This window comes from Erinaceus europaeus, chromosome 17, assembly GCF_950295315.1.
Source record: "Erinaceus europaeus chromosome 17, mEriEur2.1, whole genome shotgun sequence".
NCBI lineage: Eukaryota > Metazoa > Chordata > Mammalia > Eulipotyphla > Erinaceidae > Erinaceus > Erinaceus europaeus.
In genome coordinates this window covers 15,006,601-15,117,404 of record NC_080178.1, presented here as the reverse complement: position 1 = coordinate 15,117,404, position 110,804 = coordinate 15,006,601, and the positions used below count along the sequence as shown (strand labels likewise).

Genomic DNA, 110,804 nt, shown 5'->3' with positions numbered 1-110,804 from the left:
ACAAAAGGAAGTGGGTGGGGGAGACAACATAATGGCTATGCAAAGAGACTCTCATGCCTGAGGCTCCAAGGTCTCAGGTTCAATCCTCCCCCCACTGTCATAAGCCAGAGCTGAGCAGTGCTCTGATAAAGTGGCAGATTAAAATAATAACAACAACAACAACAACAAAAATAATAGGAAGGTGTGTGTATGTACTAGTGCTTCATTGCTCCAGGCCAACTTTTAGATAGAAAGAGAAAAGAGACAAGAGATGGAAAGACAGAGGGAGAGAGGGAAAGACACCAAAACACCAAAGCTCCCTCCAGGGCGGTGGGGGCCAGGCTGAACCTGGATTGCACACATGGCTAAGCAGGCACCTTCTCAAGCAGTGTCAGATCCGGTTTCCTTCTTACTGTATCAGGCAAGGCAAAGGCAAGTTCTGTGACCCTAAAGCCCTACATGGAAAGAGAAGACACACGGCATCTTCCAGTGTTTTAAGAAGCTGCTGTCGACCAGGACACATTTCCCACTGAGGGGGGTATAGCTCAGTGGTAGAGCATTTGACTGCACATTTCCCACTGAGGCTGAACAGAACCTAAGGCAGCCACCACTAACTGACCAAGGCTTGGCACTTCAGATAAAACCTATACACCACTGGGAGCTGGGTGGTGGTGCACCAGGTTAAGTGCACATAGTACAACGCGCAAGGACCCACACAAGGATCCTGGCTTGAGCCCCTGGCTCCCCACTTGCAGGGGGTGTTGCTTCACAAGTAGTGAAGCAGGTTTACAGGTGGCTCTTTCCCTCTCTATCTTCCCCTTTCCTCTCAATTTCTATTTGTTCTATCAAAAAAAAAAAAAGATGCCCATAGGAGGAGTGAATTCGTAGTGCAGGCACTGAGCCCCCAGTGATAACCCTGGAGACAAAAACAAACAAACAACAAACCTATCCACCATCCTGTCACCACAGGAAATAAGGATTTAGGAGCTCTAGCACGCGGTACTTATATGGATTTAACTTGCCACTCTGGTCTTGATGTTTTCTCAAGATGAGCTGAATCTCCAGCCAGGAACTTCATACCATTCAAGGTTCTTCATCCTTTGGGCCCTAAAAACTTCGAGGTGATACCTGCGAGCAGGGTTTCCCCAGCACGGGGCTGCCAGACAGAGCTGGTGTGGTTATTAGTCATGACTCCAAGCAAGGCAAGGTGATTAAGAAAAGCTAAATTTATATTAAATTATCATAAAGTCCTAAAATACTGAACATAGTGGTTAAATAACTCCAGAAAGTCCAATCTCTCCAGTGAGTAACGTTAAAACCATTACACATGAGCGCGGGAGAATCACTTCCATTAGTTTAGGAAACAGAGAGTTTGTTTTTTACATAGTAAATCAGTGCTCAAATAGATATTTCTTCAAATATGTCCTTTCTACATTCTGAACAGCCCAAGTGCAAGAAGATCCTTCCCCCCTTCCAATGAGAAAATGCCACTTTCCTACTTCCGTCCCTTCTCCAATCATGAATCCGAGGACCCAAAGTGCTCCTTTTACTGCTCCATCCAATGGGAAATGTCCCCTTTCACCCCAGAAGTACACCTCAACTTTCCCACTTTGTGTCCGGAAAACCTTCTTGGTGCTGTGTAGGCCCAGACCTGGGGTTGACTACTGGGGCCATGCCTAGCTTCTCTCTCCAGTAGTCTTAGAAAGGACCAGAAATAGTTCCTCTCATCCTCTATTTCCATCCACAAGCCTGGCAGCTGATTTTGCAAGTCTACGACTACAGGTGATTCCAATCAGGAAATGCCCCCTAGAGGCCCTCCCCTCCATTCCCAGCCTTACTGTACTCCCCTGCAGCTTTTAGTTCCTGGGTGGATGAGGTCTGGACTATTCTGAGCCGGGAAGGCTTAGTCAATGAGTGTTCTCTAACTTTCTTCTCCTACCTCTTTGTATCTTGATTTGGTTCTCTTCACCCGAGGTGCCTCAGGGCTAGGTCAGAAAGACTCAATTCAACACACCAAAAAACAAACCAGAAAAAGTGAAGAAGCATTAGGTAGTTTTAGGAGGAAAAAAAAAAGTCTCAGCTTCTTTGATTCTAGCATGAAACACATACTCTTTGTGTAGCATCTGTGTGGAAAGTAAATCACTTAGCTGGGAAGAGAGATGGAATAAGACTTCATCACCTATGGCTGGCAGGCTCTCTGTCCACTAACTTAGGTCCCTGAGAACCTGAGAACACAGGAGGTTCAACCTCACAGCTACTTCCCTGTAGGCCCTGGGTAACCCAAGTCTTAGCTGCTCATCCTGACTATTTATGAAAACCTCCGGTCCTTCTTTGAATGGCTCCTTCAGGATCTCTGTGCTTGAGATCCCAGAGAATGAGGAGGAAGAGTGGCAGAACCTTTGACACACTCTGTGTGGCCTAGGCAGAGCTTCTTAGACTCAACTCTTAAGACTTAATATTCACTCAAGTCATTTTAGCAAAGGGATTGGCCAGTGGCGGCACAGGGAAGGAGTTTATATTCATCTGTGAGAAGGCACCCTGGCTATCAGAGGGTGGATACAGCTCCAGATAGTCTAGCAAGATGAAGACTAGCTTAAATCACACTCCTGAATCGCACCAGTTTCTTCAGCTTAAGAAAACAGTGACTCGAAGGGGGAGAACAATATCCATCGCCAGCAATGGATAGGACACACTTGGGCCCATCTATCCCTAAATTAGCTCTCCCATATTCCCAACATACTCAAGGCAGGAGGTTTCCCAGAAGCCCATACCAGCTGGGCTGATTCCTCATCCTCTCAGCCTCTATCCTTCATCTCTTTTTCTTTACCCCTGAACCCTGCCCCAACTCCGGCGACCAGGCCAGTTCTGATGCAGGAGACACAGTCTTGAGTCATTAGCTGTTGTGGAGCCAGGCACCGAGGGTCCCACGGGGCAGGGAGGTGGAGCTCTGCACTAATAAGGGGTTGTTATTGAGCCTAATTTCAGGGAGGAGGCTCAGGGCAGAGTGCAGGAGGAAACCCAGGTCTAAATCGTTGGATGCACCCTCATTTCTCGGGCATGGGTAGTGATGGACTCAGGTGGAACCAGCTCCTGTGGAGGACTGGGGAGCAGTTATGGAGTGGGAGGAGGAGGAGCAGGACCAGCACACAGGAAAGGGGCTTGTTGTAGAAGCGAGCACAGGACTGGAAGTCCATGAAAGAGAAGGAACAGACGGGGGGGAGGGGCACCCAGGCCTTTACACCTGGCTCTCAGAGGAGAGCTTGCGTTCATGTTTCCAGCCTGTGTCTGGCAAGGACCCCCGTCTTTCTGGAGTGGCAGCAGTGTGGACGCTGCTGCATTCAGACTGCTCTTCCTGCAGCAGCTGCTCCGTCTCTGTGTCGTCCAGGGAGCCCGAGCTGGCCTGGATGGACACTGTGTCTGTCTTCATGCACACGTGATCGCGAAGGAGGCCACCCCGGGAGCTGCGCAGCTGCTTGAGGTCGTCCCACTCAGCATCGTCCCCAGACAGGAGGCAGATCCCTTCCACGATCTTGATCTTCTCCTTGGTGTAGTTATGGTCTGGCCCACTCTATGGTGGAGAGAGGAGAGCCACAGCCAATCAGTTGGCTCTCTCTAGAGGATCTCAGGGGGAACTGGACAAGGGAGTGGATGGGGTAGGAGTGGGAGCAAGAGTCCACAGATTCTAAGGGCCAAGGGAGAAACTTGGCCAGAGGATACACACAAGGCTTAGCCTCAAAGACAAGGATAATGATAACTACTCCTCTTAGGGGGAGTGAGGAAGAATGATAGCTTCCAGCCTTGCATCAGCTCTTGCTGGCTTTATCACCATGGCACCTGTTATGTCTCCTGAACATCTCTAAAGGTCAACCTCCAAGCTGCAGTGTGGGGAGAATAGTACCTGTGCCCCAGAACCAAATGGCGAGGGGCTTAAATCAGACTGCACCTGGTAGGCACTTGGCAGCGTGCTTGCTGCATAAAAGGCACTAAAACGGGTCAGTGATTGTTACATTGCTGTTGTGGTTTATTAATGGGACGGCGTGCTGGTACATACAACACGATCAAAGCCATCCTCAGAGGCAGTTAAGCATGCATTTATTCAGGCTTTCAAACTAACATTTTTTTTTTTAATTGTTGTAGTTATTATTGTTGTTGTTGTCATTGTTGTTGGATAGGACAGAGAGAAATGGAGAGAGGAGGGGAGGACAGAGAGGAGGAGAGAAAGCTAGACACCTGCAGACCTGCTTCACCACCTGTGAAGCGACTCCCCTGCAGGTGGGGAGCCGGGGTTCCAACCGGGATCCTCATGCCGGTCCTTGTGCTTTGCGCCACCTGCGCTTAACCGGCTGCGCTACAGCCCGACTCCCTCAAACTAACATTTTTTTTTTTTTAAATTCACTTCTATTTTTGTCAGGGAAAAAACTTTGGGCAGGGAAGATAAGAAGGATCTTGAAAGTTGTCTTCTTTGGGCTCTAAATACCAACCCACTGGGGTCCCTCAACTTAGAACCTTTTGGAGGCGCTTGGCCTGATTCCACTCCTGCAACCCTCAGGGTCATTCCCAAGCAACCTGGGACTGCTCCAAGGACAATTTATGAATTCCTCCAAGGGGAACCTTGCTCTTGGTTTCTGGGGGATGCCAACCTGCTTGCTGCCACTGCCAGGAGAAAATGGGCCATGGCTGGGGCTCTGTCTCTGGGACAGTATTTCTGCCAAGAGCCCTGCTATGGCTGCCCTATTTAGCAACAATATAACTCCTCAGCTCTGGACTGAGCCCCTGTGTGAAGCAGGACACACTGATGAGTCATAATATAAAACACGATCCCTGCCTGTTGGAAGAGAAGGCTCCCTAGAGCAAACAGTGGGAGACAGGCCGTGCTCAAGCTCACACGTATGCACACACAACGCCATCCATCCACACACCTGTCAAGCTGGAATTAGCATAAGATATATGCAGGCCACTTAGCACCTTCATTGCAGAGACATGCCAGGTGAGTTGGGGAGAGGAGAGGGACGTAGTACTAGCAGTGGGGGGGGGGGGAGGAGCACTCTTTCTACAAACACACAGCAAAAGGTACCTGAGCTCAAGAGGAAATCAGAAGAGAAAGGGTGAAAGACTATCAGAGGGGTGAAAGAGCTGCTGAGGAGAAAGCATACAACAGAAGTGAGAGGTCAGCTAGTTTTTAAGTGCGAACTTAAGGTCCATATGGAGACTCTTTCCTGGATCATTCAATGCTCCACAGCGCAAGAATTCTCAAGAGTCTCTCTCTTGAAAGATTCATTGAGGAGGAGAGGCTTATCATTTCTAAAAAAGCAGCTACCCCAGTGGGTTCTGTTTTGGCCTGCAGTGGAAGCTGCTTTAATATGGGAGCTCACAGAACCAGAAAGCATATGATTATTACGTAAAGTCTATTCATTATGCATGGGAGCCCTGTAGGTGGGAGCCAGGTTTGGATTATGCTAGACAGCCCGGGAGAGTGGACTGATTAGGGTTTCCTAAAGGATGAATTTTGAAGAAGGGCTATAGAATTAAAAAAAAAAATTGTCAGAGGTCCCTTCTGGAAATGAGATGATTTGTATACCTACACATTAAGCAAATAACCTCACTGAAGCCACAAAGGAGTCAAAAGAATAAAAGCACTCAAAGCTTCAAAATTCTCAAGATACCCCTTAAAACTCAGTGATAAGAGGGAGTTGGACAGTAGCGCAGCAGGTTAAGTGCAGGTGGCACAAAGCGCAAGGACCGGCGTAAGGATGCTGGCTTGAGCCCCCAGCTCCCCACCTGCAGGGGAGTCGCTTCACAGGCAGTGAAGCAAGTTTTCAGGTGTCTTATCTTCCTCTCCCCCTTTCTGTCTCCCCTCCTCTCTCCATTTCTCTCTGTCCTTTCCAACAATGACTACAACAATAATAACTACAACAATAATAAAACAAGGACAACAAAAGGGAAAATAAATAATAAAAAAAATTAAAAACAACAACTCTGTGATAAGAACAGAAAAAAAAAATCCAGCCATTCCAAGCCAAAGCTAACCGCTTGAACCAGAGGTTAGAAAGGGACATGACCCAAGAGCTCTTGGGTTTTGGGGTGTTGACTAAGAGTCTGGGGTTATGTCAGAGGGGCACAGTCTCGCTGCAGGGCACTGACGACTTGAACTACTTTTCCACTGGGAGGTGTACTCAGCCACATGCTCTCAGGGTGAAACTTCCTGAGATCTGCCTTCTAACCATGTCCTCTGTAAGGTCCCTCAAGTTGGCCCTCAGAGAGTCAAGAACTGGCCAGACACCCAATTCACATTTAGTTTTTCTTACAGTGACTTCTCAGATGGTCAATGTGATGGTACAGCATCTGGTCCTCATCTAGTAGGACACTTAGAGCATCCATCCTCCCTCCAAAAAAAATTATTGAATGCACATTTAAATTTTTACCTCTTTCTTATAGCACAATTGATTGTACATGGCTGGTTTGGGAACTGCTTCAATTTTCACTTCCTGAGTGGATGTTCGGTAGGAAGGATTGCTGTAGGTCAGGTTCCCCATTCCAGGATCAGTCAACTTAGATTTTTTGTGCCTGTGGGAGGAAAAAGTTGAGAGATGGGTTCAGATCTTTCTGGGACTATGCCTGGGGCAAAAGTAACTGCAGTATGATAGGCAGCCTATAGATGGCCTCAGTGAGCCCCACCTCCTGGTACCCCTTGGGTGTGGGCAAGGAATCAAAGGAGAGACAGGCATTAGATTAGGTTACAAGGAAGCTGTCGTTTGTTTTAGGCTGTCCCTCTTTCTCCACTGTTTCTCACTCTTACTGTGGGGAAGGAAGCGGCCCTGCTATTTACATTTCTTTCTTTTTTTTTTTTTTCCCCATTTTTCTCTTTCTTATTTTATTTTATTTAGACAGAGACAGAGAAAGAAAGATGCCCACATCACCAGAGCTTCCTGCAGTAAGTACGGTGGGGGCCAGGTGCAAACCTGGGTCATAAGTATAACAAAGCAAATATACTAACCAAGTGGGCTATCATATCATCCTGTCTCCGGTCGGTCGACAGCCAGCAAGGAATGGAAGCCTGCACTCCTAAGACTTGTGAGGAATACAATCTTGCCTAGGAGCTAGCTCACCTACTAGAGTGCACACTCTGCCATGTGCAAGAATTTGGGCTCAAACCCCTGGTTACCACATGTGTGTACCAGCAGAGAGAAGCTTCCGGAATAGTGGAGCTTTGCTGTCTCTCCTTCCCTCCCTCTCTCTTTTTAAAATATATATATATTTTGGGGAGTCAGGCGGTAGCACAGTGGGTTAAGTGCATGTGGCGCGAAGCGCAAGGACTGGCATAAGGACCCCAGTTCACCTGCAGGGGTGAAGCAGGTCTGCAGGTGTCTATCTTTCTCTCCCCCTCTGTCTTTCCCTCCTCTCTCCATCTCTCTCTGTCCTATCTAACAAGGACGACATCAATAGCAACAACAATAACTACAACAACAATAAAAAACAAGAACAACAAAAGGAAAAATAAATAAACAAAAAATAAATATATATACATATTTTATTTTTTATTATCTTTTTTTAATTGGATAAAGACAACCAGAAGTTGAGATGAAGAGAGAGATAAAGAGATGCCTGCAGCCCTGCTTCGCCACTTGTGAGGCTTTCCCCCTGCAGGTGGGGACCGGGGGCTTGAACCTGGGTCCTTGTGCATTGTAACATGCATACTCAACCAGGTGTGCCAACGCTTGCCCCCCAATTTTAATATCTTATTTAATTATTTTTAATGAAAGAGACACAGAGAGAAAGATAAACACAGAGAGCTACCAGAGCACTGCTCAGCTGTTTTATCATGGTGTGTTGGATTGAACTTGGGACCTCAGAGCCTCAGACAGGAGGCTTTTTTAAAAAATATATTTGATTTTGGATAGAGAGAAACAAGTTGAGATGGAAGGGGGAAGTGGGGGTGTGTGTAGTGGTGCACCTGGTTAAGCACACATAGTACTAAGTACTAGCATCGAGGTCTGAGCCCCAGCTCCACACCTGCAGGGGAGATACTTCACAAGTGGTGAAGCATGTCTGCAGAGATCTGTCTTTCTCTTTCCCTCTCTATCCCCTGCTCCTATCTCACTTTCTCTCATCCTATAGAATAAAATGGAAGAAAAGAAAGAGAAGGGAAAAAATGGCTGTCAGGAGCAATGGATCTGTAATGCCAGCACTGAGCCCCATCGATAACCTTGGAGGAAAAGAGAGTGAAAGCAGTGGCTGATAGCTACATGAGTACACCTGGAAAAGAATCCTTCCCCAATTGAGCTTTTTAAAAAACAAAACAAAACATTTTTTAAATATTTATTTATTTCCCCTTTTGCTGCCCTTGTTTTTTATTGTTATTGTTGTTGTTGTCATTGTTGTTGGATAGGACAGAGAGAAATGGAGAGGAGGGGAAGACAGAGAGGAAGAGAGAAAGATAGACACCTGCAGACCTGCTTCACCACTTGTGAAGTGACTCCTCTGCAGGTGGGGAGCTGGGGGCTCAAACCAGGATCCTTACGACGGTCCTTGAGCTTTGCACCACCTGCGCTTAACCCGCTGCGCTACCACCTGACTCCCCCCCCCCAACTGAGCTTTAGAGATGAGGCTGCCACCACAACTGGTACCTAGATTATAATATACTAGAGGCCCAGGGAGTTGGGTGGTAGTGCAGTGGGTTAAGCGCAAGGACCGGCTCAAGGATCCTGGTTCGAGCCCCTGGCTCCCCACCTGCTGGGGGGTCGTTTTACAGGCAGTGAAGCAGGTCTGTAGGTGTCTATCTTTCTCTCCCCTCTCTGTCTTCCCCTCCTCTCTCCATTTCTCTCTGTCTTATGCAACAACAACGACATCAATAACAACAATAACTAAAACAACAATAAAAAACAAGGGCAACAAAAGGGAAAATAAATAAATATATTAAAAATTTAATATATATATATATATTAGAGCCCCATGAAAGACCCTGAGAAGAGACATCCGGATTAGCTGCATCCATATTCCTGACTCACAGAAACTGTGGTTGCTATTGTAAGCTGCTACATATGAGGGTAATTTGTTACTCGCCAAGAGATAGCTGATACACCAAGCTTCAGATCTATGCTTCCATCCCACCTCTATTACTGTCTCGGTGGACATAGTCTAAACTTCTTAAGTCATAGATCCTCACCTGCAAAATGAGGAATAATAACATTGGCTTGCCAGAAAAGTCACAACATATTTTTCTTTTCTTTCTTCTTCTTCTTCTTCTTTTTTTTTTTTTTTACCGGAGCACTGCTCAGCTCTGGCTTATGGTGGTGTGGGTGATTGAACCTGGGACTTGAGAGCCTCAGGCATGAAAGTCTCTTTGCATAACCATTATGCTATACCCCCACCTACAATTTTTTTTTTTTTTTTTGCCACCAGGGTTATTGTTGGGGCTCAGTGCCTGCACTACAAATCCACTGCTCCTGGAGGCCACTTTTTTCCCCTTTTTTGTTGTTGCCCTTGTTGTTTTATCATTGTTGTGGTTATTATTATTATTGATGTCGTTGTTGTTGGATAGGATAGAAACGGAGAGAGGAGGGGGAGACAGAGAAGGGGACAGAAAGACAGATACCTGCAGACCTGCTTCACTGTCTGTGAAGCGACCCCTCTGCAGGTGGGGAGCCAGGGCCTCGAACCAGGATCCTTAAGCCAGCCCTTGCACTTTGTGCCACATGCGCTTAATCCGCTGCGCTAATGCCCAACTCTGACAACATATTTTTCTATTAAAAAATGTGTCATGCCAAGTGGGGTTTATCCCAGGCATGCAAGGTTGGTTTAATATACGTAAATCAATCAATGTGATCCACCACATCAACAAAAGCAAGACCAAAAACCACATGGTCATATCAATAGATGCAGAGAAAGCCTTTGACAAAATACAACATCCCTTTATGATCAAAACACTACAAAAAATAGGAATAAATGGAAAATTCCTGAAGATAGTGGAGTCTATATATAGCAAACCTACAGCCAACATCATACTCAATGGTGAAAAACTGGAAGCATTTCCCCTCAGATCAGGTACTAGACAGGGCTGCCCACTATCACCATTACTATTCAACATAGTGTTGGAAGTTCTTGCCATAGCAATCAGGCAGGAGCAGGGAATTAAAGGAATACAGATTGGAAGAGAAGAAGTCAAACTCTCCTGATTTGCAGATGACATGATAGTATACATGGAAAAACCTAAGGAATCTAGCAAGAAGCTTTTAGAAATCATCAGGCAATACAGTAAGGTGTCAGGCTATAAAATTAACATTCAAAAGTCAGTGGCATTCCTCTATGCAAACACTAAGTTAGAAGAAATTGAAATCCAGAAATCAGTTCCTTTTTCTATAGCAACAAAAACAATAAAATATCTAGGAATAAACCTAACCAAAGAAGTAAAAGACTTGTATACTGAAAATTATGAGTCACTACTCAAAGAAATTGAAAAAGACACAAAGAAGTGGAAAGATATTCCATGCTCATGGGTTGGAAGAATTAACATCATCAAAATGAATATATTACCCAGAGCCATCTACAAATTTAATGCTATCCCCATCAAGATCCCAAGCACATTTTTTAGGAGAATAGAACAAATGCTACAAATGTTTATCTGGAACCAGAAAAGACCTAGAATTGCCAAAACAATCTTGAGAAAAAAGAACAGAACCGGAGGCATCACACTGCCAGATCTCAAACTATATTATAGGGCCATTGTCATCAAAACTGCTTGGTACTGGAACATGAACAGACACACTGACCAGTGGAATAGAATTGAGAGCCCAGAAATGAGGCCCCACACCTATGGACATCTAATCTTTGACAAAGGGGCCCAGACTATTACATGGGGAAAGCAGAGTCTCTTCAACAAATGGTGTTGGAAACAATGGGTTGAAACATGCAGAAGAATGAAGCTGAATCACTTTATTTCACCAAATACAAAAGTAAATTCCAAGTGGATCAAGGACTTGGATGTTAGACCAGAAACTATCAGATACTTAGAGGAAAATATTGGCAGAACTTTTTACCGCATAAATTTTAAAGACATTTTCAATGAAACGAATCCAATTACAAGGAAAACCAAGGCAAATACAAACCTATGGGACTACATCAAATTAAAAAGCTTCTTCACAGCAAAAGAAACCACTACCCAAATCAAGAGACCCCTCACAGAATGGGAGAAGATCTTTACATGCCATACATCAGATAAGAGTTTAATAACCAACATATATAAAGAGCTTACCAGACTCAACAACAAGACAACAAATAACCCCATCCAAAAATGGGGAGAGGAATTGGACAGAATATTCACCACAGAAGAGATCCAAAAGGCCGAGAAACACATGAAAAAATGCTCCAAGTCTCTGATTGTCAGAGAAATGCAAATCAAGACAACAATGAGATATCACTTCACTCCTGTGAGAATGTCACACATCAGAAAAGGTAACAGCAGCAAATGCTGGAGAGGATGTGGGGTCAAAGGAACCCTCCTGCACTGCTGGTGGGAATGTCAATTGGTCCAACCTCTGTGGAGAACAGTCTGGAGAACTCTCAGAAGGCTAGAAATGGACCTACCCTATGACCCTGCAATTCCCCTCCTGGGGATATATCCTAAGGAACCCAACACATCCATCCAAAAAGATCTGTGTACACATATGTTCTTGGCAGCACAATTTGTAATAGCCAAAACCTGGAAGCAACCCAGGTGTCCAACAACAGACGAGTGGCTGAGCAAGTTGTGGTATATATACACAATGGAATACTACTCAGCTGTAAAAAATGGTGACTTCACCGTTTTCAGCCGATCTTGGATGGACCTTGAAAAAATCATGTTGAGTGAAATAAGTCAGAAACAGAAGGATGAATATGGGATGATCTCACTCTCAGGCCGAAGTTGAAAAACAAGATTAGAAAAGAAAACACAAGTCGAACCTGAAATGGAATTGGAGTATTACACCAAAGTAAAAGACTCTGGGGTGGGTGGGTGGGTGGGGAGAATACAGATCCATGAAAAATGATGAATGAAATAGTGGGGGTTGTATTGCTAAATGGGAATCTGGGGAATGTTATGCATGTAAAAAAAAAAAAAGAAGTAGAAACGCAAAGCAGAAATTGACTGAGTTTGGAGTATGGCACCAAAGTAAGAAAGCAGAAGTATACTAGAGTTTACAGTGAGTACCTCCCTAATACTTCCTCTCCACTTTTCCAAGCTTTGGGTCCATGACTGCTCAACAATTTGTTTGGCTTTGTATGTTAACTCTCTTTTCAGTCACCAGGTTCCAGGTGTCATCAGGATGCCGGCCAGATTTCCTTGGATTGAAGACACCACCAATGTGTCCTGGAGCTCAGCTTCCCCAGAGACCCATCCTACTAGGGAAAGAGAGAGGCAGACTGGGAGTATGGACCGACCAGTCAACGCCCATGTTCAGCGAGGAAGCAATTACAGAAGCCAGACCTTCTACCTTCTGCAACCCTCAATGACCCTGGGTCCATGCTCCCAGAGGGATAGAGAATGGGAAAGCTATCGGGGGAGGGGGTGGGATATGGAGATTGGGCGGTGGGAATTGTGTGGAGTTGTACCCCTCCTACCCTATGGTTTTGTTAATTAATCCTTTCTTAAATAAAAAAATAATAAAAAAAAAAAAATGTGTCATGACTTTTCCAATAACCCCATTACTTGTGTTACAAAGTTGTGGCATGGATCTATATCTCCTAAATGGCAGCTTGGGTTGCTTTTATCACTAGTAGGAATCAGAAATAGCATCAGCTAAATTCTGACATTGCTTCAAGCAAGCTGAGTTTAAAATATTTAGGGAAAAAAAATGTGTGTGTGTGTGTGTACAGAAAGTCATAAAAAGAATATTCTGGGAGTCGGGCGGTAGCGCAGCGGGTTAAGCGCAGGTGGCACAAAGGGCAAGGTCTGGTGTAAGAAACCTGGTTTGAGCACCCCCTCCCCATCTGCAGGGGAGTCGCTTCACAGGCCATGAAGCTGGTCTGCAGGTGTCTGTCTTTCTCTCCCGCCTCTGTCCATTTCTCTTTGTCCTATCCAACAATGATGACATCAATAACAACAACAATAACTGCAACAATAAAAACAACAACAAGGGCAACAAAAGGGAATAAATAAATATTAAAAAAAGAGGGAAGATTCTAAGTTATCTTCATAACACATTTCACTTTTGCAGGTGATAATGCCTACTGGGCAATTATCTATCAACCAGATTGTAGCAATAGTAATGGTTGTGTTGATGTGTTGTGCTGATGTGAAAAGAAATGTATTTCTGATTTCACCAGTTTGGAGTAGTGTGAGGTGGTGGAAAAAGCCAAGATGACAGTCACTCCCAGATTTTTCCCTTACTTTGTGATATATATATATATAATTTATTTATTTTTTGGCTTATGGTGATGCCGGGGTGGGGGGTTGGGGAAGTGAACCTGGAACTTTGGAGCCTCAGACATGACAGTCTTTTTGCATAACCCCTGCTCCTTTGTTATCTTTGGTAACACCCCCAAGTGCCCTCTACATCCTTGGCAAGAAAATCAATCTGGAGCCAGGTGGTGGTGCACCTGGTTAAATGCACATGTTATAATGCTCAAGGACCCAGGTTTAAGCCCCTGGTCCCCACCTGCAGGGGAAAGCTTTGCCAGGGGTGAAGCAGTGTTGCAGGTTTCTCTCTGTCTCTCCCTCTCTCATCCCCTTTCCTCTCGATTTCTAACTGTCTCTATTCAATAAATAACAAATTAAAAAAAAAAAAAGGAAAAGCAATCCCAAGGATTGCTGTGGCCATGAAGCAAGGAAGCTGTTTGGACTGTGATGGGGAAGGAGAGTAGGAATACAGGTGTCTGCTTTTCCCTCTACTTGAACTGAGGTTGAGGTCTCATGAGTAAGCACTGAGCTTCAGGAGATCCAAGAGCCCTAGTGAGGTGGTCTTGTGGTGGGGCTGAGCTTACCTGTACAGCATCAGGGCTGCAATCACCACCAAGATGAGCAGAATACTGAGGAATCCACCGATGATATAGCTGACATGAAGTCCTTCCCCTAAAGAGGAACAGAGACAGTAGACAGTCTGTCATTCAATAATCTCTGAGCCAGTGAGAAAGGTGGAAGGTGGAGGGCTCCTTTTGTGGGTGCTGTGTCCTACATCTGATAAGGATGGCTAGGACCTCCTTCTCAGAGGAGCAGCTATGGGGGGGTGGTGGTGGAGGTGTTCAAGGCTCAGAAGACACCTGCCACTCTGCAGCCCAGGAAGTGGTGCAGCGTACAAAGAGTTAGATCTCAAGCATGAGGTCCCAAGTTTGATCCCTGGTGTTGCATGTGCCAGAGTGAGGCTCTGCTTCTCTCTCTCTCTCTTTCTCATAGTTAAATATACATATATTAAGGAAGCATACCACCCAGTTACATTTGTGTATGTATGTGTGTGTAGAACTGGAGCCTCATCATGTGTGATTTCACAGGCTCCATGCCATGCTTAAGGGAGACAACAGTGAAACACCAAGGATTCCTCTGCTGTCTCAGTGTCTCCCCGGGACTTGCCAATGTAGGCAGCTAGCTACCTGGTGAGCCATCTCTCTGGCCTTTGTGTCAGCATTCTTCATCCCAATGCCATCATCAGCTAGCCGCGTGACTTAAGGCAAGATGCTTAACTTCTAAAACTGCTTCCTCAGTAGTTAAATATAATAGATTTTTCATAGAACTCATTGAGTCTAAGTAGCAGAATATCCATTATGTACACACACAAGTATACCACACATACACAAACCTTAACAAATGTCTGGTCCATAAGTGGTGACTAGATTATTATTATTATTTTTCCCCCTTTTTGTTGCCCTAGTTGTTGCAGCCTCGTTGCGGTTATTATTGCCATTGTTGACGTTGCTTTGTTGTTGGATAGGACAGAGAGAAATGGAGAGAGGAGGGGAAGACAGAGAGAGAGGGGAGAGAAAGATAGACACCTGCAGACCTGCTTCACCACCCGTGAAGTGACTCCCCTGCAGGTGGGGAGCCGGGGGCTCGAACCGGGATCCTTATGCCGGTCCCTGCGCTTTGCACCACGTGCGCTTGACTAGATTATTTTTATTCTATGGATTTAGACTACAAAAAGGATTCATTGACCCCAAGGTGTTCCCATGAAGATTCTGGAAGATAGCAAGGGAAAGGAGACTTATTATAGTCTCCGAAAATTATTTTTAAGATTTTTATTTATTACATATGAGAGAGAGAGTGGAGTTAGTGCACCACATAGGTATACACATCAAGTTGGGAACTGAACTGGAACAGTTGAACTATTAATTTTTTTTAGACCTGAGCACTGCTCAGCTCTGGCTCATGGTGGTGTTGGGGATTAAACCTGGAGCCTCAGGCATGAAAGTCGTTTGTGCCACCATCAAGCTGTCTCCCCAGTGAGCCATTACATTCTTCTTCTTCTTTTTTTAAATATTTATTTATTTCCTTTTGTTGCCCTTGTTGTTTTATTGTTGTAGTTATTATTGTTGTTGTTATTGATGTCGTTGTTGTTGAATAGGAGGAAGAGAAATGAAGAGAGGAGGGGAAGACAGAGAGGGGGAGAGAAAGACAGACACCTGCAGACCTGCTTCACTGCCTGTGAAGTGACTCCCCGGTAGGTGGGGAGCCGGGGCTCAAACCGGGATCCTTACGACGGTCCTTGCACTTTGCCACCTGCGCTTAACCCGCTGCGCTACTGCCCGACTCCCAAGCCATTACATTCTTCACATCCTCTTTTTCAACATTTGTCAGGTACTCAGGACTTACCTGGGGCAGCAGGTATGGCCTCATTGGGGCGTGAGCAAAGGCCCAGCTGGACATCCTTCTCAGAGCATCTGTGGGGCAGAGAAAGCTGAGGGTGAAGCCCACTTGTAGTCAATCAAGACCTTGCCTTCCTCCAGGAAAGAGGGAAAAACTCTGTGAGAGACAAGGTGACAGGCCTGTGAATGGGACTCTAGGATATGAGGCGACTAGATGGGATACCAGAAACAATGAAAAGGGCAGGACCAGGGAGTAAAGAGAATCAGCGTGAGCCGCTGGCTTCCAGAAGCTGTACTGTTGTGTGTGTGTGTGTGTGTGTGTGTGTGTGTGTGTGTGTGTGTGTTTATTGCCACCAGGGTTATCACTAGAGCTTAGTGCCAGCACTACGAGTCCACTGCTCCCAGTGGCTATTTTTCTTCTTTTTATTTTATTTGACAGGACAGAAAGAAATTGAGAGAGGAGGGGAAGACACACAGAGAGAAAGATAGACACCTGCAGCTCGAACCCAGGTCCTTCCACTTGGTGATGTGTGTACTTAACCAAGTGCACTGCTGCTTGCTCCCCTTAAATGTGTCTTTAAAGAAATACTCTTAGAGATCCAGGTGGTGGCACACCTGGTTAAGCACACATAGGATACATGCAAGGAACCACTCCTAGTGGCAATTTCATTCTCTCTCTCCATTCATTTCTCTCTTTTTCTTCATTTTTGACAGCTCAGAGAGAAATTGAGAAATGAGGGGGAGATAGAGAGGGAGAGAGAAAGACAGACACCTACAGCACTTGTGAAGCGTCTCCCCTGTAGGGAAACAGAGGCTCAAACCCAGGTCCTTGAGTATGGTGATTTGGGTACTCAACCAAGTGCACCATTGCTGTCCCCACCATCCGCTCACCCCCCAGCCCCCTTTAAAAGAGATATATTTACTTGATGAGCTCCAGAGGACACAGAGGTGATGTGATACCAGGGATCAAACCTGTGGCCTCATGCATTTGAGGAATGGAATGCTACCCACTGCTCTTAAAACTATTTGCTCTCAGAGCTAAGGCTGGACTCACCTATGCTAACCTACACAACAAAATGTCATCTCTAGCCCCAAGGAGCTGGGATGGCTGGGTCATGAGCATGCCTTCCAGCAGAATTAGCAAGCTGGGATGAAGCTCTTCTTTCCGGCAGAAGCTGATGATTTGAATCAAAGGGCCCTCAACCATATGCTGAACCTACTTACCTTTCTTCTACCAGAGCCGTGCGGGTTCGGGTGGTAGAGGAGTGCAGGGTGGTGGGTAGTGTGTTGGGTAGCACAGGGCTCCTGTCACTCAGGCTTGTGGCTCTGGGAGCTGGGGGCACCATGCCAGGTACTGGAGGAAGAAGAGGACTGGAGTGGGTTATTGAAGCCCAACCTTCCTTTTCTTCTCTTTTCCTTTCCTTTTTTTTTTTTTAACAGGAACATATTTAATTGTTTGTTTATTTATTTATTTATGAGGGAGAATACCAGAGCTTCACCTCTGGCATATGAGTTGCCAGGAGTTAAACTCCAGACCTCATGCTAGAGAGTTCAATGCTTTGTCCACGGTGCCACCCGCTCTGGTTCCTCTTTATTCTTTTTTTTTTTTTTTTTGGTCATCAGGTTATCACTGAGGTTGGTGCCTGCTGGACTCAACCATTCCTGGAAGCCATTTTGTTGCTGATAAAAAATGAGAGACAGAGAGAGGGGGAGAAAGGAAGAGAAAAGGGAAGACACATGCAGCACTGCTCCACTACTCATGAAGCTTCCTTCCTGCAGGTGGGGGCAGGGTGCTGGAACCCAGGTCCTTACGCGTAGTAACATGTGTGCTCCACTGAATGAACCACCACTTGTCCCCTGGAGCTCAAACTATACGTGGTTCAAAAGCAGCACAGGGTAATTTAACTAAGTCTTCTTAGCTCTTCGAATCCCAGGTACCCTCCATAGAAGTCCTTCATAATTCTGCAAATAATAACTTGCATTCCATCATTACTAGCTCTGGGTGGGCTGGCTGGCCACAAAGGTCATAAAGGAGAAAAAAAAAAGTACAGGTCACAGCAGGGACTAGGGAATCAGGAGATGTGAACTGAATATCAGATGCCTGACAAATTTAGGTCTATGTCATTCCCAAGTCTGCTCACATCCAGGTATCTCTGCTCCCCTGTCCTGAGGGGAATCTACCTGGGTAAAGCTGAGGGTGCTGACACCATGACCTTCCAGGGGCTTGACTCACCAAGGGAGCAGGGCCGGCCATCAGGCTCATCCGGACAGGCACACACAAAGTCTGAGGCTCTGGCAAAGCAGAGATGGGTACAGCCACCGTTGTTGACACCACAGGCATTGGTCCCTGGGGGGGTGGGAGGGGAGACAAAGCAGGTGAGTGTGGAGTCTGGGATGGAATCAGGTCTCACAGCTGGATGCTGTCCAGGGTGACCCCTCGCTCAGGGACAGTGGGAAAGGAGGGTTATAACCACAGGGGAACCAAAAGCTCTTTCTTGGCTCTAACCCTCCAGAGTGCTGACAGTCCTTGGGATGACCAATCACCCTCACCAATGACGAAGAGGCAGGCTCAAGAGCCAGGAGCCCACCTGTCTGGCGCTGAAGGGACACCACAATGATATCCATGAGCCCTTCCACATTTGCCAACACCGTCTCCTTGTTCCGGCCTGAGTATTTGTCAACGCGCTGGATTGATTTGGTCTGCCAGTCTGTCCAGTAGATCCACCTGTCCTGCTACTCAGTGGAGTCACCCCCCCAAAAAAAAAGAAAAGTTAACTTCAGTCAATGGTCAGACTCCCAGCACAGCTTCCATACTCAGCATGCACATGCTGTTTGCTGAACTGCCCCTTTGGGCTCTTAGCTAGTTCAGGAAATTTCCCCAGATCCAGGTCCCTTCTCTTTGCTGTTCTCTCTGTGCCTTGTCACTTCTGCAACTAAGTTTTGGTACTCTAAGGTCATGTGTTGGCATGTCTGTTCTATCAGGACAAGAATGAGTCTCATTCACCCCTCTTTTTTTTTTTTTGTACCTCCAGGGTTATTGGTGGGGCTTGGTGCCAGACTATGTATCCACTGCTCCCAGCAGCCCATTTTCCCCTCATTTTATTGGATAGTATTGAGAGAGGAGGGAAAGATAGACAGGGAGAGAGAAAGACACCGGCAGACCTGTTTGACCGCTTGTGAAGCGACCACCCCTGCAGGTGGGGAGGCGAGGGCTCAAACCTGGATCCTTGCGTGGGTCCTTGCACTTAGTACTTTGTGCACTTGACTGGTTGCACCACTGCCTGACCCCCCCCCCCCTTGTTCATCTCTCAGTTTCCAGCACCTGACAGTCTTTTATCAGCTGACTAAGTGGCTCAATGAAAAAATGAGTTCCTGGCCTGGGCAACAGGAGAGCACAGGACTTGCAAGCCTTGTCCTGAGTTTGATCCCTGGCACTGTGTATACCAGAGCTGAACAGTGTTCTGGTCTCTCTCATTCTCTTCTCTATCTCTTTCATGAAAATAAATAAATCTTAGGGGCCAGGTGGTGGCGCACCTGGTTAAGCGCACACATTACAGTGCATAAGGACCCAGGTTCAAGGCCCTGGTCCCCACCTGCAGGGGGAAAGCTTCACGAGTGGTGAAGCAGGGCTGCAGGTGTCTCTCTCCCTCTTTATCTCTCCTTCCCCTCTCAATTTCTTTCTGTCTGTAATAAAAAAATAAAAATAAATAAATAAATCTTGGAAAAAAAAAGGGGGGTCAGGAGATAGCTCATCTGGGAAAGCATAGACTTTTTTTTTTTTTTTTTTTTTGTCATGAAGGCTTCACTACTCTGGGATGACTTTTTCAGAAAGAGATAGAAATGAAAAGGCAGAAAAAGAGAAAGACAGAAAGACCGCAGAGCTGAAGCTTCCTCCAATGTAGTGGGGGTGTGTTCAGACCTGGGTGGCACACAATGGCATTAGCCAAGTGAATTATTTTGCTGACCCACAGCACACACTTTACCATGTGAGATGACCCAGGTTTGAGCTCCCAGTCACCACAGGAAGCCCCCACACAGGGGAAGCTTCACAAGCAGCAGAATAGTAGTGTGGTGTTTCTTTGTCTTCCTCTCTATCTCTTCTCTTTCTCTCACTCTCTATGTTGGTGGTGGGGGGAAAGTCCCCTGGAAGCAGTAAAAATAAATAGAAAAAAAATGAGTTCCAGTAGCTACAAATAGAAGTGTGTGTGTGTGTGTGTGTGTGTGTGTGTGTGTGTGTATATGTGTGTGTGTACATAATTGCAAGTATTTCTTCTTCTGGGTCCTTCACTTAGAACTCTGGGTCAAACCTCTAATTGCATTGAAGGCAAAAATCTTGAGATTCTCTACCAGGGGCCAGGTGGTGGCGCACCTGGTTAAGTGCACACATTATAGTGCTCAAGGACCCAGGTTCAGGCACCTGGTTCCCACCTGCAGGGGGAAAGCTTCACAAGTGGAGAAGGAAGGCTACAGGTGTCTCTCTGTCTCTTTCCCTCTGTATCTCTCCCTTTTCAATTTCTCTCTGTCTCTATCCAGTAATAAAGATTTTTAAAAAAGTTACAAAAATATTTTTAAAAAAAGACAAAAAGAAAATGAGATTCTCTACCAGGACCAGGAGAAGCAGTGGAAGCAGTTTGCCAGGGCATGTTTCAGTCACCCCAGGGGGAAGTCACAATTGTTGCAGAAACAACCACATTCAGTATTATTCTGTAGCTCTCCATTGGGAGCATAGAAGAGAGGGAAACCTACCACTAGCACTAAGTAAATCCAGACAAAACCTTATTGGCTGATGGTAGATAATTCAGACTAGAGACAGAATGGACGCTTGTTGAAAGGGGACAGAAATTTCTGTTTTTAAAAAATATTTTATTGTGGTCCGGGAGGTGGCGCAGTGGTAAAGCTTTGGACTCTCAAGCATGAGGTCCCGAGTTCGATCCCTGGCAGCACATGTGCTAGAGTGATGTCTGGTTCTTTCTCTCTCCTCCTAAATAAATAAAATCTTTAAAAAAAATTTTTTTTTTAATTTATTAATTAGAAAGACCCAGACATCACTTTGGTACATGTGCTGCTGGGGACTGAACTCAGGATCTTAGGCTTGAGAATTCAATTCTTTATCCATTGTACCACCTCCTGGACCACAGGAACAAACATTTCTATTTTTACACTTATTTATTTTTACTGCAAGGATTTTGCTAGGGCTTTGTGCTTATGTGATTCCACTGCCAACAGTGGCCTCTTATTTTACAGGGTTAGAACTCTGAAATAAAAAAAAAAAATCACAGATAATAATTAAAATGGTGAGAAATAGCACCACTGAATATGAGATACTATGCTAATTATTGATGTACACTTCAGGTAGATGTTATTGAGTGTTATTATACTCACTGGTTTTATTTTATTTTAATTAGTTAATTTTTAGATAGAGTCAGAAAGTTGTGTACACAGCAAGTGAGCCATCTTGAAAGGCCTAAATTCCCTGATTTTTCTAGGTAACTGAAGCTTAGAAAAGTCCATTATCTGGGGCCGGGCAGTGGTGCACCTGGTTGAGAGTACATGTTACAATGTCCAAGGACCCGAGTTCAAGCCCCTGGTCCCCATCTGCAGGGGAAAAGCTTCATGAGTGGTGAAGCAGGACTGCAGATGTCTCTCTGTCTCTCTCCCTCTCTATCTCACCTTCCCCTATCAATTTCCAGCTGTCTCTATCCAATAAATAAAGATTTAAAAAAAAAAGAAAAAAAGAAAAAAAAAAAGAAAAGTCCATTATCTTGTCCAAAGTTTCAGTTACTTAATATCACAGATTTTTTTGTTTTATTTATTTATTTGTTTTTTACCAGAGCACCACTCAGCTCTGGCTTATGGTGGTGCCGGGGATTGAACCTGAACCTCTGAGCCTCATTTTCATAACCATTATGCTATCTTTCTCTCTTTTTAAAATTATTATTTATTTTCACTTTTTGTTGCCCTTGTTGTTTTGTTGTAGTTATTATTGTTGTCGTTACTGATGTTGTTGTTGGATAGGGCAGAGAGAAATGGAGAGAGGAGGGGGAGAAAGGGGGAAAGAAAGACAGACACCTGCAGACCTGCTTCACTGCCTATAAAGTGACTCCCTTGCAGGTGGGGAGCCAGGGTTTGAACCAGGATCCTTACGCTGGTCCTTGTGCTTCGTGCCGCTTAACCCGCTGCGCTACCACCTGACCCCCCCTCTCTTATTCTCTTTCCTTCCTTCCTCCCTCCCTTCCTTCTTTCCTTTCTTCTTTCTTTTTTCCTTTCTTTCCTTCCTTACCATAGGACTGCTCAACTTGATTTGTATTTTTTAATGAGCTTTCTTTTTTTAAAAAAATATATATTTATTTTCCCTTTTGTTGCCCTTGTTGTTTTATTGTTGTAGTTATTATTGTTGTTGTTATTGATATTGTCGTTGTTGGCTAGGACAGAGAGAAATGGAGAGAGGAGGGGAAGATGGAGAGGGGGAGAGAAAGACACCTGCAGACCTGCTTCATCGCTTGTGAAGCAATTCCTCTGCAGGTGGGGAGCCAGGGGTTTGAACTGGGATCCTTAAAGCAGGTCCTTGTGCTTTGCGCCATGTGTACTTAACACTGCACTACTGCCCAACCCCCTATTTATTTATTTTTGATAGAGACAAAAAAGAAATTGAGAGGAAAGACAGAGATAGAGATAGAGATAGAGAGACCCGTAGCACTGTTTCACTGCTTGTGAAGGTTTCCCCTGCAGGTGGGGACCTGGGGCTTGACCGTGGGTCTTATGCACTGTAATGAGTGAGCTCAATCAGGTACACCACCACTGGCCTACCCTCAAGTCTGACTTATGGTGCCAGGGACTGATCCTGGGGCCTTTGAGCCCCAAGTATCAAGTGTGTTGTATAAACTGCTGTGCTATCTCCCCAGCCCCACAGGCAGAACTTGCCTTCACATAGCAGACATGTTGGAGGTACTCAAATACTCTGACTGGCTGGCCCCAAATGGTGGCTCTTAGCCACTTCATCCTATTGCCATTGAGCAAGTAGCTGAGTTCAGCTGTTGGGACCACAGCATCAGGACCAACCTGGGAACTTTTTAAAAATACCTATCACAGGGCCCAGCCCTTAGGAAGCAGACTCTTTCCCTCTAATGCCTAGGAACCTACATTTTTGATGAGGTAGAAAGGAGGAGTGTCAGGGCAGGAGCAGCAGGGCCCATGGTGGCAAGGCTTCCACATACAGGAAACTTGGCTCAAACAAGTTGTAACTAGGGTGAGGCTGCTGACCTAAAGCCCCACCCAAGGAGACACCCCCTGTAAGGAGGGATAGTTACCTCTCTCTTGAGCCAGTACCTGAGTGAGAGCAAAGGGGTGGGACACGTGGCTGACCAAGATCTGACGGAGCTTCCCATTGAGGTCAGCGCTCTCAATTCGGTCCAGATGGGCGTCTACCCAGTAGATCCTGTGAAGAGAAAAAGGGGGCGGTGTCTGTGCAAATGATTTCCAGGGAGCTCAGCCTTTCCCCCTAGGGGGTGACCTGACCCCTCTTGAGCTGAACTGGCAGACATCGAGGAGCAGCCAAAAGCACGTTAGGTGAACGGTCACAGTGAGCCCCAGCCAACGCTGCAGAGGGCAAGTTGGTGATCTGAGTAGGAGGTGGGGGGCAGGGCTGCCCTGAGGGGGTAGACAGTCTAGTGATCTCAGGGGAACCATCTGGTGATCACCATTCATCAACCAGATCATCTTCTGACCCCTTTCCAAGAATCTCAGTTCAAATTCTTAATGACTGCTCTTTGAGAGAAGAACTTGGTTTACATACAACTTCACTGAGGTTACAGGAAGAGGGAATTAATTCTTCAGGGCCTAGGCAGGGGCGCACCCAGTTAAATGCACATAGTACTAAGAGCAAGGGCCCATGCAAGGATCCCGCTCCCCACCTGCAGGAGGGATACTTCACAAGCGGTAAAGCAGGTCTGCAGGTGTCTGTCTTCCCCATCCCTCTTAGCTGCTCTCTGTCCTATCCAATAAAATGGAAAAAGGAAAAAAATGGCCACCAGGAGTAGTGGATTTGTAGTGCCTGCACCAAGGCCCAGGAATAACCCTGGAGACAAAAAAAAAAAAAAAAAAAAAAAAAAAAAGGCATTCTTCTTCTCCAACCCAGCTCTCCAGCTAACTTTAGTCCCACTTTTTTCTTTGAGGACTAACAGAGGACTAACTGCTTTGAAGCCCCTTTTCACCCTTCTTAGCTGCCCTACAGCATGTTTAATCCAGACCAGGAGTTAGACATTCTTAGGAGAGCAACAGGTGTGAGGAACCCACCCTGAAATGGATCGAGGCAGAGGGACTTGTGGTTCTGCCAGAGGACACGCTCCACTTAAAGGCACAGGAATTAAAATCACAGGAAGCACAGGGAGATAAGAAACCATACATGCAAGGCTGGGGAAATGACTTACCTGACAAGAGCACTGGGCTTGCAGTGCCCAAGGCTTCCAGCTCCATGCTTGGTGCTGAATGTATCAGAGTGGTATTCTGAGTGGTATTTATTTGTTAATAAAGTTATTTTATTTTTTATTACCTTTATTTATTTGTTGGATAAAGACAGCCAGAAACCAAGAAGGAAGAGGTTATAGAGAAGGAGAGAGAAATAGAGATACCTGTGACCCTGCTTCACCACTTGTAAAGCTTCCCCCTGCAGGTGGGGACTGAGGATTCAAACCTGGGTCCTTGCACACTGTAAGATGTGCGCTCAACCAGGTGCACCACCACCCAGCCCCTATTCTGGCTTTTCTCTAACTCTATTTCTTTTAATTTTTTTTTTTGTATTTATTTTCCCTTTTGTTGCCCTTTTTAAAAATTGTTGTTGTAGTTATTGTTGTTGTTATTGATGTTGTCATTATTAGATAGGACAGAGAGAAATGGAGAGAGGAGGGGAAGACAGAGAGGGGGAGAGAAAGATAGACATCTTCAGACTTGCTTCACAGCCTATGAAGTGACTCCTCTGCAGGCAGGGAGTCAGGAGTTGGAATCGGGATCCTTACTCTGGTCTTTGCGCTTCGCGCCACGTCGAACTCTTTTTCTATCTCACGTGACACTCTCAGATATAAAAAGATAAAAAATAATCTTGAAAAATGCATTTTTCTCTATAGAGGCAGAGGCATTAAGGCAGAGAGTGAGTGAGAGAGACCACAGCACCAAAGCTTCCTTCAGTGTGGTAAGTGGCTGGGCTTGAACCTGGGTAGCACGCTATCCAAGTGAGCTATTTCACTGGCCCAAAAAATGCTTAAAAAAAAAAGTAGGGGGCAGGCGGTGGCACACCTGGTTGAGTGCACACATTATAGTACACAAGGACCCAGGTTCAAGCCCCTGGTCCCCACCTGCAAGGGGAAAGCTTCATGAGTGGTGGAGTAGGGCTGCAGGTGTCTCTCTGTCTCTCCCTCTGTCCATCTCCCCCTCCCCCCCTCTCAATTTCTGGCTGTCTCTTCCAGTAAATAAATAAAGATAAAAAAAAAAGTAAAAAAGAGAGAAGAGAAACTGTACATGTGTGACAACTGTCTTGTAATAATCCCTTAATAATTTTTTTCCCCCAAAAAACAGAACAAACTGTTTCTAAGACTTGGTGAGAACTATGGCGGTTACTGTTGGGAAAGTGGGGACACAGAAACTTTGGTGGGGGATGTGGTGTGGAACCCTGTCATCTAATAATCTTGCAAACCACTATTAATCACAAATAAAAATGGCTTATAAAAATAAATAAATCATGCATAAGTAAGTAAAACAAAAACAAAGACAAACAAAGAAAACCCACGCTAAATAGACAGACAAAACACACCTGATGTGGAGGCTCCAGCAACTCCTTGTTCTGTGAATGTGCCCTCTCTTACTTCCCAAGGAGTGTTCTTTCTTTAAAGATTTTATTTATTTATTTATTTATTTATGAAGCATGATAGGAGAGATATAGGGAAAGAACCAGACATGGCTCTGGTACATGTGCTACTGGGGATTGAACTTGACACCTCAAGCTTGAAAGTCTAATGCTTTATCCACTGCACCACCTCCTGGGCCACCCAAGGAGCTTTCTATCTTTCTGTTTCCACCTACCTCTTCACCATCTCCTTCCTCTGCCTGCCCAATTTCTTTCTTTCTTTCTTCGTTTTAAAAAATATTTTATTTATTTATTAGATAGAGACAGAAATTGAGAGGGAGGGAGATAGGGAGAGAGACAGAGAGACACCTACAGCACTGCTTTGCCACTTGTGAAGCTTTCCCCCTGCAGGTGGGGACTGGGGGCTTGAACCTGAGTCCTTGTGCTTTGTAACATTTGCGCTTAACCAGGTGCGTCACCACCTTCCCACCTGCCCACCCAATTTCCAGGAGACTTAGGGAAAGAATTGGCACCTGCGGGTATCGTAGTCCAGGGTGAGGCCGTTGGGCCAACCCAGGTCTGTGTTGATGAGGACCTTCCGCTCAGAGCCGTCCAAGTTCGCTCGTTCGATCTTGGCAATGTGGCCCCAGTCTGTCCAGAAAAGGTACCTAGGACACGCCAGGGACATCATCACCATAGAATACCGGCCCCCAGAGCTGGTCGGTTCTTCCCTGGGTCTGTTGCTGCCGACCTTACACTTACCCCTTCCTGGGAAACACTGCGATGGCCCGAGGCTCATCCAGGCTGTTATTGATTAGCACTTTGCGGCAAGAGCCATCCAATCTTGAGGCCTCAATGGTATTCCGGCCCGTATCTGTCCAATAGAGATTCCTGGCCACCCAGTCCACAGCCAGCCCGTCGGTGGTCTTCAGCCCACGCCCGATCACCGTCTCCATATTGCTGCCATTCAGATCTGCTCGTCTTGGGAGAACAGCCCAGGGTTGGGAGCCTGACCAGATTGGCCAGCAGTGACCTGAACCCCTTTAATCCATGTCACCATGATTGGATCCCCACTAGGCTATAAGCTCACTGAGACAGAGACCAGGTTATGAGAGTACATCCCTCAGCAGCTAGAAGTTGTTATTTGAAAATACTGCAGAACTTGTGACCACATTCTTGGGAAGACAGTGTTTCCTGCCATAAACAGTTTGGCTCACGTGTTGCTGAAAGGCAGGTTAATAACTCTCCAGACACTTTAGGGAAGTGGCAGGGACTTCTGGGTGATGATTGTATGAAAGGAAAATTAAAAAAAATTTACATATTTTTAAAATCTTCACTTATTTATTGGATATACACAGCCAGAAATTGAGAGGGAAGGGGGTGATAGGGAGAGAGACAGAGAGACACCTGCAGCACTGCTTCACCACTCGTGAAGCTTTCCTCCTGCAGGTGGGGACTGGGGACTTGAACCTGTGTCCTTGCACACTGCAACATGTACACTCAATCAGGTGCGCCACCACCCGGCTCCTGAAAGGCATATTTGTTAAAACCTACTTTCTCTGCATTAAAAAATATTTGTTTGTGGTCTGGGAGGTGGCGTAGTGGATAAAGCACTGGATTCTCAACCATGAGGTCTTGAGTTTGATCCCTGGCAGCACATGTACTAGAATGATGTCTGGTTCTTTCTCTCATCCTATCTTTCTCATGAATAAATAAGTAAATTCTTTAAACATTTTGTTGATTTGTTTATTTATTGGATAGAGACACAGAGAAACTGAGAGGGAAGGGAGAAGACAGAGAGGGACAGAGATACCGAGATACCTGCAGAACTGCTTCACCACTAGTGAAGCTTCCTCCTGCAGGTGAGGACTGGGGGGTTTGAACCTGGGCTGTTGGGCATTGTAATGTGTCCACTCAGCTGGGTCCAACTCCATCTGGTCCTCTACCTGTGCATTTTTGCATGAATCTTACACCAGGGATTTCACTCCCAGGGTAGAGTCAAGCTATAGACACATGGAGGACTTCGCTGAACAACATAAATCCACCCTCTCCCAGCACAAGCATTCACTAAACCCCTTAGGGCTACAATCAGAGAGAGATGCTCCCAGGCTGCAAAGTGGAGGATCGAGTATGGTACACACCTCTTCCTGGTGGCAAGGAATCAGCTGGGTTAGGGTAAACATATTAAGAATAATTTGTTCTGGGAGGTGGTGCAGTCGCTAAAGTACCGGACTCCTCAGTATGAGGTCATTAGTTTGACCCCTGGCGTCTCATGTGTTAGAGGGATGCTGATTCTCTCTCTCTGCTCTTTAGTAAAGAAATAAATCATTCTCTTTGTTTTTCCTTCCCCTTCCTTCTACTTTGTTCAATGGGACAGAGAGAAATTGAGAAGGGAGGGGTGACACAGACATCTGCAAACTTGCTTCATGGCTTGTGAAGTGTCCCCCCTGCAGGTGGTAGGTGGGGGTTGAAACCCGGGTCCTTGAACATAGTAATGTATGCTTTCAACCAGGTGCACTACTGCCCAGGCCCCTAAGAAATAAATCAATCTTTTACAAAAGTATAATATTTAAGAATCAAAGTAGAAACAAACAAACAAACATCCCAGCCTTGTGAGCCACAAACCTTAGTATTTGGCCAGGGCACCTGTATTACATTACAGACACAGTTTAGCTACCTGGCCTGCTCACCAAGGTGTCTTAGGGGGTCCTGGGAGCTCCCATAGGGCCCCGGGGTAGAGACAGAAGCCTCTAGGTCCCCAACCTGACTCTAGCTGGTGTGTGTGTGTGTATGTGTGTGTGTGTGTGTGCTTTTGTTTTTTGCTACCAGGGTTATTTACCGCTGGGATTCTGTGCCTGCACGATGAATCCACTACTCTTAGAGGCCTTTTTTTTTCTTTTTGAAAGTTAATTAATTAATTAAAAGTTGTTTTTTCTGGGAGTTGGGCGGTAGCGCAGCAGGTTAAACACAGGTGGCTCAAAGTGCAAGGACTGGTGTAAGGATCCTGGTTCGAGCCCCCAACTCCCCACCTGCAGGGGGGTCGCTTCACCTGTGGTGAAGCAGGTCTACAGGTGTCTATCTTTCTCTCCCCCTCTCTTTTGTCTCCTTCTCTCTCCATTTCTCTCTGTCCTGTCCAACAATGATGACATCAATAACAACAACAATAATAAGTACAACAATAAAACAAGGGCAACAAAAGGGAATAAGTAAAAATATTAAAAAATTTGTTTTCCCTCCAGTCTCTGGGGTTTGGTGCCGGTACTATGAATTTACTGTTCTTGTGGCCATCTCCCCCCCCCCCCATTATATTGGATAGGACAGAGAGAAATTGAGCATGAGAGGGAGACAGAAACGAGACACCTTCAGACCTTCACCACTTGTGAAGAGTCTCTGCTACAGGTGGAAAGTAGTGGCTCGAACCCAGGTCCTAGCACATGATAGTGTGTGCGCTTAACTGGGGAGGCCGCCACCCAACTCTCTTTAGTTTTTAGGTTTTTAAAAAATATTTTATTTATTAATGAGAAAGGAGGAGAGAAAGAAAGAACCAGACATCACTCTGATACATGTGCTGCCGGGGATTGAACTCAGGACCTCATGCTTGAGAGTTCAAAGCCCTATCCACTGCGCCACCTCCCGGACCACCCTTTAGTTTTTCATTATGATAAAGAGAGAAATAGGATGAGAGAAGAGAGAGGGAGAAAGAAAGAAGCCTGCAGCCTGTTCTACTGCTTGTGAAGGATCCCCACCCCCTGCAGGTGGGGACTGGGAACTTAAGTCTTGCCCATGGTCAACTTCTGCACTTTATTGGCTGCACCACTGCCTGGTCCCTTTAGCTGCTTTTGTGTATTTGCTGGTTTTTTTTTTTGTTTGTTTGTTTTATGTTGGATAGCTATATCTATCTCTCCCTCTCTATATATCCTGCTCTGAGCATATTTGCTGAGTCTTCATACCTGCAGGGTTCCACAGCTCCTGGCAGACTCTGTCTGGTTTAGAAAGATGGAGAAAGGCAGGAACGGACTGACAAAGAGAGGCACCATAGTACTGCTCCACCACTAGTGATGCTTCCTCCTTCCATGGTGGCTGCAGGCTCAAGTCTGGGTCCTCTTGCATGATAAAGTGTGTTTCACTCTGGGTGAGCTATCTCCCAAACCCTACATAACCATTAAATAAAGAACTCTCCAAAATTTGGAACTCTGCTCTGAGTGATAACAACTCCAAAGCCCACAAGTCAGGCTCAGAGCTCACTATCTAAGCTGCCACCTGGCCCAGGCCAGGCAGAGGGCAGTGTAGACCATGACCTTCCCCAGGGGACCGGAAGCAGGTCCCTAGAGGACAGCACCAGGGCATCTCATACCTGATGACGTCCAGGAACACATCTGTGTAGTAGACCTTCCCCTCCACACTGTCGTAGTCCAGGGAGATGACATTGTTGAGCTCAGGGATGGGGATGTGCACATCGGTGTGGTCACTGGTGTCCAGCGAGATGCGTCGGATGGAGCCGCGGCTGGAGAAGAGCAGGTAGGTCTCGGGGGAGGGGTCACAGGTCTTGCCGTCCCCTTTCAGCTGGATGCCTGTGGGGCAGGCGCAGGAGAAGCCAGATGGCCGAGGCAAGCAGAGGTGGGAGCAGCCACCATTCCTGGGGCCACACTTGTTAAAACCTGGTGGTTGAGACAGAGAGAGATGTTTGGGTCTGATACTCTGCCTGAAAGCCTGAACCATACAAAGGCCTTGTCTTGTGTTGGTTAGCCTCTGTTCTAATTGGCAGGATCCAGTGGCTGGCAGGGATGAAGTGAAAAGAGTAGGGGTGTCCCCAGGAGTTCTTTGAAGGTGACAGCACTAGGCAGTTGTAGCACTAGCCATGCTCAGAGGGAGCACAGCTTGATCCTGGCAGGGGGCTTAGGCAGGCCCCTGTGTTTCACGAGTCCCCATGCTTTTTCTGTCTCTAATGCTGTGACAACCCCAGGTAGCTGGGGAGGGGGCCTCTCGCTCATGGCCCTCAGGGTCTTCTCACCCAGTGGCTGTGTGCGGTCCACAGCCTGGATGTCCATGAGGCCTGGCAGGTTGGACCTCACCAGGATGACATTGCTGCCAGTCCCCTTGTCTGCACGGTGGATGCTGCGGGTCTGCCAGTCAGTCCAGTAGATGTAGGAGCCGAGCAGCGTGAGGCCGTAGGGGTGCTGCACAGGCGACACCAGCGTGTGCCGATTGGCACCATTCAGGTCTGCGGCCTCAATGCGCTAGAGAGGTGGGAGGGAAGAGGTTGCCTGTCAGTGGTAGGAACCCTGCACGGTGATGCCAAGGGGCTTGTTCCTGTCTTCCTGGGCTTCTGGGAGCAACAGAACTCTCACCTCGGTGTGGGCATCAGCCCAGAGCAGCTGAGAATTGGCCTTGTCCACGGTCAGCCCGTTGGGCCAGCCCAGATTGTTGCTGATGAGTACCGTCCGCTCAGAGCCATCCATTCCGGCTCGCTCCAACTTGGCGTTCTCCCCCCAGTCGGTCCAGTACATGAACCTGGGCACAGAAGCACACTTGGCCGTTACCCCTCCCTAGCTTCTCTGCACTGTACTTACAAGGTGCCGATCAGTGTGAGTACTTGAAGTGCAGAAAGGGAACTGGTTGGTGAGTGTAGAGTTTCAGATGTGTAAGATGACAAAGCGCTGAAGATCTGTTTCACAATATACTTAAAATAACTAAAATGTACACATGATGGCTGAGGTAGCAAGTTTCACCATATACATGTACTGCAACTAAAAAAAAATGTTATTATGCCCAGGAGGTAGCATGATGACTACAGAGCTGGACTCTCGAGCATGAGGTCTTGAGCAAGAACTCCAGCATTACATGTGCCAGAGTGGTATTCTGGTTCTCTCTCTCTCATAAATGAATAAATCTTTAAAAAATAGGGGACAGGGGAGTCGGGCTGTAGCGCAGCGCGTTAAGCACAGGTGGCACAAAGCGCAAGGACCGGCGTAAGGATCCCGGTTTGAGCCCCTGGCTCCCCACTTGTAGGGGAGTCGCTTCACAAGCGGTGAAGCAGGTCTGCAGGTGTCTATCTTTCTCTCCCTCTCTTTCTTCCCCCATTTCTCTCCATTTCTCTCTGTCCTATCCAACAACGATGGCAACAACAATAATAACTACAACAATAAAACAACAAAGGCAACAAAAGGGAATAAATAAATAATCTTTAAAAAATGTTTAAAAAAATAGGGGACAGATAGCATAATGGTTATGCAAACAGAGTCTTATGCCTGAGTCCCAGGTTCAATCTTCTGCACCACCATAAGCCACAGCTGAGCAGTGCTCTGGTTAAAAAGGGGGCCAGGTGGTAGTGCATCTGGTTGAGAGCACAGGTTACAATGTGCAAGGACCTGGGTTGGAGGCCCAGGTCCCCACCTGCAGGGAGAAAGCTTCACCAGTGGTGAAGCAGTGCTGCAGGTATCTCTTCCTCTCTATCACCCCCCTTCCCTCTCAATTTCTGGCTGTCTCTATCTAATAAATAAATAAAGATAATGAAAATTAATAATAATAATAATGAAAGTAGTGGCAGGGGGCAGTGGCACAGTGGATAAGACATTAGACACTCAAGCATGAGATCCTGAATTTGATCCTGGGCATTGCATGTGCTAGAGTGATGTTCTAGTTCTCTCTCCCCCACCTCATAAAATAAACGAATAAACCTTAACAATAAAGTCAGGGGCTGGGGAGGTGGCATAGCAGCCTTGCATGCATGAGGTCCTGGGTTCAGTCCCCTGCACCACATGAGAGCAACAAAGACAACATGAATGGAACTTAACGGTGGTGCCTTGGTCTCTCTCATGTAAAATCCAAATTGGGCCTGGGAGGCAGCTTGGAGGAACAGACACTTCATATGATGAATCCCTGGGTTTCTCAGGTCCCCAGAATCAGATAAACAGATGGTTTTTTTGTTTGTTTTGTTTTTTGCCTCCAGGGTTATTGCTGGGGCTCAGTGTCTGCACTATAAATCCACTGCTTCTGGAGGCCATTTTTCCCTTTTGTTGCCCTTGTTGTTTATCATTGTTGTTGTTACTATTATTGTTGTCACTGCTGTCGTTGTTGTTAGACAGGAAAGAGAGAAATGGAGAGAGGAGGGGAAGACAGAGAGGGGGAGAGAAAGATAGACACCTGCAGACCTGCTTCACCGCCTGTGAAGCGATCCCCCTGCAGGTGGGGAGCCAGGGGCTTGAACTGGGATCCTTCCACCTGTCCTTGTGCTTTGCACCATGTGCGCTTAACCTACTGCGTTACCGCCCTGCCCCATTAAACAGATGTTCTTATCCATGCATTATCTCACTTATTCCTCAAAGGCCACAAAACCTGTATTTTACTGTCACTCATTTTACAGATAATGGAGCCCAAGTTCAGAGGATCAGAGAGGTTAACTATGGACTCAAAGTGACAGATGCAGCAAATAAAGGGTGAGGGAATCTGAAGCCTGGATTTCTAATTCTAAGTTATATATTTTTTCATAATAAAATAAATGTATTCTTTCTTTAAATTTTGTTAACTTTTTTGTTTATTACAAACAAACAGAGCACTGTTCAGCTCTGGCTTATGGTGATGCAGGGGGACTGAACTTGGGAGCCTTAGGCATTAGAGTCTATTTGCATAACCATTATGCTATCTATCCTCCACCCTAATTTAAAAAAATTAAACTAATACTAGTAAATACAATGGTTTACAGAACTGAGAAAATCTGAGAGGTATAGTTTCTCTCTTTCTTTCCTTCTTTCTTTTTTTTCTCTAGGGTTACTGCTGGGGCTTGGTGCTGGCACTGTGAATCCACTGCTCCTCGTGGCCATTTTTTTCCATTTTATTGGATAGGACAGAAATTGAGAGGGATGGGGAAAACAAAAGGGAGAAAGATAGATATCAGTAGACCTGTTTCACTGCCTGTGAAATACTCCCTTACAGGTGGGGAGCCAGTGGCTTGAACCCAGATCCTTGCCCTTAGTACTATGTGCACCTAACTGGGTGCACCACTGCCCGGCCCCGTAGAGGTACACTTTTGTCTATTGATATATACACCCATAAAGCTTGTTTGTTCATCAGAGCACTGCTCAGCTCTGGCTTATGATGGTGTGAGGATTGAACCTTGGAGACTCAAGCATAAATGTCTATTGCATAAACCATTACTGTTCTGGCATATATATATATATATATATATATATCTTTATTTATTGGATAGAGACAGTCAGAAATCAAGAGGGTAGGGGAGATAGAGAGACAGAGAGAAGGAGAGACACTTGCAGCACTCCTTCACCACTTGTAAAGCTTTCCCTCTGCAGGTGGGGAACGGGGCCTTGAAACTGGGTCCGTGAGCACTGTAACATGTGCACTCAAGCAGGTGCGCCACCACCTGGTCCTCTGGCTCATGTTTTTAATCTCTACACTACACTACCATCTGGAAGAAGTCACAAGGGAGTAGAAGCGCCTGGGGCCCAGCCTAGGCGCTGCCCAGAATCACACTTGCTCATGGGCCAGCGCCCACTGTCACCCACAGCCCCAGCCAGAGAGCAGACTCTCACCCCATCTCATGGTACAGCATGATGGCTCGGGGGCTGTCGAGGTTCTGCCACACCAGCACTTTCCGCATGGACCCGTCCAAGTTGCCCACTTCAATCCGGTTAGTCCCGGTGTCCGTCCAGTACACTTTCCGGCCGATGGCATCGACTGCGAGCCCATCTGTAGTCTGTAGCCCTGCAGGAAGTCGAGATAGCACACTGACTCCTGCCTCCAAGCAGATGGGCTGTGTCCTCAGCTCTGGGTCAGACATGTGGGTTTGCGGGCTGGCAGGAAAGGCCCACCTGTGGTGATGATGTCCTCATGCTGTGTGCCATCCAGACTGGCCCGGCTGATCCTGTGCAGTGTGCTGTCCGACCAGTACACCTTTCCTGGCAAGGGAAGCCTGGATAAGTCCGGGCCCTCGCCTCCCCCGAAGGGAGGCTGATTCACACCCTACAGAAATCAGGGGAACTGCAGAACTACCATAGCAGGACAGCAAGCAGAGATGGAGCTCAGTGATGGAGAATATGCCTTTCATATTTGAGGCCCTGGCTTTGATCCCTAACTGTGCATAATGACAAGAAATAAAGAAGAAAACAAGTGAACAACCCCCCACCCCGACCCGAACATTGTAAATGGCCAGAGTGGTACTCTGGTACGTCTCTCTCTGTCTCTCATAAATCAATCTTTTAAAAATAGCACAACGGCTATTTTTTCAAGTTATTTTTTAAAATTTATTTATATTTTTTAATATTTATTTATTCTCTTTTGTTGCCCTTGTTTTATTGTTGTAGTTATTGATGTCGTCATTATTGGATAGGACAGAGAGAAATGGAGAGAGGAGGGGGAGACAGAGAGGGGGAGAGAAAGATAGACACCTGCAGACCTGCTTCACCGCTTGTGAAGCAACGCCCCTGTAGGTGGGGAGCCGGGGGCTCGAACTGGGATCCTTACGCCGGTCCTTGCGCTTTGCGCCACCTGCGCTTAACCCGCTGAGCTATAGCCCGACTCCCTTCAAGTTATTTTTTATTTGTGATTAGTAGTGGTTTACAACATTGTAAAATAAAAGTTGTAAGATTAGAGTTCCACACGGTCCCACCACCAAAGTTTATAGTAGTTTATAATATATATATATATTATTATAATATATATATATATATATAGGATATATATATATATATATAGGAGAGAAATTGAGAGTGAAGGCCAGAGATGGGGGGGGCGGGTGATGGTGCACCTGATTGAACACACATTACAGTGCATAAGGACCCAGGTTCAAGCCCCAATGCCTATTTTTTTTTAAAGTGAGTGAATGTGGGGAGTCAGGATATAGCGCAGCAGGTTAAGCGCAGGTGGCGCAAAGCGCAAGGACCGGCATAAGGATCGCGGTTCAAGCTCCCAGCTCCCCACCTGCAGGGGGTCACTTCATAGGCGGTAAAGCAGGTCTGTAGCTATCTATCTTTCTCTCCTCCTCTGTCTCCCTTCCTCTCTTGATTTCTCTCTGCCCTATCCAACAGCAGCAATATCAATGGCAACAATAGCAATATTAACGATAACAAGGGCAACAAAATGGCCTTCAGGAGTAGTGGGCTCAGAGTGCAGGCACTGAACCCCAGCAATAACCCTGGAGGCAAAAAAAGTGAGTGAATTTATGTCCACATTTTATAAGTATTGTTTTGCAAATACTTTGAACAACACAGTGGCAAGTCTTACTTTAGACACCAGCAGACCTGCTCCACCATTTGTGAAGCAACTCCTCTGCAGGTGGGGACTGGGGGCTTGAACCGGGACCCTTACATCAATCCTTGCGCTTTGCGCCACCTGCGCTTAACCCCGCTGCGCTACCACCTGACTCCCTTGAAAGTCTTTTTACATAACCATTATGCTATCCCCCTGGCCCACAATAGCTACTTCCTTTTTTTTTTGGGGGGGGGTGTCTGCAATTTATTTATTTTCTTTATTGGGGGATTAATGGTTTATAGTCAACAGTAAAATACAGTAGTTTGTACATATGTCAACACACACACACACACACACACACACACACACACAGCAAACCTGAGAGAGGGAGAGGGAGAGAGAGAGCGTCCAGAGCACTGCTCAACTCTGGCTTATGGTGGTGTTTGAGACTGAACCTGGGACCTTGCAGCCTCAGACATGAAAAGCCTTTTGCAGAACCATTATGCTGCCTCCCCAGACCTCCAGCACAACTGCTCTTGACATTTCTCAGTTTTCCATGTAATAATCTAACCCCCATAGGTCTTCCTCTGACAATGGCTGATTTTTACTGAGAGGGAAGCCAAGGCACTTTTTATGCCACATAGTATTCTATTTACTTAAATTAATTGATTATAGAGACAGAGAAATTGAGAGGAAAAAGAAGATACACAGAGTGGCACTTGCAGTTGCCTCGCCATCTGGGGACTGGGGGCTTGAACCTGGATCACTGTGCATAGTAGTGTGTGCTCTCAACTGGATACACCATCATCTGGTTCTGATAATCTATTTTTTAAAGTATTTATTTATTTATTACTGGTGGGAATAAAGAACCAGGGCATCACTCTGGCAGATGTATGCCAGGGATCATACTCAGGACCTCATGTCTGAGAGTCCAATCCTTTGTCCACTGTGCTACTTTCTTGGCTGAGTGATTATGTGTTACTGGGGACCCAGGGCTTCAGCATACACAGCCTGCATTCCACTTGTCAAAGTATTTCCTTGGTCCCCAGGACAACTCCTTTAAGAAATATATTTTTGTTCATTTGAGAGAGGTAAGACAGAAAGACACACAGACACACACAAACACATATGCATGCATGCAGAGAGAGCAAGCACGAGACAGAGAGAGAGAGAGAGAAAAAGAGAGAGAGAGGAGCACTGCTCAGCTCTGGCTTATGGTGGTGCTTGGGACTGAACCTGGGTTCTTGGAGCCTCAGATATGAGTCTTTTGTAGAACCATTATGCTGCCTCCCCAGACCCCCGAGCACAACTCTTGACAGAGGTGAGAAGGAAAACCCCAAACCTTGCCCTCGTGCTATGGGTACATTCGTGGAGGGTATGGTGTGGTAACATATACTATGAGGAGGTATGAAATTGTACCCCCTGAAACATACAGCCTAGCACACCAACATTACCTCAATCCAAAATACAAATAAAACAAAACAAAAACCTTGTGCTCACACTGAAGAGAAAGTGCTGTGTGTGTGTGGGAGGGGGAAGAGGCCCCAGGTGCTAGTAGAAGGGGAGGGGGGCAGGAAGGGCAGCCAGGGTGGGTGGGGGCAAACAGACCTTCCTGGGGATCCACGCCAATGGCAATGGTGTTCTTCATGGTCACGTTGACCGGCACCACTACATCGGCAAAATAGGGGATGTCCAAGGAGACCATGCGGATGTCTATCCTCCTGGCGAAGATGAGGAAACTATTCATGCCTGCCCGGGTGCAGAGAGAAGGGAAGAGACAGTCATGCCAGCAGCCACTGTGAGGACGCGGAGGAAGACACTTGCTGCAGGTGCCCTGGCTCTACAAGTTTCTGGCTTTGTGGTTCTGGGAAAATCCGGCGCTGGGAAATGAACTCAAAGCTTGTGCTATGAGCACACTACTGCTGAGCAGCCTCCCTGACCCATTTCATTTGTTTTTTTAATTTTTACTTTATTTATTATTAGATAGAGACAGGGAGAAATTGAGAGGGGAAGGGGAGATAAAGAGAGGAAAAAGACACACACAGAGAGAGAGAGACACCTGCAGTGCTGCTTCACCACTTGTGAAGCAGGTAGGGACCAGGGGCTTGAACCCGGGTCCTTGTACACTGTAATGCATGTGCTCAACCAAGTGTGCCACTCCCTGACCCCTGACTATTACATATTTTTAAAAAATTATTTATTTATTTTGCCTCCAGGGTTATCGCTGGGGCTCAGCGCCTGCACCACGAGTCCATTGCTCCTGGAGGCCATTTTCTCCCTTTTGTTTCCCTTGTTGTCTTATCATTGTTGTGATTGTTATTGTTGTGATTGTTGTTGGATAGGACAGAGAGAAACTGAGAGAGGAGGGGAAGACAGAGAAGGGAGAGAAAGACACCTGCAGACCTGCTTCACCGCCTGTGAAGAGACACCCCTGCAGGTGGGGGCCTGGGGGCTCGAACTGGGATCTTTAAGCCATGTGCGCTTAACCCGTTGTGCTACCACCCGATCCCCTACACATTTCTTTAAATTTAGCTAAGCATCCACTCTACCACTGAGCTATACCTTCTTGACTTTCACTTTTTGATTGAGAGAGAGAGAGAGAGAGAGAAAATATACCTCAGCACCATTCCACCAATTGTGGAACTCCCCCTAGTGCTGTCCATGGTACACTCACATATGCCAGGGCTGGAATCCAAGGTTTGCACATGGTAAGGCCTGCACTTTACTACGTACTATCTCTAGACCCTTCTGGGAAAGCTACCTAAGCCTCAGTTTTATCATCTCTAAAAATAGGGATGGCAACACAGGACTGTGGGATTAAAAACAGTCATTAGCAACTTGGGACAGTGGCTAGGGCAGTGGACTTTCAAGCATGAGGTCTTGAGTTTGATTCCTGGCATTACATATGCCACAGTGCCACACAGAAATAATTCTTTAGGATAAAAAAAAAGGGGGTGTGGTCCGGGAGGTGGCACAGTGGATAAAGCATTGGACTCTCAAGCATGAGCTCCCTAGTTCAATTCCCGGCAGCACATGTACCAGAGTGATGTCTGGCTCTTTCTCTCTCCTCCTATGTTTCTCATTAATAAAAAAATAAAATCTTTAAAGAAAAGAAAGGGGGTGTGGGGGGGGTGGTAGACAGAAAGCACTTAGCCCTGGGTCTGCTACACAATCCTAAATGATAACCTTTAGTTAATATTATGAAATGCCTCTGAGAAGGACCCTTTCCCATGAAGTTCATGTTAATTAAAGAGGGCTTTACCTGCAATCTCCAGCTCTCTTCTCTATCCAATTCCCCAGAACGTTAAGATTCAAGCAAAGCCAACCATACAACACCCCCATGGAGAAACACTGACTTCCAACATCTCAGTAGCCGGGTCCCACATTGGGATCCTCCAGTGAAGGTTGTCACATAGACTGTGCTGGCTGTAACGCACACCAGAGCCACATCCAAAGGAGGTACCATTACACTGTCAATATCACATTTTTAGCATTAATTTACACCAACCTTGGACAGAAGGACTTGTTCTAACCAAACTATTTTAACAATTTTCTTTTAAATTAAAAAATTTTAACATGTATATTTATTTTCCCTTTTGTTGCCTTTGTTGTTTTTTATTGTTGTTGTAGTTATTATTATTTTTTTTAATTTCTTTATTGGGGAATTAATGTTTTACATTCAACAGTTAATATAATAGTTTGTACATGCATAACATTTCCCAGTTTTCCATATAACAATACAACCCTCACTAGATTCTCTGTCATCCTTCTTGGACCTGTATTCTCCCCACCCACCCACCCCAGAGTCTTCTACTTTGGTGCATGTTGTAGTTATTATTATTGTTGTTGTTAGATAGGACAGAGAGAAATGGAGAGAGGAGGGGAAGACAGAGAGGGGGAGAGAAAGATAGATACCTGCAGACCTGCTTCACCACTTCTGAAGTGACTCCCTTACAGGTGGGGAGCTGGGGGCTCGAACTGGGATCCTTACTTTGGTCCTTCTGCTTCTGCTTTTGTTGTCCTGGTTGTTTTATCATTATTGTGGCTATTATTATTGTTGTTATTGATGTCACTGTCGTTGGATAAGACATAGAGAAATCGAGAGAGGAGGGGAAGACAGAGAGGGGAGAGAAAGATAGACACCTGCAGACCTGATTCACCTCTTGTGAAGCGACCCTTCTGCAGGTGGGGAACTGGGGGCTCAAACCGGGATACTTAATGCCGGTCCTTGTGCTTTGTGCCATTTGCGCTTAACCTGCCGGGCTACCGCCCGACCCCTGGGAGCATCTTTTTGTGATGTGCACAGAGACCCAAAGAACTACTTGAAGCCTGCCTCTAATCCTGTCCACCTGGTCCCCTGAGCCTCTCCTCTCTTCTGAAAGCCTTATGTTTATCTTAAAGCTTCTAGAAGCACCAGGACTTGTGGGTTCTCAGACCCCAGTAGAGTCCGTCTTCAAGGAAGGCAGAGAGTTACTGGTCCTCTTGGAGGACCACAATACTTCCACTCACCTGGTGAACATGTCTTGCCATCAGGCATCAGGTTGATGCCCGTGGGGCAGGTACAGCTGAAGCCACTTGGAGTTGGGGACCGAAGACACAGATGGCTGCAGCCACCATTCCCCAGGGCACAAGGTGTGGACACTAGGTAGAGAGAAGGGGATGGTTATATGGGAGGGGGTTATATGGGAGGTTTACAGCAGAGGAATGTCACGGAGAAGGCAGTACAGTGCCAGCCAGAAGCTACTCACCTGGGGGCCTCCGGCGATGGAAGACGTGGATGTCCATGAGATTCTCCAGGTTCTCCTGCAGGGTCTCCCGGTCCAGTCCCGTCTGCCGGTCTGCGCTCTGTATGCTCTTCGTCTGCCAGTCAGTCCAGTAGATGCGCTCGCCGTAGAGGGTCAACCCAAAGGGGTGGGGGAGCTGGCTCCCAATCAGCACCTGCCAGGGTCCCAGGACTTGGATCATCTCCCCATCAGTCCACAAAAGAGATCAAGGGATTGGGGGAAGGGTCGGAATACAGTTCTGCCGCTATCACCTGTGACCTTGAGCAGGAGGGCAGGACTAGGAGACTCTCGGAGTCTTGGCCTGCCAACCTGTGCTAGCCTGGTCCCCAGAGTGCGTGATGATTATAAAGCATTATTTATTATTTACAGCATCTCCGAGTATCTCTGCACAAATTACTCATTAATCACAAAAAAGGAAAAGTAACTTAAACTTGGTTACCATCTCCTTTTTTAAAAAAGTTTTTATTATCTTTATTTATTGGATAAAGACAGTCAGAAATTGAGAGGGAAGCGGGAGATAGGGAGAGAGACAGAGAGACACCTGCACCCCTGCGTCACCACTCATGAAACTTTCCCTCTGCAGGTGAGGACCAGGGGCTTGAACCTGGGTCCTTGTGCACTGTAATGTGTGTGCTTAACCAGGTGCGCCACCGCCTGGTCCCCTTGGTCACCATCTTAACCACACAAAGTTAATATGGAGATGACAGGACATACTGACATCTGTGCCTTCTGGTGAGACAGAGATTTAGAAGAGCATCCTTTAAAAAAAAAATTTATTTATTGTGGTCCGGGAGGTGGTGCAGGGGTAAAGCTTTGGACTCTCAAACATGAGGTCCTGAGTTCGATCCCCGACAGCACATGTGCCAGAGTGATGTCTGGTTCTTTCTATCTCCTCCTATCTTTATCATAAATAAATAAAATCTTTAAAAAATTATTTATTTCCTTTTTGTTGCCCTTTTTTTTTTTTTATTGTTGTAGTTATTGATGTCGTCATTGTTGGATAGGACAGAGAGAAATGGAGAGAGGAGGGAGACAGAGAGGGGGAGAGAAAGATATACACCAGGGCCAGAGCCTCAAACCGGGATCCTTACGCCAGTCCTTGCCACCTGTGCTTAACCCGCTGTGCAACCATCTGACTTCCTTAGAAGAACGTCCTTGCCCCAAAAGCACACTGAGTCTAATCATGAGAAAATAGCAGACAAACTGGAAGGAGGTTCAAAATAACTGACATTTACTTTTTAAAACCACAAAGCTCAAAAAAGACATAGAACGTGTTAAGAGATGATTACAGAGATGAGATTGCCATCTGAGACCGGATCCTGGGATGGAGGGGAAAAAAAAAGCTGTGCGTGTGAAGGGGAGGGGTGCTGGCTTGATAGCATAATGATTCTGCAAAAGATGTTCATGCCTGAGGCTTTGAGGTATCAGGTTCAGTCCCTTAAGCTAGAGTTGAGTGGTGTTGTGGTATTTTTCTCTGTATTTCTCTCACTTAATGAAGGAAGGAAAGAAAGAAGGAAGTAAAGAAAAAAGAAAGGAAGGAAAAAGCACTGAGAGGACCAGGCAGTGGTGCACTGGTTAAGTATACACATTACAGTACCTACCTCCCCTCCCTTCTTAATTTTTATTTCTCTATCCAATAATAAAAACAAACAAACAAACAAAAAAAGACAAGCAAGCAAACAAAAAACCCAGATAGTTTTTAAAAAACTAGAAGCAAAGAAAAATGCACTAAGGGCATTATTGGGGCAACTGATGATGAAATTGAATCTAGACAGTGGATTAGAAAAGTAATGTCTTAATGTCAACTTTCCTGATTTTTTTCTTTTTTTAATTTTTTAAAAAATTATTTATTTTCCCTTTTGTTGCCCTTGTTTTTTTATTGTTGTTGTAGTTATCATTGTTGTTATTGATGTCATTGTTAGGACAAAGAGAAATGGAGAGAGGAGGGGAAGACAGAGAGGGGGAGAGAAAGACACCTGCAGCTCTGCTTCACTGCCTGTGAAGTGACTCCTCTGCAGGTGGGGAGCCGGGGGCTCGAACCTGGATCCTTATGCTAGTCCTTGCGCTTTGCGCCCGTGCACTTAACCCACTGCGCTACCGCCCAACTCCCAACTTTCTTGATCTTAATTTTTTAAAAAATTATATTTATTGATTCATGAGAAATGACAGGAGTGAGAGAAAGAACCAGACATCACTCTGGTACATGTGCTGCCGGGGACTGAACTTAGAAACTCATGCTTGAGAGTCCAGTGCCTTATCCATTGCGCCAACTCCGGGACCACAACTTTCCTGATCTTAATCATGGCACTATGGGTAGAGAAGACCATGCTTTCTAGGAAAAATATATGAAATGCTTTGGGATCGAGGGCAGGACAGCTCCAATTTAATCTCATATGATTCAGGAACAACAACAAAACAATATATGTGTATAAGAGAGAGAATGAGGGAGTCAGGCGGTAGCGCTGTGGGTTAAGTACAGGTGCTGCAAAACGCAAAGACCAGCGTAAGGATCCTGGTTCGAGCCCCCAGCTCCCCACCTGCAGGGGAGTCGCTTCACAGGTGGTGAAGCAGGTCTGCAGGTGTCTGTCTTTCTCTCCCCATCCTCTCTCCATTTCTCTCTGTCCTATCCAACAACGACGACAACAACAATAATAACTATAACAATAAAAACAAGGGCAACAAAAGAGAGTAAATAAATAAATATTAAAACAAAAGAGAGAGAGAGAATGAGAGGTTTAGCAGTGTGACAAAATGCTGGCTATTGGTTCTTTGGATTATCCTTACAATTTTTGCAACTCTGACCTTCTACCAAAATAATAAGAAAATAGAGATCATAGACTCAATATGCAAAGACCAATTAGTGTTGGTTGTGAGGGTTGTTAGGCAACTCTTTGTTCGCATCTCCTTACCCCATAATCCACACAAATGCTTAGTTTAGTTTTCCTTCACCAGCAAGCAGCAGTTCCTGCCCGCCCCCCCCCCCAATACCTCAGCTCTTGAGGGCCTCAGAGAAATAGCACCGTCCCATGTCAGCCAACTGCCCCCAGCTCCAGGCACCCTAACAAAGCCAGCTAACATGCTGAAGGTGCCTTGGCGCCACCCTTACCCTCCTCTTGCTGCCATCCAGGCCAGCAAACTCAATGGTCTTCATGCCGGCGTCTGCCCAGTACAGCCGCTGCGACCCGTAGTCAATGGCTAATCCATTCGGCCAAGTCAGGTTGGAAGAGATGATGACCTGGCGACCTGAGGCGTCCATGCCAGCTCGTTCGATCTTAGGGCTGGCCCCCCAGTCAGTCCAGTACATGTACCTGGCACAAACAAGTGAGGGGTTTATATATACCCTCCCAGTGGGGTCTAGGGTACCCAGAGTTTTAGGGGTTCTGCTTGTCCCAGCTTCCTTCCCCAGTTCCCAGCCCCATCCTGGGCTCAGAGCTGTCACTGAAGGGCTTTATCGCTCTATCAGCAGATACCCTTGGGCAGGTACCAGGCAATGGCACGTTTGTAACTATGCACAAGGTCTTGAGTTCAAGCCCCTGGTTCCCACTTGCCAGCAGTGAACCAGTGCTTCAGGTGCTCTTCTATCTATCTCCCTATTTACACTCCACTCTCAATTTCTGTTTCTATTAACAAATAAGCAAACAAACAGCCCACCAATGTCCTGGAGCCACGCTTCCCCAGAGCTCTGCCCCACTAGGAAAAGAGAGAGACAGGCTGGGACTATGGATCGATCTGCCAACGCCTATGCGTAGCAGACTTCACTGCCCAAGGCTTAGAGGCCCCAGATTAAATCTTAAATCTCTGGCACTACCACAAGCCTGAGTTGAACAGTGATATGGTTAATATAGGAATAAGAAGGCCTTCCCCACTCTGGGGGAAAAGAAAAAGGAATAAGAGGGCCAGGGAGATAGTATACTGGTTACGCAAACAACTTTCATGCCTGAGGCTCTGACATTTCAGGTTCAAATCCTGGCACCACCATAAGCCAGAGCTGAGCAGTGCTCTGATCAAACAACCGACCAACTAACCAAACAGAAGACAGTGTTGCCACTTGCTCTGTGGCTTCCACAAGCTGCTCTTGGTTCCTTGGTACACCCATAAGATCTAGCCACTTCCACTAACTTCCAGACGTCCCTCTTGAGTACTCAGGTCTTGGGGAAGGTGGGGAAGGTGCAGTTTACTTCCAAAGGGCAGGTGCTCACTCACCCGCCCATGGGCTCCACCACAATGTCCCGGGGACGGTCAAGGTTCTCCCAGATCAGAACTGTTCTCATGCTGCCATCAGTATTGGCCACCTCAATCCGATCTGTCCCTGCCAAGAAATGGGGGGGGGGGGCGGGTAAAGATATTAGTAACTCAAGCTTGGTCATTTACCCTGCCTTCCCTGCCCAGCACACAGGTTGGCAAGCACTCAGTGGTTGACAGGTATTTCCTGGTAGATGATGCAATGGGTATGTAGTAAATTGAACCTTCAGAAGAAATTCAAGGGAGTGCTCAGTTCCACTCTTCAAAGAGCAAGGTGTTATCAATTCAAGCAACTCATTCTATCATACAATTCTCAAACTGTGATGATTAAGGGCTTATTAAAAAAAAACAAACAGATTCCTGAGCTTAATCCCCAAAGATTTGGCTTCAGCAGATCTGGCACCAGGCCCAAGAATTTGCATTTCTAACAATTCCTGGGTGAGTCTTATGCTGGTGATCCAGGGAGCACATTCTGAGTTGGCTAAGACATTCCCCTTGCCTCTCACAGTCACCTGGCATTTTGTGGGATTTGGAAGGTGGCACAGTGGCTAAAGGCATGAGGTTCTGAGTTTGATCTTCAGCACTGCATGTACCGGAGTGATGCTCTGGCTTTTTCTCTCTTATTCTCTCCATCTCATCTTAAGAAACAAGCACATTCTTCTTCCTCTTTCTCCTTTTCCTTCTCTTCTTTTTCTTCTTTTTTTCTCTTTCCCTTCCTCCCTCCTCTCCCTTTCTTTCTTCCTTTTTATTATCATCTTTATTTATTTATTGGATAGAGACAGTCAGAAATTTAGAGGGTAGGGGAGAGACAGAGAGGGAGAGAGACAGAGAGACACCTACAGCACTACTTCACCACTTGCAAAGCTTTCCCCCTTGCAGGTGGGGACCAGGGGTTCAAACCTGGGTCCTTGCACACTGTAATGTGCACTCAACCAAATACAGCACCACACCAGCCCCTCTTGCTTCCTTTATTTAGAATCAATATACCTATTTTACCTAGGGAGTGTGGTAGGAGGAAAACTACAGGAAAGTTTCCCTATTTGAAAGGCCTCAGTCACATGGCAGGAGCCACCGCTATCTGACAGGCAAATGCCAAACCCTCAGAGGTGAGCTCTCAGTTCTGACTCTGTAGCAGCCCCTCCACTTCTCACTGAGGTCAAGAACTTCAGGTCAAGAGAGAAGTGCTCTAGGAGGGGTCAGAGAGATAGCACGGCAGTTTATGCAACAGACTTTCATGACTGAGGTTCAGAGGTCCTGGGTTCAGTTCCCAGCACCAACATAATGCAGAGCTGAGCTATGGTCTGGTAAGAGAGAAAGAGAAAGAAAAGGGAGTCAGGCAGTAGCACAGCGGGTTAAGCAAACGCGTAAGGACCAGTTTCAGTCCCCGGCTCCCCACCTGCAGGGGAGTCGCTTCACAGGCGGTGAAGCAGGTCTGCAGGTGTCTGTCTCTCCCTCTCTCTGTCTTCTCCTCCTCTCTCCATTTCTCTCTGTCCTATGCAACAGCAACATCAATAACAACAATAACTACAACAACAATAAAAAAACAAGGGCAACAAAAAGGAAAATAAATAATAATAAAAAAAAGGAAGAAAAGAAAGAAGTGGTCTAAGAAAGCACTGTGTCCCTTCTACCTGTGACCAAGGTTTTTATTTTGCTTTTTTTCCTTTTCATTGTTTTTTTTTTTTTCCCCAGGAATTTTAAATTCTATTCAGGAAAACTGAGAACATTCACAGGTTAGAACATGAGAGAGAGGGGAGTCTGGCAGTAGCACAGCAGGCTAAGCGCACGTGACGCAAAGTGCAAGGACTGGCATAAGGATCCCAATTTGAGCCCCCAGCTCCCCACCTGCAGGGGCATCACGTCAAAAGCGGTGAAGCAGGTCTGCAGGTGTCTATCTTTCTCTCCCCCTCTCTGTCTTCCCCTCCTCTCTCCATTTCTCTCTGTCCTATCCAACAACAACGACATCAATAACAAGAACAATAATAAAACAAAAGAAAATAAATATATTTTTAAAATAAATATTTTTTTAAAAAGGACATGAGAGAGAGAAATGGAGTTATAATGTATTTATTTTGGATGGAGACAAGAGAAAAATTGAGAGGGAAGAGGGAGAGAAGAGAAGGAGAGAGACAGAGAGATATCTGTAACACTCCTTCAACACAAAGCTTCCTCCCCCCTCCCACAGGTGGGGACCCGGGGCTTGAATATAGGTCCTTGCCCATTTTAACATGTGTGCTCTACCTGGTGCACCACTGCCTGGCCCCAGATGTGACCAGGGTTTTAAATGAGGAATCCTAGTAAAGCAGGTTGTGAGTGCCCTATACTTACCTGCATCAGTCCAGTACAGCTTGTTGGTGACCCAGTCAATGGCCAGGCCTGCAGGACTCTCCAAACTGGTGTCCACTACCACCTGGCCAGGAAGCAAAGCTTTATCACTGACTGACTGGACTTGCACCCAAACTCCACCAATTCTCAGACCTGCCAAGGCCTGGGAAATCCTTAGCCAGGAGTAGGTGGGCCCCGTCCCCCCAACCCAGCCCACCCCGAGGCCCTGGGCCCACACTGGGCCCTACCTCCTGTCCTGTTCCATCCCACTTGGCCCTGCTGATGGTGTCAGTGCTGACGTCGGTCCAGTACACGTGGTCATCCCGAGAGTCCCAGTCCAGGGCCACCGCACTGCGCACGTCAGCCAGTGGGATGACATCGTCGGACAGGTCCTCGGTGTCAAAGCTGATCCGACGGATGTCCATCCTTCGGGCAAAAAGCAGGAACTTGTCAAGACCTGATCAAAGGCCGAAAGGGGTCTCCTTTTAATGTTCTAAATCCAGTAATAGCGACAGACACAGATGCTGGCCTGCGTTGACAGCTGGCTCAGTCACTTCCTGGGGCCTTAGTGTTCACATCTCAGGCCTGCTTTGAGCACAGGGTAGGGTGAGATAAAGAGACTCCACCCAGGGCCCAGAGGGACTTCCTGTTGGGGAGCTTGTCAGTGGCAACTTCAGTTTTCTCTCCTTACTCTGCTTAGCCTCCTCTAGTGCATTGGCTACATCAAGCCAAGCCTTGCCTGACTGCCTGCCTGATTGGGGCTTCTCTTTGAATCACAGGGATTGATTCCTTCCTTCCTTCCTTCCTTCCTTCCTTCCTTCCTTCCTTCCTTCCTTCCTCCCTCCCTCCCTCCCTCCCTCCCTCCCTCCCTTCCTTCCTTCCTTCCTTCCTTCCTTCCTACCATTCCTCCCCCTCTTCTTTCTTTTCCTTTTTCCAGAGCACTGCTCATCTCTGGCCTATGGAGATGCTGGGGATTGAATCTGTAACTTTGGAGCCTCAGGCACGAGAGTCTTTTTGCTTAAGATTTATGCTATTTACCCCCAACTTTATCCTTCTTCCTTCCTTTTTTAAAATCTCTTTTTAATAAATCTGTTTAATAGTTCCTTTAATTTTTTTTAAAAAAATTATCTTTAGATAGAGGCAGTCAGAAATTGAGAAGGTAGGAGGAGACAGGGAGAGAGAAAGACACCTGCAGCACTGCTTCACCACTTGCAAAGCTTGCCTCCCCACAGGTGGGAATCTTCCTTTCTTTTTTGGTAGTGGTGCTGGGGGTTGAATGCAGTACTTCATACATATGAGACATATACTTAGCCACTGAGCTACATTCCACTCTGTCCTCTATATCCCTTCTTCTGGCTCTTGTCACATCATCCGATAGTGACTATGTCTGAACACTTACTCCTTGCCAGGTGCTCAGCTTATCGCTTTTTTTGCCTTGGCTCCATGACCCTCACAGCAGTCCTTTGCTGTTCATGCTATTCTCCTGTTCGTTTTTTTTTTTTTTTAATATTTCATTTATTTATTCCCTTTAGTTGCCTTTGTTGTTTTTTATTGTTGTGGTTATTATTGTTGTTATTGATGTCGTCGTTACTGGATAGGACAGAGAGAAATGGAGAGAAGAGGGGAAAACAGAGAGGGGGAGAGAAAGACACCTGCAGACCTGCTTCACCACCTGTGAAGCGACTCCCCTGCAGGTGGGGAGCGGGGGGCTCGAACCAGGACCCTTATGCCGGTCCTTGGGCTTTGTGCCGTGTGCGCTTAACCCGCTGTGCTACCACCTGACTCCCACTATTCTCCTGTTGTATAATAGACAAGCAGTCCTGAGGCTATTAGAGGTCAAGTTCAAGGAACTGGCCCAGGACCCCCTGACTGCAGAGCAGTGGAGTGGTGACCTGAACTTGATTCTGAAGCCCCAGAAAAGGAGTATTGGGCACTCTCCTTACCAGTCCCTTGGCCCTCTTCGGGTCTATCTGTATATTTGCTATGTTTTTCTGCCTGGAAATGGCACTTTCTGTCTAACTTTTCCAATACTTTGAAACTCTGGGAAATCCTTAATGGGAAGTTCTTGGTGACTACTTGCATTTCAGTCAAAAAGGGAAGAGCCGAGCACACACACACACACACAAAAAAAGGAACAAGGGTGTAGGGACATTAGGTTCTTGGCCAATGTGTGCTGCATGAACACTGTCCCTGTTCCTCTGAAGGGTCTCCCTAACTTTACTCTCGAGGAAGGAACCCAGGTTCCAACAGAAATTTGATTTTAACTAGACACAAAAGCTTCAGCTGCTACAAAAGCAGCTGCTGAGGTGTGAGGAATGGCTCCAGACCTCTGGCCGGTTGTGCTGTACGCCCGGATATCACGCCTTTCTGGACTATTCTAGGGAGAAGTTAAGTGGTCCTGAGCTAGACAGGGACACCCTGTCAAGACAAGGTCCCTGTGGGAACTCCATGGGAGTCACAGCAACAGTCTGGGAGGCAGCGAGGGAATCCCGTTATCTTTTACTTGTCAGGTACATTTTTATACACACACATGCATACACACACGCATACACACACGCATACACACACACCACACTTACAGAGCACCACCAGAAGTTCTAATCTTTGTTCCCTAGCTTAGGGGCTAAAAGAAAGTGTTAACTGGTAAGGCTAAAATGTAAAGGGAGTAGGAAACTCTTTGCCTATTTTCTGGAAGGGTCTGGCACCTTCCTGCTAACTATAAAGAAAGCATCCTGCCTGGTAAAATAGAACGCAAGTCTGTTACAGGGGTGACTACCCCTGGACCCTCAGTCCTGCCTAGACTTTCACATAGGAGCTCACGGCCTCACTCATTCTGCTCTCCAAGGACTATCAAAAGAACCTGGCCCTACCTACAGTGGGGGAAACTCCCCAAGCCCCTGCCCCTTGCTCCTGCCACCCGCCCGCCCAGGACACAGCCGCTATAGCAGGTGTCCCAGGTCCACTTACTTTGGGCACAGGCATGGCTGCTGATCTTGCGGAAGCCGGTGGGGCAGGCACAGGTATAGTTCTGGCCACTGGGCAGGCACAGGTGGGTGCAGCCCCCATTGTTGTCCCCACAGCGGTTTTTCCCTGTTCAAAGAACAAGAGGGTCAGTTAAGACCAAAGATTGGCAAAGGCTGTCCCAAGGCTAGTGAGAAATGCTTTATCTATCTGTGATTTCCCTGCAGGGAGGAACTTACTATTTTTAATTAAAAATTTTTTTTTTGCCTCCAGGGTTATTGCTGGGGCCCAATGACTGCACTATGAATCCACTGCTCCTGGAGGCCTTTTTTTTCCTTCTTGTTGCCTTTTTATATATAGTTGTAGTTGTTATTACTATTGTCATTGCTGTCGTTGTTGGATAGGACAGAAAGAAATGGAGAGAGGAGGGGAAGACAGAGAGAGAGAGAGAAAGATAGACACCTGCAGACCTGCTTTACTACCTGTGAAGCAACTCCCCTGCTGGTGGGGAGCCGGGGGCTCGAACCAGGTCTTTGTGCTTGGCACCATGTGAGCTTAACCTGCTGCACTACTGCCCGGCTCCCTATTGTTATTATTTTTTCCCAGAGCACTGCTCAGCTCTGGCTTATGGTGGTGGTGGGGATTGAATCTGGCATGAAAGTCTTTTTGCATAGCCACTATACACTCTCCCCAGTCCAAGGGGAGAAAATTATTTTTTATTTTATTTACATGTTAGATAGAGAAATTGAGAGGAAAGTGGAGAGAGAAGAGATTTCTGCAGCACTGCATCACCACTTTTGAAGTCTTCCCCCTGCAGGTGGAGACCCGAGGCTTGGAGCTGGGTCTTTGAGCATTGGTTGTTATATGCACTCAACTAGGTGCACCACTGCCTGGCCCTTGGAACGTCTTCTTACCATTATTTTCACTAGGACTTCGTGCATACATGATTTTTACACTCAGGGTCAACTTTTTCAAATAAATAGATAGATAGAGAGAGAGAGACAGAGACACCATGACTTCCCCCAGTGCTGCAATACTGCCCGTGTGGTATGCTGGGGGCTTGAATCTGGGCTTTAAGAATGCAAAGTAGGTACCTTATCAAGTGAGATATATCTCTAACACTATCTATATTTTATTATTATTATGATGATGATGATGATGATTATTTAAATTACTTTAGCCAGAGCACTGCTCAATTCTGACTTATGGTGATGCTGGGGGTTGAATCTGGAACTTCAGAGCCTCAGGCGTGAATGTTTCCAGCATACCCATGACTGCATCATCATCATCCTCATTATATATCTGCTACAGCTGCAAGCACAGGAAACAGCTGACACACAGGAGAGATGCCCTTTTAAGTGCTTAGATGAAGCAGCTGAGCGGAGCCACAATGCTGCACTACTTCAATTGGCCAGTAGGGGGAGGAAGCAGCCCATGCTATGGCCAATTTCACCACTACCAGCAAAGGCAACTATGACAGGTGCAAAGGAGGTTTCTCAGACACCAGAAATTCACCAGGGGGCCAATTTTTCCCCTCTTTTACCTGCAGGCTGGCGCTGGGGGTGCAAGGTGTGGATGTCCATGGGAAAGTGGAGTTTGTTGCGAATGATCTCCTGGTTCTTGCCTGTAAACTTGTTGGCACTGTTGATGCTCTTGGTGTGCCAATCTGTCCAGTACAGGCTGTCTTCAAACACCGTGATAGCAAAGGGGTGCGGGAGGCCTGGGGAAGAGTCCAGGAGGCCTTCAGTCCAGATGTTGCTGGCAGGCGTGACCACTGCTCAGATCTCAGCCTCAGCCCAGGCTCCCGGGGAGGGGGAGGGGGTGGGCAGGACGAGAGCAGGAGAGCGGGCAAAGGGCCTCACCCTGGCTAATGACAGCTTTGCGGTGACTCCCGTCCAGGTTGGCCCGCTCTATGACGTGGTGCTTAGCATCCACCCAGTACATCCGGCGGCCGGCATAGTCAATGGTGAGGCCGTTGGGCCAGAAGAGGTGGGTGTCTGCGATGATGCGGCGGCCAGAGCCATCCATGCTAGAGGCCTCAATGCGGGGGGTGTTGCCCCAGTCTGTCCAGTAAATGGTACTGGGAGGAGAGGAAAGGCAATGGAGGGGCAGACCATAGAGAATTCAGGAAAGAGTTTGTCTCCATCTAGTTCAGGGACTCCAACTGTTCACTCTACTTAGCCCACAGTGAATTTTAATTAATGAATTTATTATTATTTTTTTTTTACCAGAGTATAACTAAACTCTGGTTATTGGTGGTACCAAGAATCGAACTTGAGATCTCTCTCATGCAAATCCTGGGAACTGTTGCTGTGTTATCTCTCTGTTTTTTTTTTTTCCAGCTCAGTTCTCACTTATGGTGATACAGGGGATTGAACCTGGGACCTGGGAGCCTCAGGCATCAGAGTTTGTTTGCCTAACCATTAAGCTGTCTCCCCTGCCCTCCCTGGACCTTTATTTATTTCCTAAATATATTTAGAACTTTATGTATTTATCTATTAGATAGAGACAGAGAAACATTGAGAGGGAAGGGGAAGATGGCAAGGAAGAGGGACAGAGAGACACCTGCAGCCTTGCTTCACCACTTGTGAAGCACCCTGGCAGGTGGGGACCGGGGGCTTGAACCTGGGTCCTTACACATGGTAACACGTACACTCAACCAGGTGTACCACCACCTGGCCCCTAATTAAAAAAAAAAAACCCAAACACAACTTTACTGTATTTATTCCAGAAAAGACAGAGAGGTCAGAGCCACACTTTGGCATATATGGTGCCAGAGATAGAACCCAGGACCAAGTTGAGAGCTCTAACACTAGGTCAACTCCCAGCTGCCCTGAACTTAAAAAATAAATAAATAAAATAAGTAAAAAGAATCATTTTTATTTTCCAAGCCTGGGACTGTGGTCATGTGTGATTTCACCACTCCTGGGCCAATATTTTTATTCAGAGAGACAGATGGAGAGAAACCCAGAGAAAGAGGACAGACATAGCGCTCCAGAGTTTTCCCTGCTGCCATAACAAACCTCCAGCTGTAGGATTTTGGAGGATACTCCACCCCCCATCCTTAAGGGCAAAACAGGAAAAGAGGTCAGAAGGTGCAAAGCTCTAATGCTAAAGTCAAAAAGTATAGCATGGTGACTTTAGCTAATAACACATATCTGAAAACTGCTAAGAGAATCATAGTAAAAGTTCTCGTCACAAAAAAAAAAGAACTAGCGACTGTACGCTGGCAAATGTTCGTTCCATTTCTTGGGGTGACTACGGTGCCACTCAAGCATAAGGCTTTGCTTTACTGCACTTGGAGGAGAAAGCATGCTTTGAGACTGAAGGGTCACGGCAGCCCTGAATGAGGCGAGTCTCTTAGCACCATTCCCCTGACAGCATATGCTCACTGAATGTCTTCCTGTCCCATTTAATTAAAGTGCATCTTTTATATATTTATTTATTAAGTTCCTTTTTTGCCTCTGGGTTACGGCTGGGCCTCGGTATCAGCACTACAAATCCACTAATCCTGGTGGCCATTTTTTTCCCCATTTTTATTGGATAGGACAGAGAGAAATTGAGATGGGAGGGGGGAGATATGGTGAGAGAAAGAGAGACATTGGCAGACCTGCTCTGCCATTTGTGAAATGTCGTTTCCACTGCAGGTGGGGAGTGGGGCTTGAACCCGGTTCCCTAAACAGATCCTTGTGCTTAACCGGGTATGCCACTACTGGCCTCTGGTACATCTATTATTTTCCCATTCCCATGATACAACTGCACATTGAATAGACCTCAGTATAGTGTAAACATACATTTACATGCACCGGAAAGCAAAACAAAATGCTTGTGACTTGTTTGACTGCCTTCTCCAAATCACTGCAGTGATCTGGAACCAAAATCTCTGGGGGCGTGTCCACATATGCAAATATCCAATCATCATGCAGTACACCCGAGACTGATATGTCAGATGCCAATTATACCTCAATTAAAAGAATGTGGTTCATTTCATCTTCACACGGCTGTGAGGGAGGCGAGGGCTTTATATTTAATCGCCAATTAGAAATGAGGAAAGAGAGGCAGAAAGAGGGAGAGGTGAACGAGCCTGAGGCCACCCAGTCAGTTACTGCAGAGCTGGGACTCAGACCCAGGTGCTCTGAATCCTGCACTGTGAGGACCACCCCCAACCCCCCAATTAAAGTCCACCCAGGGCACAGGACCTGAGAACTAGGGCATAAGGACACAACTCACCCCTCCATGGGGTGCAAGGCAATGGCCCGGGGTTTCTCGAGGTTCTGCCACAGCAACACCTTCCGGTGGGCCCCGTCCAGGTTGGCCACCTCAATCCTTGACGTCCCTGAGTCGGTCCAATAGAGCTTGTCGTGAACCCAATCCACAGCCAGGCCTCCTGGTGGAGAAGGCAGCAGAGAGTTGTTAGGGAGGCAGCAGGCTCCTCTCGGTCACAGTAACCAGCGCAAACTAGATAAATAATCCAGAGATACTATTCTTGGGCATTTATCCAAAGGACAAACACTAATTTGAAGGGGTATATGCACCATTATGTTCATAGCTGCATTATTCACAATAGCCAAAGAGTGGAAGCAGCTTAAATGCCCATCAACAGATGACTGGCTAAAGAGTTTACGGGCTATATATTCCGTGGAATATTACTCTACAATCAAAAAAGATGACATGTGTCCTTGGGGACAAAGTGGATGGAACTGGAAGTGATTATGCTTAACGAAATAAGCAAAGAGATGAAAGACAACTACCAGATGGTTTGACTCATGTAAAGAACTGATGTGTGTGAACCTGAAAAAAAAAAAACAACCAGAGAAGCAAACCAACTGTTTCTGAGACTTGTGAGAACTCTGGTGGTTATCTTTGGGAGGTGGGAGGGTGGGGATACAGATCTCTAGTGATGGGTGTGGAACTGTACACTGTAATCTTACAACCTTGTAGCCTACTATTAATCACAAGTGATAACATTTTGAAAAATGAAAAAATACATATTTAATGAATCAGAGAGAGACACCAGACCACCCTTCTATTCATATGCAGTGCAGGGGACTGAACCTGGGGTCTCAGTGCTCTATTCACTAAGTCATCTCCCTGGCTACAAGTGCAAGCTCTTCTATTAAACAGTTTCTTGGGCTAATCAGCACAGTTCTAACCACCTGTTATGCACTAACTCACTGAGTCATCATGACAACTTTGAGCTAGGTACGATAATCCCCATGGGCTAGGTGGGGGCAGCCAAGACACAAATATAGGCACACAAGTTCATCCTACATTTTCTCTTCATGCTCAGCCACATTTTTTTTTCCTCCAGAGCACTACTCAACTCCAGCTTATGGTGGTGTTGGGGTATGAACCTAAGACTTTTGATGCCTCAGGCATGAAAGTCTTTTTATATATCATTATGCTATCTCCCCAGGTCCCACATCCTACCCACATTATAGTTTGGCTCCCTGGCCCAAACCAAGGGCCCCCTGCTGTACTGGTTCACAGACTTGGAAATCACAGCTTAGGGCTTTGCAGGTGCACTTGGAAAGCTTCTTAAATGTTCAAGTCAAATGTACTCGAAGTCAGTTTCTTTCTTTCTTTCTTTACCTTTTTTTTTGAAAAATATAAAATGTTAATAAAGGCTACATCACTGAATTACAATAATTATTGTACCAAGTGGTTTTCCTTAAATGAACTAAAAGAGAATGTATAATTTACAGTATAAGTAGAACAAAATGCTATGGCAAAAGTCACTGAATAAAAGACTTGTAATAAAAAGGCATAAGATATATTTATACATAAACCCCTTTCAAAAAACAAGGAAAAACTTGAGCCCTCAATATAGGGCAGGACCCTCCCCCACGCAGATCCAGCCACTGTAGTGATTTAAAGTCAAGCACTAGAAATAGTCATACTCTATTGTATTGCCATACAATATATACAAGATGTATAGTGCAAGTAACAGTGGCAAACAGAATGTACAGCACCTGAGCATCAAGATGATTGTGTTTGCAGGAAAGGGTCTTCCCAAAACTGTTCATGTCTTTGCAAGGCAGAGGAGGACTTTCCAGGATTTTGGAGTCCAAAGACTCAACAAAACAGAACAAAAAACAAAACTCCAAAGACCTCTTATCTAGGTAAAGCATTATCTGGAGGTGCCATCAGGTGCCAGTGGGCCTCAGACACTGGGTGCTGGGCCTCAGTGAGAAGACACCATACGTTACATGATAGGTCTGGGGCCTCAACGGTGAGGTTTCCCCCTCTGCCACAGTGGATCATCCCATCCAACATGGCAAGCTCAAAATGCCAGTGATGTTACCTCAGGCAGCCCTCAAGACCTTTAAGACAAGATTGAGCAGCATAGCATGAAAAAAATGCACCAAAGTCTGCCAAATGTCAATGGTAGGGCACCATTTTTTTTTTAAAGTCTATCTTTAATTGGAGAAACATAGGACTAACCCACTCCATCAGCTTGGAGAACAGTCTGAGATGGTGAAGTGAATTGAGATCTTTTTAAATCTGCAAATACATGGTTGTCTTAATCTGGATCAATCAGAGAAGAATCAATTCTTTATGCTAAGAAATCAAAAAACAATCCAGGGGCTGTCAAGAAAGCTCATTTGGGAGGGTGCCTGCTTTGCCATGTGTGCCACCCAGTTCTGCTGCACTGGGGGCAGCTTTGATGATGTTGTGTCTTTCCCATTCTCCCTCTGTAAGAGTAAAGCCAACAGTGAAGCCCTGGCATCAAGGACAAAAAGGGAAAAATTCAGGTTGGGGGTAGATAGCATAACGGTTTTGCAAAAAGACTCTCATCCCTGAGTTCCAAGATCCTAAGTTCAATCCTCCACACCACCATAAGCCAGAGCTGAGCAGTGGTCTGGTTAAAAACAAACAGGGAGTCCTAGAGAAGCGGGTTAAATGCACGTGGCACAAAGCGCAAGGACTGGCGTAAGGATCTAGGTTCGAGCCCCAGCTCCCCACCTCCCCACCTGCAGGGGAGTCGCTTCACAGGTAGTGAAGCAGGTATGCAAGTGTCTATCTCTCCCCATCTTTCCCTCTTCTCTCCATTTCTCTGTTCTATCCAACAACGACAACATCAATTAACAATAATAATAACAACAATAAAACAACAAGGGCAACAAAAGGGAATAAATAAATATTTTTTTAAAAACAGACAAACAGGGAGTCAGGCAGTAGCGCAGCGGGTTAAGTGCACATGGTGCAAAGCACAAGGACCGGTGTAAGGATCCGGGTTCTAGCCCCTGGCTCCCCACCTGCAGGGGAGTTGCTTCACAGGCGGTGAAGCAGATCTGCAGGTGTCTGTCTTTCTCCCTGTCTTCCCCTCCTCTCTCCATTTCTCTCTGTCCTATCCAACAATGACATCAGTAACAACAACAATAAAACAACAAAGGCAACAACAAAAGGGAATAAATAAATAAATATTTTTAAAAAAACAGACAAAGGAAAAATTCAGCCTGAATTGGATGCTAAGGCTGATACCTCACTGTAAGCCCCAAATCTCTGATACTGAATAGCTACCTTCATCAGAACAGTCTCATTATTTTCACTGGTTGTGCTCAAATAAACAGCAAATGTCATTGATCCAAACCTATATAGTTAATGCATACGAATAATGCTTTTGATATTCACTGCATCCAAGATTCCACTGGAAGAAGACGACTGGCTGCCCAAGCTTTGCAGACCAGTGGCCCACCTACCCCCAGCCCCATCCCCGCTACCTGGGCTCTCCAGCCCTGTGGACACCACCTCCTCCACGCTGCTGCCGTTGAGGTTGGCCCGGAGAATGCGGTCCAGGGTGACGTCAGACCAGAAGACCAGCTCGCGGCGGTGATGGAAGTCGAGCGCGATGGCGTTCTCCAGGTTGTTGAGCAGCAGCGTGTACTCGGAGCGGTGCGGCAGCACCTGGCGGATGTCGATGCGATTGGCGAACAGGAGCACCGGCTCTGGCCCTGGACACGGCACAGAAACGGACCCCCGCTGGACTCCAGAAGGTCCCCTCCCCCACGGGGGGACCCCAACACCTGGCACTCCCAGCTCCTTGACTGACAGATGGAGCCCCTGGCCTTATCTGTAGTCGTCAGTATTAGGACAGCAGGGGTAGAGGAGACTCCCAAGTTAGCACCCCAGTGATGCACCTCCTCCTGGGTGAGCACACAGGTTACCAAGTGCAATGACCCAGTTCAAGTCCCTGGTCCCCACCGGCAGGAGGTGCAGCTTCATGGGTACAGAAGGTGGGTAGGTGTCTATCTTTTTCTCTCTCTATCATCTTCCTCTCCCTTCTCAATTTCTCTTGGTCCTATTAAATAAAAAATATATATAAAGAAAAAAAGAAAAGGAAAAAATGGACACCGGAAGAGTGAAATCATAGTGTCAGCATCCAGCCCCAGTAGTAACACTGGTGGTAATAAAACATTAATTAGTTAATTTTAAAAAAGGGGGGGGTGGAGGGAAGACCACCAGGAGCAGTGGACTCCATGTGCATGTACCAAGTCCCAGTGATAACCCTGGTAGCAAAAAACAAACCAAACAAACACAAGTACCCCACCCCCGCCAGTGGGGTTTTCCTAGGAATCTGGAATGCACCTCCAAGTTGAAGATTACCAAGATGGCAGTCTTTCTAGTTCTCAGCAAACTCCAAGCACTGGAGCCCTTGACAGTCTCCACGCCCTGCCCTCTGCCCACCCACCAAAGCCCACCCTCTTACCCAGAGCCTTGCAGCTGCGCCGGTCGGGCCTCAGTTCATAGCCTGCTTCACACCAGCACTGGAAGGCCCCCTCGCTGTTGGTGCAGCCCTGGCTGCAGTAGCCCTCCTCGGCACATTCATTCACATCTGGGGTTGGGGGGTGGTGGTGGTGAGAGGGGAATGGCAGAGTCTGGACAACTCCCTCTGCTGTATCCCACCTCAACTTCCTGCCCCTCTACTCATCTGCTTCCTAGACCTGGTGGAAGGCTTTGGCATAAGCAGCCAAAGGCTGGGATCTCAGTTTTGCTCCTGCTGTTCTGTAGTCACATGGAAGCTACTTAACCTCTCTGAGCTTCTGGTTTCCCATCTGTGAAGTAGGAGAGATGATCCCCACCTCCCAGAGTCACTCTGATGAGGAAACTCCAATGACTCAACTGGTTGAGCTTTGGACTTCATACTTGAGGTTCCTGGTTTGAGCCTTGGCATTGCATGTACTGGGTGTTGCGATTTTGCTCATATGTAATATATAAAATAAATCTTGGGCAGTAGGTAGATAGCATGATGGTTATGGCAAAGAGACTTTCATGCCTGAGGTTCCAAAGTCCCAGGTTCAATTCCCTGCACCACCGTCAGCCAGAGCTACAAAGTGCTCTGGTTAAAAATAATAATAATAGCACACATGGTGAAAAGCGCAAGGACCAGCGTAAGGATCCCAGTTCGAGTCCCCAGCTCTCCACCTGCAAGAGAGTTGCTTCACAAGTGGTGAAGCAGGTCTGCAGGTATCTGTCTTTCTCTCCTTCCTCTCCTTTTCTCTCTGTCCTATTCAACAACAATAAAAATAACTACAATAATAGAACAACAAGGGCAACAAAAGGGAATAAATAAATAAAATAATAATAAGGGAGTCGGGTGGTAGCACAGCGGGTTAAGAGCACGTGGCGCTAAGTGCAAGGACTGGCATAAGGATACTGGTTTGAGCCCCCAGCTCCCCACCTGCAGGGGAGTCACTTCAAAAGCAGTGAAACATGTCTGCAGGTGTCTATCTTTCTCTCCCCCTCTCTGTCTTCCCCTCCTCTCTCCATTTCTCTCTGTCCTGTCTAACAATGATGACATTGATAACAACAACTATAATAACTACAACAATAAAAAACAGCAACAAAAGGTAAAATAAATATTTTTAAAAATTATATAAAAATAATAATAACAGTGGTCCGGGAGGTGGCACAGTGGATAAAGCACTGGTCTTAAGTTCAATCTCCAGCAGCACATGTACCAGAATGAAGTCTGGTTCTTTCTCTCTCTTCTGTGTCTTTCGTGAATAAATAAATTCTTTAAAAAATAATAATGATGAATTAAATAAAATAAATATTTTTTAAAAAGCCTGACCAGGAGCTGGGCAGTGGTGCACTAAATAGAGTGCACATGTTACAATATGGAAAAACCTAGGCTCAAGTCCTTGACTTGAACCTGCAGGGAGGAAGCTTCCTGAGCAGTGAAGCAGCATTGCAGGTGTCTCCCTGTCTTTCTATCTCCCCTGCCCTCTCAATTTCTCTTTGTCTCTAGCCACTAATAATGATAAAAAAGGTCTGACTATAGGCAACAAAGTTGCCTTCCTACTACCCCTAATGAGCCTCCTGGCCCTGTGCCAAGCCAGCAAGCCAGCCTCGCTCACCTTGGCACGTGCGCCCATCTTCCATGAGCCGGTAGCCCGTGTGGCAGGTGCACTGCACCACCCCCCTCACCATCTGGCACTTCTGGGCACAGCTGCCATTGTCCACATTGCAGTTCTCCTCACCCGTCCGGGGTCCTGTGCCAGCCAAGCCAGAGATGGGAGTTGAGCCCAGAATCCTCCCCCAGACAGCCAACTTGACATTCCACCTGGACCAGCTCCTGAGGCTGCAGGAGCCTCTGCTCTACCTGCCCCCTATTGTTTCTGAACCCTGTGGGTGGGGTTCAGCCACCTCCCCCACAACTCACGGCAATTCTGCTGGGGGCTCTCATCGCTGCTATCGCCGCAGTCATTGACTCCATTGCACAGCTTCCTCTGTCCGATGCAGCGGCCGTTCCAACATAGGAATTGGTCCGAGGCACACTGGGGGCTTCCTGGGGCACACAGGTAGTGGGGCGGGGGGGGTGTCAGATCACAGCAGGAGGAGGCTGGAGCCAACAGGAGGATGGGAACCTGTCATTTTGCAGGGTGGGAGGGTGGAGGTCCAGGGCGGGAAACGCTCAGTCAGGGCTGGCGGCTGCCTTGGCTTTCTCCCGGGGATGCCACAGTGGGGTGCTAAGGATGTGGGTCAGAATGAATGTTTCTGGGCCTGGGGTGCCTGAGGAGGGTGGTGGTGACATGGGGGTTGAGGGGTCTTGCTGCCTAGGCAAGATAAGGTCAGACGGCACTCAGGGAGAGGGCAGAAAAGATCCAGGTTTTGTGCCACTGACGCATACCCCAGACCCGCTACAGTGTCAGCCCCAAACCCTCCACCTCCATCTCCGTTAGAGGCCAAGGAGCCTGAGGCACCTTCGGGAGACCCCACCTGTGTTCTCACAGTTCTCTTCATCGCTATTGTCGGCACAGTCATCCTCCCCATCACAGCGCCAGGACAGACGGACACAGCGGCCTGACCGACAGCGAAACTGCTCAGCCGCACACATGGAAGAGGCTGGACAGAGCAAAGGATGAGTGAGAAGTGGGTCCCAAGTCAGTCCAGAGCTGTACTTGATCATTATCCTTCTTTCTTTCTCTCTCTTTTTCTTTCTTTCTAAATTTAATTTAAGATATTTTAATGAGAGATACAGAGTGAGAGGCCAGGGCACTGCTCAGCTCTGGCTCGTGGTGGTGCTGGGGGTTGAACAGATTTTCTTTTTCTTTCTTTTTTTTAAATTTATCTATTTATTTTCCCTTTTGTTGCCCTTGTTGTTTTATTGTTGCCCTTGTTGTTTTATTGTTGTGGTTATTATTGTTGTTGTTATTGATGTCGTTGTTGGATAGGACAGAGAGAAATGGAGAGAGGAGGGAAAGACAGAAGGGGGGAGAGAAAGACAGACACCTGCAGACCTGCTTCATTGCCTGTGAAGCGACTCCCCTGCAGGTGGGGAGCCGGGGACTTGAACCGGGACCTTACGCCAGTCCTCACGCTTTGTGCCACCTGCACTTAACCCACTGTGCTACCACCAGACTCCCTTTCTTTTTCTTTTTAGAGAGATGGAGAGAAATTGATTGAGAGAGAAGGGAGATAGAAAGGGGAAAAGAGAAACACCTGCAGTACTGCTTCACCACTTGTGAAGGCAGGCTTCCCCCTGCAGATAGGGATGGGGAGCTTGAACAAGTTAACACATGTGCTCAACTGGGTGCAACCTGGCCCTATTGTTCTTTTCTCTCTCACTGGGGCTTCACTGCTCCAGGCTAAGTTTTTTAGATAAAGAGAGACTGAGATGGAGAGACACCATAGGACCCAACTCCCCCATCCCCCAAGTGCAGTGAGTACTTGCACGTGATATATCTGGGGCTTGAACCTGGGTCTTGAGTATGGCAAGGCAGCTCACCTCCCAGGTGAGCTAGCTCATCAGCCCTTAAAGCTGCATGTCGTGCCAGCCACCCGGACACTCTTCCTGACACCTGAGTCACCACTGCTCTATATAGCATTTTTGTGCAAACCAGAAAAAGGTGCCTCATTTCCTCAAGACACTTTAGTACCATCTGCTGCAAAGCTGCCGTGACAAATCTCTAAATCCACACTATTAGAGAAGAGATCATGTCACGTGACTGGCATTCCTTTGAGTACAGAGAACTCTGTGCAGTGCACAACCCACATGACCGGACAAGGAACTTTGGCCCAACATGTCTTCAAGCTCAGTTCCCTCTCCCTGCCTACCCCCTGGGCACCGTTCCCCACTCACTGCAGTTGCGCTCATCCGACTGGTCATCACAGTCCGCGTCACCATCACAGCGCCAGCCAGCATTGATGCACAGGCCACTGTCGCACATGAACTCCCCGGAGCGGCAGGGCTGGTGAGAGGCTGGAGAAACCCAGCATACATCAGTCTCTAGCCAGTCTGGACATACGTCTCCCTGATTAGAAAGCCCCAGCCACAGTGCCTGGCCTTTCCATCGATGCCCATATCCAGAAACTCCTCCTGGAGCTCCTGCCCACTTGGGCCTCAGCAGCCCAGCAGCTGTTCCCAGCCTGGCTTCCCCCTCCTCAGCCTGCACCCAGCTGACCACACACTCACAGCAGTCAGACTCATCCGACCAGTCCCCACAGTCATCATCCCCATCGCAGTGGTAGATGTCCAGGATGCAGCGGCCATAGGCACACTGGAACTCCTCCAGGTTGCAGGGGGGAGCTGGCACTGCCGAGGCTACAGGGAGGGGTGGGGAGGGGCACACATTGAGGCCTGAGTAGAGGAGAGGCACTCCAAGTCCTTCCTCAAATGAGATGTGGCTAGGTGTCATTTGGGAGGACCCTGATGGACTCCCCAATTCCAGCAGATCAAAGGGAGACCACCCTTCCCACCTGGGGCTTTGCTCCCATTCTAGCTCAGTTTCTTAAGAATCCCAGCTCAGAGGGGCCAGGTGGTGGCACACCTGGTTGAGCACATATATTATAGTACTCAAGGACCTGGGTTCAAGCACCCAGTCCCCACCTGCAGGGGGAAAGCTTCACAAGTGGTGAAGCAGGGCTGCAGGTGTCTTTCTGCCTCTCTATCTCTCCCTTCCTCTCAATTTCTGTCTCTATCCAATAAACAAATAATGATAATAGAAAAGATTCTAAGAATCCCAACTCAGGGCTGGGCAGTGGCACATCTAGTTGAGTGTACATATTACCACGCACAAGGACCAAGGTTCGAGTGCTCAGGCTCTACTTGCAAGGGGGTAGCTTCACAAGTGGTGAAGCAGTGCTGCAGATCTCTCTCTCCCTCCCTCACCTTTCCCTCTCACTTTTTTTCTCTATCCTGTCAAATTAAGTAAAGCAAAACAAAACAAGAATCCTAGCTCCTCACTGCCCATGTGCCCCTGGGGTAGAAGGTCCTCCATCCCAGCTCAGCCCAAGTCCCTGGGGTTCACTCACGGCAGTTCTCCTCATCAGAGCCATCTTTGCAGTCCGTGTCACCATCGCAATACCAGTGCTCAGCAATACAGCTCCCGTCACTGCAGCGGAACTCCTTGTCTGAGCACTTGCGCATGTCTGAGGGTGGGGGCACAATGGGACCGGGATACTGAGGGAGCTGGTCAGGCAGCCTCCCCCCCCCCATCCTCCTGAACTCTCAGCCCTTTCTGATCTTGGGGGTGTGGCCCAACCCATGCAAGGTTCAGGGCAGGGAGGGGAGTGGGAGAGCCCCAAGCCACTTGTGGCTCTCCCACTCTTCTAGCCGCTCCAGATGCCTGGGCAGGTCAAGGTCAGGCAGCACTAAGGCCTCTGATGCTCTATCCTCTGCTGGCCAGACCGGCCACCAGCTGTCCCGCTGGCCCATCCCAGAACCACTTACCGCATTGTTCATCGCTGTTGTCACCACAGTCGTTGTCACCGTCACAGTGCCATAGGCTCCGGATGCAGTAGCCGTTCTGGCAGGGGAACTCGTCCTCCTCACACTCTCGGGGGGCTGTGGGGCAGTGAGCAGTGAGATTGCTGTAGGGGTGGGGTGGAAGGGCTGCTTCGATGTTGGCTCCTGGGATCCAATGTCAGGTGACTGGCCAACAGAGGAGGTAAAGGAATAGGACCAAGGGTGGAAAACCAATGACTAGTATGGGCTGGATGGTCCGTTTTCTGATGGAAGCCCCTTCCCCACAGGAGCCCTGGGCCCCTGCCAGCACTCACGACAATCCTGCTCATCTGAGTCATCCTCACAGTCGTTGTCCCCGTCACACACCCAGGACCGGCGGATACACTTGCCGTTGTCGCAGTGGAAATCGAGGGGGGAGCAGGTGGGCAACACTGCAGCCCAGGAGAAGAGGACAAAGGGAATCAGCATGGCAGACTTCCTCAGGTAGACCCCATGGAGCCAGAAATCCTTGCCCAAGGAGTCCCTGGGTTCCATGTCCCTCCCTTCCCCCACCTCTAACCCCCCCTCCCCCGTACCCATCTCTCAGCCCTGCCTCACACTCCCAGGACTGCCCCAGCTGACAAAGAAGCAAAGCAGAAACCACAGCTAAGAAGTGAGAGTGTCAGCCAGGCAAGGAGGCTTCACAGGGCAGAACCAGCCATGGAGAAAGGAAAGAAACAGAAAGAAGGAAAGGAAAGAAGTATGTGGGTCCTCCTCCCACACCCACACCCTTGTTAAATGATGACTGACACTTCTGAGCTCAATTTCCAGTTCTAGGACTCATCACTTATCACACCGAGCAAGTCAGTAACCTTCTCAGAGCCCTAGGTCCTTTGTACAATGGGGATAATTATATTCGGCTCGCAGGCCTCTTGAGATAATGCATATGAAAGTGCTACATGAAAGCGAGTCATTTACCACCCTCTCAATTAGCTGAACTGTTTAGTGTTAATAAGGTCCAGGATATAGCTTCCTTCTTATTAGACTAATTAGCCACCCTCAGACACAGGTGCTGCAGGTTGGAGATTGCACCCCTAAACCCAGACAACTAACTGGCTCAGCAGCGCTATTTCTCCATAGCCAAGACAAGGCACCCTGGTCTTCTGCGTGCATACTACCCTTCACGAGGGGAAAAAGAGAGATCTAACAGGAATATGAAATTTTCTACAAAGTTTATGTACTGTAGATGATGTGCTTGTGTGGAACACCAAGATAACAAACTCAGAAATAATCTGAATCCGTGTACTGAATGCATGGTGAAAAATAGAGACAGTGGCCTGGGAGGTGGTGTAGTGGCTGGAGCTTTGAACTTAAAAGCACAAAGTCCTGAGTCCGATGCCTGATATTGTGTCAGAGTGATGCTCTAGTCTTCTCATTAACAAATACATACTTTTTTTCCCCTCACAAATGCAGGTAAGTGGTACAAATACACGAACACATATTTGCCCCAAATGTAGAGAGGCCTATTTAAGAGACTACTTATGGTTTCAATCTTTCTTTTTCTCTCTCCCCTTCCCTCCCTCCCTCCCTCCCTCTCTCTCTTCCTTTTTTTTTTTTTTTTTCTTCTTCTATTTCTTTCCCACCAGGGTTCTTGCTGGGGCTTAATGACTTTATGAAGATTCCATACCTTCAGGTGGTTGCTCCTCCCCCCACAAGACAGACAGAAATTAATATGGGAAAGGGATAGAGAGAGAGGGAGAGAGTCCTGCAGCATTGCTTCACTGCTCATAAAGTTATCCCCTTGCAAGTGGGAACCAAGGGCTTGAACCTGGGTCCTTGTGCGTGGTAACAGGATGCACCACCATTCATGCTTAAGGTTGTTTTTCTATACATGTTTCAAGGAATGTTTGGTAGGACATACATGCATGGGAATATGGGAAACAGAAGAGGGACTCCAGGAGCCATATACATGGTAAAGAACTCACCCACCTGGCAGTAGGTGTCACCCCTGCAGGAGCCCAATGCTCTGACATAATCGTTGCATACAGCACTCCAACAGTGTCTGTTACTTCCACACCTGATCCTCTCTTCTGCCACTGCCCGCCCCCCTTCCCATAAGAAGTTCTTACTACACCCATCTTCATCACTGTGGTCCCCGCAGTCGTTGTCTCCGTCACACTGCCACTGGGCAGGGATGCAGGTACACTCGCCCAAGGCACTCACTGCACACGTGAAGTGGCTCCGACCACAGGCGCACTCGGGGCTGCTGGATAAACCTGGGCAGAAGGACAAAGGAACCAGTCAGGGCTCAGGCGAAGCTCAAGCCCAGGACTAAAGCAGAAGGGCCATCTCTCAGGGCACCATCACTCCGGGACCCAGAGACAGGTAGGGTGATGGGTACAATCAAACCTTGGATGCCATGAGTCAAGAATTTATTTTTTGAGGGGCCAGAGAGGTGGCTCAGGGGCATAGCACCTGCCATCATACATGACAACCTGGGCTCAATTTCCAGCATTGCACAAAAAGGTGGGACAGTGTTCTGATCTTTTTCTCTCCCAATATATAAATAAATGAAATAATTAGAAAAAAAGGTTTTATTAAATAATTTTTTAAATTAATTAATTTTATTTTACCTTTTGTTGCCCTTTTTATTGTTGTAGTTATTACTGTTGTTGTTGATGCCGTTGTTGTTAGATAGGACAGAGAGAAATGGAGAGAGGAGGGGAAGACAGAGAGGAGGAGAGAAAGATAGACACCTGCAGACTTGCTTCACTGCCTGTGAAATGACTCCCCTGCAGGTGGGGAGCCAGGTGCTCGAACTGGGATCCATATGCTGGTCCTTGTTCTTTGCACCAAGTGCACTTAACTTGCTGTGCTACCCACCGACTGCCTTTTTTTTTCTTTAATTTTTTTTTGCCTCTGCTGTTGCCATGGCATCAATGTAAAACTTGTGGTGAAGGAGGGGAAGAAAAAAAAGAAGCAGGTTTTGGGGCTAGGCAGTGGTGCACTAGGTTAAGCACACATATCACCATGAGGAAGGATCTTGGTTCAAACAGTTCCTCCCCACCTGCAGGGAGGGTGCTTCATGATGGATGAAGCTGGTCTGCAGGTGTCTCTCTTTCTCTCTCCCTCTCTCTCTCCTCTTCCCTCGGTCCTGTTAAATAAAAACAAAGTAGAGGGAATCGGGCAGTAGTGCAGCGGGTTAAGCGCATGTGGCACGAAGCGCAAGGACAGGCATGAGGATCCCTGTTCGAGCCCCCGGCTCCCCATCTGCAGGGGAGTCGCTTCACAGGCGGTGAAGCAGGTCTGCAGTGGTTTATCTTTCTCTCCCCCTCTCTGTCTTCCCCTCCTCTCTCCATTTCTCTCTGTCCTATCCAACAACAATGACGTCAATCATAACTACAAGAATAAAACAACAAGGGCAACAAAAGGGAATAAATAATAAATATTAAATAAATGATAATAAAGTAGAAAGAAAAAAATGGCTGCCAGGAGCAGTGGATTTGTAGTATGGGCACCGAGCCCCAGTGACAACCCTTGTGGCAAAAAAAAAAAAAAGTTGAAGCAGGTTCTGAACTTCACCCTTGACTACACACACCTTGTAGAAGATGGAATCATGGATGCTGCTAATTTTGAGCAGTTTCTTCAGGAGAGAATCTAAGTGAGTGGCAAAGGTGGGAATCTCAGTGGTGGAGTTGTAACCATTGAACAGAACAAGAGCAAGATCACTGTGACTTCTGGGGTGCTTTTTTCCAAAAGGTATTTGAAATAGCTCACCAAAAAATATTTGAAGAAGAATCTACGTGATTGGTTATGTGTAGTTGCTAACAGCAAAGAGAGTTATCAAGTGCATTACTTCCAGATTAACCAAGATGAAGAGTAAAGCTCTTTTATCTGGAATATTTTTTATTAGTTCTTGAATAAAATGTGGAAACCAAAAAAACAAAGTGGGGGAGAAGTGTGGTCCTGGAGGTGGCGCAGTGGATAAAGTGTTGGACTCTCAAACACCAAGTCTGGAATTCAACTCATGGCAGAGCATGGACTAGAGTGGTGTCTGGTTCTCTTTCTTGCTCTCCTATCTCATAAATAAATAAAATATTTAAAATACATAACTAAATTATAAGGAGAGGGATCAGGAGCTAATTCTCCTGGTACAACACCTGCCTTATAAGCATGAGGTCCTGGGTTTGACCCCCCCCCCCCAGCAACACAACGGAGAACCATGGACAGCACCAAAGGGGGACCCCCCCACCCCCCGTGGATGGTGGTGTGGTGTTTTGGTCTCTCTCTTTCTCTCCTCTCTAAGTATATAGAATTAAAAAACTGTCTTCAGTTTTTCATAATTAAAAAAAACTGTCTTCAGGAAGCCTGGCTGTATTGTGTATGTGCAAGGCCTTGGGGGTTTACTCCCGCACTGCAACATATGTAAATAAGTAAACAAATACGACTATGTATTTTGACTTTGGGATTACATTTTGACTTTGGGATTACAAATAGTCCAGAAACATACACTACAATAGGGCTTTTTTCTTCTTTCTTTCTTTCTTTCTTTCTTTTTTTTTTCTTTCCCACACAGCACTTGCAAAAGGCTCAGAGCAAATGATCCCACGGGGTGTAGGGGGCTGGGGACACCAGGGGGAGGGGTTGGCATTCTTGGAGACAGGGAGCAGGAACAGATGAGGGTGATGTAGAGAGGCCTCCACATCCCCCTCCTCAGAAGCAGGTCCTTGGACGTTTGCTCAGGAGGGCAAGAAGTCAGAAGGGAACTGAAATGCCCATTAGAACTGAAAGTCCCTTTACAGACATGGAACCTCCACAGGAGAGCAGGAAGCAGGGCTTGCGGCTTGAGCTCTCAATGGGAGTCACTTTTGAGAAGGGTGACCAGGAGCAGTGGGGCCCCACGCAAGAAGTTGAGAGGTTGAGCAGGTCCATGCAGGGCCAAGTGACTGGGACCAATCAGGTGGCCAGCCTGCCTCCTGGGAGAAGGATGGCAGCGCAGCCCCGCCCCCGGTCCCCCGCGCCCCACCCCCTTGCCTCCTGCAGCTGGGCTTCCCCATTGAGTATGGCGCTATCTGCCTGGCCAAGTCCCATGACCGGTGGCGGTGCCCCCTCCCCAGCATGCCCAGCAGGATGCCCTGGGATGGCGTGTGAATGGCTCAGGGCCTCGCTCCAGCCTCAGCTGGAACAAAGGGTTCTGCCAGGGTCACCCCCTACCCCCACCAACTCCCCAGCATTCATCTAACCCGCTGGGCTGCTGCAGCTGGGAAAGAAGGGGGGCACTGCTCCTTGCTCATCTCCCGCCCCACTCTCAGGCTTTCTTCGCCTCGGGACAGGGAAGAGTCAGGCCTTCAATGACTCCCTTCTTCCTTTTCTGGTCATCGGGCCTGGCTTCTCTCTCCTGACTCCTAACTCCTCTTCCAGATGTGCTTTCCCACCTCACATTATAGTTACTCAGCTGGCTCAGTGCTTCGGGACTAAACTAAACGGGGTTACGACTATGCCCTCTAAAATCAGGGGGACAGTCCTTTCCTCTTCATTCCAACCTCAAGGGTAATTGTGAGCATGAGGTCAGGGTTCCTAACCTGCAGAAAGAGTGAGGGAAGGATGGAGGGAGGAAGGAAGAGTTGGATGGGTAGATGGGTGGATAGGTGGATAGATAGGCGGGTGGATGAGTGGGTGGGTGGAGGGCAGGGTGGATGGGTGGGTGGGTGGGTAGATGGCTGGGTGGGTGGGTGGGTGGGCAAATGGATGGATGGGTGGATGGTTAGGTGGGTAGATAGGTGGATGGATGGATGGATAGATGGGTGGATGGATAGCCTTTGGGATCTTTGGGATTTAGCAGTTCCCTGAAACTACAAGCAAAATACACATTTCTATAATGAAGGACCACAGTCTTCAGATAATTCACATAAGAGGCCTTGCCCTCTCTTCCCACAAGCTAAGAGAATCAGTTGTCCTGGAAAAAAAAAAAGGCAAGACTTTCTGAAGAAGCCAAAGGACTCTGGAAAGCCAGTCTTTCCAGGCCCCACGTCTCTGTGAATGTAACACTGAGGACTCCTCCCCAGGGGAGCACTGATGCCCCTTCCTCTTTCTCTTTGTGGGGTGGGGGGAGCTGTTCTGAGAGCACTGTGAAGGGAAAGGGAGCATTTATCACCCAGAGACCAGCTTGTCACAGCTGTAGACACCACTTTAGGCAACTGTGGCTGGATTAGACAGTGAAGGGTAAGCATTCCCGATGACTCCATGCCCCCAGCAGATCCCTTCATGTGGAGGTGGTGAAGATGAAGGCTAAAGCTAGTTCAGTGGTTCTCAACCAGGGGTGACTACTGTCCTACGGTGGTGGAGGGGCTGGCAATGCATGAAGACATGTTTGAATGTCACTCTTGGCAGTGCTTCCGGCATTGAGTGCAGTGTGGGGGTGAAGAAGCAGGGGATGTTGTTAAACTTCACACAGACTCTCCATAAACTGGTTCCTAGAGACAATGGGGACACACTACTGACCACAGACAGCAGGAACTGGAGTGCTCCAGTGATGGTGAGAAGGTGATGGAGAGAAAGAGGGCAGCAGAGAGCCCTGGACCTGGAGCAGACAGACTGGGGGCCCACGGCCAGCAATGCCACCTTTACAAGTCACGTAGTCCCCAAGTGCTAGTGTCACCCACCTGTAGGGATTGATCAGAAGATCGATGTGGAAGAAGTGAACCCTGTGCCTTGGGGCACCAGTGTTGCTCGCTAAAATGCAGGAGTTGGATGGAGAGTGTGTGATAATCATGTAGGGATACTTCTTTTTTCCCCAAAAGTCTTTGACTTTAAGAAGCTGACCCTTAGGTCAGGAGAGTAGGAACAGCAGTATCCGGGTGGTGTGTGCGAGTGAAAAGTAATACTAAAGGTCGAGGGCAGCCTTCAGGGTCTGTTTTCAGCTCAAACACCACCCCCACCCTCCACCCCCCACTGGGGCTGAGTGATAACAGAAGTTCTGGCTTCCCTGGTGCAGACTTCAGGAACAAAGCATTCCATCGGGTGGGCACCGAGTTCCTCCTCACAGGCAGCTTAAGAGTCGGGACTTCCTGCATGTCAGAGCCACATGTGAACGACAGTGTGTCAAGGTCAGGCAAACCCTTGGCTGGAGTGTTCATACAGTAAACAGACGTTATTATACTCCCCCAAAAGCCGGCTCTTCTGGACAACCACGGCCCCTCCGGGAGCTCTGGAGGTGGAGTCCTGCCTTTTCACTAAAGTCCTGGCTCTGTTCATAAAGGGTAGCTTTTAACCCTTTTTAACTCAAAGAATGGTGAGGGAAGAAAAGAAACAAATGACTGCGGGTGGCGAAGCCATTTTCATTGGAACTAGGGTTGCGTTAGAAGACTTTGCTAGGCTTTCTGGCCTTGAAAGCTATTTGCCAGTCACTCCGAAAGATCCTTCAGCCTCCAGAGGCTTCTGCCCTTTGACTTCATGCAATTCAACCAGGAAAGGATGTCTGTCCAAAGTCGTCACTCCTCCTATCCCATCATCAAGCCATTCAGTTTGGGGATACATGTTAAAGTGCTCACAGGGTCTTTCTGAGAGGTTAGCCAAAACCATAGCCATTTACCACTTACTGTTTTATTTGTTTATTTATTTATTTTTGCCTCCAGTGTTATTGCTGGGGCTCGGTGCCTGCACTACAAACCCACTGCTTCTGAGGCTATTTTTTTCCTTTTTTGTTGTCCTTGTTGTTTATAATTGTTGTCATTGTTGTTGTTGTTGTTATTGTTGTTGGATAGGACAGAGAGAAATCGAGAGAGGAGGAGAGAAAGACACCTACAGACCTGCTTCACCACTTGTGAAGCGACCACCCTGCAGGTGGGGAACTGGTGGCTCAAACTGGGATTCTTACGCGAGTCCTTGTGCTTTGCATCCTATAGGCTTAATCCACTGCGTTACTGCCCGGCCCTCACCACTTACTGTTTTTATGGAGCTCAAGGAACCATCCATCTGGTATACGAGACACAGCATTAAATTTGAGGAAAAGGGGGTTGAGAACATAGAGACTGGGGTCACAGAGACTGGAGTTCAAATTCTGGTTCTATTACTAACTTTGCAACTTTAAGCAAGTGAGTTAATGTCTCTGAGCCTCAGTTTCTTTGTCTATCTGTAAAACTGAAATAAATGTTCTACCACATAATGATTAAATAAAATAATTTGGGAGTCAGGCAGTAGCACAGCAAGTTAGGCGCATGTGGCGTGAAGCTTGAGCACCATAAGGATCCCGGTTCGAGCCCCCAGTTCCCCGCCTGCAGGGGGGTCGTTTCACAGGCAGTGAAGCAGGTCTGCAGGTGTCTATCTTTCTCTTCCCCTCTCTCCATTTCTATCTGTCCTATCCAACAATGACGACAACAATAATAACTACAACAATAAAACGACTAGGGCAACAAAAGGGAATAAATATTTAAAATCATTCTGAGGTTCCAGGCAGCATTCACACCCACCTCAGAGTATCTGCTCTTAACTCCTTGTACTATCTCCCAATAAGTGGAACTGTTACTGTGAGAATTTCCAAAACACTGAAGTTAAAGAAGACAACTTAGAAAACTGGGGCCTCTGGTACTCTCTCTCTCTCTCTTTATTTTTTTAAAATTATCTTTATTTATTTGTTGGATAGAGACAGTCAGAAATTGAGAGGGGAAAGGGAGATTGAGAGAGACAGACAGACAGACACCTGCAGCACTGCTTCACCACTCAAAAAGTAGCTATGTGTGTGTCTGCTGTAGGCAGGGACTGGGGACTCACACCTGGGTATTTGTGCACTGTAACATGTGTGCTCAACTGTGTGTGCTACCACCCAGCCCAGGACTTCTGGGCCTCTCCATCATGCAGTCTCAATTAGCAACATGCCATGAGTTTATGATTCTCAGGCTGTGCTCTCTCCAGGGTGCTACAAAGGCAAAAGGGCAATTTCCCTTCAAATCAGCGCCTCGATGTTGTGCTGGCCCAGAGAGAACAGAGCTTTTGATGGCAATCCTATTCTGCAGTTTCTCTTTGCAGCCTGCAGTTTACTTGTGCATCTATGCTCTATTCTCATCTCATCGCTGCAGTAACTCTGAGAAATCATGATAGTGCCCATTTCACGGATGAAACCATCTTCTTTGGCTGAGGTCATGGGGGATGGAGGAGAACCAGGAACGGCAACTCTTAGACCAGTGTTCTCTTACTGCAATGTCAAGGTCTGGATTTTCAGGAAGCCTCCCACGTGATAATGATGCACACCCCAGTTGGCAAGGGAGGCATGGCTCTCCATCACTCCAAGGAATGCTCCACTGAAGAGGAGCCACACCTGTTCCTACAGTGGACAATGACATACACACAGCTACAGAACAGCCTTTTCAAGTTCAACCAATGAAGAGAAGGTTTAAGGAGTGCCTTTCAAATGCTTTTCTTAAACAAAAGTTCTCTCCAACCTACTAGTGGCGGTAAGAGTGTAAGTCCATTGCAATAAGTTACATGAAATGACCCCAGAGGCTAATTGGTGGAGCACCTGGTTAAGTGCACACACTACAGTGTGCAAAGACCCAGGTTCAAGCCCCTGGTCCCCACCTGCAGGTGGAAAACTTCATGAGTGGTGAAGTAGAGCTGCAGATGTCTCTCATTCTCTCTCCCTCTCTATCTCCCTCTCCCCTCTCAATTTCTCTCTGTCTTTATCCAATAATAAATAGATTTTTTTTTTTAAATGAAATGATCCTAAACATCTAGGCCAATCAGAAAGCACACCTCCACTGACTTGAGCTCCTTGGGCAGCCTACTCAATATTTGTCTTGAAAAGCATGCCTGCCTGGCAAGACAGATACAAAGCAGATACCACAAAAGGAGCAGCCGCACGGAGTCATCTGGAAACAGATCTAACCTCATGCAAGACACACCTGGGATCTGGAGAGACTGAAGTACCTCTATGCAGTCACCGCTTGGGAGGGTAGCACTTCCAGAGGAAATATCAGAGCAGATACCAAAAAAGGGAAACAGTTGGCAGTAGGAGGCCAGGAAGTAAACTCTTCCCTGACATTGTCCACCTGGACTCAGGCAGCCCTGCTGAATTGAAAGTCTCTGCTCTGTACCCTGAAAGTTCTTTTGTGCCTCCTATTATGGTAGCATTTAACCCACTGTGGGATTGTTGTTTACTTACTGGGCCAAAAGCTTCTTGGCCCTTGGAAGCATGTACTATAAAGCTCTGTATCCACAGTACACAGTGCTTGGTACAAAGTCAATGATTAATGTAAATTTGTAAAATGAATGAGTGAATGAATGAATGAAGAAACGATACACTCCTGTAGAGGCTTGTAACATTTAGAAATCAAATGCAAAGAGTGGTTCAGAATATCAGAAACAAAAGTAGTTTCTTACTTAAACTATGCTCAAGAAAACAAGTCTTTTTTTTAGAGGCAGCTTCTTGGTTCTATCCAGGCCAAGTTTATTCCCTTCTCCTCCAAGAGTTCCTTTCACTTAGTATATCATCAGGCAGTGATAACTGACATATTATAACTCTTTTTACGTCTTATTTTTGTTCCTAGATCCTTGACCTTAACTTGTTTAAAGATCTACTTCTCAAAAGGGACATGACACCAGACATATGCTCACTGGTCTCAGTAAGATCAGTCCTCTCTTGTCACTTGTGAACACTGAAAAGTTCTTATGGGTCAGCCTCCAAAGTTAAAAGGTAGAAAGAAGAGGTAATGTTAAGAACATGGGAACAAAACCAAGCTAGTTTCTGGCCATCTGATCCCAGGTATTGTATTCAATCTCTTTATATATACATTAGTGTCTCTTCTGGAAATGTGGGAGAATAAGAGCTTCTCACCCCATAGGGATGTTATGAGAATCAAATTAGTCAGTTTGTATAAAGTACTTAGCATAATGCCTGGTACATACTCAGATTCTCAATAAACAATAGTTCTTATATTAATACTATTCTAGATTCATCTACAACAATCTCATATAGTCACCCTGTAATTTAGACTTAAACTTTATTGTGGAGGGCTCGGGAAATAGCATAGTGATTATGCAAAAAGACTTTCATGCCTGAGACTCTAGGGTCCGAGGTTCAATGCCCAGCACCACTATAAACCAGAGCTGACTAATGCACTCATTAAAAAAATGTAAATAAATAATAAATAACACCCTAATGTGTATCTGACAGCAATGCCACCTCCATGGGTTAATAAGTTGATGACATGAATGGCCACTGGATGAGAGATCTTTCTCCAAAGAGCAGAAATCCTCACTGAAGGAGATAAATTTTGGGGACCCTTTTCTGAATCTGGAATTTTAACTTTTTGTTTTCATTGCTGCTTTGGGGTGGGGGTAGGCAAAAGTGGAGAAGGAGAAAAGGGCACCGCTTGATTTGCTAGGCTTGGGGAGATGATAACAACTTGCCACATCCATCTGGTTTTCAGAGGAAACTGCCTTCTGTCCCCCAACCATGTTCCAAAGGTGGCAGTGGAGCTCCTGAGGCTGGGGCCATTGGAAGGGAACATCTGGAATGTCCCTGTCCTCAGCTCTGCAGGCCTGGCAGGAAGCGGAGCTGCAGAGCTCTGAGAGATCTCTGGAGGTGCTTACAACCTCAAAGCTGCTTTATTTCACATGCTTAGTCAGGTGCCTCTCTCTATCCCAGTACCTTCCTCTGTACCTGCCTGACTCTGACAGTGGCACGGTCTCCCTCTTACTGTATCCCCCAGAAGGCCCTGTCTGGAGCTAGGAGTTTCTCAGTCCCAGAAAACCTCTGGTGATAAGTCATGCAGCAGCACATTGGTGTCGCTGCCTCATAGCCAGATGAGAGGTTGGCTCCTAGTCTTTTGTTTCCAGCTTTGCTTGCAGCTCTGATCTGTAGCTCTGCACAGAGGTGAGGGCGGAGCTCCCGGAGGCCAAGTCGGGGCTTGCAGTGAAGCTCTCCCCAGCTGGGTGCTGGGCAGCGCCTTGTTCCTCCTCACTGCATGAGCAGGGGACCACTCAGGGTCCATTCACTCAGCTGGTGGCACCGAGGATGATGCCTACGTGCAGGGAAGGAATGAAGTCTCAAATCTGCTGGCCTAGGCATGAGAGATGCCTGGGACACCTAGGAGGTTGGCTTCTCACTTTATCACAAACACAGGACAGAAAATGGAGTCAAAGCTGCTGGAAAGCCAGACAACCAGCTCGTCTTAATGGCTGCTCCCAGTAGTTACCCTCAACCTTCTGCAGCACACCCCTATCCCCACCCCCATCACTGACATCAACTTAAACGAAAGAAACAAAGAGACAGCTGGGGTCAAACTTGGGGTGGAGGGGCTGGGGAGGGGGCACGAGGTGGGGGTCTGAGACCCACATCAATTATCCCAGCACCATGAGTGGATTCCTGAGCAGAGCTGGTAGTCAGGGAGGAGGGCGGCTCAGCCAGCCCAGCCCCCAGATTCCAGCAACTGCTACCTTATGAGCTGCAGGACCTGACTCCCTTCTCAGACCAGTGGGAGGGAGAGCTCAGGATTCTGAACTCCTCCAGCTATAAGAGAACTTACCCTGTGTCATGATGTCTGACCAGTTAAGGCGCCTTAGACTCGTGCTACAGTTTAATAGCTCTCTTTTCTGGAAGTGTGAATAAGTGGGAGAGACAAATGTCTAGGTAACATGAGGTTTTCAAGGGGAGGGAGAAAAGTGATAATAAGTAAGATCTTTTTTTAAAAAAGCTGAAATAAACTCATAACAATCTCCACTTTAGCACACAGTATTGTCAAGTGTCATATAATTTGCTGTTTACCTGGCTCCCACAGTCCAAAGGCAAGAACCATCCCTAATCCGCTTATGCAAACCTGCTAACAACTAGCTAACATTGATCTAGGCCAATTGTAACACAATAGCTGTGAGGCTCTGTGCTGAATGATTTGAACCCACCACTATCTCATTGAATTTCCACAACATTCTCACAGTGATCTTTTATTGCAACTCCACCCTTTCTCTCACTTGCAGATAAGAACCCTCAAGTTCAGGGAGATTAAGTGTTTTGCACAAGGTCACAAAGACATGCCGAAGCCACAAAGCAAACCCAGGTCTGCCTGTGCTTCTGAGTCACTGAGCTCCGGCTGCAGTGATTAGATTACTGCTTGACAAATGTGGGCTTGCTGAATGAATGAACAGATGAATGGGTGCAGAGCTCAGTGGAGGGAATGCTTCTGAGTTGCACTGGGGAGAAAGAACTTGATCCTGCCAGCTCTAAGCTGGAGGGAGAGGCAAGCACAGGCACTCATCTAAGCTATTTATAGGGCCAAACTCCACTTCTGCCAGTGGACTAGTCAGCACGAAGTCTCTCCTGGGACATTGAATACCACCAGGCTGAGAAGTGGACAAGGGCTCCGAATGTCGAAGATGAGATGGCAATCCAGAAGAGGTCTGGTGTCCAGATGCCCCGTGCCCAGGCAACTGTGACCAAACTCATGGTTAAGCTGCATCAAGGAATGTTCAAGACTGTGGCTGGAACAGGCTAAAAGACCTAGTCCATCAAGGGCATGGAACTGCCTTGTAATTAAGAGATGTGCCCAGTCATAAAAAAAAAGACAAGACTATTTCTTAACATACTGCTCGAAATTCTGTTTCTATTCTGAAAACCCTTTGTATTGATCAAAGGAGAAGTACCAAAGCCAACCTCTCCCATTTCCCTTTCTGGAAAGCAAGAAGTTAACCAGTAGAAAGATTGAGACCCTAGAGGTGATAAGTGGATAAGATGTCAGACTCTCAAGCTTGACTGAGGTCCTGAGTTTGATCCCTGGCATTGAATGTGCCAGGGTGATACTCTGGTTCTTCCTCAAACAAACAAATAGGGTTGGGGTGATAGCATAATAGTTATGCAAAAAGACTTTATGCATAGGCTCTGGGGTCTCAGGTTCAATCCCTAGCACCACCATAAGCCAGAGCTGAGCAGTGCTCTAGTCTTTCTGTGTTGTCTTCCTCTTTGTGTCTTTCTCAAACGAATAAAATGTTGTTTTTTTCCCTCCAGGATTATTGATGGGGTTCAGTGCCTGCACTACAAATCCATTGCTCCTGGAGGCCATTTTTTTCCATTTTTTGTTGCCCTTGTTATTATCACTGTTATTGTTGTTGTTGCTGTTGTTGTTACAGGATAGGACAAAGAGAAATGGAGAGAAGAGAGGAAGACAGAGAGGGGGAGAGAAAGATAGACACCTGCAGACCTACTTCACTGCTGGTGAAGCGACCCCCCTGCAGGTGGGGAACTGGGGGCTCGAACGGGGATCCTTAGACCAGTACTTGTGCTTTGCACCATGTGCGCTTAACCTGCTGCACTACTGCCCGGCCCCCAAAAAGTTTTTAAAAATTAAAAAAATAAAAGCAAAAAAAGAGTGAACAGTGCAGGTGACAAAGACCATCTGATATGGCATATGCCTCGTCACACATACAACCTAGGTTTGAGTTCCTGGTATATCATACAGGAGTATAATGGTGTGTGTGTGTGTGTGTGTGTGTGTTTTTTCTTCAGTGCAGTTGTGTCTCACCCTCTCCCTCTCTTTGACTTCTCTCTCTCTATCTGAACGTGTCAGCCCAGCATGGTGAAGCTGCACATGCGCAAGGCACCAGGATGCCCAGGGAAAAAGCAAAAGTCAGCAAAGACCTAATAAAACACCGTGTGTTCTCTGACTTCCTGTCTTCCTTGCTGAACCAAAAGATAGACGTGGCCAACGTGCTCTGTATCAGACACGGTCAGACTTGGTTCCCTTGCACCTGTCTTTAATTCCATGTGCCTGGCCCAAAGATGTCATCTGATAGTCAACAGAGGAGGACAGAAGAGGAAATCTAGAATCAGTCACTGGCCAAGCATCTTTCATAAGTCCGGTAAGATCAGGGACAAGGTCAACCAAGTACCATGACAACAACCAGATGGAAAGGAAACCAGTCTCAGAGGCAGACGTTTTGCTCTCATCCTCCCCGACAACCTTCTATTCCATTTAAAAGCAAGCCCCTTCCCCCAATTTCCAGCTTTTTTTTTTTTCTCCAAGGCAAACCCAGTTTCTATGCCTGTGAGGCCTTACTTCAACTAAGCCTCAGGAGGTGGAGCTTTAGGGCTTTTGATAGCCATTTGGGGGAGGTTCAGGTCAGACCCAGAGGCTCCAGAAAAAAACCCCAAATAAACAGCACCCAAATAAGCATCTTAAACTTTAATGCCATGAGTTCCCTGCTAGCTGAGGTCAGCTCTGTCCCATTGTTCACTTGAGAGACACTGTCTTCTGCTGAAACCCCTGCAACACTGAGTTAGGGGTCATGATGGGAGCTTTAGTTGAGCAACTGCTAAGTCTCACCAGTGAGCCATGCATCCGTCTGTCCTGTCCAGTCCTCCAAGACAGGCTTAGGACCAGGTTGAGGCCAAGTTTAGATCCTAAAGTCATAGAGTGCCCTTATATGTGCACACACAAAGCCCTCATGTGTAGAATTAAATGTTTCTATTACATGATTCATCCTTAAGAAGAACCCACAATATAACCAAGAGCCCTCTCATTCATTTCTTTTTTCCTTTCTGTGCAGCAATAAGCATGCACCACTCTCTACCCACTTCTCCATGCATCCAGTATGCAGTTTTGACAGCTCTGGAGCTGCCAAACCTGAGCCAGTCTCAGCCCTGAACCTTTCTATAGGTCAAAAAGCAACAATCTCCTCTCTGTCTTTGTTAGTATCTGTTTTATCCTTTTTTTTTTTTTTTCCTTCAGTGCCATGCTATTTCCCTTGATCTTTTTCAAAACTTCCTGCAGGGGCTGAAAGGAAAGTTCCATCCTCTTCCCCAGCAGCCCGAAGAAGGGGGAACACCCCCCAAAAGCAAAGCTGTCCCTTTAAGGGGCCCATGTGGTGGGAAGAGCAGCTACATTCCTACCCCGGTAGGGCCGCTGTCCCAACACGCCAAAGAGGCTACAAATAACCTTTCAGGAGAGAGCCCAGGAGGGGGGAGCCCGCAGGCGAGGGGGAGCCCGGATCTGCCAGTCTACTACTGGGAGAAGCCCGGGGAGCCCCAGTCGGATTAAAGAGGGCATGGAAAAAGGCATTTCAAACCCAAGGAGGAGTTTCGTTGAGCAGACACGAGAACTGTGTCTCGGATATGGAAGGCAAACCAATCTTTCCAGCAAGTGCCCAGGCATCTCCACAGCCCTGCCAGGCAAGTTCCGAAATCTGCACCGACGATTTCCACACACTTTTCTCTCTCCTGGGTTAGAGAAAAGAGCCGAGGCAAAGCCCGCATCTACCCTCCTCCTTCCCTGTACCCCTACTCCGAACCCCACCTCCCTCACCCCGGCTGCGAGGAGAATGGGAAGCTTCGGGTGACACCACACACACACACACACACACACACACACACACACACACACACACGCACACACCCACCCACCCCGTGTTTAAATACTGGTGGGTGAATAGGGTTGGGGTTCAAAGATCAAAGTTCTTTGATCTCTGGGCACCAACTCCAGACAGCTGCTCAATCATGGGGGTGCACCCACAGACCCAGGCGGCTGCAGGCAAACGGATTCCGCTGCAGCCCGGATCACACTCTGCACTTGTGGACGGGCACCGAACAAGATATTAATAAGGAGCAGATGAAGCAGCCGGCCCGCTGCCATGCGTCCAGCTCCCCCGAGTCCCCCCCTCCCCCTAACACACACCCCAAGCCTCCGGATAGATCTGCCCCAGTCTTCCAGCAGTTTCTCCCCTCGTCCTTCCCTGCCCCTTTTCCAACCCGGCCTCCCCCTCCCCCCGCCCCAACTCCTGGAAGGATCCAGGGCAGGAAGCTGATTGGTCACAGCCCGGAGAGGGAACCCAAAACACCACCAAGGGGAGATGCTGCGAGCGAGCAGTGCCCCCAAGACCCTCGGTGGGAGCGCGGTCTGGAGCTCGAGGGGCTGTTTCCCTAGCCGGGTAGTGAGTACCCGAAGCTCAAGTCTCCAGATTGCACCGGATCCCCCCCACCCTCTCCGTCACCCACCCCAGCAGAGTCCCTCCCTCCCCCCCCAAAAAAAAAACCGCTGCAAGGAGGACTCTTCGCAACGTGCGCCTCAGCCACAGTCGCTCCATTCCACCCCCGGCGTCCCTTTCTCTCCACACTTTCTTTAGCTCCAAGGACACAAGCTGGACCTGCGGAAGGGAAGCACCCCCCCCCAGCACACACACCCCAGTTCTTCAAAGAGCAGCGAGGGAAGCCGAGCTAGCGCGGCCCACACCCGAGCCCCTCCACGCCGCCCCCCGCTCCCACTCGAGCGTCTCGGGGAGCCCCCCCCGCACGCAATTTCGGGGCTTCGGCCTGGAAAGGAGGGGAGGGGGGGCTCCCCAGGCCGCAGCCTGTGCCGTCCCGCTCTGCAGAGGCGAGCCCCTCGGCTACCCGACCCGGGGACAAACTTTCCTGGTGGTGGCGGTGGCGCCGCTTACCGTGTGCGCAGAGCAGGGCGCCGAGCAGCAGCGCGCCCCACAGCCGCCTCATGGTGCCGCGGCCCCCGCCGCCCGCCCAGGGTCCCCCCGGCTTTTGCGGGACCCAGTTGGCCCAGGATCCCCGAGGGGAAGCGTCCCGGTCCACCACGGCGGGCGAGCCCGGCTCGTCGCCTTCCAACCGCAGCTGCCTCCAGTGCCGCCTGGAGCCGAAGCCGCCCCGCCAGGGGACCAGGAGGGGGTGTCCCGGGCCCTGCCGCCCCGCCCCCCGCGCCAAGGCCCCCGCCACCGCCACCACGCCTGGGCCCGCCCCCCGCGCCGGGCCGGCCCCTTCCCGCCCTCGGCCCCCGCCCCCCGGCCCCCGGCCCCCACCCGCCTGAGCCTCCAGCGCTGTAGCCCCGCTCCAGTTCAGGCCGCCCCCCGCATTCCTAGCCCTCCAGAGAGTATCCCCCACCCCAGCCCGTCCCCATTACTGCTGCACCCGTGTCCCTGACTTTAAAAATGTTTCCAGAAGCAACTCTTGAGCCTGCTCCCTCGAGCTCGGTGCCAGAGAGGAACACCCGGGCTGACCCAAGTCTCCTGGACGTGACCTCCACCCCCCTGCGGGCCCCAAGTCCAGATTTTATTGATGTCTCCGAAAACGCCAGACTTGCTCATGCATAATCCTCTCGGCCTTTACTGACATCAAACAAGGGACATCAGGGGGCCTGGAGTGCAGTATCTTAACTAGCGTTCTTGCTGTCAAAACTCCTTTTCTGAGATTTACACCCCCTCTCCTCGCTCGCTCCCTCCCTTTACTCCCTCCCATCCCAACCCCCCAACGCCCTGTCTAGGGCTGAATAATTCCACGACCTCCCCATTTTCATTTACTCATTTCCTGAGGTGGTTGTCTGTGTCCTGTCGCCCTAGCTCAGACGTCCAGAATTGACCCAGACAGATTTAGTTCCTCCTCCCTGTCTTTGTAACAATCTCCATCTTTGACTTTAGCCTGGGAAGGAAGGGGATCAGGAAGCAAGTCCTCATTTGAAGTCTCTTGCAAGGCTCCAGCCTCCTCCTCGCCTCAGTCCTGCTGGGCCTTCCAGCAGTATTTAACTTTGGAGCTGCTGCGTGAAGTTATAAACTTCTCTTGTCTTGGTTTTTTGTGGCCTGTGACTCACCCCAGTGCATCTTAATGCTAGGGACTGATTTTGCCATCACCTACCATTTTCTAGGTTGAATCTTGGTCCTTGTGCCCAAATCCCCAACTTCTTCTGGGTCCTATGTATCATTTTCCGTCCAACCTCACCTGCTGACATTTTCCTGGCTTCTGGAAATATGGTGAAACTGCTTTCCTCTCATAGTAAATAGAATCAGAGAGACCCACATGCCCCGTGTTAGCTGAGGGGAAAGTAATTTGGTGTGGGCCAAAGTGAGTATTGAGGGATTTCACCAATGGATGGGCTGACAATTCTCCCCTGCTTGTTTCAATTTTTCAAAGGCTTTCATCTTTGACTAAAATTAACATAAACTTTGTAAAAGCAATTCCAGGAACGAAGCGTTGACTCCTTCCTAGTGAGCACTCTTTTCTGCCATTTTTTTGTTTGTTTTTTTTTTTTTTTTTCTGTTTGCCTGAAATTTTCATGCAGATGAAATGCTGTGGAACTAACATCTCCATGGTAACTAATACAGAGTTTTTTTTTCTTCCCATGTGTGTAGTTCTTCTTCTTGACTGAAGGCGGCAGTCGAGGTTACATGCTTTTTACTGCTAGAAAAGACAACACTTACTTCAGGAAAAGTTAGCCTAAAATCAAGGAGAAAACAAGTGAAAAGTGGAATCTGAGTTTCTCTCTGTCTTTACCTGAAGTAACTTTGCATTATAACATTACAGAAGTTTCAAATGTGTGCCACTGAAGATCAACAAATGTTTTTTTTAATTTTTATCATTCATTTGTTTATTTATTATTGGAAAGAAACAGAAAGAAATTGAGAGGGGAAGGGGAGACACACAGAGAGAGAGACAGAAAGACACCTGCAGCCCTGCTTCGCTGCTCCTGAAGCTTCCCCCCTGCAGGTGGGAGCCAGGGGCTTGAACCCGGGTCCTTGTGCACTGTAATGTATGCAGTCAACCAGGTGCAGGACCACCTGGCCCAGATCAACGAATGTTATGTCCCATTCAGTCCAACAAAGTCTATTTCTGAGGCCCAGAGAGGTAGCACAGAAGATCTTGTTGGATGAACTCTCAAGCATGAGGTTCCAATTTGGAACTCTGATGTCACATGTGAGAGAGTGATGCTTTAGATCTCTCTTTCTCTCTTCCTTTTCCTGCTCTTCATCTCTCTCACAAATAAATACTTCACTACAAAAAAAAAAACTTCAATTCTACCTTTGCCAAACACCCTCCTCCTCCTCAGTATTTTTGATGCAGTCTCGCTTGACCTTAGGACATCAATATGTGTTGCTTATGTATGAAGATCCATTTTTTCAGTCTGTTGAGAAAGGCCTTATGATTCTGGAGATCATGTAACCTTTTCCTACCTAGAAACTAGGGACATGTGGACAGGAGCTATCCTGAGTTCACTTCCCAACCCTTTATGGCTAGAGTGATGATTTGGTTCTCCCCCACACACACACCTTGTTAATAAATAAATAAAACTTAAAAGAAAGAAAATCAATGGCATGTGATATAATGAATACATTTGTCCCCAAAAGATCCAGGATAGGCGGTCACCATACTTGCAATGTCAGGGGATGAAGAATATATACACAGTTTCCACTCTGCATGCAAAGGACAGGTCCCTTTCCAGAAAGCATGATTTGTGTTGTTTCTCTGGGGCTGAGAAAGGAAAGGGGGGGTTGGCTGACCCTGTCTGACTAAGGCTCAAGAGACCACATTTCCTCTGTGCACCCTAAGTCCTTGTCCGGGATGATTCTGCTCAGTCCTGGTGTGCAGAGCCATCCCTGGCTGCCGTGAGTCACTGGGAATATCAATGGGTAGAAATGAACTGCATGCATAGTCCCTGCTTGGGTCACCCCCTAGGGTGACTTAAGTCTTGGCTGTCAGAAACTGCTCTTGTGCCAGGAGTGCTAAGCCATATTTATTTTTACCAGGCCTCTCAGACTTTCTTGTTTGGAGTGAGAGATCCTGCAAAGCATGCCAAAATGGGCTGTTTGTCTCCCTTTTATTGTCCTCTTGGACATTCCCCTAGGAAAGTTGAAATGAACTGCCAATTCCAGAGGGGTCTCAGAGATATTGGTCTCCTCAGAAACGTTGCTCCCTTTCCCTCATCTTTCCAGGACAGTCCAGGGACCTGAACTTCCAAGATCAGAATATTGCCCTGAGTTAAACCATCGCTAATAGCCCTTTCAGAGGAGATACAAGGAGAACTGCAGAAACAAGACAGGAATGGGTGCTGTTCTTTGATCCCTTTGGCTTGGTAGAAGACTTTTATAACCCAGGCATCATTTAACTGATTGTATTTTTAAGCATGATTCATCTAAAAGAGTAACAGGCCTTATGTTTCACACTTAAACACAGTGGTTTTTAATCAGTAGTAACTTGGAAGAGGTGGGGTGATACCTGGAGACAGTCTGTGGTAAGTGAGTGTTACTGGCAAGTAAGAGAGCAATGATATCACTGGACACCTCTCAATGGACAGGATAGTCCTCTCCATAACAACAACAACAAAAATCTGTGGTCCCAAATGTTAACATGCTGAGGTGGAGAGGCCCTGCTTTAAAGGATCAAGAATCTGGGTCTAGGGAGTTGGGCAGTAGCGCAGCTAGTTAAATGCATGTGGCACAAAGTGCAAGGAACCGCGTAAGGATTCTGGTTTGAGCCCCTGGCTCCCCACCTGCAGGGGAGTCACTTCACAAGCAGTGAAGCAGATCTGCAGGTGTCTATCTTTCTCTCCCCCTCTCTGTCTTCCCCTCCTCTCTCCATTTCTTTATGTCCTATCCAACAATGACATCAATAACTACATCAATAAGACAACAAGGGCAACAAAAGGGAATAAATAAATATTTAAAAAAAATAATCTGGGTTTATGAGGGTTGGCAGGTGGCTCACCCAGTGGAGTGCACATGTCAGTCACCATATATTCTTGCACACTTGGGTTTGAACCCCAGGTCACAACATGGGAGTGACTACAGAGGGGAGTCTTCATAAGTGGTGGAGGAGTACTGTGGTGTCTCTCCTCTCTATGTCTCTTTTTCTCTCTCTGTCTTTCATCCTCTATCTACTGGAAAGAAACAAAATGGCCACTGGGAGTGGTGGAGTCCTACAGACACTTAACCCCAGCTGGTGGCAAATAAGTAAATAAGTGAATAAATAAATAAATTTTTAAAAATATTTATTCCCTTTCATTGCTCTTGTTGTTTTATTGTTGTAGTTATTGTTGTTGTTGGATAGGACAGAGAGAAATGTAGAGAAGATGGGAAGACAGAGAGGGGGAGAGAAAGATAGACACCTGCAGACCTGCTTCACCGCCTGTGAAGCGACTCCCCTGCAGGTGGGGAGCCAGAGGCTTGAACAAGGGTCCTTAAGCCAGTCCTTGTGCTTTGTGCCACGTGTGCTTAACCCACTGGGCTACCACCTGACTCCCATAAATATATATTTTTAAGGTAGTCTGCAAAGAATTGTTTCATCTTCTATTTAGAGTAACTTTCTAGTTAACAGCATGTGAATGGAAGGAAAGGAATTCATAGAACTATAGGAGTCATAAACTGTGGTCCAGGAGGTGACACAGTGGATAGAGCATTGGATTCTCAACCATGAGGTACCGAGTTCAATCCTCGACAGCACATGTACGAGAGTGATGCCTGGTTCTTTCTCTCTCTTCCTATCTCATGAATAAATAAATAAAGTCTTTAAAAAAAAAGACTTTTAAACCTATGTGCTTGGGAAGCCTATTTCTAGTACTCATTCATTTGGCAAGCGTGGTCTAAGGATGTATTATGTGCCAGGGACTGCAGAGGCAGTGGTAATCAGACACATTGGGTCCTGGGTCTGTTGTGGAGGGTGGGGCCCAAGTACATAAAGATATTAGGAGAATGATTGTGCCAATGAATTTAAAGCTAGAATGAAAAGATGCAGACATTGACAAGTTGAGTAAGTGTCATCAGACTGTGTGTGTATGGGAGAGGTGTTGTGGGGGCGGGGGTGGGGGCTTCCAGGCAGTAGGAACAGTATTTGAAAAAGTCAGGGAAGAGTCCATAGTAGTTTTGAAAAAGTGTCATTATTTTCACAATTGGTCTTTTAAAAAAGTTTATTTGGGGGTCGGGCGGTGGCGCAGTGGGTTAAGCGCACGTGGCGCAAAGCGCAGGGACCCGCGTAAGAATCCCGGTTCGAGCCCCCGGCTCCCCACCTGCAGGGGAGTTGCTTCACGGGCGGTGAAGCTGGTCTGCAGGTGTCTATCTTTCTCTCCCCCTCTCTCTCTGTCTTCCCCTCCTCTCTCCATTTCTGTCTGTCCTATCCAACAACAAAGCAACGTCAACAATGGCAATAATAACCGCAACGAGGCTGCAACAACTAGGGCAACAAAAAGGGGGAAAAATGGCCTCCAGGAGCGGTGGATTCTTGGGGCAGGCACCGAGCCCAGCAATAACCCTGGAGGAAAAAAAAAGTTTATTTATAAAATAAGAAATAAAGGGGTTGGGCGGTAGCACAATGGGTTAAGCGCAGGTGGCGCAAAACACAAGGACCAGCTTAAGGATCCCAGTTCGAGCCCCCGGCTCCCCACCTGCAGAGGGGTTGCTTCATAAGTGGTGAAGCAAGTCTGCAAGCGTCTGTCTTTTTCTCCCCCTCTCTGTCTTCCCCAGCTCTCTCCATTTCTCTCTGTCCTATCCAACAACAATGACATCATCAACAATAAAAGCTACAACAACAAGGGCAACAAAAGGGGGAAAAAGCAAATGTAAAAAAAAAGCAAATCAAAAAAAGGAAAATAAATAAATAATAAAACATAGTGATAAGACCATAGGATAAGAGTGGTACGATTCCACATAATTCCCACCACCAGAGCTCTGTATCTCATTTTCTCCCTTGAAAGCTTTCCTATTCTTTGTCCCTCTGGGAGCATGGGCCCAGGATCATTATGAAGTGCAGAAGGTGGAAGGTCTGGCTTCTGTAATTGCTTCTTCACTGAACATGGGCATTGGCAGGTCGATCCATACTCCTAGCCTGTCCCTATCTTTCCCTAGTGAGGCAGGACTCTGGAGAGGTGGGGTTCCAGGACACATTGGTGAGGTTGTCTGCCTAGGGAAGTCAGGCTGGTGTCATAGTAGCTTCTGCAACTTGATGGCTGAAAAAGAATTAAAGATATAAAGCAGAACAAATTGTTTAATAATCAGGAACTTAAAGGCAAGAATGTAGCACATGAGATTTGGGGATCTTCATTTTGGAAAAAGCTAGTAGGTCTATTTTAGGTATATTCCAAGAGGCTCATGACTTTTTTTTGTCGGAGCCCAACAGCTAACATGTGGGCCCCTACAGAACCTTGCCCTCAATGTGGATCAACAATGGTAGGGATTGCCCCATTCTCTGAAGGAAGAATGGGCCAAACTACTAACACAGGAGGAAGATGGGTTTGGCAGTGAGTGCAGCCTAGAATGTTCCTAGCTATGACCACAGAATGTGAGCTCAGACCTACAAGGACACAGAGGTTACACAGGCTCCTGCACTGAATATGGGCCCCAGATCAAATCGATGGGGTTTCCAGTTAATGGTATTTATATATTCCAGCACCACCAAAAGCCAGAGCTCAGCAGTGCTTTGGTTTAAAACAAATACACAATTATAGTCTGATTTGTATAACTCTGCTTTCTTTTTAAAAACTTTTTTTAATTCACAGATTTTTAAATATTTTATTTTATTTTTCTGTAATGAGAAAATACAGAGAAAGGGGAGAGAGAGATATCAGAGCATTCCTCAGCTCTGGCTGACAGTGATACTCGGGATTGAACCTGGGACCTCAAAGCCTCAGGTGTCAAAGCCTTTTGCAGAACCACTATGTTATCTCCCCAGCTCTATCTCTGATCCCTGGCTCTATCTCTGATTTCTTAATAATTAGAGACCTCCAAGCAGCATTCCCAGTCCCAATATTTGTTATGTTCCAGCTCAGCTATGTGTCTCCCAGTCAAACTGGTTCAGTTCCCTGGTCTAACTTAGGACACACCTAGAAAACTGTGACTTTCTTAAGCTTGATAATCACATACCTGGCACCTCTACCAAGTTTCAGCATATGTTCCAGTGAATTTATTTCAGCAGCAAAGATAAATTTAGAATGGTGGACACATGCATCCATGAATAAAGAATCATGTCATGACAAACACAAATCCAACATCTGTGGAAATGGTTTCCACAACTGGCCCTGCAGAATTCATTCTCTATATAGCAACTACAGTGACTTCACAAGAAAATATAAATCAAATCATGTCATTATTGGGCTTAAAATTTTCCAATGGCTTCCTCTTATACTTAGAATAGTACCCATAATTCTCATGGGGTCTTCAACATCCTACAGGATCTACTTCTTTGAACACTTTCCCCCTTACTCATTCTGCTTTAGTCACAAGGTTTCCATTCAGCTCTGCATTATGCTATTGTTTCTGGCATGCAACATTTGTGTGAGCTGTATCCTCTGTTTAAGAAGTTGTTTCCTCAGACTCGTTTGTGGCTGGTCTTTGTTCAATGTGACAGCTTTCTAGCTTTGAAGTTGTCTTGCTCTCACCCACTGCCTTCACCTTATATTGTTATTATCATCTTTAAAGATAGAGACAGAGAAGGCAGAGAGGCAGACAGAGAGAGTGAAAGAGAACACAGCACCAAAACTTCCTTCAATGTGGTGGGGGCTGAGCTTGAACCTGGGTTGTACGCTATTCAAGTGAACTATTTCACTGGCTTTCTTATTATATTTAAAGATTAAAAGCAAAAGAAAATGATTAAAAGCTATTTATTGGCTAGAGCCGGAGAGAAATCAAGGGGAAAAGGGGAGAGAAACAAGGAAAGGGAAAGAGAGAGACACCTGCAGCATTGCTTCACTGCTTGTGAAGTTTTCTCCCTGAAGGTGGGGACTGAGGGCTTGAACCCAGGTCCTTGTGTACTGTAATGTGTGCACTTAATTGGGAGCACCACAGCCTGGCCCCCGGACTACTATCTATTATTATTATTATTATTGCTATATTTGTCACCAGGGTTATTACTAGGTCTCTGTGGCTGCTTGACTCCACTCCTCCTGGCAGACTCCTTTTTTTCTCTTTTGGAACAAGAGAGGCAGAAAAAGAGAGAGAGAGGGAGGAGAGATGCCACCACACTGTTCTGCAGAGAGAGAGAGAGAGGAGATGCCACCACACTGTTCTGCTCATGAAGCCTCACTGTGCAGTTGCTCCCACGTATGGCCAGGGGGCTCAACTCTGGATCTTAGTGCATGGCAAAGGTTATGCTCCACTGGGTTCACCATCCTCTGGTCCCCCTTTTCCTTATCTTATTTAGGAAACTGGATTAGATTTTGAGGAAGTGGTAACATGTAGCCTAGTTCTTGTGGGATGTGTAAGAGTCTAGTAGGCAAAAAGTACAAGAGAGGTGTCATTTAGGTGCATGAGTTTCACATGGCCAGGGCCATGTGAAAGGGCAGGCTTAGTACATTTGGGAATATTGAGTAGGAAAGTAAGGGGGACATACTAAGTCTGTAGGGAGATGTGGATGACAAGGTGGCAGGGAAAGTAGGCTGGGACCAGACTGTGAAGGGCTATATCCATATCCGTTGTTCAGGAATTTTGCTTTATTTCACAACTAGTGAGTCAACAATGCCTTTTTTTTTTTTAAGCAATGATTTTTAAGGAAGAAAGTAGAATGTTCCAATTCAGATTTTAGAACAATAGACTTTTATAACAATGTAGAGGGTGGCTTGGGAGAAGAATGGACAGAGACGACAACTTTTCCTGAGATTTTGGAATTTGGGACTTTCCAGGTCCTACCCTGTGCTTACTTAATGATCCCTGGACTATCCCTCTCACCCTCCAGAACTAATTCTGTTTGCTGGTTTACATACAGTATTGTCAATGGTTTTTCTTAAGTTAGTTTTTTTGGGGAAGGGGCTTCTTAAGATAAGGTGCTACGTCATATACCATATTTAGGTACAGAAAGGATAAACCAATTCTTTCTGATATATTTTTTATTTAAAAATTATTTACTCGTTAATATGAGAAAGAGAGAGAGAAAGAGATCAAGACAGGGGGAAAAACACCAGAGTATCACTCTGGCACATGTGATGTTAAGGACCAAACTCTGGACCTCATGCTCCACAGTGCAATGTTCTGTCCACTGCATCACCTCCCAGCTGCCAACTGACAGATTTTTAAAAATTATCTTTATTGGATAGAGACAGTCAGAAATTGAGAGGGAAGGGGTAGAAAGAGAGGGAGAGAGACAGAGAGATACCTGCATCCCTGATTCACCACTCATGAAGCTTTCTTCTTTTAAAAAAATATTTATTTATTTATTTTCCCTTTTTGTTGCCCTTGTTTTTTTATTGTTGTTGTAGTTATTGTTGTTATCACTGATGTTGTCATTGTTAGATAGGACAGAGAGAAATGGAAAGAGGAGGGGAAGACAGAGAGGGGGGAGAGAAAGAGACATCTGCAGACCTGCTTCACTACCTGTGAAGGGGCTGCCCTGCACGTGGGGAGCCGGGGCTCGAACCAGGATCCTTATTCTGGTCCTTGTGCTTCATGCCACATGCGCTTAACCCACTGCACTACCGCCTTACTTTGGGAAGCTTTCTTTCTGTAGATGGGGATTAGGAGCTCAATTCAGGTCCTTGTGCATTGTAACACATGCGCTCAACCAGGTGTGCCACCACCTGGCTCCATTGACTGATTTTAATAGCCTTGTCAAAGTTGCTCTGCATTTTGCTGGTCTTTTGGTTTAATGGATTTACTTCATGTTTGGGTTTCTACAATTAAAAGTCCTATGGATTAATTTTTTATTATTTTTTTTACCAGAGCACTGCTCAGCTCTGGTTTATGGTGGTGTGGGGGATTGAACCTGGGACTTTGTAACCTTAGGTATGAGAGTCTGTTTGCATAACCATTATGCTGTCTATCCTACACCCTGGATTAATTTTCTAGAGAGGAAAAATTCTATTCTCTTTATTAAAAAAAAAAAAAAGATGGGTCCTGAAATTAGTGCAGCCTGGAATGTATTCTATTTTTTTAATTTTTACTTATAAAATGGAAATACTGACAAGACTATAGGATAAAAAGGGTACATTTCCACACAATTCCCCCCAGAACTCTGTATCTAGCCCCCTCCCTCGATAGCTTCCCTATTCTTTATCCCTCTGGGAGTATGGACCCAGGATCATTGTGTAGTGCAGAAGGTGGAAGGTCTGGCTTCTATAATTGTTTCTCCACTGAACATGGGCTTTGGCAGGTCGATCCACACTCCCAGTCTGTCTTTTTCCCTAGTGGGGCAGGGATCTGAGGAGGTGGGGCTCCAGGACACATGGTGGGGTTGTATGCCCAGGGAAGTCAGGTTGGCATCATGGTATCATCTGGAACCTGGTGGCTGAAAAAGAGTTAAGATATAAAGGAGAACACATTGTTGATTAATCATGAATCTAAAGGAGAGAATATTGCAGATGAAGATTTGGGGTCTCCGTTTTGGAAAAGGCTAGTAGGTCTATTTTAGGTATATTCTGGAGGGCCCATGACTTTACTAGTTTTTGCCTGCGCCTGACATCTAATATGCAGGTAGACCCAGGTTATTGTCTGGGGAGATGGTGTCAGAGTTGGAAATAAGACTAGAAAGCTGCATCAGGGAAGATAGTAGCTCCCAAATACAAGGAAAGTATATAAATATTATCAATTGTATACCCCATCGATTTGATCTGGGGCCCATATTCAGCACAGAAGCCTATGTAATCTCTGCATCCCTGTAGGTCTGAGCTCACATCTGTGGTCATGGCTAGGAACATTCCAGGCTGCACTAATTTCAGGACCCAACTCCTCAGGTAGTAGGTAGAGTATGTTGTCCAACCTCCCTTCGGAGAATAGAACAATCCCTACCATTGTTGATCCACACTGAGGGCAAGGTCCTATAGGGGCCCACAAAGGGGTCCATTATACTGTTCCTAATGGAGATGACCAGTGACAGTGGTGAGAGGGATCTGTTAGAGGACTAGGCCCATTATGTCTGTGTGGGAATTGCAGGACTCCCTGACTAGGACCCCAGGTGATGGGGTGGCCTGGTAGTCACCAAAGAGTCATTAAACTATGCCAGTCTCTTGCCTTTATTCAGCTTTTGTAGTCCTTACATTGTCTGACAAGGTTATCTTTTGAGTGATTGAGGGACATGTAATAGGAGGTAGGTGAGGAGGGTATCTAGTTCTAAGTAGAAACTATTTCATTAGGTACTTAAAGGTATCTTTTTAGGTCTTCCTATTTGCTTGCTTCGTTTATTGACTCACTGCAAACTATTGTGCACTTTTACTTTAAGGTACGTATTTTCCCCTAACTTATGGATGCATGTACATATTCCCTATCTCATGGGCCCTGGTCTATATTGAGGTACTGAGATTTTGTTAAGAAGTGCACCACCCAGGAGTCAGGTGGTAGTACAGTGGGTTAAGCGCAGGTGGTACAAAGCGCAAGGACCTGCGTAAGGATCGTGGTTTGAGCCCCTGGCTCCCCACCTGCAGGGGAGTCACTTCACAAGTGGTGAAGCAGGTCTGCAGGTGTCTATCTTTCTCTCCCCCTCTCTGTCTTCCTTTCCTCCCTCCATTTCTCTCTGTCCTATCCAACAATAATGACATCAATAACTATAGCAAGGGCAACAAAAGGGAATAAATAAATAAATATTTTTAAAAATTTAAATAATAATAAATAAAAAGTGCACCACCCAAAATGGAACTAAGGAGTCCTATGAGCTAGGAAAGGTCTCACCAGAGTAATGAAGCTGAAGGGTTGACATTCCATGCCTGACATCTCTGGACACAGTCTGAAATGAAGCATGCTGAGGTGGTACTAGTTACATTGATTAGGTTGGGATCAGAAGATGCAGTATCAGTTGGTATGACTTGAGAGAAGCATGCAGGAACGTGAGCCCCACCCTAGAGGTTCCAGAACTGGGAGAAATATGAGCTTTATAGAGAAAGGGGAAGGTTCCTGCTGTCTTGGGATTTAAGAAGGCAATAGATAGTTATTGCTAAAACCAAATTATTTGGCAGTTGGGTTAACATTGAAATTTCCATTGTTAGGATTTGCTGTATCATACAAGACCTCACCATAATTTCTGTAGTTTTATGTTATTTACATATAGCTGTATGTTATAATGTAATGCCACTAGTTGCTTCTGTCCTCTCTCGTCAAAGCTTTTAGGAGATTTAATATTTCAAAGAACAAATCATTATTAGAAATGTATTAACAATTTGAGCCCACTGTTAAAATTCAGTCTGATTACCAATTTGAAGTGGTTTTTTTTTTTTTTTTTGCCTCCAAAGTTATTGCTGGGGCTCAGTGTCTATACTATGAATCCACTGTTCCTGAAGGCTACTTTTTCCCTTTTGTTGCCCTTGTTGACCAATTTGAAGTTTTAAACACTTAGATTGAAGGACCATATACTCAGAACTATGGTCTATGCATCATAAAATTTGAGACATTTAATCCTTTTTCCCCTTTTCATATTAATTAAATAGCTATTTGTGAGACTGTTAGGTTAATAGGAGTATATATTAACACCTTTCCCACCACCAAAGGTCTGTGTCACACCCCCCCCCCACCCCGGCAAGCTGGACATCTTTCCTTACCCTCCACCCAGAGATTTTTACTTTGGTGCCATACTCCTGGTGCTTTTATGTGAGTCTTGGACTCAAACCTGAACTCATGTGTAGTAAGTCATATATTTTACCAGATGAGCTATCTCCCAACCTCTGGCCCTAGAAACTTAAAGGTGAATGAAGCCTCCCTGTCCTCAAAGAACTCACAATCGAATTAGCAGCCTTCATTGAATTTTGTAGCTGACACAGGTATTTACCAAGGTGCCCGCTATAGGATGATGGATGCAAAGATAATTGTTATAGGCTACCAAAAGAGGATCAAAAAGACCTTCCTCCCTATCAAACTACAGGGAAATGTAGTCTTCAATGCTTGATGGTATTTGGAAAAAAAATTAAAAGTCTGTAATCATCTTTGAACTCCAGTTCAATTTAAGGTATGCTTTCTCCTTTTCTTTTCCTTCCTTCCTTCCTTCCTTCCTTCCTTCCTTCCTTCCTTCCTTTTCCTCCTTCCTTCCTTCTTTTCTTTCTTTCTCTCTTTCTTTCTTTCCTTCCTTCTTTCTTTCCTTCACCTCCAGAGTTATTGCTGGGGCTCAGTGCCTGCACCACAAATCCACTGCTCCTGGAAGCTATCATTTTCCATTTTTTGTTGTTGTTGTTGTTGGATAGGATAGAGAGATATAGAGAAAGGAGTGGAAGACAGAGACGGGGAGAGAAAGATAGACACCTGCAGACCTGCTTCACTACCTGTGAAGCAACCCCCCTGCAGGTGGGGAGCCGGAGGCTTGAACCAGGATCCTTACGCTGGTCCTTGTGCTTTGTACCATGTGTGCTTAACCTAGTGCACCACTGCCCAGCCCCCTGACCCCATTACTTTATTTAAGAAAAAAGTTTATTTATTTATTTATTTTGGATAGAGAGAGAAAAATTGAGAGGGAAGGAGAGAGAGAACTGCAGTACTGCTTCACTACTTGTGAAACTTCCCCTCTGCAGGTGGGGACCAAGGGCTTGAACCCAAGTCCTTGTGCATGTGAATATGTGCATTCAGCCAGGTGTATCACCACTGGTCCTCCTTCTGCTTTTTTTTTTTTTTTTTTGCCTTCAGGGTTATCTCTGGGGCTTGGTGCTGGCATTACTAATCCACTGCTCCTGTGGCCATTTTATTAATTAATTGATTAATTTATTTATTTATTTTTGATAGGACAGAGAGGATTTGAGAGGGAGAGGGGAAGATAGAGAGGGAGAGAGAAAGATAGACACACCTGCAGACCTGTTTCACCACTTGTGAAGTGACCCCCCTGCAGGTGGGGAGCCGGGATCCTTGCTCTTCTCACTATGTGTGTTCAACTTGGTGTGCCACCACCCGGTCCTCTCATAGCCTCTCATAGGTCCTCTCATATTTATTTATTTATTCCCTTTTTGTTGCCCTTGTTTTATTGTTGTAGTTATTATTGTTGTCTGTCTTCATTGTTAGATAGGACAGAGAGAAATGGAGAGAGGAGGGGAAGACAGAGAAGGAGGAGAGAAAGACAGACACCTGCAGACCTACTTCACTGCTTGTGAAGCGACTCCCCTGTGGGTGGGGAGCCGGGGGCTTGAACAGGGATCCTTACGCTAGTCCTTGCGCTTTGCACCACATGTGCTTAACCCACTGTGCTACCACCCGACTCCCAGCCTATTTTTTTAAAAAAAGATTTATTTATTAACAGAAGAGAGAGAGAGAGAGAGAGAGAGAGAGAGAAAGGAGAGGTAGAGTTAGAGATAGAGAGAGAAAAACTAGAACATCACTGACACATACCATGAGACACTGGGGATTGAACCTGGGGCCCCACGCTTGTAAGTCCAATGCTCTAACCACTATGCCATCTATAGCACTAGGGTTACTCTTAACTGTTTTTTTATATGCATTTATTTTTCTTCATCTTCCTTTTTTTGGCCACCTATGTTATTGCTGGGGCTCCATACCTGCACTATCCCACCACTCCTGGCAGATTCACATTTTCCAGATGGATTGAGATGGAATGGGGGGAGGGAGGGAAAGAGACAGAGGAAAAGTGAGAGAGATACTATAGCACTGCTCTATTGCTTGCTAAGTGTTTTCCTGTGTAGGTGCTCCTTCGCTCCTGCATGGTGGCCAGGGGCTTGAGCCCAGGTCCCAGTGAATGGTAATTTTACACTCTACTACATGAGCTATCGCCTAACCACTCCACCCTCATGCTAATTACTCCTAACTGTCCAAGGGATGTGAACATTCCTCTTAGCAAATTCTCCCAAAGTTCTGATCTGTTGATCTACAGCAGTCCAAAGTAGCTTTTCTGCTAAAAGCCTTTTAAAATTAAACATGCTAATCCCACACAGTGGCATCACACTCAGCTTCTGTTTTGCTCTTATGAAGATAAGTTTTTAAACAAGAACCCAGTAGCTCAGTACAAATTTCGTGACCTGCATTTCTTAGTAGCTACTTTGCCTTTAGCATCTTTTCTGCTTGATGAGTCGATAAAAGCTTGTCCTAGTTTCTTGAACCTGTTTTGTAGCAATAATTCAGCTTGCATTTTTCTTTCCTTGTTGTTCCCTTGAGGTTTAAAAATGATTATATTCTATTCCTTTGTTTTTCTGTAGTCTTCACTGCCAGGGAGGCTTTTTTCTTTTTCTAATTTTAATTAATTATTTTTTTTCTTTGTAAAATAAAAATATCGACAAGACCATAGGAGACCATAAGAGAGGTACAATTCCACACAGTTCCTACCACCAGAGTTCCATATCCCATCCCCTCCATTGGAAGCTTTCCTATTCTTTATTCCTTTGGGAACATGGGCCCAGGATCATCATGGAGTGCAGAAGGTGGAAGGTCTGGCTTCTGCAACTGCTTCTCTACTGGACATGGGCAGTGGCAGATTGATCCATACTCCAGGAAGGGTTTTCTTTCTTGCCACCCTCATCATATGTGCTATGTAGAACCAGAGATGCCTGCTAATTTTTTCCTTTAGGAATTACAGCTTCATGTTCTCTTTCTTGTGAGTGTTTCTTTTTTGTTCTGGGCCTGATGTTTCCATCTCTTATGCTGTAGTTCTGACTTCCATGCCCTTTCTATATTTTGATCAATTTTTATACCACTTGCTTATTTGAATATTGTGGTATTATCTTCTGACTTGTTTACTTAGATGCTTATTTGTTTGGGCAAAATCTTTAGACTTAACGTTAGAATGATTTCAGAACCTAGAAAACACATCTAACTTGATGGCTATGGAGGAGGCAAGTGGCTCAGCAGACAGAGCGCATGCTTTGTAACTCTGAGGCCCCATGGTTGCCACCCCCTGCAGAACCTATAGTCAGACTGGTGCTCTGGTCTTGGAGTTTCTCTCTCTCTCTCTCTCTCTCTTTCTCCCTTCCTACCTCCCTCCCTCCCTCCCTCCCTCCCCTCCCTTTCTTTGCCTCCAGGGTTATTGCTGGGGCTTGGTGGTGCCTGCACTATGAATCCAATGCTCCTGGTGGCCACTTTTCCCCATTTTATTGGCTAGGACAGAGAGAAATTGAGGGGGGAAGGGGAGATAGAGAGGGAGAGGAGAGACACCTGCAGACTTGCTTCACTGCTTGTGAAGCGTCCTACCTGCAGGTAGGGAGCAGAAGGTTTGAACTGGGGTCCTTGCATGAATCCTTGAACTCAGTATTTTGTGTGTTTAACTAGGTGCACCACCACCTACACCCCTCTTAATTTTAATTTAAATTTAATTTATTTATTATTGAATAGAGACAAAGAGAAATTGAGAAGAGATACACATGGCTCAAGACATATGCAGAAATGTTCTAATTCACTCATCATCAAAGAAATGTGAATTAAAACCACATTGAGATTCCACTTCACAGTTGGGAGAATTGGCTCCATCAATAAAACAAGAGAAGGTAAGTGTTGGAGAGGCTGTGGAGAGAGGAACTCTTCTACATTGTTGGTGGGAATGTAAACTGGCACAACCATTCTGAGAATAGTATGGAGAATTCTTAAACAAATACAAACGGAAATACCTAATGACTCAGCAATTCTACTACTAGGCATAAATCCAAAAGATATAACACATATGCAACCCCATGTTTATAGAGGTTTTATGCACAATAGCAAAAACCTGGACACAGCCAAAATGCCCTTTGGCAGATGACTGGATAGCAAAGTTATGGGACATATACTCCACAGAGTATTATGCAGCAATAAAAGGGATGATATTGTGTCCTTTGGGATAAAGTGGATGGAATTGGAGAAGATTATGTTCAGTGAAGCAAGTAAGGAGGTGAAGGACACCCACAGAATGGTTTCACTCATATGAAGGATATAGACAACTGAATATACATATGTGAAAAAACAAAAATGTCAACCTATTTCCAAGACTGTGGGAGAACTATAGTGGTTATTTATGGAGGTGGAGATGGGGACATAGACCTTCTGTGATGGGAGTAGTGAAAAAAAAAAAACAATAGAAGTTAAAAAGAGAGAGAGAAAAACTGAGAGGGAGGGGAGGGAGAGACAGAGCGACAACTGCATCTATACTTCACCACTTGTGAAGCTTTCCCCCTGCAGGTGGGGACTAGGGGCTTAAACCTGAGTCTTTGCACACTGTAGTATATGTGCTTAACCAGGTGTGCCATCACCTGCTACCCCCCCTCAGATGATGGTAGAATACAGGACTTGTATCCTGAAGTTCCTGGTTCAATCCCTGGTACTGCATGTACTGAAGTTGTGCACTGACTGGTTCATCTCCTCTCTCTCTCTCTCTCTCTCTCTCTCTCCTCACCTTCTCTCTCATAGGAAGCACACTCTTTCACATCTCATATGAAACAAATGTTAAGGGCTAGAGAGAGATAGCATTATGTTTAGGCAAAAGATTTTCATGCCTGAGGCACCAAGATCCCAGGTTCAATCCCCAGCACTACCATAATAAGCCAGAGCTGAGCATTGCTCAGGTAAAAAAAAAAAAAACAGATATAAATCTTTAAAATTAAGTTATTTACTTTGAAATTTCCCTCCTACAAGTGGTAACCAGGGGCTCAAACCTGGGTCCTTGAGCATGTTAATTTATGTACTTTACTGGTTGTGCCACTATCCGGCTCTGAAAACTTTAAACATTCAAAAACATTTACAAATGTAAATTGAAGATTAACATTTTTTCCCTTTCTTTAACAGTCAATGTAGTGTCAAGAAATACACCTGACGGTGACTTGCAAGCTAGTGCACTGGATAAGGTTTTGGCCTTGCAACCATGAGGTTCCCACTTCAACCCTTCACATCACATGTGTCAGGATCCTTTCTTCTTCCTCCAGGATTATTGCTGGGACTCAGAGTGGGCACTATAAATCCACCACTCCTGACAGACATTTTTTTTTCAATTTTATTGGCTAGCACAGAGAGGAATTGAGAGAGGAGGGGGAGATAGGGAGAAAGAAAGATACCTGCAGAACAGCTTCATTGCTTATAAAGCACCCCCCCCCGCAAGTGGTGAGCCAGGGGCTTGAACCAGGACCCTTCTGTGATGCTTAGTAGTATGTGTGTCTTCCTGGTGCTTAGTAGTATGTGTGTCTAATCTGGTGTGCCGCCACCACCCGGGCCCTGTCAGTGATGCTCTTGTTCTCTCTCTCCCCTCAGTAAAGAAATAAAATATTTGAAAAAATCTTGAAAAGAAGAAAACTTCACTTTAACAACTATTGGATTATTTCCACTCTTCTTAAGATGCATGTGTTGTGTTTCACTGAAAAACTTCTTATTTTATTTTATTTATTTTTTCCCTTTTGTTGCCCTTGTTTTTTTTTATTGTTGTAGTTATTATTGTTGTTGTCGTTGTTGGATAGGACAGAGAGAAATGGAGAGAGGGAGGGGAAGACAGAGGGGGAGAGAAAGATAGACACCTGCAGACCTGCTTCACCGCCTGTGAAGCGACTCCCCTGCAGGGGGGGAGCCGGGGTTCGAACCGGGATCCTTATGCCGGTCTTTGTGCTTTGCGCCACCTGCGCTTAGCCTGCTGCACTACAGCCCGACTCCCCACTGAAAAACTTCTGTCACTGACATGCTGCCAACATCTATTATCATCTAATCTATGGCAGAAGTCTAAAAGAAGTGGCTCCTTCTTGGGGAAAGCAAACACTATCCAGCATGCCATCATTACTGCTTAAGATTTTAGAAAAGATTTCAAACCATTCATTTATTGTTTGTTTTCAGGTTATAATGAATGCCTATGATAGAAAAGAAATTGAGAATATAGAAAACTATAAAGAAGAAAAATGTAAACAGAAAACCCTAAGCACTAGTAAGCCTACCTGTTATTTCTGCAAAACCCTCACTTTTGTGGAAGGCTTCATCTGGCAACCTCCTACCCTTTTCTTTTCTTTTTTGCTCTCAGGGTTATTGCCGGGGCTCGGTGCCTGCACCGCGAATCCACTGCTCCTGGAGACCATTTTTTTCCCCCTTTTGTTGCCCTTGTCCCATCATTGTTGTGGATATTATTATTATTGTTGTTGTTGCTGTCGTTGGATAGGACAGAGAGAAATCGAGACAGGAGGGGAAGACAGGGGGAGAGAAAGACACCTGCAGACCTGCTTCACCACCTGTGAAGTGACTCCCTCGCAGGTGGGGAGCTGGGGGCTTAAACCGGGATCCTTACACGGGTCCTTGCGCTTCGTGCCACGAGCGCTTAACCTGCTGCGCTAACGCCCGACTCCCCCTCCTATCCTTTTCTAAGCCTTCTTCCTCAATAGACCATGCAGGACATTAAGACTGACTTCAACCATAAGGGTCCTCAGGATTTTTATGGAAGGGATAGGGCTGTTGGAAAAACGTACAAATTGCTCCAGAGATGACATCTTGTTCTTATTTAGCTTTCTTTGAGTCATTAACAGTCAGGCGCCACTGGTGCTGAGACTTATCATTATTATAACCACAAATGGGTTAATGCCCAAACAAAGCTATATTCTTGGGGCTGGTTCCCAGCTCCACCACACTGACCCCAGTAGCAGCATCCTCTGCATCCCCAAATAAACTATCCCCAAATAAGAGGATGTCAAATGTTCAGCCTGAACTAAAAATTCTTTTCTTTTATCTGGGAATTTCCAGCTACTAGCAGGACAGAGCAAAGGGAAGAATAAATAAATAAATAAAATCCAAGTCAACTAATCACATTTAAAAAATAGGGGGTGGCTGGGTGGTTTAATGGTCAGATCATTGGTCTAGAGGTTTGGGGTAGGTCAGCTATCCCAATCAATTCTCCTCCTGATTGGCTGGCTAACAAGACAAGGCATTTTCCTGACATGTGCCTTAGTTTCCCCTCTCAGTAGCTGTGCCTTAGAAAGTTTTTATGAGAACAAGTGAAACTAGCCATCAACAATGTAAGGCTTCTTGGAGATATCATGCAATCATAGTCCTTAAGAATTATTATCCCATTAAGTCACAGGTGTGAAAGTTATGAAATGATCACTTTCAAGCCTCACAGGGGAAAGGGTAACAGGAAGCAAGGGTGGGAGAAGGGAAATATTTTTATCAACTCGCAGGAATTCCACAGTAGATGCCAAAGTAGTAAATCCGTTACCTCGAGACAGTAAACACTACTCCTCATTTTGGCTCTGTCCCTTCATCCTCACCACATCCAAACTCAGAGTGACTCATTCTGAGACTAGAAATGAAACATCTATACAATTTTAGGGGAAAGGGAGAATTAGGAGGTTAGAAGCTTCTGCTGAAGGAGGCTAAGTATAGACCACTCAGAAAACAAAGAGTAGAACCTCCTTTTTCCTCTTCCTCCCAGTGTAGGTGGTCCACTGGTTTCTCAGTCCTTCCTTTGATAGTATGATTTTTGTCCTTTCTCTCCACAGTAACCTCACTTTGGGATTTTTTTTTTTTTTGGAAGGGGTAGGAGGCAGGGGCCAATTTAAAAAGTGATCATAGAATTGACTTTTCAAGTAGATTTGAACAGTGATGGGTGCTACAGACTTCTAAGTGGTTGCTGGGAGCAGAGAGAAGCTAGATGAGAAAAGTTGGAACATCTTGCGAGGTGGCACAATGGACAAATTATTAAACTGTCAAGTGTGAGGTTTCTAGTTCAGTCCCTGGGATTGTATGTGTGAAAGTGATCCTCCGATCCTTTCTCATATATATATAAATACACATTTTAAAATACTTTATTTATTACATATGAGAGAGAAAGAAAGAGTACGTGTATGTGTTTTGCATTAGAAAGAGAGGAAGAGAGAGAAGCCAACACAATACTTATGTACATGCAGTGATGGGGGTTGAACCAGGAGCCTCAAACATGCAAGTCCCATATTCTGCCAGTTGAATTATTTCTCCAGCTGGCATATATATATCAGAGACAGAGAAATCGAGAGGGAAAGTGGAGATAGGGAGACAGAGAAAGGGAGACACCTGCAACACTGCTTCACCACGTGTGAAGCTTTCCCTTCTGCAGGTGGGGACTGAGGGCTTGAACCTAGGTCCTAGCACATGGTAACATGTACACTCAATCAGGTGTGCTTCTGTCTGGACGCTGGGTAGAAAATTCAATAAGTGCTCTGTCCTGCCCATAAGAAGTGAAGTGTCTTGTAGGGAAAAAAAGAAAAGAAAGAAAGGAAGGAAGGAAGGAAGAAAAGAAAGAACGATACTTGGAAAGGGTACAAGATAACAAAATCAAGTAGGAGGGACTAAAGGTAGAGAAATTTGAGGAAACCTGTCAATGAACTCAGAGGCTTTAGGGCGCACATTCTTCGTGCAGCCTGTCACAGGCACAAAAAGATACATCCCTGGGGAGTCTGGCGGTAGCACAGCGGGTTACACTCACGTGGCACAAAGCTCAGGGACCGGCTCCAGGACACCCGGCTCCCCACCTGCAGGGGAGTCGCTTCACAGGCGGTGAAGCAGGTCTGCAGGTGTCTGTCTTTCTCTCCCCCTCTGTCTTCTCCTCCTCTCTCCATTTCTCTCTGTCCTATCCAACAACAATGACATCAATAACCACAACAATGTTAAACAACAAGGGCAACAAAAGGGAAAAAAAAGATACATCCCTGAACTCAGGGAGCAGCCAGCACACACATGAACAAATTACTGTGCAGCAATTTAAGATGGCAAAAAACAGAGATAGAAATAGGTCGTGGGACATTAAGTGTTTATGATAACTTAGGGATGGGAACTATTAGGGTGACTTAGGATAACTGCTATCTCAATCAGGAATCATGAAAGCCAGAAATTGCTTGCAAGAATCCTACGTCACCTGGAAATATGTTGGACTCAGAAAGAACTCTCCAGACCTCAAATTGCTCTAAAACCAATCCCTCAAAATATGTTCGTGCAGAGAACCTGGGAGCACCTCCAAGGGTCTGCCTGCTCCCGGAACTGATGTGTGCAGCCTGCCTTGGCGATCCGGAAACTGTTGGCGGGACACCCCCCCCCCCCCCCGCAGGTCCAACCTTTACTTCGGCTGCGTGGGTGCCATGGCAACGCGGAGAGCCGGCAACCTGACTTCCGGAAGTGGGAGCACTGCGGCTTAGAAACTGCTCAAGTCCAAGGATGCTGAGTCCCGAGCGCCTAGCGTTGCCCGACTACGAGTATTTGGGTAGGAACTTTCTTCTGCTTCGGGGAAGGAAAGACAAGAGGGTGAATTCGGGCAGGGCCTGCGGAGCAGGCAAGGCAGGAGTGTGGGTGGGCACAGAGTGAGGTTGGGGGATCCAGGGCCTGAGTGTGAGGACTGAGCATCCTGGCCGGAGGAGCTGGGCCTCGGGCGCTTGGTGGGACAGGCAGGAGTTGCGAATTTGGACGCCTTTGGGGGGGACGACTGCGGTGCAGGGGGTTGAGTAACGTTGGAACCTGAAGTGCCAAGAAGCAGCATCACTGTCCAGACGCAGTTAAGGGTAACTTTACATCAGGGACCATGCTAGATGTGTCACGTTTTCTTCATTGAATTTTTTTGCAAATAGTCCTAGGAGGGTAAGACTGTGTTTCCTTCCTTCCTTCCTTCCTTTTTTTTTTTTTTTTTTTTTCCCGAAGCTGAAGAGGTAATGTCATAAACCAGGTCCCACTGAACCTAATTTGTCCATGCCAGAGCTTGAGAGCTCTTCTTTTTGGGTCACTAAAGTTGTAGCTGTACTTTGCTGAGCATCCTCAGTATGTAAGACTTTTACTGGCCGAAAAAAAAAAGTACATTTCTGTATACATGTAGGTACACATAGACATACATGCATAGGTACCTAAAAAGCAGGCTTTTCATGCCTGATGCCCTGAGTTCTATCCCAGCACCATATGGGAGCACCATGGACAGCACTGTGTAAACTCCATGAATGGTAGAGCAATGTGGTGGTATTTCTCTTCTTTTTATTTTTTTTAAATTTTTTGTATTTATTTATTTTCCCTTTGTTGTCCGTGTTCTTTTTTATTGTTGTTGTATTTATTATTGTTGTTGTTATTGATGTTGTCGTTGGTGGATAGGACAGAGAGAAATGGAGGGGGGAAGACAGAGAGGGGCAGAGAAAGACAGACACCTGCAGACCTGCTTCACCGCTTGTGAAGCGACTCCGCTGCAGGTGGGGAGCCGGGGGCTCGAACCAGGATCCTTACTCCTGGTCCTTGAGCTTCGCGCCACGTGTGCTTAACCTGTTGCGGTACCACCCGACTCCCTCTCTCTCTCTTTTTTTTTAAGTCATTTTATTATGTCAGGGGTTAATGGTGGTAGTTCTTCTTCCCTCTCCCATCTCTCTCCCTCTCCCTCTCCCTCTCCCTCTCCCTCTCCCTCTCCCTCTCCCTCTCTCTCTCTGTGTGTTGTCTCCCTTTCTTAAAAAAATGAAATAGGGGGCCGGGAGGTAGCGCAGCGGGTTAAGCGCACATGAAGCGCAAGGACCGACATAGGATCCCAGTTTCATCTCACCTACGGGGGGGGGGGTGTCGCTTCACAGGCGGTGAAGCAAGTCTGTAGGTGTCTGTCTCTACCCTTCTCTGCCTTCCCCTCTCTCGATTTCTGTCTGTCATATCTAATAACAATGACAGCAATAACAGCAACAACAATAACAAAGATAAACAACAAGGGCAACAAAAATATCCTCCAAGAGCAGTGGATTCATTGTGCAGGCACTGAGCCCCAGCGATAACCCTGGAGACAAAAAAAAAAAAAATTGGCTCAGTTGTGCAATACATAAATTTTAATAGACATTATTTTTAGAGTAGTTTTAAATGTACAACAATTTGGTTATTGTATTTACTGCCCATAAAATGAGAGTTGCTGAATACCTGTTCTTTCCCCCCGCTAGATTCTTCCTATTATTTTTTTAATTTATTGGAGACAGTGAGAAATTGAGAGGGAAGGGAAAGATGAAGAGAGGAGAGACAGAGAGACACCTGCAGTCCTGCTTCACCACTTGTGAAGATTTCCCCCTGTAGGTGGGGACCAGGGACTTGAACCCAAGTCCTTATGCACTGTAACATGTGTGCTTAATGTAGCATTAATGTAATTCATTAGTTATAATTGAGGGACTAATATGATGCATTATTGTTCACTAGAGTCTGTACTTTATATTTGCATTCATTCCATATTGCACAGTACTGTGGGTTTTGACAAATGTGTAACAACATGTATCTGTGATTGTAGTATCATTCAGAATAGTTTCACTGCAGTCAAAATCCTATTTGTCTCTACCTCCCCCCACTTTGCAACCACTGATTTAAAAAAAAAAAAGATTTATTTTATGAGAGGAAGAGAGACCAAGCACTGCTCAGGTATAGATGCCAAGGGTCATACTTGGACTTCTTTCACTAAATAATTTGCAGTTAGGATCCTCCCATGTCTTTTCCTGACTTGACTGATCATTTTTGAAATTGCTGAGTTATATTTAATTATATGGGTGTGCCATACACATTTTGAAGTGAAAGATAATCCTAGTTTAAAATTTTGAATGGGTAATATGAAAACTTGATTTAAAACTATAAAGAGTTGGGGATGAGAGATAGCTCACCTGGTAGAGTGCATACTTTCCCAGGCATAAGGACCTAGTTCAAGCCCCTGTCCTCATGCACAGGGGAAGCTTCATGAGTGGTGGAACAGTGCTGTGGTGTCTCTTTTTCCCTCTCTGTCTCTCACCCTCTAAGAAAAGAGAGAGAGAGAGAGAGAGAAGAAGAGGGAGATGGAAAATTGGGAATGGTTATATTGTACAGGTGTGAAGCCCCAGCAAAGCCCTGGTGACAAAATAAATACATAAATAAATATAAAGATGCCTATAGTGAAAAATCTCTTCCTATCCCTTTCTCCCACCTGATCAGTTCCCATCCATGCTCAGTGTCTCACCAGTAACAGTTATTATTATTGGCTTCATATATATTCTTCCAGAGTATGGATATAAGGGAGAAGACAGTGAAGTTTTCTATGTGGCCCAAGGCATGAATTGAATGAATAGTGCATGGATGATATTACTGAGTAACTTTTCCAACTCAATTGGAAAAAAATTCTATATCCTGGGAGGTGGCATAGTGGATAAAGTGTTGGATCCACAAGCATGAGATCCTGAGTTTGATCCCTAGCAATGTGTATGCCAGAGTCATTCCCCATTAATAAATGAAAATCTTTAAAAATTCTGTTTATGGAGTTCTCTATGGTACTCCCTTGTGGTGCTTGGGATTGAACCCATTGTATGGGGGTGTGTTCTATACTCTGACATATCTTTCCATTCATATGCTCTTTTTTTTTTTTTTTTTGAGGGGGTGGAGTTGGGGTCTCGTATGCATGTGTGTGCAATTTCACTGCTTTCGCGCCAATTATTTTATTCAGATAGAGACACTAAGAAGAGAGAGAGAGAGAGAGAGAGAGAGAGAGAGAGACTGACTAACTGACTATAGCCCTGGAGCTTCTCGAAGCTCTGTGCTCAAAGTACTGTGGTGCTTCCAACTGGTGTTGAGATTTGAATCTGGGCCTTGAACATGGCAAACTATGTTCCTTAATCTGTGATTATTTCTCCACCCCTACTCCTCCCCCCCAAACATTCTTTTCATTTATATATCTTGGAGCAATTAATCAGTAGAGAGCTTCTTCACTGTACTTCACTCTCTTTTTAGCAACATATTATGTGAAAAGTTTATTTAGCCAATTCTCAGTAGACAATCAGTTGATAAGGTTTTTTTCCCCCCCTTTATAATTAGCAAAAATAAGGAACCTTCAGTGCTTTTTTCTTTTTTTTTTATTTAAATGTTATTATCTTTATTTATTTACTGGGTAGAGACAGCCAGAAATTGAGAGGAAAGGATATATATATATATGAGAGAGAGAGAAAGATACCTGTAGCACTGCTTTACCACTTATGAAGTTTTCCCCCGAAGGTGGGGACCAGGGGCTTGAACCCAGGTCTTTGCTCATTGTGATATGTGAGCTTAACCAGGCCACCACCCAGCCCCTTCAATATTTTTTCTTTATGATTATATCTGCGAGGATAACTTCCATAAAGTAGAATTGGTGGATCAACTGTGTATGTACGGGGGGGATGGACAGATAGATAGATAGGTAGGTAGACAGATAGATAGTTTATATGAACATACATATCCAGGAACCTGGGTGGAGAATTACCTGCCTGAGGCCCAGGTTCTATCTCTGGCTCTGCATATGCTAGAATGGCCCTTTCACCTCTCATTAGAAAAATAAATAAGTTTGGGAGTTGGGCTGTAGCGCAGCGGGTTAAGCGCAGGTGGCGCAAAGCACAAGGACCGGCATAAGGATCCTGGTTCAAACCCCGGCTCCCCACCTGCAGGGGAGTCGCTTCACAGGCGGTGAAGCAGGTCTGCAGGTGTCTTTCTCTCCTCCTCTCTGTCTTCCCCTCCTCTCTCCATTTCTCTCTGTCCTATCCAACAATGACAACAACAATAATAGCTACAACAATAAAACAACAAGGGCAACAAAAGGGAATAAATAAATAAAATAAATATAAAAAAAAAGAAAAATAAATAAGTTTTAGAAAGCGACCATATCAATTAATCATTCTAAAAGGAGGGGGTAATTATATCACAAAAACTTTTTTAAAAAATTTCATTTATTTAGGATAGAAACAGGGAAATCAGGGGTTGGGCAGTAGCACAGTGGGTTAAGCACACATGGCGCGAAGTGCAAGGACAGGCGTAAGGATCCCAGTTGAGCCCATAGCTCTCCAGGGGAATCGCTTCACAAGTGGTGAAAGCAGGTCTGCAGGTGTCTGTCTCTCCCCATCTCTGTCTCCCCTCCTCTTTCCATTTCTTTCTGTCCTATCCAACAGCGACATCAATAACAACAATAATAATAACTACAACAACAATAAAAAACAAGGGCAAAAAACGGGAAAAATAAATAAATAAATATTAAAAAAAGAAACGGAAATTAAGAGGGCAGGGACAGATAGAGTGGGAGAAAGACACTTGCAGCATTGCTTCAATGTTTGTGAAGCTTTTCCCTTGTAGATGGGGACCACCTGGGTCCTTGTACATTGTAACATATATGTTCTACTGGGTGTGCCTTTACTCGGCCATCCTACTCAACACCTTTTTTTTTTTAAATTTCTTTATTGGGGGATTAATGGTTTATAGTCAACAGTAAAATACAGTAGTTTGTACATGTGTAACATTTTCAGCTTTCTACATTACAATTCAAACCCACTAGGTTCTCCTCTACCCATATGTTCCAGGAACTGTTCACTACCTCCACCCCCACCCCAGAGTCTTTTTACTTTGGTGCAATACACCATTTCCAGTCCAAGTTCTGCTTTGTATTTTCCCTTATGTTCTTATTTTTCAACTTCTGTCTATGAGTGAGAGCATCCCAGATTCATCCTTCTCTTTCTGGCTGATCTCACTTAACATGATTTGTTCAAGCCCAATTCAAGATAGGGTGAGGAAAGTGAATTCACCATTTTTAATAGCTGAGTAGTATTCCATTGTGTATCTATACCACAACTTACTCAGCCACTCATCTGTTGCTGGACACCTGAGTTGCTTCCAGGTTTTGGCTATTACAGATCATGCTGCTATGAACATAGGTATACACAAATCTTTTTGGATGGGTGTGCTTGGTTCTTTGGGATATATCCCTAGGAGAGGAGTTGCAGGATCATAGGGTAGGTCCACTTCTAGCCTTCTGAGAGTTCTCCAGACTGCTCTCCACAGGGGTTGGACTAATTTACATTCCCACCAGCAGTGCAAGAGGGTCTTTGTCCCTACACCTTCTCTAGCATTTGTTGCTGCTGCCTTTTTTGATGTATGACATTCCCATAGGAGTAAAGTGGTATCTCACTGTTGTTTGTATTTGCATTTCTCTGACAATCAATGAAAGACTTGGATGTATTCAAACACCTCTGTCTGTGATGAGTAACTGTGTGTCTAGCGATGCCTCGTCTTTTTGCTGAAGATCTTATATGTTTATTTACATAGTATTCAGTGATCTATGAATTATTTGAAAAGTTTAATTCATTGTTAAGTTTCTTGGGCGTTTGCTGTTTGAATTATATATGTCAAAGACCTGGCCTGTTTGTGAAGTAGAATTAAGTGGTCCCTTTATATGTGGCTTTTTCAGAAAGACTAATTATTAGTGAGAATATTAATGAATCTACACAAAGAATTAAAGTCACAGTTTATTGAAAAAGCTTTGGCATTTGGTTACCCAGCCACCCACCTGCTGCTTAAATGCTAAGACAAATGGTCCTTTGGGCTGTTACAATAAACCCATGAAAAATTAAAAAAAAAATCACAAGTCAGAAGTATAGTTAATACATGTAAGCTACTGAACATCAAAGCTTAGCCTAACTTGCCTTTGACATGTGCTGAGCACTTACACTTGCCTACAACTGGGCAATTATCCTGAGTGCAGGAGACACAGATGAGCATTTTGGAAGCTTAGTAGCATATGGAAACACCAAGCATGGTGCTTAAAGAGCAGAGCACTGGCAACAAAGCAGACTGGTGTATTGGTTCTTTAGCCTCATGATCACACTACAGGCTTGACTGGGAGGTGGAGTCTATCCCAGCATCTTGAGGTTGGGGTTGTACTGCATATCACTAGGGGAAAGGGCAGAGGTCAAGGTGTTTTCCACTGAATGTGTCCTTCTTCCACATCATCGCAAAGTAAAAATACTCATAAACATAATCATTGTAAGTTGTAATACTTCCCTGTCCATCATCGCCTGGACGTTCCTGGGGTCTAAAACAAAGCCAGATTACCCACTGGCTTGGTTAATAAAGTGTTTTTTTTTCAATTGTTGTTGTAGTTATTATTGTTGTTATTGATGTCGTTGTTAGATAGGACAGAGAGAAATGGAGAGAGGAGGGGAGACAGAGAGGGGGACAGAAAGATAGACACCCGCAGACCTGCTTCACCGCCTGTGGAGCGACTCCCCTGCAGGTGGGGAGCCGGGGCTGGAAC

At 46.3% G+C, this 110,804-nt stretch overlaps 2 protein-coding genes across 6 annotated transcripts in view; one reads left to right on the top strand and one right to left on the bottom strand.

Moving 5' to 3' along the window:
• Positions 1-1,187: 1,187 nt before the first annotated feature.
• On the bottom strand, positions 1,188-82,035 carry LRP4 (LDL receptor related protein 4). Of its 2 annotated transcripts, XM_060176483.1 has the most exons (38): positions 81,683-82,035; positions 66,397-66,543; positions 64,603-64,719; positions 64,274-64,387; positions 63,856-63,972; positions 63,017-63,145; positions 62,684-62,803; positions 61,321-61,446; positions 60,764-60,889; positions 60,459-60,593; positions 58,808-58,933; positions 57,822-58,052; positions 54,328-54,484; positions 51,960-52,177; positions 51,641-51,817; positions 50,104-50,226; positions 47,385-47,593; positions 47,140-47,221; positions 44,773-44,878; positions 43,676-43,877; positions 40,534-40,723; positions 40,295-40,426; positions 37,394-37,534; positions 34,408-34,494; positions 34,129-34,300; positions 30,931-31,093; positions 30,594-30,819; positions 29,937-30,240; positions 26,345-26,563; positions 26,116-26,250; positions 23,074-23,182; positions 18,336-18,480; positions 17,981-18,094; positions 16,972-17,101; positions 15,755-15,822; positions 13,936-14,023; positions 6,402-6,543; positions 1,188-3,547 (listed from the first exon to the last, which is right to left on the bottom strand). In XM_060176483.1, the coding sequence occupies exons 1-38, from the start codon at positions 81,732-81,734 to the stop codon at positions 3,215-3,217; spliced, it is 5,712 nt and encodes a 1,903-aa protein (XP_060032466.1). In that variant the 5' UTR covers positions 81,735-82,035; the 3' UTR covers positions 1,188-3,214. The 2 variants fall into 2 exon arrangements, 1 of the variants encoding a protein (XP_060032466.1); XR_009545594.1 differs by lacking the exons at positions 1,188-3,547; positions 6,402-6,543; positions 13,936-14,023; positions 15,755-15,822; positions 16,972-17,101 and having other exon boundaries at positions 23,055-23,182.
• A 21,813-nt stretch (positions 82,036-103,848) lies between these two features.
• The window catches only part of CSTPP1 (centriolar satellite-associated tubulin polyglutamylase complex regulator 1), a 228,401-nt gene continuing 221,445 nt past the window's right edge, over positions 103,849-110,804 (top strand). For 2 of the 4 annotated variants that reach the window (XM_007519069.3, XM_016186432.2), the window contains exon 1: positions 103,849-104,006. In XM_007519069.3, the coding sequence (XP_007519131.1) occupies positions 103,961-104,006 (46 nt within the window). In that variant the 5' untranslated portion in view covers positions 103,849-103,960. The remainder of the gene's footprint in view (positions 104,007-110,804) is intronic. The other 2 variants (XM_060176491.1, XM_060176490.1) reach the window with 1 other exon arrangement.

Coding starts and splice junctions, on each gene's coding strand:
- LRP4 (XM_060176483.1), bottom strand. CDS start 81,734: ATGAGGCGGCTGTGGGGCGCGCTGCTGCTCGGCGCCCTGCTCTGCGCA. Junction 18,481..23,073: donor ACCCCTTTGCTCTCACTCAG/GTACTGGCTCAA, acceptor TCCACTGAGTAG/CAGGACAGGTGGATCTACTG. Junction 18,095..18,335: donor GTCCCTTCAGCGCCAGACAG/GTGGGCTCCTGG, acceptor CCACCCCCCCAG/GGACCAATGCCTGTGGTGTC.